The sequence below is a fragment of the Lycium barbarum genome, chromosome 2, assembly GCF_019175385.1.
Source record: "Lycium barbarum isolate Lr01 chromosome 2, ASM1917538v2, whole genome shotgun sequence".
In the NCBI taxonomy this organism is placed as follows: Eukaryota; Viridiplantae; Streptophyta; class Magnoliopsida; order Solanales; family Solanaceae; genus Lycium; species Lycium barbarum.
The window spans coordinates 147689221-147833399 of NC_083338.1; the positions used below are offsets into that span (position 1 = coordinate 147689221).

Here is a 144179-nt window from a genome sequence, read left to right on the forward strand (position 1 = left end):
GTCATGAGATGAAATTAGTGTTTGGACATGCGATTTCATCTCATGAGATGAAATTTCAAATCATTCAAGAAGGCATGATTTGGAATTTCAATTCATCATTTCAAAATTTTTAAATTTAAAACTTGACCCATAAGTTTATGTTTTGTAAAAAACCCATAAGTTGGTAGACATTTTTAACAATTATTCCTACCAACCTCATTAACTTCTACCAACAGTTATTTATGTTCGTACCATGTGGGAGGATTATATTAAAGAGTAGTTACATTACTACTGTTACACGGCGCCTTCCTGAGACTTCTTGGAAGGGCGACGTAAGGCTAAGCAACCGATGATTCCAAGGTTACTGTCCGCCAACCGGGGTCCCCTTCGCACGCTAGACGAGACTGTCAGTGCCGTGCGGGAAAACCAATGTCAAGAGCAATTGAGAGAGCATAAAAGTGAATTGAGAATGAGAAAGAAAGAGAGCTTGTTTGCATTAATGAAAGCTATTACAATGAGAGCAAGCGATGTCGAGGAGGAGAGACACCAGTACAGAGAATTGATTGCTTGCTTGAAAGTTTTGATTGCTTGATCCCCCTAATAATGCTTTAAAAATAAAAACCCAAGTTACAGGACTAGACATAAATTTGCTAGAGAATCACAACAAAAAATACATAAAGTAAACTACTCTATATTTACAACAAAAGAGACCTAACTAGAGCAGGTCCATGTGCACCCTCGGTCGTGGCACTGTCGTGCGCGCAGGGCACAGTGCGGGCGCACACTGGGGCGCAGGCACTGGGCGCTGAGCGCTGGTACTGTAGTAGGGCTGCACTGTCACTGGGTGCTGGGCACGCGTTGGGGCGCGGCTAGCATAGGAGCTCGAGCAAGGGACATTGATGGGGTGACACAGGCAGTAGCAACCTTGTCACTTGGGGCATCCGAGACCACGGGGTCGTCTATGGAGCTAGGCGCTGAGAGGCTTGCCATGGCGCCATGGGGCGCATCCAATGGGTCATGGGGCATGGCTGGAAAGCCGCCCATGACATTCTCCCCCACCTGAGTTGGCGACGTCCTCGGCGCCTTGCTTGCAAGATATTCATCGATCAGGTGCTTGTAGGCTTTGAGGCTGGTGCCTCTCTCCCACGTATTCTCTTCTGCATCACATCCCAGCCATTTCACCAGGAACTCTTGGTGATCTTTTCTTGAGGCATGTATGACTCGATCGTTGAGGATGGCTTCTACTACCCTTTTCCCAGTTGCTTGTGGGCCTCGAATGCTAGGTATTGTGAGCTGGCTTCCTGAAGGGTCTTCTGTGTCTTCTCGAAAAGGCTTTAAAAGACTGACATGGAACACAGGATGAATCTTCCACCAAGCTGGGGTATCCACCCGGTATGCTACCTTGCCAATGTGCCTCTCAATGGACAGAGGTCCAATGTATTTTTGCAACAGGCGGGGGTCATGGACCCCTGCAAATAGGTATCTCTTTGGGATCTTCACCATCACCTTGTCCCCAACCTGATATTCCACAAAGCGACGATTCTGATCTGCATGTCTCTTCATCCGCTTTTGTGCCTTCACCAGATAGCTCCGCACTATCTCTAAATTCTGCTTCCATTCTTTCGAGAAGCTAGCTGCTCGTGGAGATTTTGCCATATTTGGGGCATTCACAGTGTGTGGGAGTAGTGGTTGCTGTCCGGTAACAATTTCAACAGCGCTCTTGTTTGTGCTAGAGCTCTTTTGTGAGTTGAAACATAGTTGGGCCGCATCCAATAGCTTCACCCAATTCTTCTGCGAGCCGGTAACAAAGTGCCGCAGATATTCCTCCAACATGCCATTGAACCGCTCCGTCTGACCATCAGATTGCGGGTGAAAGCTCGAGCTGTGACTCAGTTTAGACCCTAAGCACTTAAAGAGCTGGGTCCAAAAGTTGCTGGTGAAGCGAGAGTCGCAATCACTAACAATATCCTTGGGCAGACCCCAATATTTGACAACATGGGTGAAGAAGAGTCGAGCTGTCTCCTCTGTTGATATATACTTGGGTGCTGCAATAAAAGTGGCATACTTAGAGAACCGATCAACCACGACCAAGATAGTCGTGAGATCTCCAACCTTGGGCAAGCCGGTGATGAAATCCAATGATACGCTTTCCCAAGGCCTCTTTGGGACAGGTAATGGCTCCAACAGGCCCGCTTATGTTAAGCTGTCAGACTTGTCTTTCTGGCATACTAGGCAAGTCTTCACATACTGAGCGACATCATTTGCCATCTGGGCCAATAATACGCACGGCGTAGCAGTGCCATGGTACGTTCTTCACCTGGGTGGCCTGCCCATAGAGTGTCTTGACATTCCATCAGGAGAGTCCTCCGCAGATCTCCTCCTTTAGGAACGTAAAGGCGGTTTCCTTTTGCCTTCAGGAACCCATCCTCTATGTAGAACTGGCGAGTTTTTCCTTGACCTGCTAAGTCGACCAAGTACTGTGCAGAAGGGTCCTTGGTGAGAAGGTCCTGGATTTGATCTTTTATGGTGGTAGCCACCTCACTCCCCCTAAGGGTGGCAAGCAGGCATACCGACGCTAGATCAGCCCTTCGACTTAGTGCATCCGCAACATGGTTGGTCTTCCCACTTCGGTATTCCAAATTGAAGTGAAATTCCGCTAGAAGTTCCTGCCATCTGGCCTGGCGGCCATTTAGTTTTGGCTGGGACATGAAATGACTGACAGCCGTGTTGTCCGTCTTCACCACGAATGGGAACCCAAAAAGATAGTGCCTCCAAAGGCGCAAGCAATGGACGACAGCCAATAATTCTTTCTCGTGGGCCGCATAGCGCCGTTCCACATCCTTCAACTTTCGACTCTCGTATGCCACCGGGTGCCCCTCTTGTAGCAAGACTCTGCCCAAGGCGTAATCAGAGGCATCTGTCTGTACTTCGAAGGGTTTGGTCAAGTCGGGCAAGGCCAACACAGGGCTACTAGACATAGCCACTTTTAGTGAGTTGAAGGCGTCTGCTCTCTTTGGCGATCAGTCCCAAGGTGTGATCTTCTTGAGGAGCTCTGTCAGTGGTAATGCAATGAGGGAGTAGTTCTTGACGAACCGTCGATAAAAGTTGCATAGGCCAAGAAACGCCCTCAAGGCATGGATGTCCTTGGGTGGCGGCCAATCTGTGACTGCCTTGATCTTTTGTTGGTCCATCTTGATGCGACCCTCTTCAACAACATGCCCGAGGAAGTCAATCTGTTTTTGGGCAAAGGAGCATTTGGATAGCTTTACTCGCAACCGAGTTAGGACTTTCCTCAGGTGGTCCAGGTGTTCGCCCAACGTTTTGTTGTACACCACAATGTCGTCCAGGTATACCGCCACAAATTCGTCAATGTATTCTCGAAAGACCTGGTTCATTAGAGTGCAAAACGTGGCCGGAGCATTGGTCAAACCGAACGGCATGACCAGGAAGTCGAACGAGCCATATCTTGTCACTCATGTCGTCTTGGACTCGTCTTCTTCAGCAAATCCGCCATTAGTGGTATAGGGTACTTGTTCTTCACGGTGATCTTGTTGAGGGCCCGATATTCAACACAGAGCCTTAGGGTACCATCATGTTTCTTTTGGAATAGCACAGGTGACCCGTAAGGCGACTTGGAGGGCACGATGATCCCCGTGTCCAGCATCTCCGTCAACTGTCTCCGAAGCTCGGTGAGTTCGGGTTGTGACATTCTGTAGGGTGCTCGGGCAGGTGGCTTCGCACCCGGCACCAATTCAATTTCATGATCGACCGTCCGCCTAGGCGGGAGTCGCTTCGGCATATCTTGCGGCATGACATCCTCAAACTCCTTCATGAGCTCTTTCACAGGAATTGGAATGAGGCCCGAAGAACGCTCAATCTCTTCAATGCAAAGGGTGGCTAGGAACGTGGATTCTTGTCGATGGACCCCCTTCTTCAGCTGCAATGCAGAGATATTTCCTGAGGCCATCTTTATGGTTGTGCATGGGACAATGCAGGGTTTGGCCCCGTTTGCTCCCATCATTAGAAGCACATCCGCGTAGGGTATGGGAATGATGTTAGTTTGTCTCATGAATTCCAACCCCACTATCAAGTCGAAGTCGTCAATGATCACTACCCGCAAGTCGAACTTGCCTTCATAAGGACCCATCTTTACTAGCACTCCTTTGGCTATTCTACCCACCAATTGGGGTGATGAATTGATAGCTTTGACACGACCCTTACCCTTCCAACAACTAGGCCAAGGCGTTCTACTTATGTGGTGGCCAGATAGTTGTGCGTAGCACCTGTGTCTATCATGGCCTTAATAGGTTTGCCATTTACTCTTAAGTCGACGAACATCAGGGTCTTCTCCTTTCTGGGAGGAGGCCCGTTGCCTGCCTTTGTCTTTCCCTTCTTGTCAGTTGAGCTTGGATCTTTATTTTTGCATAGGCCGGCACTGGTGCCCTCTACAGCATTGGAAATGGAACAAACAAGTGCATTGAAGGCACCTATTGGTTCTGTCTGATCCGCATCATCCTAATCATCGTCCGTGCCATCATCCAGAATTTGATGGGCGTTCATCTGTGCCTGTGGGCATTCATTGTTCCAATGTGGTCCGCCGCAATGACGACATCCTGAGGGGGGCTTCCGCCCCCGATCATTATTATGACACGCAACACTATTGCTGCCTGAGGAGGAACCTTTAGATTTGGTTGCACTACGATCTCCCCCACTTCTGCTGGGGCCAGTATTGTAGGATTGGCCCCCTTTGAATCCCCCACGGGCTGGTGGTTGAGGTCTATCCTTTCGAGCATCCACTTGGTAGTCACTGAGGCATTCCGCAGCTTGAATAGCTTTGGGCAAGGAATCAACCCTCTGTCTTTGTATTTCCATGCGGGCATAGGGCTTCAAACCTTCCATGAACGTGAAAAGCTTGTCCTTGTCGCCTATGTGCCTTATGTTTAGCATGAGTGCAAAGAACTCGCGGACATAATCTCGGACTGACTTCATTTGCCTGAGTTCCCGAAGCTTCCTCCGTGCATTATACTCGACGTTCTCGGGGAAGAACTGTAAGCGAATGGCTGCTTTTAGTTCTTCCCATGTCTCAAGAGCATCCTCACCTGCCTTGATGGCTTCATATTTCACACGCCACCAGAGTTTGGCATTGCCTTGTAAATACATGGCAGCAGTTGCTACCTTCTTGGGCTCTTCCAATTCTCCCACAGCGTCAAAGTACTGCTCGATGTCAAAGATGACCTCTTTGGCATTTCGAGCGCCCTGATAGGGCTTTGGTTCAGGAATCTTGAGTTTCTAGGGTGCCGAGGCAGTGTTTTCCGCGCCCCCAACAGGATTGCTCCCTCCTCGGAGTAGGCCTTGTAAGGCAGCGTTGACAACATTGAGCTGATTAGTCAAATTGTCAATGGTTCCTTGCATGGCAGTCATTCTATCTGCCTCTTGAGTCCTATGGGCCAGATCCTCATTTCTTTGTAGGGCGGCTGCATCTGTGTCAGTAGTAATATTTACAATGTCTTGTTCGGCCTGCCGCATCCTGCGGTCCAGGTCCTCCACTCTTTCAGTCACGGGTCGAAATCTGTTAACCGCAGTTTCCAAAATCAAGAGGCGGTCTCCATGGTTCACCATGGTTAGAAAATGATGACAATAGCAACGTGTTCCCTCGTCCGATGTCGAGCCTAGGCTTTGATACCGACTGTTACGCGGCGCCTTCCTGAGACTTCTTGGAAGGGCGACGTAAGGCTAAGCAACCGATGATTCCAAGGTTACTGTCCGCCAACCGGGGTCCCCTTCGCACGCTAGACGAGACTGTCAGTGCCGTGCGGGAAAACCAATGTCAAGAGCAATTGAGAGAACAGAAAAGTGAATTGAGAATGAGAAAGAAAGAAAGCTTGTTTGCATTAATGAAAGCTATTACAATGAGAGCAAGCGGTGTCGAGGGGGAGAGACACTAGTACAGAGAATTGATTGCTTGCTTGAAAGTTTTGATTGCTTGATCCCCCTAATAATGCTTTAAAAATAAAAACCCAAGTTACAGGACTAGACATAAATTTGCTAGAGAATCACAACCAAAAATACATAAAGTAAACTACTCTATATTTACAACAAAAGAGACCTAACTAGAGCAGGTCCATGTGCACCCTCGGTCGTGGCACTGTCGTGCGCGCAGGGCACAGTGCGCGCGCACACTGGGGCGCAGGCACTGGGCGTTGAGCGCTGGTACTGTAGTAGGGTTGCACTGTCACTGGGTGCTGGGCACGCGTTGGGGCACGGCCAGCATAGGGGCGTGAGCGAGGAACATTGATGGGGTGACATAGGCAGAAGCAACCTTGTCACTTGGGGCGTCCGAGACCACGGGGTCGTCCATGGCGCTAGGCGCTGAGAGGCTTGCCATGGGGCGCATCCAAGGGGTCATGGGGCATGGATGGAAAGCCGCCCATGACAACTCATGTTAAATTTTCCTTTTTATTGAAATAAAGTTTGATCTATTGATGTTGTATTTTTTAGAAAGGTCTTCTAGTAGTGTTTAAATTTTGTTATGAACTATGACTTGCTCATTTAGTAAGATTGTATAAGAATTGGAAAAGTTTTGATAGTTTTCACAACTTGTGAGTTTTTTATGTATATAAGAAAAAATACAACTTAAGAAATTCAAATTGCATGTACAAACATGATTTCAAATCATGTCCAAACGGCTCCTTAACGATCCCGCATTCTCAGCTAAAGCTTTAATTCTCATGTTATTACATTATAAAAAAATGTCTTGAACTTCCTAGTCAAAGGTGAATCGGGATGTTAAGTCCATGGATGCATAGGATTACTGCGTCCACCACTCCTTAGTGACAAGGTATGAACTAGTATGTGTGCCTACAAACACACACACAAACGTAAAATGATTTTCCAACTAAATGTATATTGCAAGTAAAATTCCATATTTGCCGGTAAAATACTAGCTTTGCTACTGCTCTTTTCTAAACTAGGATGAATAAGATAAGCAATAGAGGGAAGTGTTGAGTAAACTAAAAGAAATTGGAAGCATCTCAATTTGTGATTGAATTAATATAAATAAGTATAGACAAAATGAAGTAAGAAAATCAACTAGCCATCCTTTTATATTGGAGAGAAATAGAAGAGGGACTTGAACCTGGAAGTAGATAATAGTAGTAGTACAAAGACAAATGACACCGGTCCCAAAAGTAAAGCTTGCAAGTCTTGAAAAAACATGAGACTAATCCCAGCATTTCTAATACATACATATCATTACTAATACCTAAATAACTTTAACCATCAACCAAAGGACCCCTAAATTGTCAATGGAAAAGATGTAAGGTTATAATTTTGGACCCATGAGACATGCATTTTAAAAGAAAACTGCTACAAATCCAATCATTCTCTGTAATAATCTGTTGAATTCACCTTCCAAGAATAAGTCTTTTCCCTAATCAAGCCCAGAGAAGGCTTTTCTCAGGAAATTAAAAGGGGTATAGGTTTACATTTGAGATCAACTTGAAAAACTTCACAAAACTCCTCAAGTAAAGATCTCTGAGTAATATCAATAAGTTGGGCATCATCAATGTCGTGATGGTTTTCTGTACCACAGCCATTAGAGTGCGAGTGCTCCCTCAGCAATCCTTTTATGCTTCCAACTTGACGATCACGGATCCCACATGGAACTATCTGTTGAAAGGGTGACAGATCTGTGGTGACATTCAGCGCTAAGCCATGATACGTGACCCATTGAGATACTCTAATACCAATTGCAGCTAATTTCTGCCCCCCTGAAATAAGCCAGTGTAAGATCATTATTACATGCCTCCTTTTGGAACTAAGAGACTAATAATAATATGCCATACTTAAGGTTGACAGATAAGAAAAAAGGAAGGCAGAAAAGGTTGTTGGGTGAGGTAGGCGGAAGGGGAAGAACAACAATGTAATCAAAGTTGGACTGTCCGTATGAGACGATTTTCTACCTCTCGAACTGTGAAAAGTAAAACAATCTATCAGATAAGTCAAGTAAAGCAGTTTCAGATAAAGATGAAACAGGAGTTCTTATTCAACCTCCCTCGAATCTTGCTATGTTTGTTTGTTGGCACAGGAAATATCTTTTCTTAAGTTCTTATTTCTCTAGATATCAACTAACTGATTTTTTGCTTTTAGAAAAGGAGATATATAAAATGTATGCAGTCAAGTTACTTTCTCAATTTTTTTTTATTTTTTTTTTTGAAGTGAGTGACTTGTAAAGCTTTATCCAGAAATCATCCTGGCTGGAAGATGCAATTGGTACAGATAACATACTGGAGATAACTTCTGGCAGTTTCAGTCTGTATCGCTCTAGATGAATGATAGTAGACATTAACAAATCGGAAAGCTTTTATCTGAATGAAACCCCACAAAGGGTATACTCCAAGTAAGAATAATAATTGCCTTCAATCCACAAATCCAGGGACAACTAAACTGTTATAGTTAACCAGATTTCAAATATGGCAGGAAACACAATATGTGTGACCTCTCTTTCCAGCCATATATCTGCTTGGTGAAGTCACCAATGCCATTCACATACCCCAAGGCAAATGAGAAATCTTCCACAAGAAATATTATATAAAGTATCACCTAAGCAAAAGGTTCTCTAAAACCACATCTTAAAACTTATTTAGAAATATCCGATGATACCATTGCAGACTGATTGGCCAAACAAATGATATCGAGAATCAGTACTTACCAACCCAAACACCAGTTAAGCCATCAATCCTTGAAGCCTCCAGAGAAAATGATGAAGAAAGAACTCGTATTATCACCTCCTCAAGGCTCCTGAGGTACCAATGAAGGTCCATCTTATGGTATCGGAGATTGATGATAGGGTACATAACTAGCTACAATTTCAGACACAAGCATGATATGTAAGAAATGTAAATGCTCAAATGAAGACATGATTCTTCAAATTTCAAAGTTTCTAGGATCACATATGGTTATTTTATGTAATAACTTTCAAAGAGGCAAACCTAAGCCCACCTACAAACAGATATCACATGGAGTATAACACAACAGTCATGTCAAATCCATAATTTGATACAGGAGTTTGCGGAATCTCTAGTTAATTATAGCCCATCAAAATTCATGTTTACTGATGTTTCCTGTTACCAAAATCTACCAAGAGAACTTAGAGTAAAAACTTCCCTTGAATCAATGACATCAAGCATTGAGAACAACCGGTACACTTGAGTTAGAAGTAAATAAGATAGTTGGGAAAGTAGGCGACAACAACAGGTGAAATGTACCTGACCAGGGCCATGGTAAGTTACTTCGCCACCACGTTCTGTTCGGTACAATTCAAAAGGAGCATTGTTTATGTCAAAGTGTAGATTCTCTTCAGAGCTACCAGTACCCAATGTATAAACCGGCTGATGCTGCAATATAATGAGTGTGTCAGCAAGATCCTCATCCCTTTCAATTTGTGCTTTCCTCTTGTCGACAATGGCCTTTTGCCAGGACCACGCCTTGGCATATGGCACTAGCTCTTTGTCCATATCATAACAATCACAGCTAGCTTCAAAAACAGAGTTTACCTAGTGAAAAGCCTAACAATTGCACAATTATTGTTCGTCAAAATGTCTACAAGAAAATCTTACCATCTTTTGGCTTGGCATCTTGTTAAAGTCGGTCTCCTAAGGATGGGTGTAACAGAATGTTGCTTAATCTTTGATGGGTTGCACATTGGCCATGTCGGGGCTGAGCAAAAGATCGAACTTGTAAAAACAATCATTTCTGCAATATATAAAGTTAGTGGGTTCTGAATCCTACTAAAATTTGAGTTACCTAGGCAACAAAAACTAGATCAAAATATGAAAAGACACATCAAAACATATCGTATAAATATAAACAAGACGAGTTCCATAAACGCAAGATCAACGCTTGCAAACGTTTTTATGACAAAGCCTCCAAGGACAAGAAGGAGAATTAAAACCTCAACACTTATTTGCTGACCTAACCCAGAGGATTGATTCAATTTACATAATGGAAAGGTTCAGCTCACTTATCTTAAATTTAGTTCTTCAACTAATTCCACCATTTAATGATTTGAGTAAATTACAGATAATTCACACGTTGCTCATCATTAATCATGCAAGATTAGCATTTTCCAATCTCAGAAACCTGATAGGTATTTATAAAACAATTCTACTACCTATTCGCTTAACACACCTGTAGACTGATTTTCCAACAACATGCGACATTGCAGTCGCATGAGGAATTAGGAGTTGTCTCAAGTATCATTCTAACTATCATGTGTAATGATTTTCAAACTAAACAGCGGACTACTATGCCCGACCACCATGTTCTTAATTTAGATTCTACAAGGGTTGTCCCAAGGCAATGATAGAGAAGCAGATTAGCGCCGTCAATATAAGATAAGATATACTAAGCGGATATTAACAAGCCATCAAACTATAAAAACTCAGCCTAATAAAAATAAGATTACATAAATAAAAGCCTGCATAACTTTTTGAGAAATTTCATATTAGCAAATTAAGATACATGACTCAAATGTAATATTTCAAATCTGGAAACACAGAGAGAACACTAAAACAAAAGGAAGATGATGAGTTATGGTAACAAGCTAACTGGACTACACAAAATTTAAAAATAAATACATACACCCAACATTTATTGGCAATCTTGAGATCAAGGAAATTGATAATTGGGATTAAGCAAAATCTAATTCAACTAAACCATACATACCCAATACTTGCACCATATCCATAAAGGCTAAAATTTCCATTTTGAGCAAATAGTCGAGCACATAAAGGACGTGGCAAACAAAACCAAAAAACTTCACAGAATCTCCACAAAAGAAAAAGAGAAAAGCCAGACAAACAACAAAGTGTTGGATAGATTGTATTATAGGAATATGCAAGTGTTACCTTGCTGGAAAAGTTTCTAAAAATAGAATATGGATCGGCCAAAAGATCTAAAGAAAAGCAGAGGAGAACAACTTTTCCTACTTGTTCTTGTTCCGTCCGCTTGGATTTGTGTAAAAAGGCCCAAAAGCATCCTTTACTTTTGGGATTGGTTGCAAAATGATCCCTATCGTTTTACTTAGAGAATTAAAAGTCCTCCTTGGTTGTCAAATTTGTAAACTTTTAATTCATCTTCGAGAAATAATTTAAATTAATTTTGGAAGCTAAACTTAATTATATTAATTTAATATTTTAAAATTAAAATAAAGATATTTGAAAATTATACAAAAATTGCTACTTTCTTTGTCTCAATTTATGTGGCACACTTTCCTTTTTAGTCTGTTCCAAAGAGAATGTCACATTTCTATATTTAGAAATAATTTTACTTTATGAGATAGATTACAACCACACAAATATCTGAAACTTATTTTGAACCACAAATTTCGAAAGTTTTTCTTCCTTTCTTAAAATCTGTGCCTAGTCCAATGGTGGCACATAATATAAGTTGTGATTCTTCTCATATTAATTTGGTGAAACTAATATTGAAAATTAAAATTGGATCAACCTAGATCCGTATACAAATAAAAGAGTATATATCATTTGTTATACATGTTATGATAAATAAATAAAAAGTGAGAAAAGACATGTTTGTTGGGAATCTATTTCAAGTGTTGTGTTTCTTCAGAAAAGATAAAAGAAGTCCTAATGTTAGGAACTTCTCACTTCTTTGAAGCGTACGTTCTATTGAGACAGAACAAAAACACTTTCTCGCTCTCTTTGTAAAACTCTCTTCTTCTCCTTGAAGAACATCGAAGGATGATTCCTAATTGTTTGTTGGAGTATTTTTCTTCTCTGTAATTCATGTACGATCTTAGACTGTGAATATATATGGTGTAATTCGTGTTCTTGACATGTGATTACACTATCGACTAGTAAAACAAATATATGAATCTTGGGGGAACTGCTCTACATTGGATTAATTTTCTTTCACTTAACATGTTCATCAAAATTTACGTAATTTGAATTTGGAGAAATAAAAAATGACAAATATTTGAGCATGTGGGAATAACATTTTGAACTTTATGTTCAGGCAAACACAGTTAATTATCCTTATGGAAAAAGTTATACATATAACCCAAAGCATTAAAATAGTTATACATTCGGTTTGAATTGAATGCGGTGCAGCGGCGGAGCAACCAAAGTTGCGCAGTGGTGAAAACAGTATGATGAGATCTTAAAAAAAGAAAAACTTTATCACCCTAATGCAGAAAGTTAATTCTTCATAGATGCATTTTGTTTCCTTTTATCTTATCTTATGAAAAATAGTGCGTTTATATGTACCATACCACAATTGTTGATTCGCTTCTTTATTTGTTCATTTCTAGATACATAGGAACAAGCCCAAACCACCACATAGAGTTTTCAAAGTTCAAAAACCATAACAAATCCATCAATTTGTCAGCAATTTCGTTTGGTTACAAAATTTTACAGTTCCGTGGCTTTTATGTTGCCCCTAGACCAAAGTAGGCAAAATTATGTGACAAAAGAAGACGCGTTTCTAGCAAGCTAAAAATTGTCACAATTCAAACGTGGTACTCACAAGTCACAAGTTCATATCTCCTGATATTTTCAATCTTGTGGGAAAAAGGTAGGAATGAGTAGGCCACACACTATATTTTCTTTCTAATAAATTCTTGGACATGGGTTTAACCGATGAATAGTAGGTGAGAGAGAAATAAAAGTTTTTCTTTTTGATACATTAGAGAAATATAATATTTTTAAGGTAGAAGTGTCAAATATACCCTCTACTTTAGTTTAATGGTTAAATATATCCCTTTCGTTAGTCAAAGTAGTTAAATATACCCCTTCCGTTAAGAAAATAAACAAATATACCCCTCAGTTGACAAAATCCTCAATTCCACCATTAATTATCCGATTTAACTTAAAAAAACCCATGTCCGACCCGCCCCGACCCGCAAATTAAATTCTTTCCACCCAAATATACTCACCACTACTACAACCGACCCAACACAACCACCACAACCACTTCCACCACCACCGCTACCACTGAATGTGTAAAAAGAATGTATAGAAAACCAGTCACAATAACGAAGAATGAATCTATCAACCCTAAATTGACGAAATTGAATTGCATGAAATTCTTCTGTAATATTCTCCTTTCTCTTTCTTTTACCTTTTTCTATTTTTTTCTTTAATCTTTTTATTTTGTACTTCCTTGTTTGTTTCCAGGAAAACGTCAGGACTTCTTCTCATTTTTTTTTTTAACTTTTCAATAACTGAGGTCTAAGGTGGATAAAAAAAAAATGAAGGAAAAATAGTGGTAGAGAAGCTTACCATTGTTGCCGGAACTATTTAGGGGGAAGGGGGGGGGGGGGGGGGGGGGGGCGCTAAACAGTGGTAGTGGTGGTTGTAGTGGTGGTGGGCATATTTGGGTGGAAAGAATTTAATTTGCGGGTCGGGGCGGGTCGGACATGGGTTTTTTAAAGTTAAATCGGGTAATTAATGGTGGAATTGGGGATTTTGTCAACTGGGGGGTATATTTGTTTACTTTCTTAACGGAAGGGGTATATTTATCTACTTTGACTAACGGAAGGGGTATATTTGTCTACTTTGACTAACGAAGAGTATATTTAACCATTAAACTAAAGTAAAAGGGTATATTTGACCCTTTTCCCTATTTTTAACACAGAAATAGAAGGTGAAATAATTGAACTTTACTCCTAAATAATATCAAACATAGAATATGAAATTAAAGAAGTAAAACTTGGTGCCTACATAATACTTCTTCCATTTTACTAATCCTTTATACTAAAAAATAGATTTTTCATTTTACTTGTCCATTTTAGCAAATCAAATAGACTTATTATTTTCTTTTAATATTAACCTTATTATTAAATAATACTAACACAAAGTACTAGCGGTTAAATTTAAATTTCCAAACTATAATTAATATGAGAAATTTGGTAAAACAAACCCTTAATAGATATTTTTTGAGGGAAGTGTTAAATCAATAGAGGACAAGTAAAAAGAAACTAATGGAGTATTAGGTGAAACTACAAACTCTACACTACAGCTTCAATTTATTGGCATTTTTGCGTTGAGACTTCAAAAAGTTGAGCTTCGTTCTCGATCGTTAACTCAAAAGTACGTTTATTTTGACCAAGCAAATGTTGGACAAATTATGGTTCAATTCGTTAAAACCCGTTCAAATGTGTAACACAAACAATCTGAACCTGTCCATTTGAGGCTCCTAATTGATTGCTAAATGATGGCGGCTAAATCTACCCCCTCCCTTCACTAGGGGTTTTACATAACATTTGGGCACGTGGGGCGACTGACCAAATACAGCCCAAAACGGTGTTTTAAAATTCAACCACGTAAAGCAAAATGGAATCCCTCTTTCCAAATTCTAAAAAAGATACTTCTGTTTTCTGCACCAATAAAAAGCCGCGGAAGTGCCACGTGTTCGGAAGAGAATGATTTAGACCCTACACGCTAAATGTAAAATATCATTGAGAAGTTCAAAACATGCTCCTTTCTTTGTACCAACCTCTCCAAGAAAAGTGGACAACCTTGCCAAAACAGAGGTCACCTTACTTCACTTCACGACAATATTAGCTAATATGCCACGAATCTTCTGCACTTTTTCATGTACTGTTGTATAAATACCTGGTCGAATGGAGAAAGAAAGTAAGAGAGAAAAAATAAAAATAAAGAGAAATTACAATTAAACAAGCTGAAAAATGGCAATCAGTGGTAGATTGTTACGTACCTCTAAACAATTAGGGTTAGGTGAGGATGGTCCGAAGCAACAACCATGTTATTCTTTGAGGAATAATTATTCGTTAATGTTTAAATGTGTAAACAAAGGCGGTCTTGTCGGAGAAAGCAGGATTAATGTTGGTGGTGGAGATGTGCAGAAGAAACCAGTGGCCGTCAAGGCTGTTAGTGAGGTGGTTGTGTCTGAACCAGTGACAGAGGATTGGAATATTTCAGATGTAAGTTTAGTGGCAGATAATGTATCAGATCTGGTACTACAAAACTTGAAAAAGTTCCTCAAACAAATGCCGCAGAAGTTGCATCATTTACAGTCGTTCATCGAGAAGGTATGGATTTTCTTTTTTCTCATATATGAAGTCATTGAATTTAAAATGAGTGTGCTTTTATGAAACGGACTATACATACCCAAGTACCACAAAACTTGTTCTATATATGTCTCAATGTCCGAGTGAGTATAAGGTTTAGAGGCCTTGAAGTTGAAATTCTACTAATATATGGAAGTTGTAAACAACAAAATCGTGTGTAGGACTACATTGTACACTCTTTCTTTAGATTATTTGAGTAGTTTTAAGCTCCTATAATAAGAACAAATTAAAAGGTACGTCTCAATGGCCAAAAAGTCGTATAATGTGGTGCACAATTCCAAATCCGAGATGGACATTTCCTACTTCCTGTTAACTATATGAATAAAAAAACAAGAAAGTATATATTGTTATGGTAAAGTTTTTTTTTTTCTTTTCTGATTGGATATGTGGAATTCTGTTTTGCAGGGTATCTTAGATTGCCGGTTCTTTACTCTCTTTGCAGTCGCAGGGACATTGATTGGTTCATTATTATGCTTTGTCGAGGTAATATATTACTCTAGTATTATTTATTATGATTAATTTAGCAGGACGAATTGGTCATTGATCTTATGCAATTGTAATACTGTAACTAATTAAATAAATGTCTTCGTTATTGCAGGGCTGTTACTTAATCGTAGAGTCATACGTCCACTATTTTATCGCACTCTCACATAAGTCAGACCTGGGACATGTCGTGCAGCTATTGATCGAAGCACTTGGTATATTTTCTTCTCAAACTTTTGATAGTTTCAAAACATTTCCTTCTGGAATTGATGATAAATCAAATAATTTACCTCGGATATTTTGATCATCTTTCGAGTACTTGTTGGGAATAAAATAGATTCGCAAAAATAATATTCACGGTATTAGTGATAAACGCGGAACACTAAGTTATGGTTAAATCAACAAGAATAAAATGCAGCAATAATGACACCAAGATTTTACGTGGAAACCCTTCTGAATAAGGGAAAAACCATGGCCAAGAGGAGCAGTTGATATCACTATAGTAAGGAATTTTACACTGTGTAGTAACGAGTATAAATACTCCTAAGACCACTACACCCTCAAAAGAAAAACACTCTTTTGATTTTCCCACCTCACTACAATATCACTCACACTCTATTTTTCTTCACAGACTATTTTCTTATAGTCTATGGAACACCTCACTTTGCTCTCACTCAGATGTATTGTCTGAGATTTTGGTGTGTATAGCAAATGATCTTGGTGTGTTACAAATGAACCATAAGCTGTCTATTTATAGGAATGAATTTCCTATGATGAGGTAAGCGCTTACATCACGACTAAGATGAGGTAAGCGCTTACATCACGACTATGTGAACAAAAGAATTGACTTGTTGGTCAATTCCACAATTGCTACCAATGTGATTTTGTCAAAGGAAGAAAAATCGAAAAATCTTCCTTTCTTAAAATATGGGATAGGGGACTGGACCCCACAGTACTATCGGTGTATTTTACCAATTATAGCAGGTTCTTGACAGCATTTTTATGTTACAAAACTAGAGTTACTCACTATAGAAAGTTACATGTTGTTAGGTTTTCTTAATTTGAGGAGTAGAAACAATAACTCTAACCGAATAATGTCTTTTTTTCCAGATATGTTTCTTTTGGGGACTGCTATGCTTACTTTTGGAATGGGTTTGTATGTCATGTTCGTGGGATCAAGCAATAAAGGGTCAGGCCAAAACATGTTTAATTTTCAGACACTTCCATCATTAATGGGAATGAAGTCAGTGATGCAAGCCAAATCAAGAATAGGACATGCACTTATAATGCTACTTCAAGTGGGAGTATTAGAGAAGTTCAAGAATGTACCTGTGGTTAATGGATTGGATCTTGCTTGTTTTGCTGGTGCTGTTTTTGTTTCCTCCATTTGTGTGTTCCTTCTTTCGAGGCTTGCTGTCCCTACCATGCCCAAAGGCTGGCAACTAAGAAAATGGACCTTTTGATACCTTTTTGTTGAAGTATATATATGTATAGATCAAGAAAAATAGTAAGCAAAATAGGACTGTATACTAGTCAACAATCAGCTAGGACTTCTCATAGTTGACCTTTTTGTTAAATATTCTTTCAATTTGTAACAATTAAAATACATTTAGTTTATATTTTTTTCTAATCAATAAAATGAATGTCATTGTTTATTATAATTACTTAGAATGGTGAATACTTACTCCTGCATAAAACAACTGTGGGACCACCAACGGATGTAGTGTGGTGGACGGGGCTGCTCCTCCTTTAACCAGAGGTCTCGGGTTCGAGCCGTGAGTTTGGAAAAATCCTTGGTAGGGAGCGCTCCCCCCCCCCCCAGTGGAGCCCTACACGCCACGAATCCGGATATAGTCAGGCTCCAATGCGGGTACCGGACACCGGGTGAAAAGAAAATGTGGGAGATATATATATATATATATACACACACTTTATCGTCAATTCTGAAAGGGGTAGATGACTTTCTAATTGAAGTCTCGTAAATAAACAAGAGAATATAGAGTTAACTTCTTGATATACACAAGAGAGAAGTGCAGAGGCGGAGCAGCTAAAGTTGCGCTGAAAAAGTATGAGGAGATCTTAAAAAAAAAAAAATAATAATAATAATAATAATAAAAAAAAGCTATATCACCCTAATGCAGAAAGCTAATTCTTCATAGGTGCATGCATTTTGTCTCCTTTTATTTATGGAAAATAGAATGTTTATGTGTACCACAATAGTTAAACAAGTTCTTTATATATTGATTTCTGGATAAACAAAAAGCAGCCCAAACCACCACATAAGAGTTCTAAAAGTTCAAAAACCATAACAAATCCATCTATGCTTGAGCAATTTTGTTTGGTTCGACAAAATTTACGGTTCCATTGATTTTATGCTAGCCCCAAGACAAAAGTAAGCAAATGTATGTGACAGAAGACGCGTTTCTACCTAGCTCAGCAAATATATCACAATTCAAACGTGAAAGGTTGGAATGAGTAGGCCACACACTGAATAGGTTTTCGTTTAATCTTTTTTTTTTTCTAACAATAACTTTTTGAAAATATCAAGCGTAAAATAGACATTGCATAGGATAAGAGGGGGAGAATTTTCATTGTTCCTAGTTGAGGGAAATTTAATTTTTAAAACAAAGTTGAGAAGGGTAAATAATTTTAACCCTTAACCAATAATAGTAGATGGGACAGAAATGGAAGAAATAATTGAAACTTTGCGCCTAAACTAAATAACATTTGTCATAGCAGATGAAAGAGTTGATATTTTGCGCCTAAATAACATTAGGTGAAATTACAATCACCAAACTACAACTTCAATTAATTTCTTGAAAATATCAAGTGTAAAATAAACATTGCATAGGATAAGAGGAGGAGAATGTCTATTGTTCATAGTTGAGGGAGAGTTTAATTTTTAAAGCAAAGTTGGGAAGCGTAAATGATTTTCACCCTCGACCAATTATAGTAGATGGGACAGAAATAGAAGAAATAATTGAAACTCTGCGCCTAAATAATTTCTCATAGAAGATGAAAGAATTGATATTTGCGCATTAGGTGAAATTACAATCACCAAACTACAACTTCAATTGGGTTTCCAAAAAAAAAAAAAAAAGCTTCATTTTCTAAAGCTTTGGATTGCAGGAATTCTGCTACCATTAGCACTCTCCCCCCCCCCCCCCCCCCCCCCCCCCCCCCCAACCAGTACTCTTAGGCCCGTTTGGACCAGTGTTTTAAAAGACGGGAGCGTAAGGCGAGGCATTTTACGTCTGCCTCAGCGAGGCATAAGCCCTGAGGCACGGGGCGTAAGCCTCATGGGACTTTAATTTTTAGTATTTCATAAAAGGATATAATTATAATAAATACTTTTAAATAGGTAAAATAGCGTAAAAATTTGAAGAAAACTATAAATATATGCTCCATCCCCACAAAAAAACTAATCAGAACAATCTGTTATACGCTACTTTCAAGCACAAGTGACTGCTCGTTACTTTTTTGAGATAGTAGAAGACAAGATAAATAATTGGAAAAGAACATATATTAGGCATTCTAGCAATAAAAAAAGGTCGTGACTTTTAAATTTAATGTTTCGGTTCCTTTTTAAAATATTTGAGTAATTACTAGTTGACTTTTGAGAATTTGAGCATTATATTGAGGACTTACTTAACAAATTTTGTTTTAATTTGAAGAAGTTTTTTGGGCTTACGCCCCGACAAAAAAAAACTCGCCCTAAACGCCCACACGTACGCCTCGAATTGCTGGGGTACGCCTTTTGAAACTTTCGCCTTGAACCTTTGCCTCGGGGCATTTTTGATACGCCCCGCCCCGAGGCTCGACCCAAAAACGCCTTTTAAAACACTTTGGACATGATTGAAATCGTGATATAAAATCAGTGATTTAAAAGCAAAATGATTTGAAGTTGAAGTTTGTTTGGACATGCAATTTAGATTTCTTAAGTTGTATTTTTTCTCATAAACATAAAAACTACATAAGTTGTGAAAACTATCAAAACTTCTGTAATTCTTATACAATTTTACCAAATGAGCAAATCAAAGTTCATAACAAAGTTGATACGCTACTAGAAGAACTTTCTAAAAAATACAACATCTATTGATCGAACTTTAATTCAATAAAAAGAAAGATTGAACATGAGTTGTAGTATAACTACTCTTTAAAAGAGTTGGTAATAGTAAATCTGTTATAAATATACTACCAACTTGCAGATCTTTTTTTTATATATTTTATATAAATGGTTGCTAAATATATCTACCAACTTATAGATCTTTTTTTACAAAATATAAACTTATGGGTCAAGTTTTACATTTTTAAAAATAAAATCATGATTTGGAATCCCAAATCATGACTTTTTGAAGAATTTGGGATTTGAAATCATGATATGAAGCTGAAATTGAAATTTTGTGCAAATATCATAGACAAACGCTGATTTGAAATCATGATTTCATATCGCATGTCCAAACGCCTACTTAGTATTTCTTATTTTCCTCCATCAGCAAATTCAAAAGTACTTTATTAAGGAGTATCATTCCCCAACCTGTTGACTTGGATAGGTTGGAATGCAGAAATTTTGATCAGCTATATCGTTTTGGGATAACTATTTAGACTCTTTTTTTTCTTGTATATAATTTAATAAAAGTTTATAAGTTATTTCAAACGTTTAACGATAGTCTAATGTTTTATCTGTAAGGTTGAAAAAATATATGAACAAACATTACAGCTAAATCTAATATTGTCAAGAAGGGTAATTTTCTAAGGAATGTATACATCCAACTTTTAAAAATAGGAACAATATAAATGATGAAACGAAGACCTAAAAAGGAGACATTTGCGTAATTAGCTGTAGTGATGGGCATGGGGAATTTGCCGAATTGCCCTTCGCTGGGAGTGGTCTTTAATTTTTGCCCCTCAAATTGGTGGTCTTTAACTTTTGCCCTTCGCTAAAAATCCCTTGGCTTTGGGTTCGAACCCCCGCTCAGTCAAAAAAATTTAAAAAATTCGCAAGATAGAGTTTGAATTCGCAAGACAAAGTTTAAAACTCTGCCATAAGACAGAATTTGCATAGGTAGAATTTTGAAGCAAAATTATGCCTAGCGATTTTTTTTTTTTACTGAGCTGGCCACGATCTCGAGGTATTAGGCGAAGGACAAAACTTTAAAACCACCAATTTGAAGGGCAAAAATTAAAGACCACCCCAAATGAAGGCCAATCCGCGCAAAAAAAAAAAGGATGGGCATGTCTTCATGAGTCGGGTCATTTTGGACATAATTCAAGTTAGCCCACTTAAAATTTGGGCCAATTTAGCTTGCATGTAACCCATTTTTTTAGCACGGATTGGCCTTCATTTGGGGTGGTCTTTAATTTTTGCCCTTCAAATTGGTGGTGTTTAAGTTTTTCCCTTCGCCTAATACTCCGAGTTTGTGGGTTCGAACCCCAGCTCAATAAAAAAAAATCATAAGGCAGATGTTTGGATCCGCAAGACAGAATTTTGCAAAATTATGTTCATGCAAGAATTTTGCAAATTCTGTCTTGCGACTCCAAACTCTACCTTATGAATTTTTTTAAAATTTTTGACTGAGCGGGGGTTCGAACACGCAACTGAGGGATTTTTAGCGAATGACAAAAGTTAAAGACCACCAATTTGAGGGACAAAAATTAAAGACCAACCCGGCGAAGGACAATCCTTTAAATTGCCCCATGTAACCTAGATTGGCCCATATATCAAAATATACAAAAAATAAGTTTTTTTGAGTTTTGTTTGTTGAAATAGTCATGATAAATAAAGGAACTTTTATTAATTTGATTCGACAATTAAATAAATTATAAAAGAATTAAAAAAATTGACTCGGCTAATTCAATTATGATCCATTATTGAGCCCAAATTGATTTGTCGATTTTGACAAAGCAAAGGTTCGGCAAATTATAGTAACTCAATTCGTTAATAACCTGTTCAAATATAACACAGACAATCTGCACCTATCTATTTGACACTCAATAATTGATTTGCTCACATAACGGCCGCTCAATCTACCCCGTTCACTAGGGTTTTTACATAACATTATGGCACGTGGGGCGACTAACCAAATACAGCCCAAAACAGCGTTTTAAAATTCAACCACGTATAGCAAAAAGGAATTCATCTTTCCAAATACTGAAAAAGATATTCCCTCCGTCCCAATTAACAATAAAAACAACAACAACAACAACCTAGTGAAATTTCACAACGTGGGCTCTGGGAAGTATACAGACCTTATTCCTACCAAAGTAGGACAGCTATTTCCAAAAGACCTTCGTCTCAATAGAAAGCATAAAAAGAGGTCAGATAAGATCAAAAAATTCAAAGCGATATGGAAATGAAAATAATGAAAGCAACTAAGCTATGATGAAGCAGTTTGCAAAGGGATAGTAGCTACCACAAATAAAATAAGATAATCAAAGTACAGGAAATAACATATAGTAGCAGAAATCAAAGCACAAGAAACTATAGCGCGACAAAGCGACGACTAATATGAAAGGATAAACGAGACTATCTACTAGCCTTCTACCCTAATCTGAGTCCTTCATACCTTCCTATCTAAGGTCATGCCCTCGGTAAACTGTAACTGCATCATGTCATATCTAATCATCTCTCCCCAATACTTCTTCGGCCTACCCCTACCTCTTCTGAAACAATTCACGGCCAACCTCTCACACCTCCGCACTGAGGCATCTGTGTCTCTCCTCTACACATGCCCAAACCATCTCAGTCTCGCTTCCCGCATCCGTCCCAATTAGGTACCTTTTTTTTTTTATTTGTCCCAGTGTCTCTTTATATGTTTAGTAAGTTCACAATTCAAACATCTTACCTGTCAAGTTTAAAACAACAAGATTCAAAAGACATTTTAGTAAATTACACACATCTTTAATTTAAGATCACAAGATTCAAAAATCTTTTTTTATTTCTTAAATTTTGTGTCTAATCAAACTAAACACGGTGGAGGGAATACTTCTGCAGTGTGCACCAATAGAACGCCGCGGAATGCCACGTGTTCGGAAGAGAATGCTTTAGACCTTACACGCTAAATGTAAAATAACATTGAAAAGTTGAGAGCATGCACCTTTACACCAACCTCTCCAAGAAAAGTGGACAACATGGCCAAAACAAAGGTCACATAATACTTCCCTTCACGACAAGCCTAACTAATATGCTACGAATCTTCTGCACTTTTTGGTATCGTATATAAATACTTGGTCGAATGGAGAAAGAAAGTAAGAGAGAAAAAAAAAATACTACTTTAATAAAGAGAAATTAAAAGAAGCTGAAAAATGGCAATCAGTGGTAGATTGTTACGTACCTCTAAACAACTGGGGTTAGGTGACGATGGTCCGAAGCAGCAACCATGTTATTCTTTCAGAAATAATTATTCGTTAAGGTTTGAATGTGTAAACAAAGGTGGTCTTGTTGGTGGAGGAGATGTGCAAAAGAAACCAGTGGCAGCCAAGGCTGTTGGTACTGCGACAGGCATGGTTGTGTCTGAACCAATGACACAAAATTGGAATATTTCAGATGTAAGTTTAGTGGCAGATAATGTCTCAGATCTGGTACTTCAGAACTTGAAAAAGTTCTTCAAACAAATGCCTCAGAAGTTGCATCACTTACAGTTATTCATCGAGAAGGTATAGATTTTCTTTAATTTACTCCCACAGCTAGGATATTATTAGTATACGGCCGAAGTCATTAAATTTTCTATGAAAAATAACTTACGTCGTGGTAAATTAGAATAGTCCGCATCCGGTTTTTATAGGCTTGTAGGCTGTAGCGATAGAATAATTACATGACACATGTAATTGCATACACTCTTCTCACTAAATCATAGTTAATTAATTCACTCTTCCTGTTTTGCAGGGTATTTTGGATTGCAGGTTCTTCACTCTCTTTGCAGTCGCAGGGACATTGATTGGTTCATTGTTATGCTTTGTCGAGGTAATATATCAATTGTATTATTTATCATTATTTTATCAGGAAGAAAGCATTGATTTTATGCAATTGTAAGACTAATAAATTAAACAAATATCCTCGTTGTTGCAGGGATGTTACTTAATCGTAGAGTCATACGTCCACTATTTTATCGCACTCTTACATAAATCAGACCTTGGACGTGTCGTGCAGCTATTGATCGAAGCTCTTGGTATATTTTCCCCTCCCTTTTAAACTTTTGATAGTTTCAAAACATTTCCTTCTGGAATTGATGATAAATAAAAAATTATACCTTTAATATGTTGGTCGTCTTTCCAGTACTGTAAGTGTATTTTAATCGGTTATAACAGATTATTGACTGTATTTTTATGTCACAAAATTAGAATTACTATAGACAGTTACAAGTTTTCTTAATTTGATGGAATAAAAAAGTGTAAACTCTGTCAACGTACATAAATTTAACTCTAACCGAATAATGTTCTTTTAATTTTTTTCAGATATGTTTCTTTTGGGGACTGCTATACTTACTTTTGGAATGGGTTTGTATGTCATGTTCGTGGGATCAAGAAATAAAGGGCCAGGCCAAAACATGTTTAATTTTCAGACACTTCCATCATTGATGGGAATGAAGTCAGTGATGCAAGCCAAATCAAGAATAGGACATGCACTCATAATGCTACTTCAAGTGGAAGTATTAGAGAAGTTCAAGAATATACCTGTGGTTAATGGATTGGATCTTGCTTGTTTTGCTGGTGCTGTGTTTGTTTCCTCCATTTGTGTGTTCATTCTTTGGAGGCTTGCTGTCACTACCACAAAGGCTGGCAACTAAGTAAATGGACTTTTAGACACTTTTTGATGACGTATATGTATAGAACAGGAAAATTGGTAAGCAAAAATAGGACTGTATACTAGTAAACAATTAGGCCTTCTCATAGTTGACCTTTTTGTAATTTATTCTTTCAATTTGTAACAAATAAATAAAACTGTCCATTTATTTTTGTATTTTTGCGAAAGTTAAATGAATTTCATTCTGTATTTTACTTCCTTTGAATGATGAATTCATTTTCCAACATAAAAAAAAATAGTGGGGATATTGGAGGAAATGAAAGTATACGGTCAATTCTGAAAGGGGAATATGACTTTTTCAATGATAGAATCGTCCTAAACAAGAGAACACAATAGACAGTTGAGCTGTTGACACTACATAAGAGGGGTTGCTTTTACAGAAAGGGAAAAGGGTCAAAAATACCCCTCTACCTTGAAAAAAGGGTTAAAAATATCTTCCGGACTTATTTTGGATCAAAAATATCCTCTCATCCTTAAAGTTTTCAAATAAATCCCTGTCTTGACACAAATTATTCCTTGAAATTACTTTTAGACCCGCTCCATCAGTTAAACCCAACCCAACTAAATAATAACCCATAAGATCCCCTTATTCCCCCAATACGTAGGTTTGAAGTTTGAGGAAATTGGGGGAATAAGGAGATCTTATGAATAATTATTAAGTTGGGTCGGATTTAAATGATGAAGCAGATTTAAAAAATGATTTCGGGTTATTTTGGGGGATAATTTCCGTCAAGACGGGGGTATATTTGAAAACTTTAAGGATGAGAGGGGTATTTTTTACCCAAAATAAATTCGAAAAATAATTTTAGCTCTTTTTCCAAAATAGAGGGGCATTTTTGACCCTCTTCCCTTGCAGAAATGTTACTCTGTACTATAGGCACAACATATACAGAGGGTGTTTTAGCTAAGCTTAGGTAATTAGCTTACAAGCTAAAATCAATCAAAAGCCACAAGTTGGCCATTCCCAATTTTTACTAATTCTCAAAATGCCTTTTCCAAAACAAAACTCTTAACGTCCTCTTCATTCTGAACCATCATTCATACTTTTCTTTACAAGAATACTTCTAAATTTATAATTTCTTAAAAAATTGAGGTTTTTTAGGTCCTTTTGACAAACAACAGCTATTCAGAACTCTTTTATCAAAAATATCAACTGCTTATTAGCAATTTCAGCACTTTTAACCAAACATGTAGCTGCTTAAATATAAAATCAATTTCAACACTAAAAACTTATCAGCTATTTACAATCAGCTAATCCAAACAGAATTAAGCAATTTTTCACCTACAATTAAGTAACCGAATATCCAATGATATATTTTACAGCAAATCCTGCAGGAATTCAAGAGAGCTAAAGTTGGTGCTTCAAATTTGATAAATCCGCCACAATATTAACATGGTAGAACGCGAACTCTGGCCGAATACCCAACAAATTTAGCATTTTCAGCAAAGAAGGGATGACCAAAGAATTAAAAATAGATTTTGAAAAAAAAGACCTTCCAAAAGTAGGCCAGTTTGTTCAAATACACAACATGCATCACTGCTTCTTTCTTCTTCCTGTTGATGATACCCTCTCGGCCTCTTCCTATCCCACCAGGGCTGCAAAAAACAGTGCCCTTTGGATTCTGAAGAATAAATAGGACTACTAATCCTATCCTGTCCGATCTCTCTATTCAACGTCATCAGCACACATAATAGAGGAAGCAAATATGCCCGAAACTTGGAGAAAAGACCTCGCATTCTTGTTTCATCTATCTTTCTTGTGCAAACAACGAATAATACATCAACTTGTTAGAGGCTTCGCTTTTCTTATGTGACCCATGCTATTGACAAGATCCTTGCGTGTACAAACAGGAAACATGTTAATGTTCCTAAAGTCTTTGAACCGCCAAAGGACATACGGAAAACTCAGTTGATCACGAGATGTAAAGCGAACCACCTCATTGAACCACAGGCACATGAACATATTAGTCGATGGAGTGTGCTCTCTCACAATGATTGAAGCCTCAGCTAGAGCTGTACAGATATGTGAGTGTGAGAGAATGATTATCTAGTGGGAAGAAATAAGCCGTCTCATTTGAGGAATTTAGGTAAAGCAGTACAACAATTATGCAGTGGATAACAATCATGGGTAAGCTCAACTCAGCTGACAAGCAAATGAGAAATCTACCTTTCTTCCCATTGAATCGCTTATCCTCAGGGAGGCCATCTTGACGGTACTGAGCTAATTGCACCGCCACTTCCTCCGGGGTGGCTTTGTTTTTCTTGACAACAGCCTTTGCCTCATCATACACGCTACTCCGAGCCCCATGTTCTGAAATTGCTAGTACAGAGCTTGAATGCCAGAGCAGAGCTTCCAACACACCCAACGGATCCCTCCTAAGTTGGGATTTTGAGTCTACCCAAATGGAATATCTAGAATTCGGAAAGAGACGATGGGCCAGCATCTGATTAATTTAGACATGAATTAAATCCTCATATATCATTTCGCAAGTAAAATGTTCAAGCTCATACTAATTCATCCTACCATTTTAACAATTTCAGAGGGATAAATATAGGAAACTTGAAACTGTATTGGAAAGAGTATTCGGGACTGAACATTGGACCAAAAGCATCAAAACCAATTTTTTTGGTCAACATCCTGAAACCCACAATTGGAGACCATGACTCCTTTTTTTTTTTTTTTTTTTTTTTTAATGAAGTTGGAGACCATGACTCTTTACTTCCACATTACACAGTTGTAAGTTGTAAAAATTGGATCTGCTAGATCCAATGACAACAAAGGCACGGAATCTCCAGATGCTATCATCAATCAAAAAATGCAATTGGTAACAAGGAACCCAGTTAAGAGACGATAAAAAAAATGGAAAATCAAGCAGTTCTAGCCACATAGAGGGTATGCAGGTGACATGATGGAAATTCTCCTCCAAAATGATACATGGTCCAATTATTAAATCTTAAGAGGATGCATCAAAAGTCAACAAGTTTGTTTTTCTAGACATTTTTAATCTTCAACACTGTTCATCATCCCAATTTGCTTCATCACACTTCAACTTTGTAAGACGCCTTTATTGCTCGACACCTCATGGAGAAGAATATTGTCATTGGGGATTGGACAAGATACCAGAAGTTCCACTTCAGGTATTAGGATATTTCAGTGTAACAAGGAAAAGAATACAAGAAATTGAGGAATCAGGCATACCTTTGGGATTTTACCATTCAACCTTTGGTCTGTGAATGGTAGATTCTTAACAAGGATGATGCGCCATTTTCCAATATAACGGTCATTACCAACTTTATGGCCATCTGCCTCTTGTGATGCAAGTGTAATTTCATCCCAAAAAGCCACAAAGCAAACCTGCATCATTTAATTCCAACAACATTGAGTAAACTAATGTGTCCTACATCATTTAAATCTCATTGCCCAACTACTTTACGATTGAAGTGTAATTGTACATAGTGTAAACTAAAGATTGGAAACCATTCATGAGCATTAACAATCCCAAAAATAACCTTCTTGAGAGATGACTCTGACATTCCTATGGGTTGATAGAGGTCATCTCCACCACCAAAAGCACAAGTCGACACCACTGCTTTACAAGATTCCATATAACTTCTGTCTTCAACGGAAATCCTAAAGCCTCCTTTATCACTGTAAAAACCACAGTGAATGGATGCCGCTTCTTTCACCTGAGATAATGCTTAGGCAAATTGTCAAAAGAAGAAGAAAGAAAGGGATACGTAAATTAATTTTATAGGTAAATAGGTGATCACCAAAAAGGAAGATGCAGGTCGACAACCTTAAAACTTTCATCCCTTTGCTTCAGAGTTTGGTTTCCTGTGAATAGATTAAATCTTGAGGCCTCCAAGTGTTGCTCAAATGGCCTACCCTCATCTACAGAAGCAGGACTGTCCTCTGTGATGTATACCACCCGTTTAATAGGATCGGCAGGTGCTTTATCCACGGGGAAATCCAGATGCTCAAGTTCTTCTGCCGCTAGTAGCTTCAAGCAAGCTGCGAGATCCATGATTTGTTATACAGTATTGAAGACAACGGTCAAACAACATAGCCACTTTGACAAGAATTTCAAATATCTTAGTACATAACAAAATCATCATGTAATAAACCACAAAAGAATGCTGAATACAGTAGTAAACCGAAGAAAAGCCAAGTGATATCTCCCATATGTCAACTAGATCACTTTAGCACCAAGGTTTATGACTCCTCCTATATCTTTGATTCTCATGTAATAACTCCCCAAGTATCATTCGGATTTGATTTTCTTGTGATTCATTAACAACACAGTTATTTGGTTTTACTGAAGGGTGATGGTGTATCCTGAGATTGGTTCATTTGGAGGGACATCTACCTATGATCCCCCTTCTTCGGGGTTGCTATAACAAGGGCATTTCATCCACCTCCACCGAAAAGGGGCATCTTAATACAAATACCCCGTACCACTCTTCCCCTTTCCGCACCCTCTAAAAATTCTATTTTTCCTTCAAGATAGTGGATGGGGATTGGGGGAGTGAGGCTAAATTCAGCATTTTTATTGAATTTATTTCTTACTCCCTTTTGCTTAACAGGTCCCTTATTTCATCGACAATTTTCCTCATTCGCTTGTATTCCAGTAAAATCGTCTGATAGTTATGTATTTCACTATAACATTTTTTAGGTGAAGAACATTTGAATGGAAATGGCATAGGCCTCTTTCTTACGTGATTATTCATCCTTTGAAATTAAGCGTGCAGTTGCTAATCAGGATGGTTGAGGTCATGTGCACCTCAATTTAGGAGATATCTTTTTTCTGTTCATTTTGGCAAACTCAACACCCAAACCCCCTACCGGGCAGAAGCAAATGGTGGCTTTCCCACTCCCCGTTGGATTTTTTTTTTGTTTTCTTTTTAATAGTTCAATTTTGCTCGGATCATCCATACTCAAAAGAAAAGCTAGTCTGCGGACAAATTGAAAACCTTACCTTGGCAAGTTTTGTATGGAAAACCTCTACGACAACATTGTCTAAACTTTAGTCGGCTTGCTTGAGGTTTGGGATCCTAATCTATATATTTATATAATTGCAGGACATAGCCCGGTGATGTGGCGCTTTCCAAGGCCTAGAATGATATTTATCTTTTTTTTTTGGGGGGGGGGGGGGGGGGGGGGGGGCATTTTTTTTGCCTTTTAACCTAATTTTTACATACAAACTTAATGAATTAATTAAATTGCAACAGTCACGACTCCCGACTCACTGACTAATTACAAACAAGTAACAGTCACTGCCCTATGTTGGAAACCCCCAAAAGGCGCATTAACAAGTAAGTTTTGTTATTTTTGAAATGAGATCTCTTTCCCTCTTATAATTTTGAATAGAAGAAAAGGTCTTTTCAGATCTCTCGTGTATTTTTTTTTAGATCTCTTATGTATAAAAAATGAATATCTCTTGTAAAAAGTTCATAAAATTAAACAAATAAATTGTGAAGGACTAAAAAACCATTTCTCGCTGCAGTATAGAGGGAGAACCACAAATGGAACTGGAACGATGAATGCAGGGTATTACTTCACATATGTTTTCATTTGCTGAAACTTTTCCGTGAATTTTCTGTACATATTCTTCGTTAATTCATATAATGTAGGCTATACTATTATTCAATATAAAAAGCTAACACATTCGATTTAGCTGATGCTCCATCTGATGTTTTATTCTTTGAATAGGGACATATATTCGTCTTCTCCAGTTATTTTTCACTTCTAGCATATTATTATTTTTTGTGTGACAACTGCAGCCATTTGAAATTATTAGAAGTACAGTTTTCAAGAAAGTATCATATTAGAATCTTTTGCCATGATATGGTTGCCTATGAAGTTTTTCTATAAGATAAATAAAGGGAACTACGTTATTCACAATTTCTTCAGGTGTGTATGAAATTTAATTAAGATATGTGAATATGTTCACATTTTCTATTTGGTCCTTCAATTGATTTATGAATGATGATGAATTCTTTCCATAATGTTCTATATATTTTGCTTGATATCAGCTTATGATTTGAGAATCTTAAAAGTTAACCATTGTTGTAGATTTTTTGGATGCAGAAGAAAGTATAAAATAAGAAGCTGCGAAGCAACGGGACTGATGTTAGTTAAGAGGCAAGTCATGAAGGGATCAAACAGTTGATATCCGAAAACCATATGAGTACAGTTCGGATTTTTGCTTTTTTCTTTTCATTTTGAATGTAAAAGGACATGTAATTTAGCGGCCATTGTTTATCGGGAAAAAAAATTTAAGAGATCTCGGGAAAGTCCTTTTTTTTCTTGGATAAGAAATCTATACAATAGACAAAAAACTTATGAAAGTTGTCGACCTTATCTATTTTACTTAGGTGGTGATTTCTTTCAATAAACCTCTTACTTTTAGTATATGGACTTCTATGGAGTACAATTTAACTGAAACGCTTTGATGTTATCTTTTGATGACTGCATATTTTGCTCGATATCAACTTATGATTTTAGAACCGTGAAAGCTAACCATTATAGTAGATTTTTGGATGCAGAAAGAAGTAATGAATAAGGATATGCAAAGCAGCTGGACTGAATTGGTATGTGAGGCAAGTCATGAAGGGATCAAGACTGTTTACATCCCGAAACCACGTGAGTAATCATAGAGTTCTGGTCTTTGCATTTTTCTTACCCTCGGAATGTGAAATTGCATGTAATTTAGTGGCCACTATTCGGGAAAACAAGTTTAAGAGATCTTGCCCAACCTATCGGTAAACTTTGTCGATTTCGAGCAAGTCCCTTTTTTTGGGGGAGATAAGGAGTCTATACGTGCCAAACTTTAGGATAAACCCAAAGAAACAAGGCATAGGTGATGGGAATGAACAAATGAGGAGTTTAACGGGAAGTTTGAACTCCTCATTTGTTCAAATCTATTTTTGAAAGCTTAATGGTGGATTCATATAGTTCTTTGGGCTTGGGTATATCCAGGTCCGGTCTTCTACATCTACAGAAGTTAATAATAATTCACCCTCAATTTTAGGGGCAATTCAAAAAAAAAAAAAAGTCTATGTATACAGGTACAAAAAGTCTTATGAAATTCGTCTGCCTTTCTTTGTTTACTGATTGAGGTGATAATTTTTTTCAATAAACCTTTCTTACTTTTAGTAGATGAACTTCTATTACAATTAAACTGAAAATTCACACTACAAATACTGGTCAAATCCATTGGAAACAAAGTAAGACCTCTCATTTTTTGCTTTAGTGTCCTATAATGAAGTTGTTACTTGAATCCTTTCAGATAGGATGAAAAGGGCGTCTATAACTGTCTAGGTTGAAGTTCAAGAATCAAAACCAAATTTGCCTGTACAGTTACAGTCTTCACTATCTTACCTTAAAAAAAATATATATACATATATTGTAACAGTTTCCGATTTGAAGAAAGAACCAACACTTTAAGGCAGTAATGCTCTATCATTGTGTGGTCAGGAAAATCAATATCTTTCACTTGGATAAGAATTTTCATTATTGCTAGACCATTATCTATTTCTCTTTCTCCTCCCTAGATTAGAGTGTGGTTGGAGGTAGGAATAGCCTCCTTGAGACCTTTCTAACGGAGGAAGTTTAAAAGTTTACTGTGGTATTTCTAATGTTTCTTATGTTTTTAAATAAGCTAATGTTATCCAAAGACATTATTGAGGTTGGTTATTTTGCTCATCTCTGCTTTCCTCCAATTTTATAATTGATAACGTGTTTGCATATCAAGATTTTTTTTTTTTTTTTTTTTTTTTTGAAACTGGTAAATTGAAAGAGGATTCTAAAGCCAGCAAATCAAGATGTACTAGGTTAGTAACTTAAAAATAAAAGGAAAAAAATTATTTTTTGTCCCTATACAGATAAGGGAGTCTTCTGTAATCTGTACTATCTTAGTGGTATTTGATAAAATACTTTACCTTCCTCTAAAAAGCACATCTCATGTCTCTTATGTTCTCTAAAATTCTATGAATGTTACATTTGAGAAAACTAGCAAGCTAAATAAGTCACATATTTTACTGATAGTAGGTCTCTATCTCTTACAGATTGAGGGGGAAGGTTAACTGTACTTGTATGCCACCTCTCTGTGTTCTTCAGCTACTACATAACTTAAGATCACAAGCCCTGTTAGATACTTTTGTTTATTGCGTCTCATGGGAATTGTATGAACTGTCATTTAGATTCTCTTCTCTGGGGTTCTCTTTTGTTTTCCCCCGTTTCTGAGTTCTCAGAAAGTTTAATCAAATTTGGAAGTCCATGAGGAGCATTTGTTCTTAGTTGCATTTTCTTTTGATTTGATATGTTCTGTAGGTTACCAAATGCTCCTGACATGGAGATCTATTCGTTGTATGGAGTCGGCATTCAAACTGAAATAGCATATGTTTACGTACGGATACCAACAGCAGAATGCAATACTCCATTCCGATTTTCATGATTTTTAGTTACCATTAAGATTGAACTCATTGGGATAGCAAGGATTTGAAAATTGTTTCTGCTGCTCTTGCATTTGATGCAAATGCATTACCATTTGAGGTACTGATATTTCTTTTACGGCTACACACGATGCTTTAGCGTGTAGTTCTTCAATTGATCCATGGTACCACAGTAACTTTATTGTCAATGTCAAAATTTCTTTTTTATCTTTGTGCTTAAAACATTATCTCTTCTATCTCGATTATGTTCACTAAAATTATATATTTCATAAATTTAAAGATGTCTTTCATGACTGCGCGAAGTGCGGGCAAATTTAGTTACAGTATATTTAGGGTAAGCAGGGAATAGAGGTTGAATCCAATAGACATATCCTTAAGGAAATTTCAGTTGCTAGCTAAATGATAAAAGTAATCCTTTAGCTTCCTCAGACTAAACCAAATAAAGGGTCGGTAATGGAAGGTGAAAAGAGTCGGCATTTATGAAGAGTCAAGGGATTCTTACTGCTATCTGTGTTTCCAAGAAACATTTAGAGCTTCAAATCGGATACTTGACCAAAGACTACAGAAGCAGCCTATCAAATCCTAAATTCACACTTTAAATCATTATATGAGGAGCATTTCATACACAATGCATGTAAAATTTCATTTCAAGTTTCAACTTCAAAATCAACGGCCAAACAGGAGCAAATTAGATCAATTCATATCATAAATTTTAAAACTGAAACTTTACAGTAAAACAAAAAAGGAAACTCACGTTCTCTAACTCCATGAACAACATGAGTAACCGGATCAACACGATTCAAATTCGCAGGCACTTTCTTCTCAACAACTTTATTTCCTTTCACCTGATTCGATTTCTGACTAGGTTTTCCTCCAATTCGAGATGCCTCAAATATAAGAAGACTTGCAGCAAGTAAGAAGAGCAAAACAGGCCACCACTTAAGGAGTTTTTTCAGGACAATGTGAGAAAACCCGGGTTTGCTACGGTGGCTAAGTTTCTTTCTCTTTCTTCGAGCACGTGCCCTAAGCTTGTTGGCGAATTCGTCGGGTTCGTCGTCGGAGACGTTAATTGCGACGCTGTTGTTGTTTAACATCGACGCCGACGACGACATTTAACGGCGGTGAGTTGATGGAGATTACAAAACGACGTCGTACGGTGCTTTCTGTATGATGTGTTGATCTGATATAAGTATTTCTTTTCTCATCAGAGTAGAGGCATAAGATCCTTTTTTTTTTTTTTTTAAGTTACATTTACTAAAAGAACAGAGTAATTATTCCTTTAATTTTAAAATTGGTTCTTGATTAATGAAAACATTCTTAGCAAATTATAGAACCGAAATCCTATAATGTTATCCCATGCTAATGTATACAGAGCATAGATTTACTTTGAGCACTCTAATTTCTTCAAAGTAACAGCGCCGGAGGCACGACCCGACCAATTAAGGCCAGGAGCGCATCGTCGGCAGAAGGGAAGAGACTGGTGCACACCAGAAGCGGACCGGCCGGCCCATTCCAAAGTCCAACTACAAGCTTTTTAACTGCAACAACTAAAATATATGCTATTGGAGCTGGAATTACTGCGGCCGCTGGCACTAGACTTGCCCTCCAATGGATCTTCGTTTATTAGAAGTGACCTAGGGTCGTTTGGTTAGCGGACTAATTATTTCGGATTATAATTCTGGTATTTCACTTTGAAATAATATAATTCAAGTTTAATGAGATAAGATGGAATTATAATTCTAGGATTAATGTTAGAGATTAAATTTATCGCGTATTTAATTCCAACCTTAATCCTGTGATATCTCTATCTTATCTTGCGTACCAAATGATGCCTTATTAAATACACCATCTATCCCAATTTATGACATAAGTTGAATCAATACAAGATTTAGGAGGAAAATGGATCTTTAAAACTAGTGGTCTTATAGTCATTTTATTTGTGTAGCTGTAGAATTTTGAAACTTAACTTAATGGTATTTATATGATTATAAAATTAGTATTTTTCTGTTTTTTTTTTTCGTCCTTTAGAACAGATTAATAAGATAATAATGTCACATAATATAAACGTAAGGATTACAAATTTTCATGTAGCCACTTACGTCTTTAACAATCTTTTGCCGTAAATTCTATCTGAGAGTAAAGATGATTTTAGGTATAAGCATAGTTCTATAAATTTCATGACTCGAGGAGTTGGAAGATCTTATTCTGTGAACTTAAAGTGGCTTAATAATTAAGGGCCCTCTTCATTAGACGGCTCTTGCCTTTTCAAGTGCATCTTAGAAAGTGTTACCCCTAGAGTAAAAAGTGTTACTGCCTTAGCTAAGCTTGATAAGATTTTTTTAGAAAACATAGAAGATAAAATGTTACTCCCTGCTCCCTAGGGCCCTTTGAACATTTTCTTTTTTGCTTTTTTCATTTTTTTTTCTTTTCAAAAAGCTTATTTGGTTATATATTGTGTCAATTTTTCACCCTAAACTTGGAATAGAAATTTTCAAGTTTGAAAAATGGAGCGGGAAAGATATATAATTTAATGGCAGAGTTTCACCTCGACGTGGTAAGTCATCACTTCAAGTTTGATTATCCCTAAGCTTGTTGTGAGTTTTTCTAGTTTGATTTGCTCCCGCCATTGTTCAATGAAAAAGGATTTGAGACTCGTAAGATTGACCTGACTTTAGGAATGACTATATTCTTAGGAGTGAATTGCAGACGACTATGAAGCCGAATAGATATAAGTAATATACTGAAACAAAAGATAATTACCAATCCATATTAGTTCATTCAACGTTACTTCAAAATATTCTTTTTCAACACAACTTCATTTTTTTTTTTTGGCAATTATCATTCAACTCATGTCCAAAACGCCTGCTTCATGTTTGAAATTTCATTGAGAATCAGATTTTCATTGTTTGGATGGTCTTTGTTCTTAAGAACTAGATATTTGAGCATGACTGTTAACTCAAGGATTATTAGATGTTATTCTAAAAAGTAAGAAGACTTGCATCAACTAAAGATGAGTTTTAATACTTGCGTTGTTAAAAAATATTCATTGAAATTAATTAGGGAGTAGAGATGAAGAAGACTTCTTTTCCTAATTTAAGCTTTCGTGTTTATATGTTCAATTCATTTCCTAATTTCGTGTTTATAGGAAAAGTGTTGATGCATAATATCAGCTACACTTTCTATCGTTGATCAGAAGCGTTTCAAGCTACTCTGCCTTTGCTACCTTAGTATTCTCATTGTCCCACACCGAAAGAAGCAATAAGTAGACAGCTGAGAGGAGCTATAAAGTGCAAAACCCTTCTGCAAAGTAAAGCATACCTTTCTCGGCCTTTTGGCTAAGATCAAGTGTAGTATCTGTTCTTATCAGTTTAATATCTGATATGTGGGTCATCGACTCACACGATATTAACTTAATTTTTGAAGGGGGAAGGTTCATCAAGGTAGCTTGCTACCTGGGCCTTCATGTGTCGCCTGGGCCTTACACTACAGCCTAGGCCTGGCGCACCCCACCAAAACAAGTTTAATCTTTTGAAGGTGCTGCTAAGTGATTGAGCTCAGTTGATGTACTCTAGTCCAAATTTGACTACGTTCTTAAAAGTATGTTAGTAATTAGTAATAAAAAATGAAATAGAATTGGTTGATAATCAAATCATTTGTCCAGTTAAACATAAACAGAATTGTGCTTATTTGAGCTATCACATTGTTCTGATAATTCTACATGATACATTGGCAAAACTTATATCTGGTCCTTCCTAAAACTATAGGATTTATGTTCACGTGACTATAACCCTCTATTAAACCTTTTTCTCCGAAAAATACAATCTAGCTATACTAATAATAAGAATACAATTGCTTGCCAATGTTCATTAAACTAGTTAGGGAACCATCTTTCACAAAAATGACACCATCCAAATGCTCAAAACTTGCAAATTTCACTCAGCACTGCATGGCAATTTCAAGTTATGAAAATTCTTTAGTCAGATAAACTATATATGGACAAAAGGAGTGCAACCTGCATTGTTTTTCCATGCCTTGCGTTGAGACTTGAGATCGCTCTCTATAGTAAAGATACATTACGAGTATATCTGAATCTATAGTTCTGATGCTTTCTCCACACCCTTGGATCTATAACGAGCTATCGTATGAGTAGTTTGTTGTAGAGGAACCAGCAAATCGTTGTCAATGCACTCGTACCTGAAAAATTAAAATTGAGGAATGAGGTTCACATAAAATACGATATACTTGCTGCAGCAAAACATATGTAATTTACACTCACAAGTTTTTGCAGAGGTCATCGGTTACTGTGGAGAGAGTAATAATTTTCATTCTTGTCTCCACAAGCTTATCTTCAGGATAGTTAGCAAATGGCTCTTCCAAGAACATTGAAAGTCTTTCAATATTTGTTTCAAGTTGCTGCTGCTGGTCCTCAAAAAGGTTCTGCTTTATCCCTCTTTCCTCTTTCGTTATTTCATTCGCAAACAGATCACCGAAATAGTAGTATGCAAATGGATAAGAATTGGCGACAACTCGCCTTGATCGGCCCAGTCTATAAAATCCACTCATTGCCCAGCTGAAATCTTTTAATTGGAGGAATTCCTTTGCTTCAAGGCTACAAACTTTATCAAGTATTTTTTGCTTCGTTTCAGATGCTTCGATCTTCAATGAATCAATATGAGCCTTATAGCGACCATAATAGTGAGTAAGGCGCCAATAGTCCTCTACGTTATCCTCACTTTTCAAATGGCTTGCTTTGTATCTGCCACAAGTATGACCTGCTATACTATCCCAAGTATGCTCAAGTCCAGTAGCTTCACCACAGAGCCAACTACGAAGAACAAAACAAATCTTACAGAAATGTTAATATGATAAGCAACAGTAAGAGAAAATTAGTGATCTACTCCCTCTGTTTCAATTGGTTTGTCTTACTTTCTTTTGCATATTTCCAAATTTGGCAACTCTTTAATTTCAATATCCCACATGCATGATTAAGAACACAAGATTAAAGGGCATTTTTCTCCATTATACATATATTTAATTTAAGACCACAAGATTCAAAAATCTTCTTTACTTTCTTAAACTCCGTGCCAAGTCAAACTAAGACAAACAAATTGAACCGGAGAGAGCCATATATGGAAATGAAAATTTTACGGCTAGAGCTGCATATTACAAGTACAGAAAAATCTAATTCATAAGTCTTACCAAAATGGCTGTCCACACATGCAGGTTACCAGGTTACATCCTCCATCCTTCTCCACAATCTTATGACATTTTGGACAATGCTTGGTTTTCTCTGACAACCAAGAGACAGTTGGAGCTTCATCGTCGCACTTCTTCAGCCAAAGGTCCCACATAGCACATGAACACGGTGAGTGCAGTTCACACAAGCAATTAAAACAGAATTGTTGACCACATGCACATTCAACTTCACAGTACTCGTCATCCTCAACACGAATTGCATTGCCACAATGAGGAACACTAGGGCACCATTTAACCCTCTTATTGTCCTCAATATATGATTCTAGGATAAAACGATCGAACTTCTCTGCCAAATTAGGATCCTTTGTTGTGACCAAATCCCTAACCTTTCCTTCATCACAGATTGTTTTGCACTTTTGAGCCATGCATGTTATACGTCTACTCTTACCATCATTTATCTTTACTATGAAATACTCCGTCCAACCTGTAAGAAGGCAATGAACAAAAAACCAAAACCAACTTTTAGGCTACATCTAAAAATAGGGGTGACAAGACCCTATAAAACTGAGAACACGAAGAAATTCAATCAAAATGGATCTAGCTATCTAGATTTTAAAACGAGAAACGATCACTGTCACACAAGATAGAATTGCAGAAACCTTCAACATGACCAAGTAAACAAGTTCTACATATGATTGATTCCATTAATTAATGATGAGTACGAAAAAGAAAACTAGAATTAGCAACAAACTTCGTCGTTAAATTGCTCGTACTAACTAAATTTTCTGATAATTTTGTTGTTTAGCTACAAAATTTGTCCATCACTAATTCCTATTTTTTTTCATACAGGTAACACATGATAACATAAATATAAAATGACTGGAAAATAACCTGCAAAGGAAATTATCAGCATTGTGTATGCTGAATAACGGGTAGACATATGAGTCACAAAAAGCAAATTCAAAGAGAGATGAGGTGGTGGAAGATGCTCACAATCATTGCAAAACCTATGATCACATTCCATAAGCGTTGTTTGCTCAGCAGGGAAATCTTCAAAGCAGATTTCACATGTAAATTCAGTTGAGGGGTCGGTGGCAGGATTCTCATCTTTCTCTTCTAGTGTTACACCAGCTTCTGTATACAATTTTTCTTTCCCTCTTTCAACAAAAATTGCAAAGACCTTATCAACATCCCATTGATAATGAATAAGCAAGGTTCGTGCATGATGTTCTTTCAGAGAAAGCAAGTCTATTACACGCTGTAAATCTTCTTTCTGCAAATTTTATGGAAATGCTTCACATCTCTGAAACAAATAGCGACAAAATATGAAAAACAAGAAACAGCGACAAAATATGTACTAACCTGCGCTGCTAAAAGGGACTCTTTCCTGATTACCTGCAACCAAAAAGAAGAACTAAATTTTCATATTCAAAAAGACAGAAAACAGCACACAACTCTCAACATATTAAATACCAAATATCGCATAATTGAAGGGCCATTTCGCATTGTCCTTTTCTCTCAATTAGTAGTTGCATCCAAGACTCCATGCCATCATCTAACTGGTTTTTGTGAAGTGTTAAAGATTGCCTTATAGGTTCTGAAAGTTCAATAGATATTTCTATGACTAAATTAGAGGGAGTTGATGTCATTTTACCAGAAGTTCACAATATACACACAAACAACAAGTCGGATAACCCCCTTACCTTAATAACATCAAAGATGCTACGCAGTAGTTGTTAATCATTCAACAGAGCAAACAATAGGAACAACCCAAACTATTTGGCATTACCTATATGGCGGACCTAGGAATTTGGTGAAGAGTGTGCAAATTTTCTTCTCACTTGTGTTAAGGGTGTGCAAAATTAAATATATACTCATAATAGCTAACATTTAACCTATGCACACCGCATAATTTTCCGCGAAGGGTGTGCACCGGACCACCCTTCGCCTAAGGTGGCTCCGCCCATGCCTATATGAATCTTCAATATGTCTCCCTTTCCATTTGGACGCATGTAAGACAAATTATGAGTTCTTTAACACTAGAGGTTCTCTGAATTTTCTAGTGATACACATTTCTACACAAACTAAAAAGGCTCACTCAATAATGCAAACCTATCTTACTAATTATAGCCTGTTTGGTCAAGCTATGGGAACCTAAAAGTGCTTATTTTTTCCAAGAAGTGGTCATTTCAGAAAGATGAAGTTTTTGACCAAGCTCTTAGGAAAAAGATAAGTGCTTTTAAGTAGTAGTTGCAGAAATTGTCTTTCATAAGCTTAAAAAAGGCAGCTTTTTCCGATAGCACTTTTGGAACCTTATCAAGTACAAATTGATTAGCCAAGCACAAATTGGTACTCCCAAAAAATACTTTTTCAAAAAACACTTTTCAGGCTAATAACCAAGAAAAGAAAAGAAAAAAAAAAAATCATCCTCTACCAGCCCAGCCATGTAAGGAGAATTCAAGAACTTGACTTGATTAACAAATTTAACAAAAAATATTAACCCTTAGGGGCTTTACTCCTTATCATAAATTAAAAGGGAAAAATAATCAAATGGAGAGAAATCAAAAAGAAATGATTTTGGGATAAAAAAATTAAGTTATACCCTGCATGATGGAGCTTTGCCACAGGTCAAATCATCATCAGATTCAGGTTCAGGGTCACGATCATAATCAGACTCGTACTCATCATCGTACCCTCCATTATAATATTCTTCATCACTGCTCCCATACATGTCATCTATTGCCATATTTATGCAGAACCCAAAAATGAAAGTATGACAAAGTGTGTGAAAATTGCAGAAAAAATGAAAGTGGAATTTGCTTTTTTTTTTTTTTTTTTTTTAAATTCGTCACCAATGCAAGAATTGGTGACGAATTTATGGAGGGGACAGCAAATAACCCCTCCAAGAAGAGAGAATCTCTGTCTGTGTGTTGTTTTTTTTGCTGTTATTAAGGTTGTTGATTTGTGGTTTCCTATGAAGTTGAAAAGAAAAGTAGAGTGATTTTGCTTGTTGTAAATGTTCTTGGCCTTATATAGGTACTTTGTTTAGTGGAAATCCATGGTCATTGGTTAACCATATAATACTTTAAAATAGAGTGAAGGTGGACCGTAAATAGTGTGGAGGTGAAGAAAGTAGAAGAAAAGGCGCTTAACCATATAATTGAACAACTAATTCTTGCCTTCATCTTTTATCTATTTATGGATTTAATTTTATTGTGATTGAGAATTCTTTTATCATTTTTATTAGTATATTAATGTTGTTGTTATTGTGGTGACTTGAAAGTCTGGGAAGTAAAAACTACTGAGGTGGAACCTTGTCTTCTCAACTTCTTTTGGTAATTTTCTCAAATTTGTAGAGAGTAGCACTCACTACATTTTTCCCTAAATTGCGGCCAAAATGTAATTGGATTTTGGACTAAAAGCATTCACCTTTGTTATGTGGGTTAGATGACTCAATTAACAAACACTGCTATTTAAGATTGTTGTTAACGAGTGGGACGAAGGATTCCCTTTTTTGACACAAACTATCACCAAATGGAAGGTAAGTAACACGGTTTGTGATACTGGAGAAAGAAACACGGTTTATACTTTATAAGCAGCTGAAGGTTTTAAAGAAACTTACCGAAAACACACACACAAAAAAATAAAAGATTCAAGGGTCAAAATAAAAGGAAAAAGTACTAATGTTGTAGATACTACAAAGATGGAAATGGGGGAGTATCTACTAGTGTTTAAGCATTTGAAATGATACTAACACTTTTTACTATTTCCACCAATTGTTCAAATGGCAATTAACTTTAATGCGCATCAACCTAAAATCAACTTTAAAGTTTAAACAAAAAAGTGTACATAGTGATAAATATTGTTTTATCGCCCGCCACTATGAATTGATCGCAAGCACTACATAATTTTCTATTTCAACGTTACACTGTTTTAACGAATATTTACCTTATGAAAAGTGAAAACACACTCCAATCAAAATCAACATCATTTTCTAAACTCATACATTTATACCTGTAATTATATACGGGGAAAAGTTTGGCGTATTTCCCGTTTGAATTACAAGATAGTATGATAGATAGTCAAAGTGTGTATATATCATTATCATTACACTTAACTTTTGTCTCCACCATTTAGTTTTGGTATAACTAAGACAGAAATAGGCTAGTTTATTTCTTCTTCTTTTTTTTCTTTTTTTTTTTCCTCCAACCTTTGAATTTTGTATAACTAAGACAAGAGAGGTTAATTAACTACTACACCTCAATCCGTAGCTATTTATAATCGACTATTTGAATGCTCAATATTCATTCTAATTCCAGGTCGACCATTGAACAAAAATCTCCAGAATTATATTAAACCGTCCCAGTGTATGTTTACCATGTGAATTGTGACATAGACCAGTTACAAGAAACTAAACCCAATAATACCTTCAACAGAACAAATTGTAATTCTGAGTCCGGACTGATACAAAATTTACAAAAAGCATTTGAGTGATAAATCTGAAACAGTTCCTGATCTTCAACAGTCAAATCAGATCACTGATACGTTCTTTCCACAATCTGGGTCAATAAACCAGCAAATCTGCAAACCAAAAGTAGAAAAAGTATTACAAACACAAATCATGGTTTACATCGTTCATGTATTTGCAAAGGAATAACAGAAGTGCGTTGAGGAATCCATAATGTCCAGGATTTTCATGGTGATCAATCAATTACGAATAAATAACAAGAAATCCTCTTAAGAAACAATCACATCTGCAAAAATTTAACATCATCTCTGGCTGACACCTATGTTAATGCTCATCGTCAATCTTTTTTTTAATCTATCTCTAACTCTCTACAGCAATGAAGTAGGATCATTTTACATACCTTTCTACCAAATGCAGCCACAATGCGTAAGTACCAACCTAGAAAGGGATAGCAAAGTAAACGTGGGTAAAATGCATTAGAAGCTCTTGCACATGTGTTCTTCAGTGGAATAGCACACAAAGAAAAAGGGAAAAAAAAATATATATATATTTGGAATGTAACCTCAACGCTTGGAAAATTGTGGACGCTTGCGAGCCTTCTTGAGACCAACTTTCTTCCGCTCCACAACTCTGGCATCTCTAGTTAGCAGACCCTCCCCTCTCAATGGTTTTCTATGGCTCTCACTAACCTTTAGGAGTGCACGAGCAATACCAAGGGAGATTGCTTGAGCCTGCCCAGAAAGACCACCGCCTTCCACCTTGACAAAAATATCATAGCTAGCCTCATATCCTAAAGTGGCCAATGGAGTTTTAACATATTGAATCCACAATGGATTTCCTTGAAGATACTCCTGCAAATCATGACAAATGTTAAGCCTCATATAACAAAGCACAACTTAATGTTAGCTTAGCACGTCCTACTTATCTAATTTGATTATTCAACTTCGGCCATGCTTTTATTGATGTAATTTGAAACGGAGAAGTTGTGTTCTTCTCATGCTTCTGTTATATGCACGAATGGTCCGGAAAACTAGTTTATGCACGCATTTCCCAGGAAACTCAAAGAGAGTTGTCCCTCAATATATCCATTTCTTCTCATAGAACATTATGAAGTACCATGTGCGTTCCAAAATCCTTCTATCTGCATTGATTTAAAGTGACCACTTCAGCAACTTCTAAATAAGACACCTGAGAATCATGATCAATCCATGTAAACCAATGGCTGCCTGCTTCATGTATGAAACTGAACATAATGCAGATGTTTGAGACCACTAGAAAACTTCTCCAAATTATCATCTGCAATAGTTTTTTCTTTCTAATGACAGATAATTCCCCCATAAATACAGAATAGCTTCAATGGAAAACTAGTTGGGATCGGCTAATCTTCAGCAAGCATTCTGCTCTAATGGGTACATTTCATCGAATGTTAAACACTTTGTCGGTTAATTTTTTTTTTTTTTTTTTTTTTGATACGGCAATATTTTATTAAAACAAAAAAAGTACCAAGATGGTACAGGATACAAAAGTCCGACTACCACCGATGCCACGCCAAAACTACAAATCTCCTATCTCTTCTAGAAAGTTCATATATTGCTCCATATTTTCCATGGCACTGCATTTACACCAGATACAAATTCCAAAGACAACTATTTTTTATCCCGGATATATGTTGCCTTTTCCGGTCAATTAAGGTACATTAGGTTCTTCAGACTCACACTTCTTCTTTTTATAACCGTGGTGTCCGAGCCAGCTCGTGTGCACCTCGACTAATTACGCTAAGTACCTGCTACCTCCCACCAGCACGGGCACCGGATAACTCAACCCACTTCATTTAAAACAAAGCCACACCCTTGGGTGCCCAAATCTCACACTTATTCAACACAAAATTCTAGCAAACAATGTTATAACTAGCCCTAATTCTATATTTCCCTTATCAATTCTCCTATCCTATTCAGGTCCTATGAATTTCTCTATCAAGTCCATTACCTTACGAGTTACGAGGTTCCAACATTTTATCCTTAATTGACCTAGGAGTTAATGGATACAAGAACATTGTATTCCCACTTTCTGCATTATACTTGTTAATCTGAATAATCAATTTCAAATGAAGGCATACTAAAATTACTTCTTTTATGAAGGTAGAGACTTTGGCATCACGAGTCTAAAGGTTTGTTTTAGACCACAAACTTCAAAAAGTCTTTCTACTTTCTTTCTTAAAACTTTGTGCCAAGTCAAACGGTGTCACATTAATCGGGACGGAAGGAGTACTTGTTTAACCCGTATTATGAATGAATTTATATTAAGCAAAGCATAGAGTAAGAAGGTGAGAGTGGAGTAGGTTACCTTGGCATCACGATAGTTGATGATGATTTTACCAGAACCTTCCTGAAGGACAACACGAGCACTTGCACTTTTACGTCTCCCAGTTCCATGAATTGGCTGTGCAGCAAAACCCCCTGGAAGTCTACTTTTCACCAGCTTCAGTAAATCCTCTCGAGTTTCCAATTCTTCTGGTGCTTCCGCTACGGAAGCTGATACTACGAGTGAAGGTATTTTGGAAGATAATGACAATTGCTGCTTTGAATGTGTGAGGGATAAGGTAAAGGGTTTTTGAGATATTTGAGAAGAGAATGAGAGAGATGCAAAGGATGAGGTGAGGGAAGCCATGGAAATCGCCATTTTTGAAACTCTATCTATCTAAGTGGAGAGTAGTGGATAATGTAGAGGAGAGGATGGGTAAAGGCCTGTTTGGTTCAAAGGAATAACGTAGCCAAGGTTAATTCCCAAATCTCGCCAAGGCAATTTTTATTTTATTTTTTAAAAAGAGTCCAGAAGGAATCTATGAGAAAGATTGGTTTTATTTGATTTTGGGGGGGAAAAAAAACAGTACAATGTACCAAACTGTGTATGTGTTTAATACTGAAAATCAAATGATGAAATTACTAGCTACAATTTGTATGTTATTTTATAAATAATAAAATGTGAATAAGATTACATATATTCGTGATACATAATAAATTAGATATGATTTGTAAAATAACAGTAAAATGGGATGCTATTACTCTATGCTTACAACAACTTTATGCCAGTGTAGACGAACTTTGTAGACTTAGGGCTCGTTTGGTTAGAAAACAAGTTATCCCGGGATAACTAATCTCGGGATTGTTATTTCACTCTCAATGTGAAATAAAAAAACACTCTAATCCCAGGATAACTAATTCCGAAATTAGTTATTTTGAGTTTTTAATACAACCAAACGTGGGATAAGACTGTATACGGTAAAAATCGGACATATGTTAGAACTGGTAAGACCAGAGATCGAAGGAAAAGAGGGAATATCGTCATCTGGTCCGGTTCCTCCATAGCCGAATTGATCGTGGCCGTTGGTCCGAACTGATTGTGGCCGTTGGTCCGAGAAATCGTGGCCGTTAGTCCGGGAAATCCTGGCCGTTAGTACGTTTTGGCCCGGTCTCTATGCCACCGATGGTTCGGGGACTCTTCCTGAGGGTTCATCACCGTTGATCCGGACAGCCGTTTGCCCGTGTATCCGTTGGTCCGTTATGACCGTTGCTGAAGCGCATCAGTGGTGTCACATCATGGTCGGCTACCAACTATGCGTGTGTCAGACGGCGCCGTCAGTCTAATCCCACCAATCCGTGCAGAGCTGTCCTTGTTGGTATTATTTTATTAGCTCACATCATATGAGACCCATGGAGGTCACACTATAAATAGAGCACATCCCTCTCCTTTGTAGGGGCTGGCTCCCTGAGATCAACAACATTTTTGTACTAGAAGATACATACAAATCTCTCTCTCAATATTAGATTTTGGTCCGGAGTCATTGTGTTCATCTCTATTACTTGTTCAAACAAATAATACTTATATGTTAGTAGATGTATAAATCCACAGTGGTCCTCTAAGCATCGTCGTTTTCTTCACATCTTAACCATACGAATCTTGTATCCATCAAATATATCGAGATTCAAACACATATCCTATACCCGCGTACAAATTCAATTGATTTACCAAATTCGGGGTAAACAGTTTGGCGTCCACCGTGGGGCTAGGATAATAGTGGTCTTTGATCTTGATCTCTATCTTACCCATCAAAATCGGAAACATCTGTTGTCCGTCTCGGAAGAAACGGACCAAATGGCTAACAGTGGGCAATCTGGTCACGTCAACAACAACGAGATCGTGGCCGAAAATGAAAGCAGCGGGCCGCGAGGATTGCCAAACCCCACTGACCCTTTAAATACTAACAATTCGATTACTTTGTCCGGGACACAAGTCCGGAAAGAACCGGATACCCCGAATGATAATATTGACTTGCGTTTAATTTTTGAAATGTTGCAGGAACAGAGAGCGGCGATTGCTGAACAGGGAATCGCAATAGCCCGGTTGCAAAACGGAGGAGATGAAGCAACCCCGGGGAAGACGAAGGGTGTTGTCGAAATCGGAAGAAACGAGCCACGGATGGTCGAGAGTAACGGTTCCGGAGCCGGTTCCTCCACCGAGGTTCTAAAGATGCTCGAAACTTTGGCAAAACGGGTAGACTCGACCGAAAAGAGGGTCGAGACGTATAACTCCCGGGTGGATCAAATACCGGGGGCTCTACCTTTGCTAAAAGGGCCAAACTCGAAAAGGTACATTCAAAGGCCTTTTTTCCTCCGAGTGCGGCCCCGAAATTGATCCCGAAGAGGTTCAAAATGCCGGAAATCCAAAAATATGACGGCACAACGGACCCTTGCGAACACGTGACCTCATATACCTGTGCTATAAAAGGCAATGATATGGAAGAGGATGAAATCGAATCCGTGTTGCTGAAAAAAATCGGGGAAACTCTGGCAAAAGGAGCATTGACTTGGTACGATCATCTGCCCGAGCATTCAATCACTTCTTTCGAAACGCTCGCCGATGCCTTCATAAAAGCACACGCCGGAGCCAAAAAGGTGAAGGCTCGGAAGGCGGATATTTTCCGTATTGCCCAAAGAAATGATGAGTTACTGCGTGAATTTGTCAGTCGGTTCCAAAGGGAACGAATGGAGCTTCCCCCGGTTCCGGAGGAATGGGCTGCACAAGCTTTCACAAAGGGGCTCAATGTTCGGAGCTCGACGGCTTCGTTCAAATTAAAGGAAAGCTTGGTGGAATACGAGGCCGTGACATGGGCAGATGTCCATAACCGGTACGAGTCGAAGATTCGGGTGGAGGATGACCAACTCGAGCTTCCCCCGGGGCCCGTAAATATGAACAAAAGTCTGGAGAGACCAAGGAAGAATTACGAACCGGAGGCCAGATCGTCGAGGGAGAGGTACCGGCCATATTCTCATCCGGAGAAACCAAGCTTCAGGTCGGACTAAGGTATGGACTCCTCGTGTTTTTCTATTGACCTCTTTCTTTTTTTGCAGGAAGTCAAGTACCGGATAAAGTTAGAATCTAGGTCTGAAAACACGTGTTGCACTCTTTTCCTTAGTACGGTTTTGTCCCAAAATGGATTTTCCGACTAGGTTTTTAATGAGGCAACGAGTACAACGTGTTACTCAACAAAGATAAGGGACCAGCACCCGGAAACTCGAGGTCACACCCTCCGAAGTGGGGGCTTGATAGCACTCACCCGACCTCGCAGCTCGGATAAATACTAGGGGACTTATACCCACATCGAGGTTTACCCCGGTTAGTGGAAAACGGAGGGGCTCAACAAGTCAAGACCGGACCAAACGATCATAATGAATCGTGTCCCATTCAACATTTGCTACGGCAAAACAAAGGCCCGGCCACCGGCCATAGCCTTCGACGTAAGGACCAAACGATCATAATGAATCGTGTCCCATTCAACATTTGCTACGGCAAAACTAAGGCCCGGCCACCGACCACAGCCTCCGATGTAAGGACCAAACGATCATAATGAATCGTGTCCCATTTTTCATTTACTACAACAAAGCAGAAGGAATTAAAATTCTCATATGTACAAACATTTTGCAAACGCAAAAGCTGGTATAACAAAATCTTGAGTGTTTTTCTGTTAAAAGGACTTCGCCCCGATGGTAACCGCCGTATTCCGGCACTGCCCCACTCACATACTCTATATCGAGGATTGTGCCCGAAATTCGACAAAGGCGACAAGGTCACAATGACCCAAGCCAAAGCTCGGCAAATTCCCCCAAAACGGGGACTGCTACATCAAAAACTTTGCCAAGGTTGAAAAAATACCGACCCTGAAGAAAATGCCTATCGTAATTCGGAGGCATCTGAACTTATGAAGCATCGGATAAGTCCCACGGGCACGGTGAATTAACGACTATAAGTCGACCTGTCCTAAAACGGACCAACGATCATGACCAAAATAATGGCAAACATTCAAAACAAAGAAATAAGAAGGTAACGACGAGCTGACAGGGCCACCTGTTTCGGAAGTTATCCACTCCCCGTTACTCCGATAGATCGGAGATCCGGGAAGTGTGGGGCTATCTGTATACGGTAAAAATCGGACATATGTTAGAACTGGTAAGACCAGAGATCGAAGGAAAAGAGGGAATATCGTCATCTGGTCCGGTTCCTCCATAGCCGAATTGATCGTGGCTGTTGGTCCGAACTGATTGTGGCCGTTGGTCCGAGAAATCGTGGCCGTTAGTCCGGGAAATCCTGGCCGTTAGTACGTTTTGGCCCGGTCTCTATGCCACCGATGGTTCGGGGACTCTTCCTGAGGGTTCATCACCGTTGATCCGGACAGCCGTTTGCCCGTGTATCCGTTGGTCCGTTATGACCGTTGCTGAAGCGCATCAGTGGTGTCACATCATGGTCGGCTACCAACTATGCGTGTGTCAGACGGCGCCGTCAGTCTAATCCCACCAATCCGTGCAGAGCTGTCCTTGTTGGTATTATTTTATTAGCTCACATCATATGAGACTCACGGAGGTCACACTATAAATAGAGCACATCCCTCTCCTTTGTAGGGGCTGGCTCCCTGAGATCAACAACATTTTTGTACTAGAAGATACATACAAATCTCTCTCTCAATATTAGATTTTGGTCCGGAATCATTGTATTCATCTCTATTACTTGTTCAAACAAATAATACTTATATGTTAGTAGATGTATAAATCCACAGTGGTCCTCTAAGCATCGTTGTTTTCTTCACATCTTAACCATACGAATCTTGTATCCATCAAATATATCGAGATTCAAACACATATCCTATACCCGCGTACAAATTCAATTGATTTACCAAATTCGGGGTAAACAAAGACGGCACTATATTTTTATCCCAGGAATTTTTGCTTATCCATCATACCAAACAAGCCCTTAATGACATAATAAAAAGTAATGCCACACTAATGTTTTAGTCCTAACTGAAGTTAATATATCGTCAAATTTTAAGTTATGTATTAAATTCACATGTCTTTTAGTATGTTGCCGATGGTTAACATTGGTTATGGTCAATTTGTTATACTAGACTTTAATTTGGTAAACCTTTATTCAATAAATGCTCGTTCCATTATTCAAGAAATGCATTCTGAGGGCACATGTTCAGAAAGAGAAGGTTCTCACTTCGTATCACCATCAAAGATACCGAAAATTACTGATACAAGAATGTAAGAGATCAATAATAAGAGAGGTTAATAGCCTGTTTGGCCAAGCTTATTTTTTCTCCAAAAGTACTTATTTTTTCTATAAGTGTTTATTTAAAAAAAAGTGAGGTGTTTGGCCAAGCTTTTGAGAGAAAATAAGTGCTTTTGGAAAGTAGCAGAAGCAGTTTTTCAGAAACTAAAAAAAACAGCTTTTGCCAAAAAACACTTTTTTGAAAAGTACTTTTGAGAAAAATACAAATAGAAGCACTTTTTAAAAGCTTGGTCAAACACTAATTGCTGCTCAAAAGTACTTTTTTAATTAATTGGCCAAACACCAACTGTTTTTCACTAAAAGTGCTTTTTTGAAAAGTACTTTTAAAAAAAAGTACTTTTTAAAATAAGTTAGATTTTAGAAGCTTGGCGCTATAATTCTACTACCTTCTTCAAGACAATAATAACACGTTTGACAACACTTCCAACATGAGCACAACACACGCATTGGGGTTTAACATCAGAGAAGAACAAGAGAGCTCCGTTGCTCTCTGAACTCATCTCCCAATCTACGGAAGTAGTACAAATATACAACTAGTTGTATTGTTCAGAAACTTCATGACTTCTACGAGGACGTTTTCAGAGATCAAACACTGACCAACAGAAGAAAAAAATTTCAGTATTTTGATCATCTTTCTGTTTCCAATCCCTCCGCCGATCACGTTGGTGCTTTCATTTAACATCAGTTTCATCAGACAGTCTAGCTCAGTTTCTACTTTCTACACGAGATGCTGAACTAATATAGTCAAATTCAATAGTAGACACCCCTATATCTTACATTCTTACAAGGCCTTAGGCTCCCCAGCCAAGACATGCTATCGATTAAGGGTCAAGGTAAATAATTTCAGCTTGTACCGAAGCTCTCTTGAAGCGAAGCAACTCTTTTAGCATCTCCCATGCACCATCAACTGAAGCTGGCTTTACTGTCATCCTTTCAAGAATAGGTGAATTTGCAAGCAGAAAATTGATGAAATTCAGCTCTTGTTTAAGGCCAGATATACCAGCAATCTTAACATGCCGCAATTGATTAAACATACAATTCTGATAATTCTCTTCCACAACATCGGAAACTGTTCTCAAAGCACTTTGTTCTTCTGTGCGTGCCTACAAAAAGACAACCGCAACAGAACTTAGTTCAACAGATGCTGTAAGAAGTATACATGCTGCAACTATCCATGCAGTAAAGGATGTTGAAGCCAGTTTATGATTGGTCCTATTTAAGTACAAGTGATATCAGAAACTCACCAACATCTCAAGCTCTTGTAGGTTGGGAGAACTTCTGAGAAGGCAAAGTGCTGCAAGACACTCATCCAAATGGTTGAAATTTATGCGTATCGAAAGAAAACTAAGCTCGTCACAAGGCGTAGGTAGTCTTCCTGGTACCTTACCATCAGCCAGATACTGTGGGCATAACAATGTAATGCATTTGTAATGAGCATAATATGCAACGTAAAACATTTATCCCGAAGATTGACTGAGTTTCTCCATTTCAAGCATCCAATAAATAAAGCAGGGAGATGAACTTGGAAAAGGCATCCATTAGCTTAATTTTACATTGTAGTTAAAAAAATAAAAATAAAAGCAAAGCTCTGTTAGGTTGGGCACAAGATATATTATACAGCAGCAGGGAATCTTTTCAAGAGAAAACACATTCTTAAGGATTTTCCAGCGAACTTAAAATGAAGCCATTGGCAGTGGTAGAAAGTAGTGCAAAGATATGATGACGGTGTATTTAAAATGTAGTAGATAACAAAGGGCGATTACAATTGTTTCAAAAAAGGAGTAATGACTACTAATGGGCAGTGACAGTTGGAGATTCATAATAAAATACGATTTGTACTGTAGGACACAAATCATTTTCACGTGGTAGTATTATATGATTCGGTTGGCCCTTATGATATTGCATTACGTCAGACAACCAAACACCAGAAAATAAAAGATCCAGCTCCATACTTTTGATTGTGAAACATCTTTTTATGCTAAAGTTTTACTGGAAGAATACCTTCAAGAAGAAGCTCTGTACTTCGAGCCTTTGAAGACGAGGCAAATGAGCAAAAAACTTGACCAAATTTCCAGCACTGCCTAGAGAAAGATTTCTGTCAAATCCAGGATTTACATATAACCCAATAGAAACGATGGCAAGATTGAATGTGTTCATGAAATTGATGTCTTCAAAGATGCCTCCAACGTCAAAGAAGAGGAGATTTGGTGCATGGATTTTAAGATCAGAGAACCCCTCAAAATTCATCAGTGTAAGCCGCTCAAGTAAATGGCAGCTCGATACGAGATGCTCAAATGCATCCTGTTCCATGGTGATGTGCTGAAGATCGAGGCTTTGCAGGCTTTTAAAACCACTGAACGTGAGAGGAGGTTTTAGAAGACAATTAAAAAGCTCCAAGTGGATCAACTTTTGACAAAGATATATAGAAGAATGGAGTTTGTAGCGATGTCCTTTCCATATTTCAAGAATAAATTCCTTCATGGAACCCCTTGAGAGAAAGAGAATCCATCTATCAATATCACACACCCCTTGAAGATCCCGATGAGAAAGCTTGAACTTGTGTATGGGACCAGAATGAAGTAAGAGAACATGATCAACAATGTTTACTATCTTATTTTTTATGAAGGTTTGGTCTTGGGAAGAGATCAAAAGAGATTGATTGTCAAATACAAGGTTTGGAAGAGTAACCCATTTATATCTCCATTTACTGGACAAGACACTTGTCCTCACAGCATCCCTAAGTGACAAATGAGACAAAATCTTGTCGACAATCTGTGCTGGTAAGTTGCTGATCTTGTCCACCTCAAGTTCTGCATTGCAAGGGAAGTTGGATGGTATACGTTGCTTCTGCATAGAAACAACGAAGCGGGCATTCATTCAAATGAAAAACATGTATTTTCAGTTTATAACACACGTACTTGCATCCAGGAGTGCTTACAAGAAGCAAATATGTTAATATGACAACCCAAAAAATAGAGATCATCACTCTGAGTTTTCTAACCAAGAACAACATAATTCAGATAAGAGCACTCAGAGCAACAATTTTTTATTTTTTTTTTAAAAAAAGGAAATAATTGATGCTACTATAGTTTGTGTTAAGAGACCAGTTATAGATATGCTGGCCAATATTTATGCAATTATGAGCTATGTCCCTGATTCAAATACTCATATATTGTTAATGCAAGGGGTGGGAACGGCCATTCGAACTCTTCTGAAGGGAATTTCATCCACAAACACAGAGTTTAAGGCTGGCTGGTATTGCCTATCTCCATTTAGCTATTGCATTTATTTTTCCCATTGCACAACATCATCATGCAATCAGAGCTGAGTGATTGATATCGACCACTAAAATTGTGGTAGAAAGTACAGTAATTTCATTCAAAAAGTAAACACAGTAATTTACTCAGTCAAAAACTATAACACATAAATTTAAAACTAGAGGGACATTATCATCAGAAAATGTAGAAAAGAAGCAGATATAGGTGAAAACAATGAAAGGAAGTAAATGAAGTGGCGCATGTAAAAACATTGTGCAGTTCACAGTGAAAGGAATCACACAACTTACCATAACACTCATTTTTGGTAATGAGATCAGAAAAGACGGCACGCCTCAGAGGTCCGAATAAAGCTCTTTTTGAGGATTTTAGCCGGTCCACCTGATTCATAAAAAAGGGACAAATCACAAATGTAACAATAAGTCACCAAGTAGCAGAATTTTTTAGCATCAACAGAGTAACAGGAGGCGCACATCTTCTTTGCATAAACATTCAAACCATAGCTGTTTAGTGTTTACCAAAAGAACTGCTCATTCCTTCACCACCAAAGTTGTACCTTCTGAAAATGCTGAGTTAAAATTCATTAGCATATTAAACTCATCCATCACCAGATGCAAACATTTCAAATGTTGTTTTGAAAAGAGATGCTCTTATTACTATCTTCATCAATTTGCTAATGTTTTCATTGCAGAATTTTATAAGAGTTGTTCGGATAACTTTTGAAAGAAGTTTTCTGACAAAACTTTTCTTTTAACCATGAAAAACGAAAATGTGTTTGGATAGTTAGTTTTGGAAGATTTGTGAGTGGAGAACACCATAGAATCACATCCTCAAAAAATAGCTTTGGAAAATTCCAGAGAAACACATTTTTGGAAAATTTCTTCACAAAGATTCCAGAGAAACCATTCACAAAAAAACACCTAAAAATTTCCTTAATTTGGTTGTAAAATGTGCTACGCTTGTTCTTCTACTAATTGAGGCACCATCTTCAAGTGAATCATTTAAAATTGACACTTAAATACTTCCAGTCCACCGTGTAACATAAATTAGAATCAAAAGCTTCCGAGCAGCACTATATCAGTGGCAATTAGCCAATGAACAAAACACTTTGCTTATCCAAAAAAAAAAAAAAAAGGAGCACCTAGACATCTACTTATGAATTGGATAATAAAGTGGCGCACCTAAATCAGAGAAATGTGGGTGGATCACAAACAAGTTACACTTCAGAAGGGCAGTAAATCCTTAAATAACCATCATTCACTTTGAAGAAATCATCTGATTCATATCAACAACAATGAAAGTGGATTAATATTATACAATGTCTTAAAAATAGGCTTCAAGAACACACAAAAAAACATACTTTTATAGGGTTAACGACCTAGAGGAGCTCAAGAGCACGAAATTAACTCAAAAGAGCATCACCCACAAAAACCCTTTGTTCCCTAGGCTCCCTCAATGATTAAAATTACACAAAATTAACCTAAAATGGAACTATTCAACATAATGGGGCAAGAAAAAGATTACTCTAACACGTTCTTAAATAGATGAATGATTAAGACGAATACCATTTAGGTTGATGATTCAGTTGAGCCGAAAAACATGGAAGCAAATGGTGTGTGAAAGAGGGACAAAACGTGTTACATACAATACAAGTGAACTACTCCGTTAATACTACTACAACATAGTACTCACCGTCCTGTTTTAGCAACTACGTAAGTTAGAACTTTACTTTCTTGATTTATTTATTTGATGGTGTATAGCTGGGCACAAATTATATTTCTAATTTATTTTTTAAATTTATGACCTAAGGCTCAGTTTGGATTTTAAAATAATACTCCCTCCATCTTAATTTATGTGACATCATTTGACTAGATACGAAATTTAAGAAATAAGTGAATATTTTTTAAATTTGTTATCCAAAACAAGTCTTAAATATTTGTATGGCTGTAAATAATCTCATTAAAGGTGAAAAGAGAATTTTAAAATTAAATTGTTTCTAAGTATAAAAAGATGATCTTTTTTTTAGATAAATTAAAAAAGAAAGTGTGTCATACTAATTGGGACAGAAAGAATATTTTATTTCACTTTAGGATGATCTTTTAGTTAATATTTTTAAATATCATTTTTCAAGTTTAACTTTAAATACTATAAAAAAAATCTGGAACACTTAATTCAGTTAAAATTACCCATGTAATTAAAAATACCCATGCTTCATGTTATAACTCGGTCCGACCCATAAAAAATAATTTCACCCTATTTAAATATATCCCTTTTACATCCTAAAACACTTTTGAGTTTGACTGAATCACACATAGATGGTAGCTATTAGGCATTAGCCCAAAAATTTGGGCAAAGTGCTGTCAATTAATAGCTCACAGCAGATTAAACCTGTTATCCGAGCCGGTTAAAACCGGTTAACCGGTAACCGGAATCAGTAAAATCGAGAACAGGCCTTGGTATACCAATTTAGCGATTGTGAAAACCGTCATATATCGGGCCGGTTACGGGCTTAATTTTAATGAATCGAAAATCGGTAAAAAAAAAAAAAACTGGGCGGGTCTGACCGTTATTGGGTCGTTTCCCAATGGTCCAAATTTATTTTTGGCCATTGGCAACAGCCTAAAAACTCATTTTTGGCCCCCCTCCCTCCCCCCCCCCCCCGCCCCGCGCCTCCCCTAACCCCCCAAACTTTTATTTTTAACACTTTAACCCCTTTCCCACTCCTATATAAATCGTTCTCCATTTTATTTTCATCCACGCCAATTTTCTCTTCTCAAATCTCAAATTTTCTCAATTATTATCTACTTTAAAATTACAAGTTCACTCAACTTTTCAATTATTAGCTATTTTATATTTTGCAACTATACAAAAACAAAGTGTTGGTGGATTTGCAAGTCTAGCCGCCTTCAATTCAACATTTGTTTTGGCAGAATTTATTTCGGCAATTTGGTACCTTCGTTCCAACTCTATTTTTAATTTTCGCAATTTATTTTCTTGCGATTTAGTTATGTCTAAGAGAGTTAGAAGAGGCGGTAGTAAGGGGGGAGGAGAAATATGGAGGAAACATTTGTGCCGGAAACGGAAGCGTATATGATAGGTCAAGTTGACATTACTCAAAATAATCCAATTTTAGATCATGAAGCATTAGAACACCAATTTGGCCCAACCTATAATGAAATTGTTGATGATGATGATGACGAAACACAATCATCGAAAAATCCGATAGGAGATAGTGATACACAACAAGTACACCAACCACAAGAATCACAAACACAACAAAAGGTGACAAAATTCGTACGCCAACCTCTAAAGTTTGGAATTTTCTTACTAGAGATAGGGAGAAAGAAATAGTCACATGTAATTTATGTAAAAAAACATTTCAAGTGTAGGAACAGTAAGTCTAGGGGAACGGGTTCACTAAGGACTCATTTATTAACTATACATCCGGACGTCTGGGTAGAGGGAACGGGTTCTGTAAGGGGTACTCAACGAACAATAGACCCACATACCGGAAAATCTTTTAGTTACAACTAAAAGAAAGGCCGTATAGAGATAGCTATAATGGTAGCTTATGATTGTTTACCATTTTCCTTTCCTTCGGGGCCGGGTTTTGTTACTTATATTCAACGAAGTTATAATCCGATGTTTGAGGGTATTCCTAGAAGTACTTGTAGAGTGGATATTATTGATTTATATAAAAAAAAAATATAGATTTTATTTGCATCATGCATTTAATTCTTTAAATTAGAATGTTTCCCTTACCGCCGATATTGGTCTTAGTCTTAATAAGTTAGAATTTTTTGCTATTATATGTCATTGGATAGATGATAATTGGGTCATGCAAAAAAAGAATTATAGCTTATTTATATGATGAAGGGAAGGGTCGTCATGACGGTAAATTTTTAGCGGAGGGAATGACAACTATTATGAATTTTTTTCAAATTTACAAAAAAACACTCTGTATTGCTTTAGATAATGCTACTAACAACACAAGAGCGGTTGGCCTTATAAAAAGGGAATTAAAACCTCCACTAACAGATATTTTTCATGTAAGATGTAGTTGTCACATTTTAAACTTGATTGTTAAAGATGGTCTTTCCTTATTTGATGATCCTATTATAAAATTAAATTATTTCTAAGTATAAAAAGTTGGTCTTCTTTTTTAGATAGATTAAAAAAGAAAGTGTGTCATACTAATTGGGACAGAAAGAATATTTGATTTCACTTTAGGATGATCTTTTAGTTAATATTTTTAAATATGATTTTTCAAGTTTAACTTTAAATACTATAAAAAAAAATCTGGAATACTTAATTCATATTCAAGCGCCTACTAAATGGTCATTAATATTTATATAGTTATAAATATTTTCGTTAAGAGAAGATTTAAAATCAACATTAAATTACTTTAAAATATACTAACATTGTGGGATAAATTTAAAAAGGTGACACGTAAATTAAAATAAAGAAATAATTACTAGAGGCGTCTTGGAGCTATAAGCTATTGACTAAGAGCCCGTTTGGATTGGCTTATAGCTTAAAGCTATTTGCAGCCTATAAGCTGCTTTAGATAAACTAAGTTAAATGGGTCCAATTATTTTTTTGAGCTTATTTTAAGCATAAAATGACTTTAAGCTGGCCAGTCAAACACTCAAAAAAGCTGAAAACAGCTTATAAGCCAACTTATAAGCCAATCCAAACGGGCTCTAAGAAAATCGTATGGGACTACACTATATGCCGGAAAACAATAAATAATTGTAGCGTCAGGTACAAAATTCTACAAAGGAGGAAGGGAAAAGGGTCAAATATACCCCTCTACTTTAGTTTATTAGCAAATTTTGCCTTCCGTTAGTTAAAGTGATCAAATATACCTCTCTATTAGCCAAAGTGTTCACTTATATCCTTCAGTAGATGGAAATTCCCAATTCAATTAAAATTACCCATTTAATTAAAAATACTCATGCTTCATATTATAATTCGGCCCGACCCACAAAAAATAATTTCACCCCATTCAAATATATCCCTTTTACATTCTAAAACACTTTTGAGTTTGACTAAATTATTCACACATAGATGGTTGCTATTAGGCATTAGCCCAAAATTTTGGGCAAAGTGCTTTCAATTGATAACCTACAGCAGATTAAACCTGTTATTCGAGCCGGTTAAAACCGGTAATCGGAACCTATAAAATCGGCATCGGAACCGGCCACGGTATACCGGTTGCGAAAACCTTGGTATACCGGGCCGGTTAAGGTTTTTTTTTTAATTAACCAGAACTGGCCAGTTAGCCGACCAGTTAACCGGTAATTTTTTTTTTTTTTTTTTTAAAAGGCGGATCTGACTGTTATTGGGCCGTTGCTCAACGGTCCAAATTTATTTTTGGCCGTTGGCAACGGCCTAAAAGCTCATCCCCCCCCCCCCCCCAAAACCCCCCAAACTTTTATTTTTAACCCCTTTCCCACTCCTATATAAATTCCTCTCCATTTTGTTTTCATCCACACCAATTTTCTCTTCTCAAATTCAAATTCTCTCAATTATTAGCTACTTTAAAATTAAGTTCACTCAAATTCTTAATTATTAGCTATTTTATATTTTGCAACTATACAAAAACAAAGTGTTGGTGGATTTGCAAGTCTAGCTGCCTTCAATTCAACATTTGTTTTAGCAAAATTTATTTCGGCACTTTGGTACCTTTGTTCCAACTCTATTTTTAATTTTCGCTATTTATTTTGTTGCAATTTATTTGCTTGCGATTTAATTATGTCTAAGAGAGTTAGAAGAGATAGTAGTAGTTGGGGATAGGGAGGGGGGGGGGGGGATATGGACGAAACATTTGTGTCGGAAACGGAAGCGTGTATGATAGGTCAAGTTGACATTACTCAAAATAATCCAATTTTAGATCATGAAGCATCAAAACACTGATTTGGCCCAACCTATAATGAAATTGTCGATGATGATGATGACGATGGCGAAACACAATCACCGGAAAATCCAATAGGACATAGTGATACACAACAAGCACAAGAATCACAAACACAACAAAAAGCGACAAAAATTCGTACACCAACCTCTAAAGTTTGAAATTTTATGACTCTATAGGGAGAAAGAAATAGACACATGTAATCTATGTAAAAAAACATTTCAATCCAAGTGTAGGAACAGTAAGTCCGGGGGAACGGGTTCACTCAGGACTCATTTAATGACTATACATCCGGACGTTTGGGTAGAGGGAGCGAGTTCCGTAGAGGGTACTCAACGAACAATAGACGCACATACTAGAAAATCTTTTAGTTACAACGAAAAGAAAGACCGTATAGAGATAGCTAAAATGGTAGCTTATAATTGTTTACCATTTTCATAGCTAAAATGGTAGCTTATGATTGTTTACCATTTTCCTTTCCCTCGAGGCCGGGTTTTGTTACTTATATTCAACGTAGTTATAATCCGATGTTTGAGGGCATTCCTAGAAGTACTTGTAAAGCGGATATTATTGATTTATATATAAAAAAAATATAGATTTTATTTGCGTCATGCACGTAATTCTTTAAATTGTAATGTTTCCCTTACCGCTGATATTGGTCTTAGTCTTAATAAGTTAGAATTTTTTGCTATTACATATCATTGGATAGATGATAATTGGGTCATGCAAAAAAGAATTATAGCTTATTTATATGATGAAGGGAAGGGTCGTCATGACGGTAAATTTTTAGCGGATGGAATGACAATTATTATGATTTTTTTTCAAATTTACAAAAAAACACTTTATATTACTTTAGATAATGCTACTAACAACACAAGAGCGGTTGGCCTTATAAAAAGGGAATTAAAACCTCCACTAGCGGATATTTTTCATGTAAGATGTAGTTATCACATTTTAAACTTGATTGTTAAAGATGGTCTTTTCTTATTTGATGATCCTATTCAAAAGGTTAGAGATGCGGTTGCTTTTCTTTTTTGTAATTCAAGTAAGGCTAAAATGAGAGATTTTAAAAATCAATGTGAGAGTCTTGGTCTTAGACCTAGGAAAATTCAAGTTGAAGTTGATACTAGGTTGAACTACACTTACATTATGTTGCAACAAGCATATGAATATAGGATTGTCATACAAAATACTCATAACAATCAAAATAAAGAGGTTTCGGAGTGGTTATATGATAGCGATTGGGAAGATGTTTTGGAATATAAAGAACTTTTAGAACATTTTATAATGCTACTCTTGTTTTTTCGAGACAATTTTATCCCGCGGTTACCGGAATTTTAGCATACTTGACCGAAATAGCTAGAGTTTTATTTGAGTATAAGGAAAAATCGGGTTACCAAGCGGCCATTCATTCTATGAGGGAAAAACTTAAGAAGTATTATTTTCCCATAGCAACTTTATTCATATTGGGTTCTATTTTAAATCCTTGTCTTAATATTTCTTATACCACTCAATTGGTTAGACAAATTTATGAATATTTAGAAATTACCACTGAGCAACCATCACAATTTGAGGCTGAGAGAGTCATAGATATTGAGCTTAAAAAAGTTTTTGAATATTATTCTAAGTTGGAAGAAAGTGTTAATCCCAAACCTCCACCACCTAGTACTTCTACATCTCAAAATAAAGGAAAAGGCATATTGAGTCTAGGTGTTTTTCGGAGAATGTCTTCTTCTACTGCTCAAACTACTGCAAACTTTGATGTTCTTAACTTTTATTTGACGCAACCATTGGTGCAAATGACCATGCCCGAAGTGGACGTCTTAGGATTGTGGAAGAAATACAAGGCGAATTATCCAGTACTTGCAAGAATGGCTCGGGATATACTTAATGTTCAAATATCAACCGTGGCCTCGGAAAGTGCATTTAGCCAAGGAAGACAACAAATTGGAGACCATAGATACTTCTTATCTGGATTTAGCTTGCAAGTACTAGTTTGCATTCAAAAGGCTAGTGGCGAGGCAAAGCGAAGAGGAAGAGATTGAATTTTTAATAGCAAGTGAAGCGGACCAATTTGAAGACATGGAAGATATCCCAATGGATGAATATAATATAGAAGAACTTAGCGAAATGGTGCTTACAATGTAATCTTATTCTTGTACAACTCGTGTATTATTTGCAAGTTAAAAAAAAGTACAACTTGCAAATAAATGTTATCCATTAATGAATAAAAATTATGGCTCATCAAGGTTTCTTCTATTTACTTGTGTTCATATTCTTACTTATATTAAGTTAAGAAAATACCTACAATATACTTATAATATACATCTACTTAAATTAAAAAATAGAAAGTTATAACTATATATATTTATAAATATACAATCTTGAATTTTATAATACTCTGAGTTATTAGTAAATATAAAATTTAAGTAATACATATAACTTAAACATATATACCTACAATATACTTAGAACATACTTATAATATACATATACTTAAGTTATAATATAGAAAGTTATATACTTAGAAAAAAAACAATCATGAATTTTATAATACTCGGTTATACAAACATAACTTAACAATGTACTATATATATATATATAAACATAACTTAATAATCATGAATATATATATATATATATATATATATATATATATATATATATATATATATATAGATATAGTAACATAACATAACATAACATATATAAATATACTTAAGTTATAAGTATTAAGAAACTTAAGATTGTATATTTTTAACTTAAGTATATTTATATATGTTATGTTATGTTACTATAAGTGTGTGTGTATATATATATAAACTAATAAACTATAGCGTTAATTTATGTGTAAAATACGTAATTAAGCAAGAAAATAAATAAAAATACTTTTTTGGGCTAACCGGTTACCGATTTTTACAAAGGCTACTGGTTCCGATCCTGTTAGAGCCAAAACGATCGGCTAACCGGAACCGGTTAACCGGTAACCATTAGTGTTTACCGGTTCGGAACCCGGTAACCGATTGGTTTGCTAACCGGGTCTGATTCCGGCTAAACCGGATAACAGGCTTACAACTAAAATGCTAGTTGTGTTGTCAAGTTGTGCGATTAGTCATGTGTTATCCCTTTTGGCATATGATCAACCTGAAAGTTGGAGTTAAATAGTTACAATTTCTCATCTTAGTTAAGAGTTGCTTAGTAGCTACATTGCTTTACTGACTATATAACTTGAAATGTTTTAGAACGTAAAAAGGATATATTTGGGTGGGGGAAATTATTTTTTGTGGGTCGGGGCGAGTTATAATATGAGGCATGAGTATTTTTAATTACATGGGTAATTTTGGTTGATTGAGAATTTTCATCCACTTAAAGATATAAGTGAATATTTTGGCTAAAAAGGAGTATATTTGATTACTTTGGTTAATGGAGAACAAAGTTAGCCAATAAACTAAATCAGAGGGATATATTTGACCCTTTTCCCAAGGAGGAATTGTAAACCATAAAGCTATATTTCTAACTTCGGTTGGACTATAACTTTGACACGTTTTTCTTCTAATTTTGCTTTTTAACATTTCTAGAAAAACGTCTGTTTGCAGCACTAAAATGTAGAAGTCAATTTTTTTTTAGTTTTTATTTGAAGCTTGAATTCATAAGAGATGTGTGTATACGGTAAAAACCGGATGCGAGGCAAACCGGTGGAGTGAGGGGACCAACTGATCTGCCTTCTTCCTCATTGGAACGACCAAGCACGGTGACCCGAGCATTCGTGGCCGTTGGTCCGTACGGCTATTGGTCCGAGTAGTCGTTGGTCCGTGTGGCCGTTGGTCCGAGTAGTCGTTGGTCCGTGTGGCCGTTGCACGCGGGTCACGCGCCAGTAACGTCCTGTCCTGGTCAACTACCCACCATGCGTGTGTCAGACGACACCGTCAGTCTAATCCCACCAAATTCGTGCAGAGCTGTCCTTGTTGCTATTATTTTATTAGTTCACATCATATGAGACCCATGGAGGTCACACTATAAATAGAGCACATCCCCTCCTTTGAAAAGGTTGACATCTTTTACTTTCCAAGAACATTTATAATAGAAGAGCTCATATATTCAATCTCTCTCTCAATATCTGATCCGGCCGAGGCCGTTTGTTTCCATTTACGTTGTGTTTCTTCCATTAAGTATTCAACATGGCTTCTAAACGTTCATGTCCGTAGCAAATTAAGCAAATCACCGTTACTAGGCGTTTTATTACCAAATACTCACACGCTTATTTTCCGCTATCAAATATATATATCAAGATCCAAGCACATATCCTATACCCGCGTACAAATTCAATTGGTTTCCCAATTTCGGGGTAAACAGTTTGGCGCCCACCGTGGGGCTAGGATAATAGTGGTCTTTGATCTTGATCTCTATCTTATCCATCAAAATCAGAAACATCTACTGTCCGTCTCTGAAAAAATGGACCAAATGGCTAACAGTGGGCAATCTGGTCACGTCAACAACAACGAGATCGTGGCCGAAAATGAAGGCAGCGGGCCACGAGGATCGCCAAACCCCACTGACCCTTTAAATACTAATGATTCAATTACTTTGTCCTGGACACAAGTCCGGAAAGAACCGGATATCCCGAATGATAATATTGACTTGCGTTTAATTTTTGAAATGTTGCAGGAACAGAGAACGGCGATTGCCGAACAGGGAATCGCAATAGCCCAGCTGCAAAACGGAAGAGATAAAACGACCCCGGAAAAGGCGAAGAGTGTTGCTGAACCCAGAGGAGATGAGGCACGGATGGTTGAAAGCAATGGCTCCGGAGCTGGTCCATCCACCGAGGTTCTGAGAATGCTCGAAATGTTGGCGAAGCGGGTGGACTCGACCGAAAAAAAGGTGGAGACATACAACTCTCGGGTGGATCAAATCCCGGGGGCTCCGCCTATTTTGAAAGGGCCGGATTCAAAGAGGTACATCCAAAGGCCTTTTCCTCCGAGTGCAACTCCGAAATTGATCCCGAAGAGGTTCAAAATGCCGGATATCCAAAAATATGACGGCACAACGGACCCTCACGAACACGTGACCTCATACGCCTGTGCTATAAAAGGCAATGATATGGAAGATGATGAAATCGAATCCGTGTTGCTGAAAAAGTTTGGGGAAACTCTGTCAAAAAGAGCATTGACTTGGTACGATCATCTGCCCGAGCATTCAATCACTTCTTTCGAAATGCTCGCCGATGCCTTCATAAAAGCACACACCGGAGCCAAAAAGGTGCAGGTTCGAAAGGCGGATATTTTCCGTATAGCCCAAAGAGACAAGGAGCTATTGCGTGAATTTGTCAACCGGTTCCAAAGGGAACGAATGGAGCTCCCCCCGGTTCCGGATGAATGGGCCGCACAAGCTTTCACAAAGGGGCTCAATGTTCAGAGCTCGACGACTTCATTCAAATTAAAGGAAAGCTTGCTGGAATACGAGGCTGTGACCTGGGCGGATGTCCATAACCGATACGAGTCAAAAATTCGGATAGAGGATGACCAACTCGAGCTTCCCCCAAGGCCCGTAAAAGTGAACAAAAGCTCAGAGAGATCACGAAAGAATTACGAACCGGAGGCCGGACCATCGAGGGAAAGGTATCGGCCATACTCTCGAAAACCAAGCTTCAGGTCGGAAAAATCAAGGGATGGCCCGAGTCATTTCTCCGGGCGGGGGTGATAAATGGGCCGAGTCCCCGGTTCAGGTATACCACCGAGGAGTCAAACGAGGAGGCCACGACTGTGAAACTCGATCTCACGGATGAACTTCACGAAAACGCGTTGGTCCACATTGCAACCCAGAAGCAGAGAATGGAAAGGTACTACAATCGGAGAGCCAATTTTTGACATTTCTAAGTTGGGGACTTGGTGCTTCGAAAAGATTCCTTGAGCACCAAGAATCCCAACGGAGGAAAACTGGGTCCGAACTGGGAAAGACCGTACAAGATAACCGAGGTAACGGGCAAAGGATCGTGTCAGCTGGAATCCGTGGACGGGCAGCGATTGTGCAACAACCGGAACGTGGCTCATTTGAAGGGATGTTACTGCTAAGGTATGGACACCTCATGTTTAACCTTTTTCTTTTTGCAGGAAGTCAAGTACCGGATAAAGTTAGGATCTAGGTCTGAAAACGCGTGTTGCACTTTTTTCCTTATTACGGTTTTGTCCCAAAATGGGTTTTTCGACAAGGTTTTTAATGAGGCAACAAGTACAACGTGTTGCTTAACAAAAATAAGGACAAACGGCCGGGAACTCGGGGCCACGGCCTACGAGTGGGGGCTTGATAGCGCTCGCCTGATCTTGCAGCTCGGATAAGCACTAGGGGACTTATACCCACATCGAGGTGTACCCCGGTTAATGGAAAACGAAGGAGCTCAACAAATCAAGACCGGACCTTCTGCATTAGGTTTCGGTGTAAGGGCCAAATGATCATAATGAATCGTGTCCCATTCAACATTTGCTACGACAAAACTAAGGCCCGGCCACCGACCACAGCCTCCGATGTAAGGACCAAACGATCATAATGAATCGTGTCCCATTCAACATTTGCTACGGCAAAACTAAGGCCCGACCATAGCCTCCAATGTAAGGACCAAACGATCATAATGAATCGTGTCCCATTCAACATTTGCTACGGCAAAACTAAGGCCCGGCCACCGGCCATAGCCTCCGATGTAAGGACCAAACGATCATAATGAATCGTGTCCCATTTTTTCATTTACTACGGCTAAGGAAGGAAGAATTAAAATTCTCATATGTACAAGCATTTTGGAAACGCAAAGTTACCAAAAGCTGGTATAACAAAATCTTGGGTGTCTTTCTGTTAAAAGGACTTCGCCCCGATGGTAACCGCCGTATTCCAGCACTGTAGCCGTTGGTCCGTGTGGCCGTTGCACGCGGGTCACGCGCCAGTAACGTCCTGTCCTGGTCAACTACCCACCATGCGTGTGTCAGACGGCGCCGTCAGTCTAATCCCACCAAATCCGTGCAGAGTTTTCCTTGTTGCTATTATTTTATTAGTTCACATCATATGAGACCCATGGAGGTCACACTATAAATAGAGCACATCCCTTCCTTTGAAAGGGTTGACATCTTTTACTTTCCAAGAACATTTATAATAGAAGAGCTCATATATTCAATCTCTCTCTCAATATCTGATCCGGCCGAGGCCGTTTGTTTCCATTTACGTTGTGTTTCTTCCATTAAGTATTCAACATGGCTTCTAAACGTTCATGTCCGTAGCAAATTAAGCAAATCACCGTTACTAGCCGTTTTATTACCAAATACTCACACGCTTATTTTCCGCTATCAAATATATATATCAAGATCCAAGCACATATCCTATACCCGCGTACAAATTCAATTGGTTTCCCAATTTCGGGGTAAACAACGTTCCTCATTAGAACTTCTGACCAATTCTCCCCTTAAATAGGATTCTCTTTTATCATAATTTACAGTTATAAAAGCTGAAAGTTGTTTTTATGGTTATTTTGTTTCCTGATGGCGACTTAGCTTATTTTGGTCTGTGGTATATCTCAAATATGTTTATCTATGCATAGCATTTTGTCAACCAGTAATTCTAAGAATGGGGAAGAAAAGGCAAGTTTACTAGTTTTAGTTGTAACAAAAAGAAGAAATGATAAGTTTACGAGTTACGCTCCGAGTTATAGAAAAATTATGATGATCTAGTACGGTTGGGGAGTAATCAAATAGGACATATATGTTGAATATATGATGAAGTCCTACCAATTTGCTATGATTTGTATGTCACCGTTTTAAGATGTATTTTTTTTCTTTCTTTCGTAGCTTGAAATCGTAAAATGGAGGTATTATGATTCAAAAAGAAAAAATAAAGGAGAGGGGTATCATAAGCGAAATTGAATAAATAAAGGAGAGGTACATAAAATAAAAAAGAAAATAAGTTTATATAAGATACCATGAGAAAAAACTAGTAATGATAACAATTTAGCAGAGTTTGTGAGATAAGTCAGGTGGAATAAGTCTAATTGAATAGAACATGAAGTCTTACTAATTTGTCATAACTTGTATACCACAGATCATAAGTAACATCGATCCCTACGGTACCACTTAAGAATATCTTAGTCCAGAATTTTTTCATAAATCTTAAAAAGCCTAGTTGGCTACAATGCTTTTACAACTGGGGATAATATTTTTATAGCAGCGCCAAAATATCCCTAGTGTACAAATCCAATAAGTTACACTCAATGACCTTGGAAATGGATGGTCTTGAACTTTTGACCCCTACTTGTCCCTGCTCATGAGTAATCCTTTAAGCTCAAAACTTAAAATTTATTAAACTTGAAGTTTTGTCCATAGCACAAGCATGGATCATAATTTAAGACCACTCACTTTTCAAGGCTATTCTTGTAAACATCCATGCAAATCCTCGAATGGACAGTGTCTGAAAGGCCCAAATCTACCAAGTGAACTACAGTTCGACATTTGGGTCATCTAAGGTTATGGCTAACCCATAGGGCAAGACTGGCTGCAAAAGGTCCAAGGAGTTGTAAGGTCATTCAAATTCATTAATAGTAATTCAAATTGTGAACTTCGTATGATTGAGTTGTTCCAGTTCTATTAGTTTAAGTTGGAATTTTAGTAGTTCAATTGATTGATGGGCTGAATTTATCTTATTAGTGAGTGTTTGATTTCAAATTTTGTAATACCCTCCTGAATCCTGATTTATCCTTAGAAAAAAGAAGAGAAAAAACTTGATCTACTGATTCATTGTTACCTTTTTATTTCGAATTTGTCTCTCGAGTTTATAGGCACAATTGTATACAATAACTTGGATTAAAAATTTATATAAGTATTGTTTTATTATTTTTTAAACTATGAAATCATTTTAAAACTAATTACAAATAGTTATCTAGTTTAAATGTGGATTAGCAACTCAATCTAGTTTCCCAAAAACATTACAAAAACAAACTTTCTACTATCAAAGAAGATGACAAAATTTCTTATTTGTCATTGTGTGTGCTTCGACCCGAAAAAATAGCTTCTAATTAATTCAAGAAGGCTGCGCTCCTAAAAATATCGCAAAACAGAAAACATAGTTACAAACACAATGCAAACGTGCCACTGGAGTTGCTGCACGTACATTTTTGCTTGACGGAATCGTTTTTTTCATCTTTATATACAGCTTTCATGAATTTGACTCTTGACTAAATTTTCCAAATTCAAGAAGCTGGCTAATCAACTAACTTATAAAAGCTTCTCACGTTACTCCGATCCACCCAAAAGCGTACAGCTGTCCTCTTAATTTTGGTACCCAAATGACCTACCTACATTAATTAGTTTTCGGAGGGATTCGAAGCAACAGTATTATACTTAGACTGAAAAGGCCTTAATCTGAAGTCTGAACATAAGCCAACCATATACTATTAGATGATAACTCAAAGTCAGAAGAGTATTTCGAGTGGTACTCCCCCCTTTATTGTGTATAATTTGACTGATCAACGGAGAATTTTGAAAATTGTAATCTTAAATATAATACGTAAAACTTATGTAGAATCGGATTCAGAATTTGAAATATAATGCGTTCTAGTTCGAGATTCTACCACAAATCATTTGATTTGTTGGGTTCGAAATAGATATATGTAACTATTTATGTTACACATATCTACATATTTATATTTACAGTATTTGAGCCAAAGTTATAACTAAATTCATTCAAGAACTCGTAAATCATACTCCACATTCGCTTCTGCACCTGTGTGGCTATACAACTTTTGAAATTTGTAATTTTAAACATATTATAATAATTTTTTTATGACTATAAAACTCCTCCTAAGGAAAACATGAGAAATTCAAATTAAATAATCATGAAATTTAGAAATATATCTTTCTTTTTATACTGACTAATTAGGAGATAATGCCATTTTATTTGGAAAGGAGGGAGTATTCTTTAAGATTCAATAATTTGCATGGTCATATATAGCAATGGCTAGCTACTAGAGTTTTCTTGATCATAGAGTTGTCATTTTCGAGTTTGTCATAATGACTTTAAACATGTCGACGGCAACTAACCTAACTCAAGGACATTTCAAATTGTAAGTATTGTCCGTGATTCATAAAAGCGAGAAAACTCCATATATTATCTAATCATCGCCAAACCTTTGACTTATTCTTCTTCCAATGCATTCTCTGTTATATTTTCTCACCGCCCACTAGTCCATTGTGTATATATACAGAGAAGAAACGAACTCTGAGTGTCAAAAGTCAATCAACTCTCATATCTTACAATTTAAAAATTTGTGTTTCCCGTTCAAGCACAGTACACAAGATTCAAGAAAACAGCATTTTTTTTAATTTCTTTTCTCAATGGAGGGGCTTTGTGTTAAGCTTTTTGAAGCATCAAGGTTAATAATTTACTATTTTCCCCTTTGCTATATTATATAGTATTCTGTTTGTGAAAGTTAATTATTGTTGTTGTATTTTTCTTCTTCTGAAGGAAGTATAAGATGAAGAGACGCAAAGCAGCAGCAATGGGAATGGTAGACAGTTTTGAGGCGAGTCATGAAGGGATCAAAACTGTTGATCTCCAGAAACGTTGTGAGTTCTCTGGGAGTTCTGATCTTTGCATCTATTTTGTCACTTGGAATATGAATGGACAGGTACTTAACTCACTACTCACTGTTTGTTAGTAACTATTTTAAATCTTTGTTTCTTAATTAGTTATAAAATTCATCGTTAAATAGGATTAGCGATGAAATTTCGTTGTGTAGAAATAGAAATTGTCTGTCGCTAAATCCAGGGGATTTCCCTTTGAATTTTTGACAAGTTTTTGCATACATTATTTTTGCACGAAGGTCCCTTGCGAGGATATAGCAAAGCTAGTTGGTGAAGAGAGAAGATATGATCTATTGGTGATGGGTTTGCAAGAGGCACCTCGAAACAACATTTGCAAGTTGTTGAAGAACACTTTGGCTGGTACTCATATGTATGTATCTATAAACCCCTACCTTGTAGCAATCTTATATTTTTTGGCAAGATTTAAGTTATATACACTGGTAACATACAAAATAGTACTATTAGCAAATAATTTATTTAGTTTACTGTGCATATCAGACATACTAGAAAGGGTTGCTCCTTGTTATCATAAGTTAACTTATCATCAGTGCACAGATCTAGTTTAAACTCTTAATTTTCTCTTGTTCTATCTCTTTCAAAGGTAATCTTTTTAGCAAGTCATTATTGATACCAGTCCAGTTTTCATAGGGTAGGTTGTATGTTTTTTTTAGAAAATGAAAGGAAATAAATTCAAAGACGATAAGTTGAAACATACATATATAGCCAGACAAGAAGAAGCACCCTAAGGTTTGACAATGACGAGTTACTAATATTCACGTGTTCTCCCTCCATTATTAAGTTCCAATTTTGAATTTTTCATCATATTCTACAAAAGTCACGTTCTCCCTCCCTCATTAAGTTTCAATTTTGTATTTTTTATATTCTAGAAAAGTCATGTTCTCTGATATTCCGCGTCTGAATCTTCATAATTTTCGTGGTCACGTTTAAATTTCTAGGAAAAAGAGTAGCAGTAATACATTGCATCATGACATATATTTGTTTGATACATATGGTGGTCATATGGATTTTGTTTTATTCTGGATTCACTCCAAGCACAAGAACACTACAAGAAAGTCTCTTTTATTGCCTCTAATTATAATTAGTAATTCAACTATTAGAGTTTAAGTTATATACACCAAATGTTACATCATCATGTCCTATTTACTTATTATAGTAGGTAACATGTCTTATTTCCAAGGTTATAAATTAAACATTTTAAGGAAGCTTACCTGTAGATATTCTTTAAGTGACCTGCTAGTAAATAAAGAAAATTTTGATGTATATAGCTTAATTCATGATATCTGAATTATAGGTTAATTTCTTTGACATTCTTTCATTCATTTTGGTGTGGAAGGCTTTTAGGAAAATCAGTAATGCAATCTGTACAGCTGTATGTGTTTGGCCCCAAGAATTCAGAGCAATTTACAAGAGGTATCTTTTTTATTTATTTTTATTTTTTATAAATCACAAGAGGTATCTTTTATTTTTTTATTTTTTATAAATCTATTGTTTATCCCAATATACAGTACTAAACTTGATTTCAATTGATTAAATTCTTGATGCTGGGGTTATTAATTAATATCGTGCATGTGATGTTTGGTTTGTACAGAAGTAAAGGTGGATAAGCATGAAGTTGGAGGATTAGGATGGTTAATCAGAAGAAAGAAAGGAGCAGTGGCTATTAAAATTAGCTACAAAGGCATACAAATGGTATTTATTTCTTGCCACCTATCTGGTAAGTTCTCTGGTCTATTCTTGCTCAATTCTAGCATATTGACCCTTTCAAAATATATTAATATAAAAAATATAAATATGTTAAAGGTATACTTTATCTAACAACTTAAATTTACGAGATGATCCTACGTTTTAACATGATAATTAGAATACAGATTAGTCCTGATTCAGGTCTCACCTATAGCAAGTCTTTTTCCAAAATGACCATCAGTTCTACCTGCTTATAATTTAGACTTAGAACTTGTGTAGGCTTATATTCTTTGTAAGGTAGAGTGGCTTGGTAGGTAGAAAAATTGACCGATCTTGGACTAATTGTTTAGAGTACGTCGGCAAATATACTTCATTAAAATTTTCCCAGGGAAAGATCTGGAAGTCCAGCTCTCCTTTTTTTTTTTTTTTTTTGGTGTGGAGATTGGTAAAGGAAATTCATTACGCCAAGTTGGCGGCATAAAATTCAAAGTTTATGATTGCCATCGTGTTTGGGCCCTAGGAAGAAAGTTAGGATCTTAACAATTTTAGCTTGGTCATAATTAAATTAATCCGTCTAGCCATAATAGTTTATAGCTATTGTCGATATATATTAAGTATATAACAAGTATATAATCAGCTTATATACTTATTATGTTTTATATACTGCATATTGACTAAAGTTTATTACAAAAAAAAAACTATAAATGGAAATATAGAATTATGTTTGGTTACCGGCTTTGTTAGAATGTTTATGTAGTGTGAAAGTCGAAAGTTTGTGTACAACAGCTCCAAACCATTTTTTTGCACGGATTGTCCTTCAAAAGCGCTGGTCTTTAATTTTTGGCCCTCAAATTGCTGGTCTTTAAATTTTTTCTCTTCACTTAAAAAAGTGGCCGAAAATACCCCAAGGTCCTAGGTTCAAACCCGATTCAGTATAAAAATCGATAATTTCGCAAGGCAAGGCTTCGCGAAAGTTCTACCTTATAAGATAGAATATGCCTTAAAAGTCTGCCTTAAGGGCTCAAGGCAGAATTTAGTCATGCCTTATAAGACAGAATTTTAAGGCAAGGCGAAGGTTTGCTTTGCAAAATTTTGCTTTTTTTTTTTACTCTGTTGGAATTCTACAAAAGTTAGGCCTTATAGCTTTTGCCCGAATAGACCTAATTTTGCTAAGAAATCTGCTTTATGATTTTTGTTTTTACTAAGCCGGATTTCAAATCCAGAATCTCGGGATATTTTAGGTGAAGGACAAAAATTAAAGACCAGCAAGTTGAGGGACAAAAATTAAAGACCAACCCCTAATAAGGACAAACGTGCAAATTGCCCGCTCTAAACTTAGATGAAGCCCACTAGGCGTCTAGGCCCAATGTCAACATGTGAATTGGTCACTCTTTTTTTATTTTGTCTTTACTTTTTTCTTTTTTTGGTAATACTTGTCTCTACTATTCCTCTTCTTTTGGTTTCTTTCTTAGCATAGTAAAAAGGGAAAAAAGAAATAACAGTGGGACAATTATATTTTCACTTTAAATCATCGAACATAGACCAACGAATTAAGGGAATCAGGTTCAAACTCTCATCAAAATAATGTAAGGTAGAATTACAATTATTCCACTACAACTCCAATCTCTTTTTAATCATAGGCGGTCATCACAAAATTATTATGTAACTAAAACTGATGAACTTAATAGAGGAATTTGAAACCAATACCATGTTTAAGTATCTTTTCTCTCTGCTTTTATATAATGTTGATAAATTATTGGCCTTATTTTCTGAATGATTTTCTTATTTTATTTTTTTCTCTTATTATGCAGCTCATGCTCGTAATGTGGAAGAAAGAAACTTTCAGTTCAAGCATATAACATATTCACTCTTCTCCAAGAATAAAAATTCTTATGCTAAACCAGAACAACTGACTGTATGGTTAGGAGATCTCAATTACAGACTCCAAGGCATCAATTCCTATCCTGCTAGAGATCTCATCCATGGAAATCTCCACGAAGTATGTATTTTGTCTACATACTTAAGTTATATATATACATTGACAGTGTAATTCGTTTATGACATCCTACAATTTAACCTGTAATAGCAGATTAAGATATTCTAGGATATTCTTTTTACTTTCTCTAGATCTAATTATAGGCTATTTCGACAATCGCTAATGACAAACTTTTTTGTATATTTGTTTTGACTAATGCAGATGCTAACTAGCAAAGATCAACTTTTACAAGAAGCTGAAAGAGGAGAGATTTTTAATGGTTATTGCGAGGGTGCATTAGCTTTCAAACCAACTTACAAGTATGATATTGGAAGCAGCAGTTATGATACCAGTCACAAGGTAATTTCTAAGTCTAATATAATTGCTCCTTTTATCCAATTTTATTTGATATCGTATTGTCATTTAAGGTGTCAAATTCAAGATGTACTACTTAATTTGACTTGTGTAGTAGTGAAAGAAAATGTTAAGGTAATAGTTGAAAAGTTAATTGAATAGAGATAACATCAAATCAAAGACCATATTGATTAATCAAATACTTCGCAGCAATCTAACCCACCAGCGAAATTGTCCGTTTTAAGGCTAAGCCCAAAATACGACTTTAAAAAGCGCTCTCCAATGTTTTGTTAATGTGGAATTTTCCTATAGTGTGATCACATAACAACCCCCTCCTCTTAAAGACTCAACGGACGTTGAAGTTTACACCACCATCATCTTAAAGGTGTGAGATTCGCTTTAATTCAGTTGATTGCATGCAAAGTGATTTTGATATCATCAATAGCAGCCCAGCAAAATAGTGTTATTTTCATCTTTGGGTCTACTTCCGCACAACTTTAAAATGCTTCACTAGAATTTTGCCTCATTCCCTTATATACCAAGCATCTGTCCGTGTTTTACCATGTGAGATTTGTCTAGGATGTCACAAAAATAAGAATATTTATCGGTCATTTTGAACATCAAAAAATGAAAAAAAGAGCGTCATATAATTTTTGATAGAGGAGTATTTCTCTTCATTTATGAACACTTCTTAAGGATTTGATATATATATATATATATATATATATATATATATATATATATATATATATATATATATATATATATATATATATATATATATTACTATTAGATATAAGAGCAAATGTGGGGACTTTTGTAGTCCTTACAATAATTTCCTAATTTTTTTAAAACTTTTTAATTAATTACTTTTAGGTCCTAATCTTATTTATTTAAGTCAATTTTTTTGTTTTTTGTTTTTAAGGTCTACTTTTTAAACGCTATCGAACCTGAGGACTTTTGTAGTCCTCACAATAATTTCCAATTTTTTTTAAAACTTTTTAATTAATTACTTTTAGGTCCTAATCTTATTTATTCAAGTCAATTTTTTTGTTTTTTGTTTTTAAGGTCTACTTTTGAAAAACTATCGAACCTCCTACCTCATTTTTCATGTTCTTTGGTTTTCTGGTTGGTGCTCGATATCCGCATTTGAGCCCAATTAATCCAGATAATTCGCACTGTATCAGGCCTATTCGGGGGGAGCGCTTCCTCCAAAGATTTTGTCCATATCCATGTTCGAACCCCTAATCCCTAATTAAGAAAGGAGCAACTCCATCCGCTGCACAAGTTAAATTATGTATTTGTCTTAAAAGTTCATTAACTATGTATAGATTATTTATTTAGAACTAAATAACTTCAGAAAATTAGGATACATAAGTTGTAAATGTCAAATTCTGGCTCCACATTTGATTTGAAGTAAATAATTTCATCAAAATGGAAGTTAAAATATTAAAGGAGTGGAATGAAAATTTTGCTTTCATATAACTACCCACTTGTGGGATTACAATGGGTATATGGTTGTTGTTGTTGTTGTTGTACACTTCTACTAACACAAATTATATTTCTTTAGTTAAAATATCTACTTTTATATCTTGAGTTTGGGCCCGGGCCGAACCCCTAATTCCTAATTAAGAGAGGAGCAGCTCCATCCGCTGCACAAGTTAAATTATGTATTTGTCTTAAAAGTTCATTAACTATGTATAGATTATTTATTTAGAACTAAATAACTTCAGAAAATTAGGATACATAAGTTGTAAATGTCAAATTCTGGCTCCACATTTGATTTGAAGTAAATAATTTCATCAAAATGGAAGTTAAAATATTAAAGGAGTGGAATGAAAATTTTGCTTTCATATAACTACCCACTTGTGGGGTTACAATGGGTATATGGTGGTGGTTGTTGTTGTTGTTGTACACTTGTACTAACACAAATTATATTTCTTTAGTTAAAATATCTACTTTTATATCTTGAGTTTGAGTCCGGGCTTAGCACGGGCCTCACATAACTAGTATATATATATATATATATATATATATATATATATATATATATATATATATTGATTTGACATTGTTTGTTTTTAAATCATTGAACAGGTTAGAGTACCATCGTGGACAGACAGAATATTATTCAAGATTGACGGTAACAAGATCAATGCAAGTTTACATTCATATGAAGCCATTGAAAGCATACGCAGCTCTGATCATAAGCCAGTCAAAGCTCATCTCTGCTTAAAATTAAACAAATCTTCATCCTCTGAAAACAATGGAGCCATAAATCTTATTTCAGAATTATCACAATGATTGATGTTTTATTAAGTACAATGGTTAATTAACCATGTCCAAATATTCTTTTATTGTTGTCCAGTATTCGTCGGTTACGCATTCTTTTTTGTTGCTTCCTCGCACGAGGTCAATTGTAATTTAAACCTTTAATTTGTTACTGATTAATTGTACATTGTAAGGATCTTTTTACACCACGAGATGAACTTTTACATTTGATTGCAAGTTGCTTAATTATCATATTAGTAAATATTACCAATTATTTTATATCAAGATATTTATTCTGTAATTATCTAATAAGTGACATGATTATGTCTTTTATAGTTATAATGTTATAGTAATTCTAGTTTTTCGCATTCCAAGTATACTTAGAATATTTAGAAAATTTCTTATTACTAATAAAATACTGATCCAGAATTTATAGAAATGTTACTAATTAAACGATATCAACTTAATCTTATTGTTGATTTAAGCTTCTGATACGGTCAAGTTTACAATATAAAACTTGTTACTATCTCTTTTTCTTATCTTCCATGTACTTAAAAAATGCAGCTTTCTTAAAAGAAAGACTTTTAATATAGGGAAAACGGTATTTTGTCTCTGTGTTATTACATTATTCTTATTTTAGTCCTTGTGATATGTAACTAAGCATATTTAACCTTCAATTAAATGATGTATGTGTTTTTAGTCCTTATATTAACAACAAACAAATAAATCAACGGACTGTTAAATGTTACGGAGGGCAAATTTAGGTTTCTATTAAGAACGTGGAAATTTGTTCACATGCCAACGAACAAAATCAAACTCCCCTTCATTATTTTATCTTCTTCACACTCTCCGCCTAAAGAATTGCCCGATGAATATCACTACCGAAAGCAGCGAGCCACCAAACCAACACCTTGTATCTAGAAATTATCTCTCGAAAGATGGCATAACAATTAAAAACCAAAAAAAAAAAAGAAAAAGAATCTTCATTTTCCTGTGTCCCGACAGAAAAGGGCCATAGAAAAAAATGATGATTTGTCTTTTGATATGAAAATTATGTCGAAGATGAATGTCAATCTATGTATTTGATTAACACCAGAAAAATATAAAACAAGCAAAAAAAATAGAGTAAATCATCAATGACTTAATTCTCTACGTACTATACCCAGAAAATATAGCTTGAATTCACGCCAACCTAATTAGAAGAAACAAAGTGCTAACTGCTAAGTGAGCAAAACTTAACTCAAAAGCAATATAAAATGGAATGTTCGGCAAAGAGAGGGCATGGAAAAACATTGCTGCAGAGGCTAACCCTTTGAAGGAATAAGAAGATACAGTAATAAAAGTTTGCGGTCTAGAGTGAACTGTGAAGGTAACAATGAAGTTATCAAATTGTCCTTTTTAGATTTAACAGTCCATTGATTTATTTGATTGCTGTTAGTGCAAGGATTAAAAACACACATCGTTTAATTGAAGGTTAAATATGCTTGGTTATCACAAGGGCTAAAATAGGAATAATGCAATAACACAAGGACTAAAAATGCTGTTTTTCCTTTAATATATCTCTTTCGTTAGCACGTATACCTGTTAATAAAACTTTTACAACGAGTCGTTAAATTTACAAATTACAATACGATGTAAATTTCTTATTTTGTCAGTTTTTTTTTTGTGTGTGTGTGTGTGTTGGGTGGGGGGCGGGGGGACCATATGAATGATTCAGTGATACAATTTAATTTTCGCAGTTCTTGATGGGGTTCTGGATATATAAAATTTGTACTCATCTCTGTTTCCTTTGCATTGAATCATCCACCCACAGACTGTACTCTCAAAGACAACACTATTAATTCTATGCATCTATCAGAAGTATTGGGAATTGAAGTATAGACAACCGAAAGTTAAATATCTTGATTATGACTTATGAGAAGAGAGAATTTACATTGTTTAGTAAAATACTAGTATACGTACCCACGCGATGCGCGAATGGTTTTAAAAAAAAAAAGTCACCTACGCATTTACTACCATCACCACCAATATAATTATTTATGTAGTATTGCATTTTTAATAGGACTCATTTATCCATACTGTTCAGAGAAATCTCAGAATTTCAAGCCCCTTAAATAATCTCTATTCAAATGCCAGAAGCACGTTATTTTATCTCGAACACAATAAATGCAAACCTATGTTGCAGGCGCTGTACCTCAAATGATATCTCTACTTTTTAACCTATAAAAAAAAGAATATCTCAATATTTCCAAAGCCCTATACTATCCTAAAAACGTCAAGAGTTCAAAAGAAGATACACTTAATAGTTAAGTTTACATAACAATCACATTACTAAGGTAGAATCAAATGGTGATATTCAAAGAATAGCGATAATAATGCAAGTCAGTCAAAATTACTACATGCATCTCATTCTTTTTCTCTACAAAGTATAAGGAGGTTGCTCCTTTATTCCTAAGTGGTAAAAAACTAAACAAATAATCAAATGATACAATACAACTATATAGATTTGAGATTTTAATGAAGTAGTAGTCCAAGTAAAGAGGGCTTACTATCTTCTTTAGACTGACATTATCAAATCTCCAAAAAGTGACAAAAAAACAACTACACAAGAAAAATTAGCTGCAAGAAAACGTATATATAGCACAAAGAAATTTACAAACATGGAAACAATAGTACTATACAGATTTGAAAATATTAAAAGTAGTAGTAGTCTTTCATGATTTCAAGTGTAGTAGCAGTCCTATCAATCTGAATCATCTGGCCTATCTTTTCTTCAAGGGTCATTAGACGAAGAAGATCTTTAACTCTAACCCCAACTGGTTGTTTTGGGAATCCGGAACCAAAATGCCTCCAAAAAATTTATTTTGAACCAAAATACCCCAACAAAAAAAAAATGTTACAAAAGTACCTTTAGCGCAGTAAAATACTGCGCTATAGCACTTCACGGAGACGGAGTCGTTAAGTGCTATAGCGCAGTATTTTACTGTGCTATACAAATGTTTCTCTCACCTATAACGCAATAAAATACTGAGCTATAGGACTTTTTCTCTCACCTATAGCGCAGTAAAATACTGCGCTATATCACCCAACTAAAATCCAGTCGGGTTCCACCACTGGTCCCTCCAGTGGCAAAAAAAAATTGAAAAACGCCATTGGAGGCGATACCAAGGTGGTCCCCACACCCAAAAAACGTCGTTTTCTATTAAATTTCGTCCGGAAAGTTTAGATTCTCGGTATATTCAAGTCAAGGAGCAAGATTCTAAGTTCGAATTTTGGGAAAAAGCGGCTTACAACTCGATTAAAATAACTCTACAAAAAATCTTCAATTAAGGTTTTCTACTATGAACTTTTGTTATTATTTTGTTATATACATTATATTCTAAGCATGTTTAACATTTAATCCTTGCTATTTTCCAAAATAAAAAAATCAATTTTTTTTTTGCTCTTGTTCGGACTGGGCAGTGGCTTTTGCCACTGTTCCAATTTTTTTGTTTGTTTGTTTAATTCATTATTTGTTAAATGTTTATGAATTGTTAATTTGTTAAATGTTTATGAATTGTTAATTTGTTATATGTTTATGAGTTGTTAATTTGTTAATTATTTATGAATTGTTAATGAATATTATTTTGTTAATTGATTATTTATTAAATATTGTTTATGAATTGAAAGAAGTTGATTGGTAATGAATTATTATGTTGTTAACACTTTGTTTGGATGATTGTTATGTATTGTTTTGACATTTATCGTATTGTGTTGTATTGTATAGGACCAAATCAGTGGTTACATAAAATAGGACCTTTCGTCATTACATAACAATAAAATTAAAGTAACAATCAAAGCAAACATTGTATTTAAACTAACAACATAATATAATACAATAGGTAACAACCATCCAAACAAGTTGTAAATGATTATGAAATGTTAATCTATATAATTTTAAAAGCGTGAATATATATGTTAAATAAAAAAAGATTATCTTAAAAAGAATAGTTAAAGTTCTTCTTTTCATAAATACATAAGCTAACGAAAAAAATGTAAAGTTTGTAGGAAAATATGTGGTCGATGAATATACTCTTTTAGTTTAATTTTATCTTAGATGTGTTGGCTATTTGGTCAACTAAAAATATATCACATATTCAAAATAGAGTTCCAAACAAATATTACTGCTGAATTTCGATTCCCAAACTAATTAACTTAACAAGTCTTTGCCATCACATAATTCAAAAGTAATTAACTTAAAAATCTTTGCCATCACATATGTGTCCTTACTATCACATATTAAATTTACTGCATATCCCATGTTAATTATTCACAAGATATAATACTACATAATTCACATATTCCCTACAAATTATTAATTAGTTAATATAATTTATCTTTCATTTCAAGAATAATGACTAATTTAGTTTGTACAGACCAGACTCTTTCATGAATCCGAATGTTCCCCCTGGGCCCGATGTTCCCTCAGCGCCCGATGCTCACCCGGGGCCCGATGATCACCCGGGGCCCGCTATTCACCCGGGGCCCGCTGATAGATCAGTATTATCTTTGCAAGACAATCATACGTCAGAGTTATTATGGGCCGGTACTATAGGGATATCTATTGGGCTCCGTCCCCGTAGGCTGCAGAGAGCGTGGGATCTTTTACGCGAGCACCCCCACACCCTCGCGTGTTGGAGATATTGTTTCGGGGCGGCATCTACCGTTGCGTGTCCGTTGGTCGGGTACAACATGATTGGGCGCTCATCACGGCCATGGTTGAGCGGTGGAGGCCAGAGACACATACCTTCCATCTTCGCACTGGTGAGACCACGATTACACTTTAGGATGTGGAGGTCCTCTTTGGATTGCGGGTAGATGAAGAGCCACTATACACTCGGTACGAGCCTCCTCCTGGTCAGACGTGGGTGACAGAGTTTACTAGGCTCACCCACTTCGTGCCTGATGCCGCGGCCCAAATATCGGGACAGAGTCGGGTCCAACTTAGTGCACTCTGCACTTATTTGGAGGGTCTAGATCCGGTTGTGGACGACACTGTTACACCTCAGAAAAAAAAATTGAGTCCATGAAATAATTCTGCGGGTGAACAGTAGACGCGGATGAACAGTAGACGCGTGCGAACAGTACATGTGAACAGTAAAAATCAGAAACTAAAAAAACGAAAAAAATCTGATTTTTTTTTATTTTCTACCCCTCTCTCGCACTCTAAACTCTCTCTAAACCCTCCTAAACCCTCCTAAAAGCTCTCTAAATCTTTCAAGTTGAATTCCTCCAAATCAAACCAAGATTTCATCTTAGGAATTGGAAACTAGTTAGGAAAGGATTATAGTGTTTGGTGCTTGATGTGTGGCTGATTATTGAAGCTTGGAGCTAGGATTTTAGTTGAGTTTTCTGGGCAATAAGGTATGTAATATACTCTATTCTTGTTAATTAAGTTATTAATGGGAGAATTCCCTAGTTTAAAGTGAAGGGAATTATGTTATGAAGTCATAGATTAGTTGGTTGATATGGTTGCCTTGAGGGTTGTTTTTGATTGGAATTTTGAGAGATTTCTAGGTGCTTATATTGCTATATGAGGTTGTTGATATTGTTGTTGATGTTGTTGATAAGTTGTTGTTCTTGAATTTGAGAGAATAAAGTGTATAAAGATATTGTATACAAAGCGTATACCGGGCTATTTTGTGCCGATATTTGGGGCTGTTTTATGTAATTTGCATGGCTGTTTTGTGCCGATATTTGGGGCTGTTTTATGTAATTTTAGTGACTGTTTATTGACAATATTTTGGGGACTGTTTTATGGTCGTTATGGACTGTTTTGTAGGCTGGAATATCGGGGGATTGGCTGTAGTTGTTGTTCTTATATTATGGATATACGGAAATAAAGAAGTGTATACAAGCATTGGCATCCGAATGCATGTTGGGCTGTTTTGGGAGTAATTTAAGAATGGATTTAATCCTAGTTTGATATGAAATTGTTGGTATTGTTGTTGTTGGTATTTTGATTGATGTTTGGCTAAGTTGGAATTTCGGGGATTGTTAAGTTTACAGGGGAAATGCTGTCCAATTTTCTCTAGAATTTACGATGCGTTCTTATAGTCGATTAACTAATGTTAATACAAATTCTCCCGTGAAGGTAACGACGTGACATTGGGGGAGGGAAAGTGAACGATAACATAGCTAAACGACAAAGGTATGTGAGGCTAGTCCTTTATTTCTAATGGCATGAATCCTATAGCATAAGTTCTTTTCCTCTTCATGAGTTCCTATTTTCCGGAAAGCTAGAAGCCTAAGTCCATAAATGTCTATATAAGATAAGAGATAAGAGATATGATATGATGATGCCATATTGATAATGATGCTATTTATTTCTTACACTCACCTTATGTACTAATTCCTTCAAGGTGAGGCAGAATGTCAATAATTGCTCCATAATGAAATCGGGGGATCACGACCTTACGCCACCCCGACAGAGTACAGTTGATCTTGAGTCTTATGCATGTACTATGATAAGCATATTATTACAAGTATTTTTTTGATGAGCATGTCATGATCATATTACACCGCGCCTAGTTGGCCGGGCAGTCACCGCCAAGGCGGGCAGCTATACGGATACACCATGGCCTTTTGGCATGGGCAGACACCACTAGTGGGCGGCATGAGATGGTACCCCGGATGCGGGAGGCCTGGACGCGGGCTAATGTTATTGATTATCACACCGTTCCGATATGGACGGGCAGCTTGCATATTATACATATATGAAATTATGATGAGTATGACAGCATGCATTACTTCTTTTATGATTGTCATTCAGATTCAGATGTTTCATATTGATGATCACATTATATTATCGCTGTCTTTCTTTATTATTTATGCCTCTCATACTCAGTACAATGTTCGTACTGACGTCCGTTTTCTTTGGACGATGTGTTCATGCCCACAGGTAGGCAGAGAGGTGAGCTTGGTCCAGACCCTTAGTAGCTGTCAGCTGATTGAGAGCACTCCATTGTCCGGAGGTGGTTATGATTCTTCTTTGGTATATATGCATATTTTGGACACGAGGGAGTCTTGTTCCCTCTATATGTTTAGTATGTCAGTAGAGGCTCGTAGATACGCAGTGTGGGTCAGATGGTCTCACAAGATGTTATTATTATGTATATATTATTTTGATGGCCGAGAGGCAAATGTATATAAGTATTTATGTTTCTATATAAAATAAGATTTTCCTACAATTCGTGTATAAAATTGGTAAAAGGGCATTAAATGAGTAAGATGAGTATTAGAACGAGTGGTGCTCGGTGTCTAGCCCCGGGTACCCGTCACGGCCCCTAGCTGGGTCGTGACAGAAGTGGTATCAGAGCAGTTTAGTCCTAGGAAGTGTCTACGAGCCGTGTCTAGTAGAGTCTTATTTATGGTGTGTTGCGCGCCACATTTATAAACAGGAAGCTACAGGACATTTAGGATGTTACATCTCCTTCTTAATCTAGATCGTGCGATAGAGCTAAAAGATAGAAAATGATATCCCTTATATGCTGATCTTTGATTTCAGCAGGAGAGTGGTGTCGACAAGAGAAGGTAAATAATGCTACTGGAAGTTACAGAGTGTAATATTTCAATGAGGTTATGTATCAATATTTGTATATACAGAATGGAAAAATAGTTATCATCAAGGTAAGTTACTGTAAGTATAGTAAGAAAAAAAAATAGATTGAATATATATATGTATTGTTGATAAGTTCAGTTATAAGGTGCCCACAGAAGAAGCTAAAGGAATCAGTAACGGTAAGCAGAATATATGTTAGATATGGTATGAATGTTGCAGGTATGATTGAAATACAACCAAAGATTAAAAGGAAAAAAAAAAGTATAACAGGTACAGTTTGAGTTGGACATACGAGGTAAGTTCATTATTTTCCATACAGTTGTTGATATTGGGAGCCCTGTGTGGCTATTGTCATACCCCATTTTAACCGGGTTAAATTAGAAGTACGACATATTGGAGATTCCTGTTTTGTTTGTATTAAGGAGTCGCCACCTAATTATTTACGGTGAATTAGGACACCTAAAGTTTATTAAAGTTATGTTTAAAGTTAACTCTGTTTAAGGTCTGCGAAACTTAAGATTCTAGGTAAGGGTTCAATTAGTCTAAAGGGAAGGTATTAGGCACCCTTTAAGACCCATTAACAATGGTTAATCCGACCGGACTTATGTTAGTTAGGCTAAGTGTAAATGTAGTATTTTATAATATTTTAAGAAATATCTTTATAAGGATTGTTAAAAGTTATAGATAGATATATAGTAATGCTATTTAAAATATGACTTGTAGAAAAATAATAATTGGTATAAAAGAGCTTAGTTGTAAATAAACTGAAGAAAACGCAAGATGGTGCAATGTTTTATAAATATCTGGAGAAAATAAATTACGCTGACTAACAAATTCAAAAGCAGTTGTTTGTAAAATTAATTTTAATAAACGTTTAAAGGTTTTATAGAAAGAATATTAGTTTAATGCAAACCGTGTAAAGGTTGTTGACAAATACGTGTTTCAAATGTTAGGAAGAAGCTAAAGTGAAACGGTTATCCACGGAAACTAGTTTGTTTTTCCTTATTTCTCAAAATAAGCTAACGTCAGTGTGTAACATTTTATGATACTCTGGAAGCATATCTGTCTTTCTAACTAACAAGTGCCAAACTTATGAGGACAATTAAACTTCATTTTAATTTAAGACCTAAATTTGCTAATTAAGACATCCTAATATAAAGTAGGCTCGGTCAAATATAAGCAACATAAGTATTTTTTTTACAATCACACAGCTAGATAAAGTGTTAGTCACACATAAACAAGCATAAAGAATGGAAGTAAGATAACTAAAGCCATATTTGGCCCCCATAGAGTAATGCTTTCAGTGGTCCGCCGTTTGGCTAACCACCCTCTTTGTTTTCTGTCCAAATGAATATCGTAAGAATGAGAATGTGCATGAAAGGTCCAAATGCCGCAGAATCTCAAAGTGAGATTGTTCGGATAACGAGTCTTTATGGAGACTCCATTTGCTCCGAAGTGTACATGAAAAGAAAAGATAAAGATTAGCATCCAACTGTGACTAGGCTTATTATTTGAACTAAATACCACTCATTAACATGGAAAACTCAATTAACGCAACATGAATTCAGGCTCCAATGGAATTCAAGCAATTAATAATAGCGCCTAACATATAAGAGAGATAACATTTCCGGACAAGGCATGATCTCAAATTGAATGTTCTCCTCGGCCCAAGTATAGTATCATATTCAAATCAGTGGGACTTTGGTAACAATTTATTCATTTTTCATAAAAAAAAAAAAAAAAAAAAAAAGCATAACAACAGCGCATAGAAGCTTTTGACGTCACTTTTTAAACAAAGCAATAGCTCAATCACGAGCAGCCACAACAAACAACATTGCAGCAACAAACAGTAGCAATGGACAGCCACAACAAAAAAAAATAGGATAGCAATAATATTTCAAGAAGGCAACAGCTACTCAGCATAGCAACTGTGGCAAACCATTTATCAAATGAACCATCCACTTAAAGAAAATGCAGTAGTAATTGATTTCAAAATACAGCTATGAACTTAAAGACACCGCGACAAACGGTCCGAAAAATCCATGATGGCAGCCAAACAATTCACATCATACTTTGCTAAATAAGAAGTAAGATTTAAACATGCATTAATCCTAACATACTACACGAAACAAAGAGATTAGAAGAATAGCCCACATGTCAAGACACATGAATAATAACTAAAAAGGGACTTAAGAATATAGATCTAAACATCCCCATTTTAAAATGTTTCCATATCTGGACAAACACAACATGTTTGTATTTCTTAATTATTTCCATTTAAATGTGCGTAATAGTTAAATAAATTGGCAAGCAGGATTTCTAATACACGTTTCTATCACAAAGCTTCACAAACACATCCAACTACATGATCTGAGACATGTTTTTTTTTTAAAAAAAGAAAGAGACCAACTTTCACAATCAAACTTTTACCAAAAAAAACAGAGGAATGTGACATATATATATTCTATGGCATGCTATTCAAAATTTACACCAGAAACAAACCAGTAGACATAAGAAATATTCCATAATACAAACATCCTAATACCACAAACTTAACTAAAATGTAAATAAAACAGCAAGTAATCGGCCAGAAACTAACTAAAATAACGAAAGGAGGGAAAATCACCTTTGTTGGGTGCAGCGAACGGGTATCGAGGCCTCGAATCTACACTCGAACTCGAACGAACCCGATTAAAGTAACGAAAGTTTCAAAACGAAAAAAATGAAAAATAGAATAATTGTTGGTCACGGCTAAAGTTCACCGGACAAGGAAAATCAAGTTTGGAAGATGGTTTGTGTCCCTCAAAACACTGAGTAATCCTTCTCTTTCTAAAAACGCTGGATTATTATTCCTTTTCTTCCTCCTCAATGTTGAATAAAATTCTCCCTTTTATAGAAAAGAGAGGGGAGCGTATGAGAGAGAGGAGCGGGGGACAGACGTGGGGGACAAGGGAAAGTGGAAGGAGCGTGGGTTGAAGAAAAAGAGAGAGGAGGAAGAGAGCGTGAGCGTAGAGAGAGAGAGAGAGAGAGAGGGGAGGCGGCGTGTATGGTTGAAGAAGATTAGGGATTAGGGCCTCACGTTGCTGGTCTTTCAAAAGAAAAAATAGTGCTCTGTTTTTGTCGGGTTTAGGAAGAAAATGATTATGGGCTGGGTTAACTTATGGGCTGCTGTCTTTTGGGCGAGAATGGGCCAATTGGCTGGTTTTAAAAAAAAAATTGTGGGCTGATTGAGTCCAAATTGGCCGAATTTCCCCTTGGGCTTCTTAGTAGTTAATTTCTATAACTCCTAAGTGATTAACTTGTATATGTATTATGATGACAATTAGTGATTAATATATAGAAAATAAGGACTTAATAAAACATTGACTTATAATTAATTTAACGAGTCCGAAAATAAAATGATGACGAACCATTTTGAAATTCGTGATAAAGTAATGCTAGTAACGTTGATAGTAAAATAGTAAAAATTAATAGTAGTAAAAATAAAGTGTTCAGCTCGTCAATAAATTTAGAAGCCCGAGTAAATAAAATTAAATAAAGGAGGGACAAAATTGGGTGTCAACAGATGCCCCTCTTCGACCGGAGATGATGTAAGAGTCTTCGGGCGAAGAAGTTGACGTAGTAGCCAATTTTGTTCCGACCAACAAATACGAATTTGTAAGGAAATACGGTTATTTTTTTGTGGAAAATATTATGAGGGCAGGAGGAATTATGGAAAATTAAGACCGAATCTCGGTTTCGAGTTGCCTACATATCTCGGGCTGCACGAGGATCAGGCCATGTGTAGTTCGAAAGTTTTTGTGGATTCATAGTCTTGCGGGGGGTTGTAGACAGGTGACGAGAACGTTCAAGAATGGAACATATGGTTATAGCCTCCTAATTATAAATGTGGCGCGCAACACACTTTTAAATAGGACTCTAATGGGCATGATGTAAATTCTTCAAAGATGCCCCAGTGTTGAGTTATGGAGACACTAGGGTGTAGAAAGCAATATGAGATTGTGAAAAGAGTAGATTTAGTAGAGTTTTAGCGGAGGATGTGAAAGAGAATTTTAACCTACGTATCACGTGTTTGTGGACATAGGCGGAATTGAGTTCGAGAGTAGATTCGTGACCTTTGCTTGTGAGTTTGGTATTCCTCTTTAGCAAATTTGCCCCAGTTCACTGCGTAAGATAAAGTTCCACGTTGTGCTGTGTCCCTGCAGGTTGTATTTTCTGCCAAAACTGAAATTCATGTCAAAATTAGTAATAAAGTTAAAAAATGTAAAACTATAAAGGGTGTAAATGATAGTAAATATGATTGGGGGAATGAAAAATGAAGCCGTGTGGCCAATGTTCTCTCTGGTTGTCTTCAGGGACTTGAATGAATGCGTGATGCGTATGCTGAAGATGTGATAACATCTCTAGTTGCATTTGAAGATGATAGTGATAAGGTCTCCCCGGCTGTCTTCCGGGACTCGATGATAACTAATATCTGCGAATTTTAAGGTAAATTCATTAAAGTGGTAAAGTAGATGATGAAATAAAGGAATGAAGTAAGGAGTAAAATAAGTGTATAGCCGTTTGGCTTTATGCAGGTGAGGCCGTGTAGCCATGCGATGTCTCCGGTTGTCTTCGGGGACTTGATGATATGTCTCCGGTTGTCTTCGGGGACTTGATGCTATGTCTCCGGTTGTCTTCGGGGACTTGATGATATGTCTCCGGTTGTCTTCGGAGGCTTAATGATATGTCTCCGGTTGTTTTCGGGGACTTGATGATATGTCTCCGGTTGTCTTCGGAGGCTTAATGATACGTCTCCGGTTGTTTTCGGGGACTTGATGCTATGTCTCCGGTTGTTTTCGGGGACTTGATGCTACGTCTCCGGTTGTTTTCGGGGACTTGATGCTATGTCTCCGGTTGTCTTCGGGGACTTGATGCTATGTCTCCGGTTGTCTTCGGGGACTTGATGCTACGTCTCCTGTTGTTTTCGGGGACTTGATGATAAATGATGTAGTCGTTTGGCTTATGCGGGTGAGGATGTGTAGCCATGTGATGTCTCCGGTTGTCTTCAGAGACTCGACGCCAATCATTTAAAATAAAATATGTGAATTACTCAATATGTCCTATTTTAGGGTGGACGGACCCAAGCATCCTATTTTAGGGTGGAAGAACCCAATATATCCTATTTTAGGGTGGACGAACCCAAGCATCCTATTTTAGGGTGGAAGAACCCAATATCCCATTTTAGGGTGGAAGAACCCAATATGTCCTATTTTAGGGTGGACGAACCCAAGTATCCTATTTTAGGGTGGAAGAACCCAAGCATCCTATTTTAGGGTGGCAGAACCCAAGCATCCTATTTTAGGGTGGAAGAACCCAATATCCTATTTTAGGGTGGAAGAACCCAATATCCTATTTTAGGGTGGAAGAACCCAAGTATGTCTCCGGTTGTTTTCGAGGACATGATGCATATGCCGTGTGAGGCATTTAAAGAAATGATATCCTATTAAAGGCGGACGAGCCTAAAATGTCCTATTTTAGGGTGGACGAACCCAAGCATGTCTCTGGTTGTTTTGGAGGACATGATGCATATGCCGTGTGAGGCATTTAAAGAAATAATATCCTATTAAAGGCGGACGGGCCTAAAATGTCCTATTTTAGGGTGGACGAACCCAAGCATGTCTCCTGTTGTTTTCGAGGACATGATGCATATGCCGTGTGAGGCATTTAAAGAAATAATATCCTATTAAAGGCGGACGAGCCTAAAGTGTCCTATTAAAGGCGGACAATCCTAAAGTGTCCTATTAAAGGCGGACCAGCCTAAAGTGTCCTATTAAAGGCGGACCAGCCTAAAGTGTCCTATTAAAGGCGGACAATCCTAGAGTGTCCTATTAAAGGCGGACGAGCCTAAATGCTGTGCGTTTGCGAACAATGATGTTGTCCCTTTGTCGGGCATTTGAAAGTAATAATGCAATGCAATGCGGTGCCTTTGCAGTGCGGGCATTTGAAAACAGTAGTGCATATGCAGTGCGATGCTTTTGAAGAAATGATGTCCTATTAAAGGCGGACGAGCCTAAAATGTATAGTTATCCTCGGGGTGTGATATTGATGCCTCCAGCGGTCTTGGGAGATGCCTTCAGCTGTCTTTGGAAACTTAACAATGATTCCTGCAAAGTTCAGAGTAAAATGGTTAAAGCTGGTAAAGTATATGATAAAATAATTGATAAAGTATGGAGTAAAGTGGTGGAATAGCCGTCTGGCTTATGATGTTGATGGTATCGTGACAGGCTGAACTAATGACGTGTGATCCTGAGTTAATTCGCCTTTAACTTCGTCAACCTACAAAAACAGGTATATAAAGTCATAAAATTATTGTGATAAAAATAATTTAAAACATAAGGTTGGAAGTAAAGCCGTATGTTTTTTGAGGCGAGGCCACAATGGCCCTGATTGATAGACTTGACTGTTGATCTCGCGATTTTAAGTTCCTACACTCAAAGAAAAATTCTTAGTTTGGGAGGGGGAAGTTGATTCGTGTTGACTCGAAGCTTGACGTTGTTGGCGCTCCATTTGTCTTATTTGTTTGGATCTTGTGATCTCCGTACAAATCTCGATAGATGACCAGTAGTGAAAATGATCGAAAGAAAGTATTTCATTTGAAAGGTAGGTATGTAAGTATATGTATAAGGAAATGTAACCATATGTATATAAGTTGTGAAATATGTATATGTAAATGTATGTATGTAAGGAAACATATATATGCAAATATATGTATATTAGTTGTAAAATATTCTGCCAACTTCGGATTGTGGCACTTCTAAAGTAATTGGTTCATTATACTTCATGTCTGGTAACCTTAATCTTGTTGATGCACAACTGTCCTTTTGTCTATATTTTTTCAAAACATGCCCCAGTTTTGGGCTCAAAAGAGTATGCTAAATTTATGTTGCGGTGTGACCGAACCTTGTATAGGTTGCCTACGTATCCTTCCAAGGGAATCAGGTCGGAACGTAGTTCGTACATACATAAAAATGGTCTGAAGTTTTCTAATAAAGGGACCGAACCCGATCTGGATTGCCTACGTATCCCGCCATGGGAGTCAGGTCAGCGTAGTTCTGTTATATAAATGGGTAGAAGATTTGTTGGATTTTTTTTTTCTAGGTGTGACGGATCTGTATGTTGATAGTCTACGAATCCCGCCGAGGGAATCAGGCCCTGTGTGGTTTTCTTTGTGTAAGGATTTTTGGATTTTCTGTTATAGCGCAACCGAACCCTATGTGGGCTGCCTACGTATCTCACCATGAGAATCGGGTCAGAACGCAGTTCGTAAGGTTCATAAAAATATGGTTTTTTTGTTATAAAGAAACCGAACCCTATGTGGGCTGCCTACGTATCCCCCATGGGAATCAGGTCAGCGTAGTTCGTACATAAGATATTTTGGATTTTTTTGTTCTAAATGCAACCGAACCCTATGTGGGCTCCTTGAACAACCCAACTACGTTCAGGTAACGATGACGTCTTTGACCTTGTGACGTAAGGATGGTCGGCCATTGAGTGTCAACACGAATCAACTCTCTGGTTGGGAATAAAATAAACATACAGTATAAACGATGTTAATTTCATGAATATATCTAGGTAAAGTCATGATCACGTAAAGTCAAGTAAGGCATGTAGCAAATAACTCATCAAGTAGAGTCAAACAAGTTGCTAAACAAATGTAAACGATTATATCAAAATAAATAACGCGTCCTAATATGCATGTGACCTCTTCGTGCCAGAGGTGGGCCTAACGTTGTTTAAAGGATAAAATGTGCCATAATATGTCATCCCGTTGCTTTGATTAATTAAACAGATTCTATTTCTCAAAAAATAAAGTACAAAATAATGTAATATTTATTACATGTCAAATGAATGCAACATAAAGTGTTTCCTAATCTAAATAAAGTAAATAAAATTTCTATGCCTAACTTCTAGCTCCATTTGTGATGCCCTTGATCTTCGTCATTTGTTGTACTCCGATGCAAATGTATACCTGTCATAGAAACGTTAGTCATTCCCTCCCTCCTAAAGTTTAATTAATTAGAGCAAATAGTCAATATTTAGGCACAATTATCCTTCAAACATGCACATAAAGTATGATTGGTGTCACTCGGGGTCGTGAACCCGCTTGGACGTTTGGGTAAAGTCATCTAATGGATTTAATACACCAAGGGTATTAAACCTCCTAGGTCATGAAATGTATGCTCTTAATAACGTGTGTTGGTTTAGCTCTATCTTAGGCTGACTAAGAGTTGGCTTCTTATGACACAAGATTCTCCCAAGCGGACAACTTGGGAGTGGAAAGTCAGTGGCCGTCGACTGCACCGCTGATCGACTAAATCCACAAGATCAATCCAACTAAAGGGGTAATTTAGTAGTGAACGGGCGCGAACCGCGGAACCGTTTTAAGTGTGTGAATATGTGTGAGTTTTCCAGAAGTGGAAGAAATATGAACGGAATGACAGTTTTATCAAAGCAAATAACACATAAACAGTTTATATCAAACGTACAGTTTATATCAAACACACAATTAATAGCATGTAAAAACAGTTAACAAATAAATAAAGTAATTAAAATAAGCACACAAAATCTATTTGAACTAAGTCCGTTATGGTTAGAACCTAAGTAATCCCCAGCAGAGTCGCCAAGCTGTCATACCCCATTTTAACCGGGTTAAATTAGAAGTACGACATATTGGAGATTCCTGTTTTGTTTGTATTAAGGAGTCGCCACCTAATTATTTACGGTGAATTAGGACACCTAAAGTTTATTAAAGTTATGTTTAAAGTTAACTCTGTTTAAGGTCTGCGAAACTTAAGATTCCAGGTAAGGGTTCAATTAGTCTAAAGGGAAGGTATTACACACCCTTTAAGACCCATTAACAATGGTTAATCCGACCGGACTTATGTTAGTTAGGCTAAGTGTAAATGTAGTATTTTATAATATTTTAAGAAATATCTTTATAAGGATTGTTAAAAGTTATAGATAGATATATAGTAATGCTATTTAAAATATGACTTGTAGAAAAATAATAATTGGTATAAAAGAGCTTAGTTGTAAATAAACTGAAGAAAACGCAAGATGGTGCAATGTTTTATAAATATCTGGAGAAAATAAATTACGCTGACTAACAAATTCAAAACAGTTGTTTGTAAAATTAATTTTAATAAACGTTTAAAGGTTTTATAGAAAGAATATTAGTTTAATGCAAACCGTGTAAAGGTTGTTGACAAATACGTGTTTCAAATGTTAGGAAGAAGCTAAAGTGAAACGGTTATCCACGGAAACTAGTTTGTTTTTCCTTATTTCTCAAAATAAGCTAACGTCAGTGTGTAACATTTTATGATACTCTGGAAGCATATCTGTCTTTCTAACTAACAAGTGCCAAACTTATGAGGACAATTAAACTTCGTTTTAATTTAAGACCTAAATTTGCTAATTAAGACATCCTAATATAAAGTAGGCTCGGTCAAATATAAGCAACATAAGTATTTTTTTTACAATCACACAGCTAGATAAAGTGTTAGTCACACATAAACAAGCATAAAGAATGGAAGTAAGATAACTAAAGCCATATTTGGCCCCCATAGAGTAATGCTTTCAGTGGTCCGCCGTTTGGCTAACCACCCTCTTTGTTTTCTGTCCAAATGAATATCGTAAGAATGGGAATGTGCATGAAAGGTCCAAATGCCGCAGAATCTCAAAGTGAGACTGTTCGGATAACGAGTCTTTATGGAGACTCCATTTGCTCCGAAGTGTACATGAAAAGAAAAGATAAAGATTAGCATCCAACTGTGACTAGGCTTATTATTTGAACTAAATACCACTCATTAACATGGAAAACTCAATTAACGCAACATGAATTCAGGCTCCAATGGAATTCAAGCAATTAATAATAGCGCCTAACATATAAGAGAGATAACATTTCCGGACAAGGCATGATCTCAAATTGAATGTTCTCCTCGGCCCAAGTATAGTATCATATTCAAATCAGTGGGACTTTGGTAACAATTTATTCATTTTTCATAAAAAAAAATAAAAAAAAAAAAAAGCATAACAACAGCGCATAGAAGCTTTTGACGTCACTTTTTAAACAAAGCAATAGCTCAATCACGAGCAGCCACAACAAACAACATTGCAGCAACAAACAGTAGCAATGGACAGCCACAACAAAAAAAAAATAGGATAGCAATAATATTTCAAGAAGGCAACAGCTACTCAGCATAGCAACTGTGGCAAACCATTTATCAAATGAACCATCCACTTAAAGAAAATGCAGTAGTAATTGACTTCAAAATACAGCTATGAACTTAAAGACACCGCGACAAACGGTCCGAAAAATCCATGATGGTAGCCAAACAATTCACATCATACTTTGCTAAATAAGAAGTAAGATTTAAACATGCATTAATCCTAACATACTACACGAAACAAAGAGATTAGAAGAATAGCCCACATGTCAAGACACATGAATAATAACTAAAAAGGGACTTAAGAATATAGATCTAAACATCCCCATTTTAAAATGTTTCCATATCTGGACAAACACAACATGTTTGTATTTCTTAATTATTTCCATTTAAATGTGCGTAATAGTTAAATAAATTGGCAAGCAGGATTTCTAATACACGTTTCTATCACAAAGCTTCACAAACACATCCAACTACATGATCTGAGACATGTTTTTTTTTTTAAAAAAGAAAGAGACCAGCTTTCACAATCAAACTTTTACCAAAAAAAAAACAGAGGAATGTGACATATATATATTCTATGGCATGCTATTCAAAATTTACACCAGAAACAAACCAGTAGACATAAGAAATATTCCATAATACAAACATCCTAATACCACAAACTTAACTAAAATGTAAATAAAACAGCAAGTAATCGGCCAGAAACTAACTAAAATAACGAAAGGAGGGAAAATCACCTTTGTTGGGTGCAGCGAACGGGTATCGAGGCCTCGAATCTACACTCGAACTCGAACGAACCCGATTAAAGTAACGAAAGTTTCAAAACGAAAAAAATGAAAAATAGAATAATTGTTGGTCACGGCTAAAGTTCACCGGACAAGGAAAATCAAGTTTGGAAGATGGTTTGTGTCCCTCAAAACACTGAGTAATCCTTCTCTTTCTAAAAACGCTGGATTATTGTTCCTTTTCTTCCTCCTCAATGTTGAATAAAATTCTCCCTTTTATAGAAAAGAGAGGGGAGCGTATGAGAGAGAGGAGCGGGGGACAGGCGTGGGGGACAAGGGAAAGTGGAAGGAGCGTGGGTTGAAGAAAAAGAGAGAGGAGGAAGAGAGCGTGAGCGTAGAGAGAGAGAGAGAGGGGAGGCGGCGTGTATGGTTGAAGAAGATTAGGGATTAGGGCCTCACGTTGCTGGTCTTTCAAAAGAAAAAATAGTGCTCTGTTTTTGTTGGGTTTAGGAAGAAAATGATTATGGGCTGGGTTAACTTATGGGCTGCTGTCTTTTGGGCGAGAATGGGCCAATTGGCTGGTTTTAAAAAAAAAATTGTGGGTTGATTGAGTCCAAATTGGCCGAATTTCCCCTTGGGCTTCTTAGTAGTTAATTTCTATAACTCCTAAGTGATTAACTTGTATATGTATTATGATGACAATTAGTGATTAATATATAGAAAATAAGGACTTAATAAAACATTGACTTATAATTAATTTAACGAGTCCGAAAATAAAATGATGACGAACCATTTTGAAATTCGTGATAAAGTAATGCTAGTAACGTTGATAGTAAAATAGTAAAAATTAATAGTAGTAAAAATAAAGTGTTCAGCTTGTCAATAAATTTAGAAGCCCGAGTAAATAAAATTAAATAAATGAGGGACAAAATTGGGTGTCAACAGCTATGATATACTATATATACATATATATATATATATTGGCCTTGTGAAGCATTGTTGGTATTTGCTGCGTGCAGGTTTTGGGATAGTAAGAAATACAGAGGAAACTCTGCCGAAATTTTCCTAGAATCCAAAGGAGATAAGATATAAGCTTGTAATATGTCCTAACAAGAAAAGATGATGTGCAAAAGAGTAATGGCAGAATGAGATTAAGCTAGGAGTATCGTTAATGACTACAAGAGTTGAGTTAGATACTATTGAATTGATAGTAATGAGAGTTATAAGAGCGACATTGATACGGTAAAGAGAAATGATAGAGTGAACAAAGGAGATTAGTAGCACTAAAACATGACATGGAGGAGAAAGTGTAACTCTAATAGAGTACGATACTGGAGTAGCGATTGGATGTATAAGCACGAGTAAAATACAATAAGTTTATTAGCAAAATAATATAACAGCATCACGGAGATAGAGATACGAATATGAAGGGCTATAATGAATGTGAACACATTGCTGAAACGACTTCTGTGGTAAGTGAAATAGGGATATATGAAGTAAAGATTTGAAGGTGAGACGACGGATTTGAGAATGATACAAATAGAACCCTAAAAAAAAAGGGGAAACGAGTAAAGATAATATAAGTATAGAGATTGAAATGATGGACTCCAAGATGTGACAAATATAGACTCTAAAACAAAGAGTGAGAGTTGTGCAGAAATAAGTCTAATGATGGGTAAATGAGTACGAATACGAATACGAATATGAATACGAATGTAGATACTTGTATATGTATAGAAATGTATGTACACAAATCATGCAAGAATGATTGTGTAACTTGCAAGTATTTATGCGTCGCCGATGAAACCAAGTGGGTACTCAAAAAGAGGTGTAATAGGTAAGCAAGAATAGTGTGGTCATGGTACTCCGAGTCAGTTAAAGGAAAATATATGGCGAAATTTCGTAGAATCCCGAATAGTTTAACATTCGAGGACGAATGTTCCCAAGGGGGGAAGAATGTTACACCTTAGAAAAATAAATTGAGTCCATGAAATAATTCTGCGGGTGAACAGTAGACGCGGATGAACAGTAGACGCGTGTGAACAGTACGTGTGAACAGTAAAAATCAGAAACTAAAAAAACGAAAAAATCTGATTTTTTTTCATTTTCTACCCCTCTCTCTCACTCTAAACTCTCTCTAAACCCTCCCAAACCCTCCTAAAAGCTCTCTAAATCTTTCAAGTTGAATTCCTCCAAATCAAACCAAGATTTCATCTTAGGAATTGGAAACTAGTTAGGAAAGGATTATAGTGTTTGGTGCTTGATGTGTGGCTGATTATTGAAGCTTGGAGCTAGGATTTTAGTTGAGTTTTCTGGGCAATAAGGTATGTAATATATTCTATTCTTGTTAATTAAGTTATTAATGGGAGAATTCCCTAGTTTAAAGTGAAGGGAATTATGTTATGAAGTCATAGATTAGTTGGTTGATATGGTTGCCTTGAGGGTTGTTTTTGATTGGAACTTTGAGAGATTTCTAGGTGCTTATATTGCTATATGAGGTTGTTGATATTGTTGTTGATGTTGTTGATAAGTTGTTGTTCTTGAATTTGAGAGAATAAAGTGTATAAAGATATTGTATACAAAGCGTATACCGGGCTATTTTGTGCCGATATTTGGGGCTGTTTTATGTAATTTTCATGGCTGTTTTGTGCCGATATTTGGGGCCGTTTTATGTAATTTTAGTGACTGTTTATTGACAATATTTTGGGGACTGTTTTATGGTCGTTATGGACTGTTTTGTAGGCTGGAATATCGGGGGATTGGCTGTAGTTGTTGTTCTTATATTATGGATATACGGAAATAAAGAAGTGTATACAAGCATTGGCATCCGAATGCATATTGGGCTGTTTTGGGAGTAATTTAAGAATGGATTTAATCCTAGTTTGATATGAAATTGTTGGTATTGTTGTTGTTGGTATTTTGATTGATGTTTGGCTAAGTTGGAATTTCGGGGATTGTTAAGTTTACAGGGGAAATGCTGTCCAATTTTCTCTAGAATTTACGACGCGTTCTTATAGTCGATTAACTAATGTTAATACAAATTCTCCCGTGAAGGTAACGACGTGACATTGGGGGAGGGCAAGTGAACGATAACATAGCTAAACGACAAAGGTATGTGAGGCTAGTCCTTTCTTTCTAATGGCATGAATCCTATAGCATGAGTTCTTTTCCTCTTCATGAGTTCCTATTTTCCGGAAAGCTAGAAGCCTAAGTCCATAAATGTCTATATAAGATAAGAGATAAGAGATATGATATGATAATGCCATATTGATAATAATGCTATTTATTTCTTACACTCACCTTATGTACTAATTCCTTCAAGGTGAGGCAGAATGTCAATAATTGCTCCATAATGAAATCGGGGGATCACGACCTTACGCCACCCCGACAGAGTATAATTGATCTTGAGTCTTATGCATGTACTATGATAAGCATATTATGATAAGCATATTATTACAAGTATTTTTTTATGAGCATGTCATGATCATATTACACCGCGCCTAGTTGGCCGGGCAGTCACCGCCAAGGCGGGCAGCTATACGGATACACCATGGCCTTTTGGCATGGGCAGACACCACTAGTGGGCGGCATGAGATGGTACCCCGGATGCGGGAGGCCTGGACGCGGGCTAATGTTATTGATTATCACACCGTTCCGATATGGACGGGCAGCTTGCATATTATACATATATGAAATTATGATGAGTATGACAGCATGCATTACTTCTTTTATGATTGTCATTCAGATTCAGATGTTTCATATTGATGTTCACATTATATTAACACTGTCTTTCTTTATTATTTATGCCTCTCATACTCAGTACAATGTTCGTACTGACGTCCGTTTTCTTTGGACGCTGTGTTCATGCCCACAGGTAGATAGAGAGGTGAGCTTGGTCAAGACCCTTAGTAGCTGTCAGCTGATTGAGAGCACTCCATTGTCCAGAGGTGCTTATGATTCTTCTTTTGGTATATATGCATATTTTGGGCACGACGGAGTCTTGTTCCGTCTATATGTTTAGTATGTCAGTAGAGGCTCGTAGATACGCAGTGTGGGTCAGATGGTCTCACAAGATGTTATTATTATGTATATATTATTTTGATGGCCGAGAGGCAAATGTATATAAGTATTCATGTTTCTATATAAAATATAATTTTCCTACAATTCGTGTATAAAATTGGTAAAAGGGCATTAAATGAGTAAGATGAGTATTAGAACGAGTGGTGCTCGGTGGCTAGCCCCGGGTACCCGTCACGGCCCCTAGCTGGGTCGTGACAACCTAGGCATCACCTCGAGATTGACATGCCTTATGCGAGGAGGTGGACAGCGGTTTTTGACCGGGATGTGGATACGCACCACAGTATTCTTCCATTCCGGGACCAGCTTGATCACATGACGGACGATGCGGTAAAACTATTTAAATTTACATTAATAATTTAATTAAACGTCTTTTCTACTTGGTGATCACTGATTTTTATTTATATGTTATGCAGCTATTTATATGGACGTCGTACGCTGCTATATTAGATAGTTTGTCGCCCTTCTGTAGGACAGGTCAGGGGGTTTGGAGGTCGCGGTGTCCATTGATACACCTGGACATCGTAAAGGATCACATGTCCGAGCGTGTCTTACGACAGTTTGGGCATACACAGAGTGTACCCCCTGATGTTCGTCATGAGCTCCGACACTACCAACGGGACGATCGGGCTGCCGTTGATAATGATTTTTTGGCTTTCATGGATGTCCAGCTCCATCGTTGTGAGAACAGGTTGGGCACTTTAGCGGTGGTCGGCCATTTGACTCCCATTGAGCATCACATTCGCTGGTATCATCAGATCACACGCCGATTGATCGGCAATCTAACTTTGCATCCCCCTAGGGATGTAGGATACTCAGCACTCGCAAGGAAGTACGAGGCATTGGTAAGTTTATCGTATTTAGATTTATTTAATTGCACTAATTGTTACGTTTTAAAAATAAACTTTTTTTTCTGTTAAACACAAATGCAGATGGTGGTTGTACAACGTTTACGCATCTTGGGGTTAGAGCATATGCCTTACCCTGGGCTTGCGAGGCTTGCCACGGAGATGGTACGGATATCCGAGGATGGTATCCGGCAGGCAGGCGAGATCAGGCGCATGGCGGAGCCTGTTCCGGAGGCTGAGTATCAGACAACACCGGGAGGAGGACCGGGTGCTCCCGAGGAGGAGGCCATGCTGGCAGAGGATGCCGTACTGCTGGAGGACGCCGTGCGCGTAGGGGACGCGGCGCTGCTGTTAGAGGACCTGGTGGTGGAGGACACCATCTGGTAGATGAGGCGGATGAGGCCGATCCCATTCCAGAGGGCGTTCACGGTCTAGTCCATCCGCAGCCGTTCCAGGCCGGTGGCAGCTCACCTGGGGACTCACCTACGTTCACGCCGGCGCTCTTACTTGCTCAGATACCTAGGTCTTCATCACAATCGAGCCAGAATGCATACATGGAGGAGGGTGATAACGTTGATTGGGCGGCCTTACGCGCTTCATTAGTTGATGAGCGGCCAGTGAGGAATTTAGAGGGAGCCAGGATTCTTGACTTCGAGAGTTTTTGATCCCGGTTAGTATTTAAAATACTTATTTGTTCCTTTAAAATTATTTATTTTAAATATATATATATATGTTACTCATTATTTAGTAATATTTTATATTTTAGGATTCGGCGCCAGCGGGTCCACCATAGCCACCCACGTAGACATTTTCTCATGGGCCTGCCGAGCTAGCGATGTCTTCCGATGTGACTGTCGAGCCACATGTAAGCTTTTAATTAAAATTAGTTTTATTGAATATAAGGTCAATATTTAATATACATATTTGATCATTTAAAGTACTTATTTTAAGTATGTATGTTACTTATTATTTCATTTTTTTCATATTTTAGGATTCGGCGCCAGTGGGTCCACAGGAGCTACCAATTCAGGAGCATTCTCATCAGCCTGCCGAAGCAGAGGTGTCTTCTCATAAGACTACCGAGGCGCATATAAGTTTTTTACTTAAAACTAATTTTATTCAATATGAGGTAAATATTTATTTAATTTTTATAACCTTTACTTGGACTTCGAACAACATCTCGTCCAGGAGACTACCTCATATTCACCACCACACCCATCTCAGGAGCCTACTCAGGCCCCCGTTTACACACAGGTTTGATTAAATAAATAACGTTAATGTATTCAATATAAATAAGAAATAGTACTAATATTTATATACTTTTCAGGTTCATCCTTCAGCGCCTGCGGTGGCGACTCCCGACGAGGAAGAGGTCGAGTTTCCAGACCCAGCTCAGCCTGAGGTTCTGAGCATGCCAGCGGGACTAGATCCCAAGAAGAAACATGTTCTAGTTAAGGGCGCAAGGGCTAGGGGAAGAGGATATGATCATGACTTGGAGCGCTCGGTTATTAAGAGGAAAAAGGGCGATGGAGACGATGGCGAGGGCGGTGGGGATGGTATGAGCCTTAGGCCTAGGGATAGTCTCCGGCATACTACATGTGGGACCCATCCTCGATAGTGTATATACATTAGTGTTGTACAATTTATCGTAAATATGATCTATTTTTTGCATATTTATAAATATTATCTTAGTCTTTATTATTATTTATAGTTTCACATCCTAAATTGATAATAAAAAAAAAGGTGACACATTCGAAATAAAGTTAAGCATTAATTTAAAAATAAGACGAAACCCTAAAAGATAAATAACTTAAAGTTAATGACTACAAGTCTTCAAACAAAAAAGGACTTCGAGCACTTTTCAACCACTAAAACGACAATCCAAAGTATTGCGTATTCTTGATGTGTTGAGCTTATTTTATTAATTGTACAAATATAACTAGAGTTCTATATAAAATATTGAAGTTCCGGAATCTCAAAGCATGATTAATATATGGCTAAACTACGTAAAAAAGATAAATTACGTAAAAAGGAGTGAAAATGTAATGTTATGGAAAATGACGGAGTCATATAGCGCAGTATTTTACTGCGTTATAGGTGAGAGAAACATTTGTATAGCGCAGTAAAATACTGAGCTATAGCACTTAACGGCTCCGTCTCCGTGAAGTGCTATAGCGCAGTATTTTACTGCGCTAAAGGTACTTTTGTAACATTTTTTTTATTGAGGTATTTTGGTTCAAAATGGTTTTTTTGGGGCATTTTGACCCATAATAGAAAACATTGGCAACAAGAAATAAAAGAAAAGGAAAAAGAAAAGCTGGCAGCAAGTTGCAAAGTAGTACGTGATGTGTTGTATTTGCAATTTGCAATTGTAGCAAATTGAGTTGCAAGTTAGAAAAAGCAAGCAATCTGATTGGTCTCATGGTAGGCATGTACTCCTATAAATAGGAGGCCCTTCATTCAGTTGAGGCACAGGCACACCAACAAAGAGAGTACTACATAGAAAGTTGAGAGTAGTCCACGGATATTTTAATTTTAACTATATAGAAGAGTCGGTTAGCTACTTTTCGTCGTTAGTCGTCAGTCCATTAAAAAAAAAATGTGGGCCTCATATTAAACACAAATCAATATTTAAAAAAAAAAAGTGAAATCCATATTAACAAAATCAAGCAATTTAAGAAAAAAAAAAGGTGACTCCCATATTAAAAAAACAAACAATGTAAAAAAAAAAAAGTGCATCCAATATTAAAAAATCAAACAATATTCATGTAATTTCCAAAGTATCTCATTAAATCAATAATGATGGATTCATTGAGCAAATGAAATTATTGTACAGCCACACAGGGCTAACAATTTGGGCAGAGGTTCCTCTGTACTTCTTACTATCCCAAAACCTGCATGCAGGAAATACCAACAATGCCTCACAGGGCCAACATATATACGCATATATCATACCGTATCATAGCCACACAGGGCTAACAATTTCAAGTAAAAGTATAAAGATGTCGAGATTTACCTCACATGTCCAACTCAAACTGCACCTGTTACACTTTCCTGTTTACCTTACCTTTCATTCTTCCACCATATTTTTCAATCATATCTCGATATTCTTACCTTATCCAACATGCCCCTTTCGCATCGTTGCTTACCTATGTACCGTGCAGCTTCCAATATCATCAGCCACTCTCTTTTGTCGATGCCGTTCTTCAGCTGAAATTAAGGGTTAGTAGAAAGGAATTTCATTTCCTATGGCTGGGCTCTATCGCACGATCTAAGATCCAAAGAAAGGTAACACCCTAAATGTCCTGTAGCCTCCTGTTTATAGATGTGGTGCACAACACACCGATAAACAAGACTCTACTAGACACGGCCTGTAGACATTCCGAGGACAAACCGCTCTGATACCACTTCTGTTACGACCCAGCCTCGTGGGCCGCGACTGGTGCCCTATTTGGACGCCCAAACAGACTTACGTACCAGATCTACATATCAAAATTCGTTCAAACTTAACATACATCGTTTTAAGCAAATACTGAAAACAATATTATCTTAAGCGGTCGCCCGTACAGAAACATCATATCCAAATCCAGTAGATTGGCGGAATACACATCGCCAAATATATATACACATATACAGACAAATGGGCCGTTTTGGCCATAATAGTAAACGGGGCCGCATTAAGACGCAAATCATAATCACAAACGAACAAACATGACCCACATATATGACTACAGGCCTCTACAAATCATGACAGAAACATATGACGGGACAGGGCTCCGCCGTACCCCAGATAGTCATACATATATACAGAGTCATATACCATGAAAGATCTTTACCAAAAGTAAGGGCTCCGAGTCAATGGAACACTCCAAGTAGCAGAATGTATCATACGCTGGCGGGTCACCAGAACAAACATCTGTACCTGCGGGCATGAAACGCAGCCCCCGAAGAAAGGGGGTCAGTACGAAATATGTACTGAGTATGTAAAGCATGAGGTACAGTAATCCAAATCAGAACTGAAATAAAGAGTATGGAAAGCGGTTACAGAACCAGTATATCAAACCTGTTTTAAAACATAAGTAATGCAAATAGAAATCATGCATAAGGCTCAGGAACGTGGTCGCCACTTCGACACTGGCGCCATAACACATCATACTCCAGAAGGTTTCAAATCTCCGTACAATCCCCGAACATATCGTATCATCATATCACATCACAATATCAGAACATATCATATGTCATATCACATCATAACGCCGTATATAAGCGGAACCCGACCCTATGGCGAGGCCTAGGGAACCGTAACACATCATACTCCCGAATATAACATAGTGCGCACGATCACAAAACCGGTCCGGGAACCGGCGAACGATGTCATAGTAGTAGGCACGAGCGGAGTAGTGCAGAAACCATATGCATATAAATAAATAAGTTAATTTCAAAACTCGATGAACAAATATATGTACGACATCCGAAGGCTCGGAAATCAGTTTCAGGTCAATCGGAGTTAGTAAACGAAAGTTACAAACTTTTGAAGTACGGGACTTTCTAAAAGCATTTCAGAAGCTCTTTTCGGAATTTCAAGTGACATTCATATTAGGGTAACTTTCAACCATTTCTATGGAGCAAATCAAATGGAGCCTTAAGATCATATGTATGTATCAAAATATATGTATCTAAAACTTTATCCATATCAAATCTTTTTCGAACATCATTCGGAAGTATACCAACTAGAATCTTTCGAACCGAAAATATTTCATAAGTCATACTTGGAAATTTAAGTATCATTCATATTAGAGGACTTTCGAACATCATTATGGATCACATATTCATATCAGGAGACTTGCGGATAACTTTATGGATCAAATCAAAGGGGGACTTTAAAACCATATTTTCATATCGAAATGTTCATCAAAGGCTTTAATCTTCTCGTTTTTCTTTCGAACAACCTTCGGGACATTACAAATAGAATCTTTGAACATCATAGAATATGTATCCCGCCATATGGAATAGCCTATGGAGGTCAAAGATGTTAGCCAACCTAGTGGCTCTAAGAATAGGATTTTTCTTTGGAGCATACATATATGTCATTCATTTATTTCATAAAGGTCATGCCAAAAAGGAAGAACAGTAAGCTTCACATACCTCGATTGCTCACTACCAAATCTCGATCACTCGCCAAACAAATCCCGACTCAAGTCTCGGGCTCTCCAATATCTACAATAATATTATCAATTTCCAAAAATTAGCTACAAGTACTTAGAATTTTAATTCTAATTAGTATTTGTCTACCGAAATTTCGGCAGCACCTCCCCTGTAAATTCAACATCCCCGAGAATTAAACTCGCAAATTCATCAACAACCATACCAACAACATCAAAAACCAATCTAAAATGCATTCCAACACTAGTAACCTTCCTTTCAACATAATTCATCGACATTCAATTCAACTACGAATTTTTCAAGCCAATATCGACACTTACACGTTCATTACCAATTCAAGATCATTCAAAAGTATTTCAAGGCATTTCATACCATTCTACAAAATATACAAAAATCCCACCAAGACTAGAATTCATCCGAAATCTCCAACCTTCGACACAACATTCACAACACATTTTTCGTCTTCCAATTTCATCAACAACAACCGAAATTTGCACTTTAACAATTCCATTCTCACAATTACATAATCTATAATAACATCACATACTTTCCGACAACAACTTAACAACAAATTTTTCATGCCAGCTAGAACTAGAATTCTTCCATTTGCATTAAAAGGTCATTACAACACAATTAACATAATAAATAAAATTTGATCATTCCTCTCCATCAATACCCATTTTCGGCCACATACCCATAACACAAAATTCTCATACTTTACATTCACTGCCATATACTACAATATATATATATATATATAAAATTCTTCCAAGATAAAAAGAGTAGAATTCTTACCTTTTTCAAGAATTTCCACTTGATAAAAAAAAAGTACTTTCTTGCCTCCAAATTTGTATCACATTGAAGAGGGTTTCCAACTTAATAGAAATTCAAAAGATATGAGTTTGAACCAAAGATTTGAGCTGCATAATTTTTTTTTAATTTTTTTTTTTGAAGTGGCCGAATGGCCTTTGTTCTTGCTCTTTCTCTCTCTTGTTCTTGAAAGTTCTATTGTGTTGAAGAAAGAATGACCCCTTCTATTTATTTTAATTGGTCTTTCTTAATAATGGGCTTGGGCCTTTTTCCCATAGCCATGGCCGGCCACCCCTTTTAATTTGGGCCTCTTGTTTTTTTTTTTCACTAGCCCAATTCATTTAGGAGCTTATTTTGTAATTGCCGAAACTAATTTCCGAAATTCCAATTTTTGCCCTTAGCCTTCCTCGATATTTCCATATCAACATTTCATGGACAAAACACATATTTTAAATAGAGATCAAATTATGGCCTTATTTCTTACAAGTCGAATTCATTTCGAATTTTTCCAAACATGCAAAAATGCGGGATATAACACAACCCATTAGTGGGAGCAAATGAAATTATTGCACAGCAAAAAACATGGACCCTATATTATTGTTTTTCTTCAAAAGGTCAAGTAGCTAAATACATACAATTTCATTTCTTTTCTTATATTAGCCTGATATCTATCTAGATATTTAACTGCTGTATTTGCTATTCCGCCATACCATTTATTTGTAATGTTTATTAAAATAAATATCTTAAAATATTTATATTTTAAAATAAGATAGAATTTACATTTTTATTCTTACTCTAATAAATGTGAAAAGAGATTAATATCAAATGAAGATCAAATAATAAATAAGATAAATTAGTCAAATTATAATTCTAATTGATGTTTCCTTAAAAAACCATGCAAAAAACAACATGACAAGTAAAATGAGCTAAACCGAGATTATTTACCAAAAATTAAAAAACAGTATTTCTTCATTTAAATAGAAAATCAATTTCTACTTTGTTTTATTTTAAAGATGTAAAATTAATTTAATAGTTTGAATTAGAATTATCCAAATCAAAATTTGATAAAAAATAATAAGTATTTTACACCTTTAAATTAATCGAATTAAAATTGAAAGTATCAACTGATGCTTAAATATTGTTATTGTTTTATCTCAAAGAGAGGAAAATAGTTTCCTTTTAAACAAGTCTTCTCTTTTAAAAAGTATTAATAAATTTTTGTCGACTTTGTATTCGTAGCAAACACGAATATAATAAAGTTTTAGATACGGAGCACAAACTACAATGTTATATTAATCGTGTTTTGAACATAGTATGTATGTATATATATATATATATATATTATCACTATCCAAACACAACTACATATACATAGGTACACTATAATCCAAAGTGTTGGGCCCGTGCGCAGCACGGGCATAGGCCATCTAGTACTATTATAGGAACATGAGTTTGGAGGAGGATCGTCATCCGTCCTCCAACTCATGTACCAAAAAAAAAAAAAAAATAGACCTCACCACCTCCAAACTCATGTAAAAAAAAAAAAAAAAAAGTCGACCACATATTAAAAAAAAAGCAATACATAAAAAAAAACATGGACTCCATATTAAAAAATCAAAATATTTTCATGTAATTCCCAAAGTATCCCCATTAAGTCAATAATGGTGGATTAATTGCCACATGCGTATCAACCCATTAGTGAGAGCAAATGAAATCATTATACAGAAAAAAAATCTGGACCCCAGATTATTGCTTTTCTTCAGAAGGTTAAGTAGCCAAATCATACAATTTCCTTTCTTTTCTTATATTAGACTGAGATCGAATCTAGATATTTAACTGTTGTATTTACTATTCCGCCATGTCATTTATTTGTTATGTTTGCTAAAATAAATATACTTAAAATATTTACATTTTAAATAAGATAGAATTTAATTACTTTTTCATTTTTATTCTTACTCTAATAAATGTGAAAAGAGATTAATGTCGTAAAAGAAAAATTAATATTAAATGGATCAAATAATAAATAAGGTAAATTAGTCAAATTATAATTATAATTGACATTTCCTTAAAAAAAAACATGCAAAAGACAACACGACAAGTAAAATTAGCTAAACCAAGAATATTCACCAAAAATTAAAAAATAATAGTTCTTTGTTTAAATAGAAATGTGGGTTTGGGGCAGGTTCGTCGTGCCCAAAATTATTAGAAAAGAAAGAGGCAGTAGGTCAGGGGCTACAAGGACACGTGCTGGTACAGTACAACGTTTTTAAGAAAATGAACAAATTACCTTTGCAATTTCCTTTGTACAGTTTCTATTACTTTTGGTACAACACAATAGAGTTGTTCAATCATTTGCTTGCTTAGGAAGGCTGTTCTATCTGTTTATTATTTGTACAGTTTCTATTACTTTTGGCACAACAGAATAGAGTTGTTCAATCATTTGCTTGCTTAGGAAGGCTTTTCTATCTTCGTTTAAATAGAAAATTAAATTTCTACTTTGTTTCGTTTTAAACATGTAAAATTAATTTAATAATTTGAATTAGAATTATCCAAAAATAATAAGTATTGTTTAGGTCCAATCTACATACATTAACAATAGAATATTTTACACCTTTAAATTCATCGAATTAAAATTCAAAGTATCAACTTATGCTTAAATATTGCTATTGTTTTGTCTCAAAGAGAGGAAAATAGTTTCCTTTTAAACAAGTCTTCTCTTTTAAAAAGTATTAATAAATTTTTGCAAACTTTGTATTCGTAGAAAACACTAATATAATAAAGTTTTGGATACGAAGCACAAACTACAATGTTATATTAATCGAGTTTTGAACATAGTGTGTGTGTGTGTGTGTATATATATATGCATAAAAACAGTGCAAACTTACGTATGTTTATTAGCAATTTAATATATATATATATATATATATATATATATATATATTATCACTATAAAAACACAACTACATACACATAGATACACTATAATCCAAAGTGTTGGGCCCGGGCGCAGCACGGGCATACGCCATCTAGTTGATAGAAAATGATCTGCGAAGGAAAATAGAGTCTGCGAGTAGGTGCTATAGTGAAGTGTCTAAAAATAAAGAGAGTTATTTTCTTTGAGTGTGATGTAGTCTTTTAAGACTATCAGTTGTAATATTTTCACTATAGTGTTATTGTATTGCTCCTCTCGTGTATTGTATTTTTTACGTCGTTAAAAGATTTGGTGTCCTTGTTATATTGATACTTAAAATGGATATTATTCCTGGGCGGGATCATTATTTTCCAACAATATATACTTATTTCTTGCACGAACATACATATACTTGTCACGACCCAATTCGCGAGTCGTGGTGGCACCTACACTATCCCTCCGAGTAGGCGAACCACATTACTATTAACAGGTTAAATAAGCGGAAAACTGAATAAGAATAAGTTATCAAGTCTTAAATACTGTGTCACGACCCAATTCGCGAGTCGTGGTGGCACCTAAACTATCCCTCCGAGTAGGCGAACCACATTACTATTAACAGGTTAAATAAGTGGAAAACTGAATATGAATAAGTTATCAAGTCTTAAATACTTATCATAACTAGAAATGTCACGACAACCCCAAAATCTGGTCAAAGGGTACAAGAGCGCTAAACATAATACGGAATACAAGTTTGAAAATACCCAAAGGCTACATATTGTCTGTCGAATACAAAAATAGAAATAAATAAAGGAGGTCCTTCAGGGGCCACGGATGATCAAGTAGCTCACCCTGAATGACTGAAAGATGTCACCCTCGCGTATCAGCCACAGGGTGTAGAACTGGAGCCTGGATCGTACTCTGCACTCAACAAAAGTGCAGCAAGAGTAGTATCAGTACAACACCAGTACCGGTAAGCATCATAGTCCGATAATGATTAGATAACACATGAAGAAGTGAAAACTAACAAGTAGCACATAGAGCAAACAGGTATGATCACGTATCATACACAAGTAAAGTGTAAAGGAATCATGAAATCAACCAAGACAGATATAGTTCACCAGATGATCAATCAAATATATGAGTGAATGAATGCAATGCAATGCAATGCAATGCAATGCAACAGTCACCTCTCTCACTCCACTCTCGTACACACATGCTAAGGGCAGTGCCTCGAAGCCATGACCCATGGGGGACCCGCGAAGTTCATGTACCACTCGTGATCTCCGGCAGAAACCTCAGAGGCTATTAATCACTCTCAACCTCCGGCAAAGACCTCGGAGTCTCTCTGTCACTCTCAATCTCCGGGAAAAACCTCGGAGTCTCTCAATCACTCACCTCACCAATTATCACAACAATAATATGGAAAGCATGTCATGCATGATATCACTCTCAACAATATCACCAATATGAAATCAACAAGTACAAGTCATATTACTGTCCACTGTTCAATTATCAATATTACCATTCCTTTTTATGTGATGAGTGAGCTAGTATGTGACGAAGATACAAACAGGTGATAATCACATAAAATAACACATACAGAGACAAGCCCACATAACAGCTGACAGAACCAACTTAATTGGATCACCTCCACTTCATGCTCGAAGTCCTATCATGCTATCCCCATCACTTTCTATAACTACATACAATTCTCTAATCAGAGTCTAACTAAAGTAGACCATAACCTACCTCAATGCCGAGCGGGTGCCACGAACGATCAAACCAATGCCTTTCATTTGCGTAGAGCCTCTGAGTGATTGAAATATATCAAATACGCGATTTACATTAGAATACGAATCTAAGGATAGCCATATTGCTATACTTATATTCGAAACCCAAAAACGCACCCCGAAAAATGACCTCTAGCCCAGAAGGGCAAAACTGGAATTTTCTTTAAAAATCATTTTGCCCATAACCTAAGGGTCGTATATTCTGAAAATTAGTCAATTCCATCCATAAATGGACTCTCAAATCATAATTTCTCATTTCTTAAGACTAGGGCTCAAACCTTCAATTATCCCAAAATCTTAATAATCAATTTCATATACCTAATATAATAAAAGTCGAAGTGGCTAACGTGATAATCATAAGAGATTTTTTTTTTGTTCAAAATCGGAAGAACATTGACTTTCACTAGGCATAAACATAGAACTGTACCCATACACCCATTGTATCACTTAGCAAAACAGTGAATGACCATGCACCCATTATATCAAATATTCCCAAAGCTTATTTCATCATTAAACTATAATTGGCTCCTCAAATCATTTTGTAAACATTATGACCTTCATTAACTATCCCCTAAATTTTATAGCAACTATACCGTAAGGAGATATAATACTACTCCACCTTCACATTGTCATATACATAATATTGTGACTAAACCAACTCAAATCACCTACCTGGAGATTAGTAAAGAATCTCCCCTTCGAAGGATGCCGTAACTTCCGTACTCAACCAACCTTTGCTAATACGTACAAACCCAATTAATTAATAAGAATTTCAGTCATCATTACCTAATAATTATACTCATAAGAGAATACTAAGAACAAAACGTAAAAGAAATCTACCTGTTTTCTCTAAAAATTTTAGGTCCACGAAAAACAGTTGTTGCCGTCCATTGCGTCAAATTGCTTCTATTTTCTTTATTTTTCATGGCCACAGTAAATGAATTATTTTTAAACCCTAGGCTTCTAATATATATGGGTCATAAGAAGTGGGTTAAGCCCTATAACTTAGCCCAATAATTTCTACAATTTACTTACTCACTTAACCATTGTAATAAATATAATCATTCTAATTCCGTAAAATACTTTATTTACCAACTTAGACCTTATATGTGTGAAACTCATATTCCTATAAATAAACTATTCTATTCACACACATTAAATAAATATATTTCAAAAAAAGTACCCGCCAATTAAATCACCGTGCCACCAATTTCCGCAAGTCAAGAATGCCCTTTGAAACTACGAAAAGGGTATTTTAGCGAAAGCGAGTTCAAAAGTGCTAAACGATCAAACGGGTTGTTACATCAGATACCAATCAAACAATCGCTCATCCTCGAGCAACAAGGGAAAAGGTGGAGAAAAGGAGGTACCTGAACTGTCGAACAACTGAGGATATCTACTCCGCATATCCGCCTCAGTCTCTCAAGTGGCCTCCTCCACCGGACGGTGCTTCTATTGTACCTTAACTGATGCAATATCCTTGGACCTCAGCTTTCTCACTTGCCGATCCAAGATTGCTATTGGCTCTTCCTCGAAGGACAAATTCTGGTCAAATAATACCGAATCCCACTGAATGATATAAGACCCGTCTAAATGGTACTTCTTCAACATTAAAACGTGGAATACCGGATGAACACCTGCCAAACCTGGTGGCAAAAGCCAACTCATAGGCCACCTCACCAACTCGACAAAGAATCTCAAAAGGGCCAATAAACCTCGGGCTCAACATACCCTTCTTCCCGAATCGCATTACCCCTTTCCCGGGTGAAACCTTCAATAGGACCTGATCCCTAACTTTGACCTCCATATCACGAACCTTTCGATTCACATACTCTTTTTGTCTACTCTGAGCTGCAATAAGCTTTTCCCGAATCAACTTTACCTTATCCAAGGACTCCCTCAACAAGTCAGTACCCCAAGGTCTCACCTCAAAAGCATCAAACCATCCAATAGGAGAACAACACCTCCTACCGTATAAATCCTCGAATGGTGCCATATCAATACTGGAGTGATAGCTATTATTGTACGCGAACTCCTCTAAGGGTAAGAACTGGTCCCAATGACCACCAAAATCAATAACACAATTGTTGACACCCAATTTTGTCCCGCCTTTACTTAATTTTATTTACTCGGGCTTCTAAATTTACTGACGAGCTAAATACTTTATTTTCACTACTATTATTTTCGCTACATTTATTTTCAACATTATGAATATTACTTTATCACAAATTTTAAAGGGTTCGTCATCGTCTCATCTTGGGATTTGTACTCGTTAAATTAATTTTTACTTTGTTAAATCCTTACTTTCTATATACTAATTACTATTTATCTTCACATAATAAATATTGTACTAGTTGTCAAATTAGAAGCCCACAAATAATTGAAACAAAGAAATAAGAACTCATTTTCGGACCAACGAACGGACCAGCCCACATTATTCCCCTACCCAAAATAATTTAGCCCAATATTCCCAACCAATCTGCCAGCCCAATACCAAGACCCGACCGGCCCAACCCAATTCCCTCATTTTTTCAACCCTAAATCCATTCACCCTTCCCTTCTATCCCTTTCTCTATTTCTCCCTCATCTCCGCCGCCCCTCACATGGCTCCTCTCTTTCCTCTTCCTCTCCCTCACGTTCTCCACTGTCCTCCACCATGCCTTGTCCCCCCCCCCCCCCCACGCGTCTGTCACCCCACTTCACCTCTCTCCCACGCTCCTCTCTTCACTTTAACGCAATCAAAACCCTATAAATGAATCCGAGTTGAATCGTATTAGGGGACGGAACGTTTTCGAATGAAAAGATACCCAATCCTTGTTCCTTATTTTTAGGTTTCTCACTCGTTCATCAAAAAAGCAATACGAAACTTAGTTCAATGGAACCCTGTTCTTCATTCTCGGATTCTTAAAAAGAAAAAGGAGGATGCTCTTTCACAAAAAGTCTTGAGTTTTCCTCTTCTTTTTTTTCAAATCTGGTCTTGAACTTTCTAAACCAGAAAACATTGTGTTAAAACATGAATTTAGTGTCGAAAAATTAAGGCTTTCGATTCGACTAACTTTCGTCGTTGTTTGGCAAAAGGACTTTAACTACCAAATTTTCGATCGAATTTCGGGTCTATTCATAACGAGAGAGTAGATTCGACGCCATCGACGCCTCAGTTCATTGCACACAAAAAAGTCCTAATTCGGGACTCATCATCTGCCGCATTCATTGTTGGGCCAAAGCCCAACGAAATTCTTCTCCGTCCAGCCCTGTCCACGGCTAAAGATAACAAATATAAGTTTGGGCCGAGTCCCAATAAATAGTAACAGCCCACAACAACAACAAAATAGGCCGCAGCAGCAGTCCGGGAAATGGGCCTAACCCATTCACTCTTTACTCTCTTCCTTATTTTATTGTTGTGTTTTTTATTTGCTTTGTATGACTAACATTTTATTTTGTCTTACTAGATTAGATGAACCATAGTTAAATTAGCGAAATTAATGGGTTTGATTTTAGTAAAATGGGTAGGAAGAACCAATGATTAATTTCATAAGATTCGTTTTTCTCTTTTATGGTAAAACTGCTTAAAATATCTATACTGTTATATTTTCTACTATTGGAATAATTGATTTGCAAAATGGCATGACGATATATTTAAATCACGGGAATCATGTTATTCTCATGAACTTTCAAGACGTCATTGATACATAAATATTAATCCAAGTGTATTTTTTATAAACATTTTCAAGATTTATCCAATTATACATATATTTTTTGTCAAAATTATCTTTTGAAAAGGCTATTATTCATAGGCAAATCACCCCATTTTTTACAAATCTTATTTTTGAATAACATTACTATGTTTTTTTCATTTAAGGCCTTAGCAATATCTTTAAGTTTCATTTAACATTTAGAATCTTCTTTTACACAAATTATTATGTTTTCTACAAGTATTATCTTAAACAACACTATTATACTTTCGTTTAAAAATCTTAACAACATTTATAAGTCGTATTTCAAAATAGCATTAAAAGTACTCTTTTATATAAATTAATATTTTCTACAAGTTCTATCTTAAATAGCATTCGTACATGTTTATCTATTACTTTAGCCATACTTACAAAGCTACTTTCTTTTTTCTATAATACTACATTTACACTCAGCCTAACTAACATAAGTCCGGTCGGTTAACCATTGTTAATGGGTCTTAAAGGATGCCTAATACCTTCCCTTTAGACTAATTGAACCCTTACCTAGAATCTTAAGTTTCGCAGACCTTAAACAGAGTTAACTTTAAACATAACTTTAATAAACTTTAGGTGTCCTAATTCACCATAAATAATTAGGTGGCGACTCCTTAAAATAAACAAAAAAACAGGAATCTCCAATATGTCGTACTTCTAATTTAACCCGGTTAAAATGGGGTATGACAACAATCCCTTAACATATCCTCAAACACTTGAATAGTCCTCTCGGACTGACCATCTATCTGTGGGTGGAAGGCGGTGCTAAGATCCAACTGCGTTCCCAATTCCCTTTGTAAGGTCCTCCAGAAATGGGAAGTAAACTGAGTGCCTCTGTCTGAAATAAGGCTGGCCAGTGGGCCGGGACAGCCCGATCCCGCCCCGGCCCATCCCGAATCCCGACCCGGCCCACCCCGTTTCGTTGGGGAAAGAGGGGATAGGGATTGGAGCTTGGCGGGCTCGAACTCGAGATGGGCCTAGAGCTTGTCCCGTGTGACCCGACCCCGCTAGGCCCGCTCCAGTCTCGACCCGCCCCGATCCCGGCCCATCCCGCCCCGGCCCATTACATTTTTAAAGGGTAAAATTAATTATGGGGTGAGGGAGGTTCGAACACATGACCTTAAACCCCCCCACCTGCACTTTAACCAACTGAGCTACAATGCCTTTTGCTAAGCAAACTACATACAATAATAAAGTAGTTAACACAAGTTTTTTTTTTTAAATTCTGTTACAAAATAGCCGTTGCACAAACAGCCATTTGCAATTATAGCCGTTGGCAACGGCTATAATCCGTCACCTTGGCCCCCCAAACACTCCCCAAAATCCCCCTACCCCCTTAATATTTAATTTTAACCCCTAAGTTAGTATATTTACATTTTAACCCAATTTCCAACTATAAATACCTTCTCTTCTTCTCATTTTTTTTCACAAAATTTCCTACCATTTCTCCAATCTCTCTCTCTCTCTCTATAATTCTAAATTGCAAACTAAATATTATTTTTTATTTGTTCATTGCTTTCAAATATCGAAAATTGGGAGTGAAGTTAGCAACTAGATTGAGGATCATCGAGTAACGTTTCAATTTTCAACTTCAATTACACCTCGACGATACGTCGGCGTTTGGTACACTCGTTTCATCTTTTAATTTTGTTTACGTACTTAATTTTCTCAAATTGAACCCTTTATTTACATAATTATAATGGAACGAGGTGGGCGTTTTACTGGTAGGGGTAGTAGGGGTAAGGGTATATGTTCTAGTAATCCTATTCCTAATTATGATGATTTCACTCACGTAGATGAAACTGATCTTTATAATATTGATGTTAATGCAAATGTGCAATCATTAAATCACGAGGTTTTATCTGCAGCTTTTCCAACTACTGAACTTGATGATGATTTAGAAAATGAATTAGAAGATAATTTAGATGACACACCCACTAGTACAGCTCCACCTCAGGCTCAGACACAGTCTCAAGTTGGAACTGGAACCCCTCCTATTCCCCCTAGTATGAGAAGAGGCCCAACACAACGAAAATTAAAATCACCTGCATGGGATTTTTTTGAAAGGGACATTCCTAATCAGGTAGCTATTTGTAAAATTTGCGGCGAACCTTATAAGTTTAAAAGTGGAAAAGGTCAAGGCGGGACAGGGGGTTTAATGAGACACGTGGAAAGAGAACATAAAGACAGGTATAACCAATACATGGCTAAAATTTCGGGTGCGCCTTCTGAGTCGGGACAGAGTTCACATAGTGTTCATAACCAAGTACAGGGTCGAATTAACCCAATGACAGGGGGAATTATAGGTCCGAAATATGATAAACACAAAGATCGGGAAAATTTAGCAAAATTAGTTGCTGTGGAGGGTTTGCCTTTTTCGTTTCCTTCCTCTCCTGGTTTTATTCATTATATTCGAGAAACATATAACCCTGCTTTTAATGGTTTTCCTAGATCAACTGTTAGAAGAGATGTTTTTAAATTTGCGCATGAATATCAACAATATTTACGTTATGCATTGTATCATTTAGAGGGTAAAGTGGCTATCACCTCTGACATAGGTCGTAGTACTAATGGTAACGATTATTTAACCGTTACATGTCATTGGATTGATCAAAATTGGTTTATGCAAAAACGTGTTATAGCATATAGATATATTGATGAAAGGCACACTGGAAATTTTATTTCAAGAAATATTCATGAAGTTAGTGAATATTATGCAATTAATGATAAAATTATGACTATTTCATTAGATAATGCTTCTAGTAATTCTAAAGCTATAGACACTTTAAAAACTCGATGGACTCCATCTTTTCCCCATATTTTTCATGTTAGATGTGCATGTCATATTTATAACTTAGTTGTAAAAGATGGCTTAAAACTTTTTAGTTGTATTCTTGATAAAGTACAATTTGCTATCAACTTTGTTTTTAAAGGTAATAAAATACAAAGACGTAAAGAGTTTAAAAAAACATGTGTGGATTGTGAATTACCTTTTAGGAGAATTCCAGAAGAAGTTGCAACTAGGTGGAATTCTTTGTATGAACAATTAGTTGTTGCTCACGAGTATAGAAGGCCTTTAACTTTAGTATTTAACGCCCATAATCAAAATCCTTCTGATATGCTTGTAGATGATGATTGGGAACAAATTTGGGAACTTATTGTATTCTTAGAGAAATTTTTTCTAGCTACTAAGGAATTTTCTGGTGTTTATTATCCTACGATTTCCTCTATGTTATTTTATATAGCTCTAATATCTTTGTTATTTAATGAATATAAGAAAAAACCAATTTACATCCAAGCTGTTACAAAAATGATTGAAAAATTTAAAAAATATTTTTTTCCTATTCCCACTATTTATTTTATTGGTGCTGTATTAAATCCTACTATTAAAGTAGATGGTTGTAGTGCCCTTGTTGAAACAATTTATGAATGCCTAGAAATACCTGAAACAGAATTACCAACTAAGGAATATGTTATCGCTGGCATACAACCACAATGCAAAGCTATGTATATGTATTACCAAGAGGAAAGTGCAAATAATCAACCTGCTTCTGTACCTTCTTCTTCTGAAGTTCAACCTTATAAAAAACATGCTATTTCTACTTCAAGTATTCAAGGCCTTCGAAATAGAATGTATAGCGGTTCAAGTGCTTCACAAATTAGCGAGTTTGAAGTTTATGTTTTGCAGGGTGTTGTGCCGTTCGAATCAATTACTGATGAAAATGGACGTGAAGACTTGCTGAAATACTGGAGGGAGAATCAAAAGACATTTCCGACTCTATCAAAGATGGCCCGAGATGTGTTGAATATTCAAGCGTCATCTACAGCTTCTGAAAGCGCTTTTAGTGCTGGAAGATTTCAAATAGGAGAGCATAGACACTCATTGGCGGGAGACAGTTTGGAGATTGCAGTTTTATTTAGAGATTGGATTAGAGCGGAGCGTAGAAGGTGCGGTCAACCAGAGATCAATGAAGAAGATGACTACAATTACAACGTAATCTTATCCGAGGGAGCAGGAAGTGACGTTGAAGACTTTAACCAACAAATCCCAATTCCGACTGAAGATCCTCAAGAGATTGTCAGAAAATTAGAAAAAGTGTGGTTGCATATGTAATTTCTTTTAATGCCAATTCTACTTTGTGATTTGCAACTTTTGAACTACAAAACAAAGTTGCAATTTTGAAATTGTATTAGAAAAAAAAAACATATTTCTAATAAATAATAGAAAAAGGCTATTAGCCTTTGGGATGTTTTTTCACTGTCTTGTTCAATTATTTAAGTGTTCGAAAAAAAAAATTAAATGTCCAAGAAAAAGTTGAAAAAAATCCCCACAAATCCCCCTTCCCGTCCCATCCCGTCCCCCCAAATCCCGTCCCCCCCGATAGTGGGATGTGGGACGGGATGGGACCACCTCCCATCCCCCTAATCCCGTCCCCCTCCGTCCCCCTAATCTCGATCCCGACCCACTCCACCATCCCCCCAAATCCCCGTCCCCTTAATCCCGTCCCGTCCCGTCCCATCCCGTCCCACTGGCCAGCCCTAGTCTGAAATGATGGAAATAGGCACCCCATGTAATCGCACTATCTCTCGGATGTAGATCCTGGCCAACTTCTCCGCGTTATAAGTAGTCTGAACCGGAATGAAGTGCGCGGACTTGGTCAACCTATCCACGATAACCCAAATAGGGGTGTCAAGTGGGCCGGGCCGGGCCATTTAAATGTGGGCCACAAGGGGCCGGGTCGGGGCCGGGTCGGGCCGTAAGTTAAGTGGGTCGGGTTGGGGGCCGGGCTTGGAGAGGGAAAGGGTGTCCGGCCCAGCCCACCTCGGATAGGGGCTACACGTCGGGCTAACCGGGCCCGTTAGTTGGCCGGGCTGGGTTTTAGTTAGTGGGCCGGGCCAAGTTTTAGTTAGTGGGCCGGGCCGGGTTTTAGTTAGTGGGCCGAGCCGGATTTTAATTATTTTAAAAAAAAATTCTAATGCTAAAATTTATTAAGTTTAATACTTTAAAATCTAGTTGTTGTCAACTTTATGTTAACCTTCAAGTTCCTTAAATTATACTTTGGCCCTATTTTCAAACTATAAATACCATTCATTCTTCTCCATATTATCTCACAATTCCCTACTCTCCTCTTTCTCTAAATTTCCTACTCATCTAAATGGGAACAATGCACATGAGTTTTGATACTAAACCAAAGTTCTTAATTTAATTATCTCATCTGATCCTAAGTCCTAATGTCATGTGCAGATTGTCACGTCTCCATCATCGGTGGAGACATTTCAATATGCTAAAAAATATTTAATTATTATTATATATAAAATATTTGAAACTAATAAGATTATATTAATATATTATTATATATATAACTAATAGTTTATATTATTATATAGTATACTGTATAACCTATTGAAATATTTTTGAACTTGTGTAAGCCAACAGCAAGATAGTAACTTAAAAGGGGTATTTGATTTATTTCACGCATCAGCAATTTCAGAGGCTTGTCATTTCACTGATTTTGTCAGCCTATTATAATGTCTTGTTGCTTTTGGGCACTGATCAATGTTTGTACCTCCTTGCAGAAATTTATCTTGGAGTTGCTACTTGTGTAGGATTAGTTTTACACAATTACATTTATATTTCTATTTTGACTGCGTACAGATTATTATTCTTGTAAATAAAATTATAAATAAAATTATAACACAAATTTGAAAAAAAATTCAAAGGCTCAGTGAGCCTTTAGTTTTATTAATCGATAATTGCAAAGTCGAATTTAAACTTTAAAGCTTACAAACTTACAACTACTTTTCTTTGATTTCGTAAACTTAAAATAGAAAAAGAAAATTCAATTTGACAACTCTTCAAATTTAAATCTACATATTTTCCACCATTTTATTCAATTCTTCCATATTAACATTAGGAGGAATTGGCTCAAAATTTTCATAATCGACATCTCCATACATTGGAGATGTTTGTACCGATGGATCTCCAAGCGACATTATATCTTCAAGTTGCTGGTCTTCTCTTGGATCTTGTTCTCTTCCTTGATTTCTTCGCTCTGATCTAATCCAATCTCTGAAACATACTAGAACATTCATTGCGTTGCTGCCCAATGAGTGTCGGTTATCTCCGAGCTGCTGCCTTCCTTGGCTAAATGCACTTTCTGATGCAACAGTTGACATTGGAACATTTAGCACATCTCTAGCCATTGTTGAAAGAACGGGAAATTGTCTTCTGTTGTTCCTCCACCAATCCAGTGCATTAACTCCATCTTCGAAAGGCTCCAATGGCTGTCTCAAAAAAAAAATTTAAGCTCATCAAAGTTTGTATGACCTTGTTGAGGTGCTATTTGAGACCAAATAGATAATCTAGGAACACCCATGATAGGCACACTTTGTGCCTGTCTTTTAGAAGATGAAGTTTCGTTAGAAAGACCGCTTGGGATAGAAGTCGGTGTAGCATTATCAAGTAATGTAGAATAATGGTTATATAATTGTTGTGCGTAATCATTTGCATCACACATAGCCTTAAGAAGGGATGGTTCCTCAGTAGTTTTAATATCTAAAGAAGTATATATGATACGGGTCAATTCTGACATATTAATATATTTAATACACGGATTTAATATAGCACCAACTAAGTAAATAGGAGGAATAGGAAAGAAATACTTTTTGAATTTAATTATCATTGCAGTAACAACCTCTGTGTAACCTTCTTTAAACTTATATTCTTAAAGCAAATAAGAGATATCAGCTAAATAAGCTAAAATGTTACAAACAGTAGGATAATAAGCACCCGAAAATTCCAGAGTAGCAAAATAAAATTTTTCTAAAAAATCTACAACATGCTTAATTTTGATCCAATCAAAATCACTTAACATTAACTCGGGATATCCGGTAGCAAATTGGTTAAAAGTTGCAGTTATAGGAACTTTATATTCAACACAAGTTTTTAAGAAATCATAAGTAGAATTCCACCTAGTGTCTATTTCTTCAGGCATAAATCTTGGTCTAAGATTATTTTGCCTGCATTTATTTTTAAATTCAGCAAGTCGCTTCCTATTATTATTTCCTTGAATAAAACCAACTGCGTGTCTAATTTTCTCAATCACAGGCTCAAAGAAAGAAAGACCATCTTGAACAATTAAATTGTAAATATGACAAGCACACCGGACATGAAATATTTCAGGTAAAGGTGGAGACAACTCATATTTTAAACTGTCGATAGCAGATGTGTTGTTAGAAGCATTATCAAAGGCCATACATAAAACTTTGCTTGTAAGACCATAATATTTTGCAATGACAGTGACAGTATCAGATATGAATTGTGCAGTATGTCTATGGTCTTCGTCATATTGAAAAGCTAAAATACGTTTTTGCATATTAAAATTATCGTCTATCCAATGACAAGTAACTGTTAAATAATCATTTCTATTAACAGCACGACCAAGATCCGAGGTGAGAGAAACTCTACAAGGGAGATATGTCAATAAATAACGTAGATAAAACAAATATTGTCCATGAAGTCTAAAAATATCAGATCTACAAGTAGTTCTAGGAATACCGCTAAACATAGGATTATAAATTTTTTGTATATAATGAATAAAAGCATCAGAAGAAGCAAAGGTGAAAGGCAAACAACCCACAGCTATCATTTTCGCTAATTCTTCACGGTCCTTCATTTTATTATATGATCCACTTAATTTACCGGTCTTTAGGTTCAGTCTTGTTTGGGTTAATCCCCCGGTGGCACCCTGAGCTTCTGCTATCTCTTCTTTCCAATTTGGGTGATTGTTATCCAAATGTCTAGTCAATTGACCCGTCCCCCCTTTACTACCCCGGTGCTATGCTTATAAGGTGTCTCACAAATTTTACATGCAACATAACCCGGATTATTTTCTAATCGGGCAAAATAATTCCACACTAAGCTAGTTTTTTTCCGGGCGCTAGTTTTTTTTTGGGCTCCTTCAGGCAGTGGAGGAAGACCCTGAGCATGAGTTCGAGATTGAGCAATATCATTAGCAGGACTAGTGGGTGTATTATTGTCATTATCATCATCGTCTACTTGTATCTCAACTTCATTCTCATCTTCTATACCGTACGTTTCTTGTAATTCTATATAATTCATATCATGTGCACCCACACCTATGTCGCCTATTTCACTAGGTGGTGCTTGCGGAACACGAATATAATTTCTAGCGCTAGTACTACCCCTACCACTACCACTACCGGATTTTTTCTTACCGCTACTACTACCACCGGGACATAAAGCTTTACCGAGACTTTTTAGTTGATCCATTATGCAAATTAAAATAACGAAAATTAAAATTAAAATGCAAGAATTAAAGTACTAAATAAAAGTAAGAGATGGAACGAAGGTACCAAATTCTCGGAGATAACGAAATAACAACGTGATCGTAAATTGATAAATTGAATACTTGAAGCCTTCCGCTTGATCTTGTAAATTGCAAGTTTGCAAAAACAATTAAAATAGAATACTAAAATTATAGAAATTGCTGAAAATTAAGAGGGAAAGTGAGATAAAATGAGAGAATTGAGGTAAAAAATGATGAAATGTATAAGGTATTTATAGGTGAAAAATGGGTTAAACTGTAATTTTTTAAACTTAAAGGTGAGGGGCCTTTTTTGGGCCAACGGCTAAATTGCCGAAAATAACCGTTGGCAACGGTTACTACTTACTAGTGCCCACTTTATGTCTTTATTAATTTTATGGGGCCCACCTGCCCATTAATTATTAAAAAAAAAAAAAAGAAAGAGCTAACTATTGTTGACTTTTCAACCGTTGGAAAAGGACAAAAGATCCCTGCCCAGTGCCCACTTTAATTCTTTGGGGCTCTGATCATTAATTTTTTTTATTTTTTATTTTTTGAAGAGAGCTAATTAGTTTTCATTTAGTAGCAATTAAATATTAACGAATCCGATTCCTCTTCATTTTTATTGTCTCCATTTTTCTCAAGTTCTTACTTGAATAAGAGACACATTACATGAGTTAAAATTAATGGTTAAGTTTTAATTAACTAAAGTAAGATTCTAACTATGGTTTGAATAATTAATAAATATTTCATATATTTGCTTCCAAAATTTTAAGAATCCCACAATTATAGCTACAACTATTTTATTGGGATACAATGTTTTTAAAATACTTATTATTAGTAATAAATGTAATACTTTTTTTTTTTTAATTTGAAGTGGGTCGGGCCGGGCCGGTGCCCCGGTGGGCCATCACCCGGGCTGATGGTGGGCCGGGTTGGTGGGCTGTCCACCTTGTCCGGCCCAGCCCCCTAATAAAACCCACCTAGCCCAGCCCCTTACACCTATTAGTGGGCTTAGGCCGGGCCGGTGGTAGGCCGGATTTACCGGGCCGGGTTCGGGCTGGCCCGGCCCACTTGACACCCTTAACCCAAATTGAATCAAACTTTCCCAGAGTTTTCGGAAGACCAACCACGAAATCCATAGCGATCCTTTCCCATTTCCACTCGGGAATGGGCATCCTTTGAAGCCCACCACCTGGTCTCTGGTGCTCATACTTAACCTGCTGGCAATTCGAACACTGAGCAACAAACTCTACAATGTCTCTACATTCTACCCACCAGTAGTGTTGCCTCAAGTCACGATACATCTTTGTTGCTCCTGGATGAATGGAGTATCTGGAACTATGAGCCTCTTTCAAGATCAACGGAATCAAATCACCAACTCTAAGAACGCAAATGCGCCCCTTAATCCTTCAAACACCTTCATTATCAAGAATAGCCTCTTTGGCTTCTCCACTTAGCACTTTATCCCGAATCTTGCACAATTTCACATCCTCAAACTGCTGGGCCCTAATCTGCTCCAAAAGAGACAACCTCGCCTCCACATTAGCTTTTCCCGGATGATAAAGGATAGTAATATCATAATCCTTGAGCAACTCCATCCATCTACACTGCCTCGATTTCAGATCTCTCTGACTAAACACATGCTGAAGGCTACGATAATCTGTGAAGACCTCACAATGAACTCCATACAAGTAATGTCTCCAAATCATCAAAGCGAAGACTACTGCAGCCAACTCTAAGTCATGAGTGGGGTAGTTTTTCTCGTGAACCTTCAATTGTCTCGAAGCATACGCGATCATCCTACCCTCTTGCATCAGCACACAACCCAAGCCAATCCGAGAAGCATCACAATAAACAGTAAAGTCCTTTCCCTCTACAAGTAAAGCTAAAATCGGGGCTGAAGTCAATAAAGCCTTGAGCTTTTGAAAGCTCTCCTCACATTCATCGGACCACTGGAAAGGCACATTCTTCTGAGTCAACCTAGTCAAATGGGAAGCAATAGATGAAAACCCCTTCACAAATCGGCGATAATAACTCGCAAGGCCTACGAAGCTCCGAATCTCAGTCACTGAAGTAGGCCTGGCCCAATCTCTAACCACCTCAATCTTCTTGGGATCAACCATAATCCCATCCTTTGGAACTCCAGGTTGAGGAGTTACTCAGAATGCAACACAACATGTCCCAAAAATGCTACGGAACTGAGCCAGAACTCACACTTGGAAAACTTGTCATACAATTTCTTCTCCTTCAACAGGCCAAGCACGATCCTCAGATGCTTCTCATGATCTTCCTTACTCCGAGAGTACACCAGGATGTCATCAATAAAAACGATCACAAATGAATCCAAGTAAGGCTTGAAGATCCCATTCATCAAATCCATGAAGGCTGCAGGGGCATTAGTAAGCCCGAAAGACATCACCAAGAACTCATAATGACCATAATGGGTCCTGAAAGCGGTTTTCGGAACATCCTCCGCTCGAATCTTCAACTGATGATAGCCTGACCTTAAATCAATCTTAGAAAAGATCGACGCACCCTGAAGCTGGTCAAATAAGTCATCAATGCGGGGTATTGGATACTTATTTCTGATTGTAACCTTATTTAATTGCCGATGATCGATACACATCCGCATGGTACTATCTTTCTTCTTCACAAACAGAACGGGAGCACCCCAAGGAGAAATACTGGTCTAATAAATCCTTTGCTCAACAAGTCTTGCAACTGCTCCTTCAACTCTCTCAACTCTACCGGAGCCATCCGATAGGGTTGAAAAGAAATAGGTCGGGTGCCTGGCTCCAAGTCAATGCAAAAGTCAATATCTCGATCAGGCGGCATACCAGGCAAATCTGTAGGGAAAACCTCTGAGAACTCACAAACAACTGGCACTGACTCTAAGGAAAGAGTATCCACACTAGTATCCTCAATATGAGCCAAATATGCTAAACATACCTTATCCACTAAATTCTTTGCCCGAAGAAATGATATGATCTTCTTAGGTGCTGGACTAGGAGTACCCTTCCACTCTAACTGCGGAATACCTGGCATGGCCAACGTGACTGTCTTGGCATGACAGTCTAAAATAGCATGATAGGGAGATAACCAGTCCATGCCCAAAATAATATCAAAGTCCACCATATCCAAAATAACCAAGTATACCCCAGTATCATACCCCTTAACGTGACCACACAATACCTATAGACTCGATCTAGTATCACAGAATCTCTGACAGGAGTAGAGACACGAATAGGTACATCAAGCATATCACAAAGCATATCCAGACCCGTAGAGAAATAAATGGACACATAAGAGAAAGTAGAACCTGGATCAAATAAGACAGAAGCTGACCGGTGACCCTCCGCGGTCTGAAGGTCGAGAGTAAGAACCTCGGGAAGTCTACTCAGAACTGTGCCCGCTATAACCTGAAGAACCACCTGCTAAAGCCTGTAGTGATGACTGGATGGGGCGGCTGTAGGGATGATGACGAACCCTGTCATGGTGTCCCCCACCTCTAATAGGACCTCTGAAACTGTCAAATCTACGAGCTTTGTTGTCGCCGCCCCCACTATATGCCCAACCCATCTCTGACTCAACCCTCCTGGCATGCTCTACTACTAACTGAAATGAGGCCCCAGAAGCCTCCAACTGTAAGGTCGCCAGCCGAAGCGGAAAGTCCAAACCCTTCACAAATCTCCTCACTCTCTCAGCCTCTGTGGAAAGTAATGTCGTCGCATAACGGGACAAAGCGAGAAATATGGTCTCATACTCCGCAACCGACCTACCCCGCTGCTCCAATGTCGAAAACTCATCCTTCCTGTTATCTCTCAGAGTACGAGGGACATACTTCTCCAGGAACACCTGGTAGAACTGGGTCCAGGTCAAAGGTGGCGACCCAACTGGTCGACACTCCATGTACGATCTCCACCACTGCTTGGCATCCCCAACTAACTGGAAAGAAACAAAATCGACCCCGTGAGACTCCACTACACCTAACTTATGAAGCATCTCATGGCAGCTAACAATAAACTCATACGCATCCTCTCCGGGAGTACCATAGAACCAAGGAGGAGACATTTTGGTAAATCTATCGAACAATTTTCGCTCCTCACTGGTCAACACTGGCCCATCCATAGGCCTTAGAGCAAAATCAGGCGTTGGAGTAGCATCAGTACGAGGAGCCACTGCTGCTGCCGGTAATACCCTCGATGTCCGAAATCCTGGAGCAACCGTAGCATCGGGACTATGGCCTCCCACTCTAGTCTGCGAGCCATCTGGAGCAACTGGAATCATGCCCGCCTAAGCAAAACTGTCAAAGTACCCCAACACTCGAAACACAGCCTCCTGAAAATCAGGAGTAGCAGCAACCCCAGGCTGTGCCACAGCAGCCCTAATCTCCTCCTCCGGAATGTCGTCAAGCTCCGGAGTCAACTCTCTGTCAGGGTCCTGAGCAGGTGTTGGTGCTTGGTTCCTATGTGGAATAGCTGCACGGCCTCTGCCCCTGCCACGTCCCCTGCCTCGCCCACGGACAGCTGCTTGGGCAACGGGTATGGATGCGGGTGCAAGTGCAGGTGCAGGCTCCTGACCTCCAATAGCGGTTGACCGCGTCCTCACCATCTGTGAGAGAACATAGAAACGAGGTTAAGATACCAATCTGAACAATCTCGCACAGAAAGAATGAACCAGATACCAATCGGATTGAACTAGCACAAAAAGAGAGAAAAAAGTGGAATGCTTCCTAAATGTCTTATAGCCTCTCGAGAATGGATATCAATCACTCTCAATCTCCGGCAAAGACCTCGTAGTCTCTCTGTCACTCTCAATCTCCGGCAAAGACCTCGGAGCCTCTCAATCACTCACCTCACCAATTATCACAACAATAATATGGAAAGCATGTCATGCATGATATAAGTCTCAACAATATCACCAATATGAAATCAACAAGTACAAGTCATATTACTGTCCACTGTTCAATTATCAATATTACCATTCCTTTTTATGTGATGAGTGAGCTAGTATATGACGGAGATACAAACAGGTGATAATCACAGAAAATAACACATACGGAGACAAGCCCACATAACAGCTGACAAAACCAACTTAATTGGAATTCACCTCCACTTCATGCCCGAAGGCCTATCATGCTATCCCCGTCACTTTCTACAACTACATACGATTCTCTAATCAGAGTCTAACTAAAGTAGACCATAACCTACCTCAATGCCGAGAGGGTGCCACGAACGATCAAACCAATGCCTTTCCTTTGCGTAGAGTCTCTGAGTGATCAAAATCTATCACATACGCGATTTACATTAGAATATGAAACTAAGGACACCCATATTACTATACTTATATTCGAAACCCAAAAACGCACCCCGAAAAGTGACCTCGAGCCTAGAAGGACAAAACTGGAATTTTCTTTAAAAATCATTTTGCCATAACCTAAGGGTCCTATATTTAGAAAATTAGTCAATTCCATCCATAAATGGACTTTCAAATCATAATTTCTCATTTCTTAAGACTAGGGCTCAAACCTTCAATTATCCCAAAATCTTAATAATCAATTTCATATACCTAATATAATAAAAATTGAAGTGGCTAACGTGACAATCATAAGAGAATTTTTTTTTGTTCAAAATCGGAAGAGCATTGACTTTCACTAGGCATAAACATAGAACTGTACCCATACCCCCATTGTATCACTTAGCAAAACAGTGAATGACCATGCACCCATTATATCAAATATTCCCAAAGCTTATTTCATCATTAAACTATAATTGGCTCCTCAAATCATTTTGTAATCATTATGACCTTCATTAACTATCCCCTAAATTTTATAGCAACTGTACCGTAAGGAGATATAATACTACTCCACCTTCACATTGTCATATACACAATATTGTGACTAAACCAACTCAAATCACCTACCTGGAGTTTAGTAAAGAATCTCCCCTTCGAAGGATGTCGTAACTTCCGTACTCAGCCAATCTTTGCTAATACGTACAAACCCAATTAATTAACATAGATCCAATTTTTCACTTTTTTGGATTCCTTGGAATTTATTTTTCCTGTTCCTGGTGGTATCAAAACGTCGGTATGTCTGGATATCTTATCTGTCTCGCTAGGAAAATGGATATCTCCAGAAAAGATTTTAAGTTCAATTCATTTTTTTTTCTCTCCACCCGGACCAACCCACCGACTCGGCTTCTTAAATTTAAGGTGATTTGTGTATCTACCCCAACGATACAAAGAATTTCAGTCATCATTACCTAATAATTATACTCATAAGAGATTACTAAGAATAAAAGGTAAAAGAAATCTACCTGTTTTCTCGAAAAGTTTTAGGTCCACGAAAAACAGTTGTTGCCGTCCACTACGTCAAATTGCTTCTATTTTCTTTATTTTTCATGGCCACAGTAAATGAATTATTTTTAAACCCTAGGCTTCTAATATAAATGGGTCATAAGAAGTGGGTTAAGCCCTATAACTTAGCCCAATAATTTCTACAATTTACTTACTCACTTAACCATTGTAATAAATATAATCATTCTAATTCCGTAAAATACTTTATTTACCAACTTCGACCTTATATGTGTGAAACTCATATTCCTATAAATAAACTATTCTATTCACACACATTAAATAAATATATTTCAAAAAAAGTACCCGCCAATTAAATCACCGTGCCACCAATTCCCGCAAGTCAAGAATGCCCTTTAAAACTACGAAAAGGATATTTTAGAGAAAACGAGTTCAAAAGTGCTAAACGATCAAACGGGTCGTTACAATACTTCGGCATAAGCGCTACTTGTTCTGAAATTTATACTTGTTTGTCGCACGTGTGTATATATATATATAATTCGAGTTTAAAGCATTGGATTCTATCTACTTGTAGAACTCATAGTTGGGTCTTCCACTGCCAGTGGAATTCCCAAATATCTAGTTTAAATGGTGCAATGTGACCCAGTAATATGCCTAAGAGATGATGCCATTTTGGTGTAAAGCCATTGTTCCATATATGTAGCTTGAAAGCAACCTCCCAGTGGATAACGTTAGTTTAATGCTAAGTTGAGGAAAGCCGCAATTATTGTGTTAATGATCTAACCAATCAATCCAAGAACAATTAGATTCATGAATCACGACAGCGACATAGTACTGATTCTGTGATAAATAATAATTCATGAATCACGACAACGACAAGTGTACTGATTTGTGATAATAAACCTATTGCCATGCTTTTTATAAAATTTGAAATATCGTCCTAAGTTTCATAACTGATCTTCTAGAAACTGAATTAATAAAGCAATTTAGGTAAGTAGTAGCGTACCTAAACTTCAAGACAATTTTTTATATGGAGATGCTGGTGCTACAATCAATTCCGTTATCCTAATGATCCACATGAGAAAAAAAGGAGGGAATTTTATGGTACGATAAGTTGTTATTTAATTAAATCGAAAGGCCAGATATGACAAATTTCAAATACTATGAATTAAATGCTAGTAGTACTATTATTAAGTTGTGGTGAAGAAAAAAAGAAGTGTTACTTGAGTTAATAGTACATTCAATAGAGGACACCGACTCTTCTGTACGAATAAAATACATTGATAGTTAACTGCTCAATGCTTGATGTGGAGTTGATAAAATAATTGGACTTGGATTATTAGCAACTAGCAGGGACCATTCTAAGAAGTGATTGGTCCCTTGCTAGCTAGAAAAAAAAAATTGAATCCAAAAAGTGCCCATTTTTACTAGATTCTACAACGATAACTATCAATAGACAATAATCAAAGAATGATTCACTCTAATAATCATGTACTTTGCATCCACTTCATTTACATAATTATATGCTATGTCATATTATTGGCTAGAAAATTTGATGTAAAGAGAACTGAAGATGTCTTCATACGGTAGATAATGAATAGGATCCCTCTACCCCTAATTAAAGATCTCTGAATCTTAAGAATGGATTTTTTTTGGTAGCGAATATGTTCCCCTTTAACGGGTCTTACGCACCGCAAATCCGGATTAATCACAAAAATCTTCGTTCTTCCGTGTTTTATAAGTAGGAGAATCATGCAGAGATCATCAAACTTATTATATTATTAATGCAGAAAGATAGCAATAAAATCACCCAACTTCCAATAATTCCCATAAATAGTCATTTTGGCCGTTTTCTGGTGAACATTGACAGTGAATTTCCAATTCTAGTTTTAACAAATATTTTAAAACATTGACCCCCACCCACCCTAAATAAACGAGGTGGTTGAATTGCAGGAAGGGAAGTTGTTGATTTAGCTGTGTAATGTCTAATGTGTAACGGAGTAATCATGAAAATTGAAGGTAACTCTCACGCAGGACTGGAGGTTATTCTATCACTGGCGAAAGGGCAGTCCAACTAGTGTTGACATTGAACTACCAACAGTAGATACTATATTGGTGTAAGGAAAATACTGAGCTCCATATAATAATTACTAATTGACGTCATATGTATCGAGGAGTATATGACTAGAGAACACATTGAAGACAGCAATCTTCATAGCACATAGATATAGTTCATTTTCACCTAGCTATAGCTTCATAAATAAGAATTTCAAGAGCTAAAAACAGAGCTTGTAAATATATACAACCACGTAAATTACTCTAATTGGAATAGCAAATATAACACTCAACTCACTACGTTTCCATAAATAATCCGCATCACGTCTTTTTTTTTTTTCTTTTTTCTTTTTTTACATAACCTACGTATCATCAAATTCACCAAAATACGATTACAAATTCCCCATTTATACAATTGATATCCAAGTACTAGCTCCAACCTTATATATAACAAGTAAATTCATACATCACTTTTCCCTTTACTTATTTCTACTCTTTAAAATTGTTGATATGATAATAATTAATAAGCATCAAAGTCTCTTAACTGGAACTGAGTCGCCTTCCTTGGTACATTTTCCGAGTGCCTTAGTCCCAATGTGAGTGACACATCTCCAGCTTGCTGAGACCCAAATGCGGCCGTCTTGGCCGCATTTGAATTAGCCACCAAATCCGCCGCTTCCTCTGCTGTGAAGTAGCGGTTCGCGGTGGAGGACGCGGAGGCGGTGTCATCTGATTGGAGCATTACTAGTTGGTTTCCCAAGGCGTACTGCCTATAATTGATGATGTTTTTTGAAGGGTCTCTATCATTAGCATTAAATTCGGATCTTACTGAGGATACTGGCATTGTTATTGACGATATGGCCATGTTGCTATTCTTGTCGTGCATAGGAGTTTGTGCTTGTTTTTCTTGCTGCTCTTGATCTTCTTCTTGATCTGTTTCCTCTTCTTTTGTTTCTTGTTGGTACATCTCTTCCACCATGGGTTTCCACAACCGAACCCTAGCATTTATGAACCAATTTGATACCTGAAAAAAGTAGATATTTAGAATATTTTTTATATGCACTGAAAATATAAAGTATATTCGTGCAATTGGATCACTTATAAGTAGCTCAGTTGTTGGCTACAACGTGGGTTTGAATCCCCACGTTGTAATCTCCTCCCCAATTTCACCTTCCCCTACCCCTTAAGTAATAAAAAAAACTACTAAAAAGACCGAAATTTCCAACAGACTTCATGTCAGAAAATTCGTAGAAATTTTGCTCATAAAAAACATTTCAAATGACTTTTGTCGAAAATCCTAGATATTCTAGGGATTTCCGATAGACGCATCCATCAAAACTTCTCATATTTAGAGGTGTATATAAGAAATTTTCATAATATCAGGTTAGTCAAAATATATGTATAGGTAATCTTCCCATAAGAAATAGAGATTTGATCTTGAAAATAAGACAAATTATCTACTACAGTATGTCAAGTGATAAGCAAACAACTGATACTCCTTAATTAGAAAAAATACAATTAACTTAATATAACATGTTACTCCCTTCGGTTCATAATAAGTATTTTTTTGGTCTTTCAAACCCTTAAGAAAATACTAGTTCCTAGAAAAAATAGGTATTTTGACTAACTTATACTTAACTAAATGAGTATAATTTTTTAATTACATAAAAACTCACTTATCTAGATATGAGTAAATTTGGAATAAAACAACTAATATCTTCTTGATTATGTAAAAACACACTTATTTTTAGCCAAAATAAAAAGACCAAAAGAACACATATTGTGAACCAGAGGAGCATATATAGAAACGTTTACAGGGGGTAATAAAATTGGATGGAGTAATAAATGCTAGGTACTGCACTCAATTTGTTGAAGGTACATTGATTACATGAGGCCAAATTAATGCAAGAGTGACAGACCTTTAAAATCAAGTGTGAATGTCCTATGCTAAATTTGTGGGTACTGAAAATCAGACAAAATTGTTTGTGTCGCTTTGCCAGATAGTTCCAGTAAATTAAATCAGAGGAAATGTTTGATGTAGTTTGTCAAATAGCTGTCCCTTACCTTTCCATTTTCAAACAGGATCAGTTAGTGTAGCTAGCTGCCAAATTAAATACTACCACATCCTTACTCTTAGTACTGTCTTACATTACACAGCTCTAAATAAGACCAGTTAAATCCTTTTAATAATGGTGAATTTAGTATGACCTAAATGTTTTCCTTCATAATATTAGTACTATATTTGGTATTTTATTGCTTTAAGCACATAAAACATCTCAATTAATTCTCTCCATACCCTGTACAACATGCTATTTCCGTGAAACATAACATCAGATCAAAGACACATTTACATGTAGCATCAAAGTCACAGATAAAGTACTATATACATGCAATGCACATTATAGGATTATTCATTTAGTTGAAATTTCGCTAATCCCGAATTGAAGGAATGAGCTAGAAAAGATTAAAGATATATTCAGATGCCGAAAACACTGACATAAGCATTATATTCAGATGCCGAAAACACTGACATAAGCATTCTTAGAGCCATAACATTAATAATTGAGATGAAAAAACAACAGCAGCATAAATGAAATTTAAGTTCGTTTTCAAGGAAACTAAGCTCTTAATTTAAACATGTCACTTATAGGACTCATCACTAGGTAAGTTTAACTAGGAATCCAGGATAATATCCCTCAATATTAAGAATTATAATTAGATATTGACGGTTCAGCCTTAGATAACCTAAGAATAGGTGGTATTGGGGGTGATAGTGAATGCACGTCGTAGATGAGGCAGATTGATCAGGATCATATGCTTTGCCATATCTATAGGAATAAGATTAGGGTGGCAGACATAGTAGCTAAAGAAGGAGCAAAGACGAAACTTTATGGTGATATAGAGCCCGTTTGGCTTAGCTTATAAGTTGCTTTTCAGCTTTTTTGAGTGTTTATCTGGCCAGCTTATAAGTCATTTTGTGCTTAAAATAAGCCCAAAAAAATAAGTTGAGGTAGTCTAACTTATTTTTTTTTTTTGGGTTATAGTTCACTTGGCAGTTTCTTCTTTGTTTGTTGTTGATGTTTATATATAGCAGATAAATTAGGCACTTACTTTGACTAGAAACGTTTCAGCCAGTAATAGTAGCAGTAGGCTTGAGTCTAGTACGACGTAACCATGTATTTTGTTATGATACATAATATTTATTAATATAGTTAAATCTTTTATTACCCAAAAAAAGAGAAACATTGGGGCCCCTAAGCAAGACTAAAATGTCACATGAATAGTCCACTTGTGGCTGCGCCTAACATGATCATCTCCAAAATATGCATCTTAATCTATGATCAATCAACTGTAGTGAGCATGTGTTGGGAGAAAATCCGCGCTAATAATTAATAATCTGAATATCTGATATGTTTTTGTGTAAAGTAATCAAAATACAATTGAGTGTTAATGTTGCATATATCTCTTAAAATTGCTAACTTAGCTAGAGTGTAAAAATGTCAGTTCAGATATGATAGACTTGAATTCTAATCGTGAGCCAGCTAGCTGAGAATGTTTTGTTATTTTTTGAATCCCATCTCTCTTTTGTTTTTGAATATAATAATGTACAAGACTTCAAATGGAAATAAATCCACTAGAAAAGTCCCATATTTATTGTATTATGAAGCATAAGTAGTAGCAGTAATAATGTTATCTTTTGAAGAAAAAGAAAAAAAACATTTGAGTTAGAGTGGGAATTAGGCACAATATTGGAATGCCCTATTTTTTTGGCATAGCCGTGGGATAGATGGAAAAAATCACCTATATATTTGCTTATATAGGAAGTTGAATTTGAAATTTCATGTTTTTCAATTCACGTCATTGACCACTAAATAATATTCTTAGGTGCGAGTTAAATTGTTCAACTAATTATTTATATATTGTGATATTTTGTGTGCCCTTTATGCATGTGCGTTTAACTTAACATGATATACAGTATATTCCATTTAGAGGTACATTAAGATTTCATTTGTTTGTACTTAATTAATGTTTGAATCTTAATAATTTTGATCTCCATAGTTAATTTTTTTTTTTTTATGTCTGAATCTCAATCATTAAGTGTGTTTTTTTCGGTAACAATCACTTATTGAGTCTGGGTTGAATATCTAGACGATTAAAACATAATTTTAATATTATTTAAGATGTTATATTCATTCAAGAAATTCTGCAAAGAAGACACTTTACCACCACTCCATCCACTTTTAAGATTACCCTTTGGCGCCAACGCACACCGCTATCATTTACCACAACCCACAACAATCATCCATCATCATCTATCACCACAGTCATTTGTCGCTACCACCAACCTCCATTTACAAATATCACCATCAGCCACTATTATCACCACCGACATAGCCATCAACCACCACCATATATAGCTAACTATCCCTATTAATTGCTACCACCATTAGCTATCAACATCACCCACCATATAATTGTCGGTTGTCACCACCAACTACTAACACCATTAATCACTATAATCAGTCATTATCACCACCACCTACGTACTATACATAACCACCTCCATCAATTACCTCCACCGTCAGTCAGCACCCGTCAGCACCCGCAAGTATCACTGTTAGCCATCACTATCACCACCGCCAACCACCATATAAGTTTATTTAAATATTTGTTGATTTGGTACTAATAATAATTCATAATTTATTTAATTTTATATTTTGTTAATTTTAAACAAAGACAAATTCCATACACTTAGATGAAGAAAATGAACGATCTTAATTCTTTGGTATTCAAATCTTAATATTATGTCTTAACATTCAATTGTGTATTTAAATTCAAACGTCTCAAACTTATTATACATATTCATTAATATTCAAATGTCAATTTCAATTTTGGATGTCATAAGTATATATCTTTAGACTAAAAGTAATATTTTAATTTGTTATATGTTTGAAATACTTGGCGATAGTTCAAATTTGAAATTATAAGCTAGTCACTGTCTTATAGGAGTAATATGATTACCCTTTCCAAAGACATTTTGCCTTAGCGTCAAATTAAAGCTTGAAGTTTTATTTGAGATGTTTTAATTACAATTATTGAACCAAACACTTGAGAAATTCTATTAGCATGGATTTTTAAAATACCTTTTTTTCGAGTGTGCCATTCGATCAAATACCTTAGTGTTTCAAAGGAAAATATTTGATTAACATATTATCAAAAAAAATCCGTGAAGGTAAATATGTTACATCAAATAGAAAAAAAAAATCACGAAAATATTTTACATCAGATAGAAAAAAAAAGTTACTCCTCTTTAGAGATACAATTGACTTTCTTTTACATGTATCTCAGTTGTTAAATTCCACATGATGACATATGCAAATACTGTTAGCAGTGCTAATAATATACTACACAATCTTTACTCTGGCGGTATTAAAATTTCCGCAAGCTGATGCTATCGTACATTCGTACCACTTTATGCGTTCACACTCGACCACAGTTTTGGGAATAATTTAGAAAATATATAGTATTTCCTACTCGAAATATTTTCATAAAAATATATTTATTGTCACATCAAACACGCACGTCCTAACTACCCATTAAAAAATGGGCTAGACTGCATCTTTTAGGTATTGTAAAGGTTTGATGTAATTTATACTATCAATTATTTACTCCTATATTGTTGGTAAGGAAGTTAGTTAAAGCTTCAGATTAGTTTTATACACGTCATATAAGCTAAGAATTAAAAAAACATAACCTGAGAATATTATTATTCTAACAAATTCTCAGAAAGTGCTATTGAAAGGAAGAAAAAAGAAGCTTTTCTTTATTTTTTTTCACGTATCTTTCTGTCTTTTCGTGCTTAACAACTGTTAATACGTAGTATCGAAACCTAGCATTCAAGTCGAAGTTTATGTAGTACTACTATATTTATAATATACAGTATTTCCCATTTTGTGAAAGAAAAAGAGTTCCTAGCTAATACTTGCACTTCTTTTATTAGAACTCATTCACGTAACAAGGGGGAAAGTGAGCTAATCATTTTTTAACTAACTATTATGGAAGAGCCACTCGATATTGGATCGACATGGCTGCTTCTTTGATATTAAATTCAAAATTATAGGCAATTTGGTCCTTTCACCTTTTGCTCATCTATTATTATACGCTCTTTCCCATCCAATTTAACATGCAATTCTCTCTACTATTGTATATGAACTATGTCATAATTTTTTAAGACTGTAAATTAAGTAATTTTTTTGCTATTAGTGAATTTTTTTCATTTGTCAAAACTCAAAAGTACCAAAAATGGCCAGATGTCTCTTCCGTTTTCGTAGTATCAAATTTTATGAACTTAAAAATACTTTAAAATATAATTAACTAAAGCATTGTGTAAATTTCTTCTATTAATGAATTCTTTCATTTGTCAAAAGTACCAAAAACGGCCAGATGCTTTTTCCGTTTCGGTAGTATTCAGTTTTATGAACTCAAAAATACTTTAAAATATAATAAACTACTAATCTCAAAAGTACTCAAAAGAAAATGGAAAAATTGTATTACACACTATCCAATCTCAGTCATGTAAAATAATACTTAATGATATTAAGACTTTGTTCAAGATCTTAATAATTAAGATCTATGCAGATCAAATAAGTGCTTAAATCTTAATGTCAATGCACTTAATGGCTTAAGGTGTAAACCATTCAGATTCAGATCTCTATTAAATGCAAACAAATGAGGACTAAGAAAAAGCTGACAAGGATCACCTTATTGGTTTTCCAATTTCAAATATTTGTTTATCAAATATTATTTTGAAGTCAATTTGAAGTTTTTAACTCAATATGATCAATTTCTAGAGCAAGTGAGATATCGATTCAATTTACAATAAAATAGCCTACAAACTTAAAGCCTTATAAACTATACAACATGTATATTTGATTTGAAAGCTAGACATTTTTTTATTTGAAAATTTGAGAAAAATACAATTAATTAGGCCCATAATAGTAACTATCAAAAATCAAAATGATTAGTAGCATTTTTCAATATTTAGGACCAAATAATACAATGTGATTTCTTGCGCAATTTAATGTAATTGTTATTGGCATGGACTTTTTTAACAATAGAGTACATCATTTCTTTTAGGATAATTTTTTTAATATGTAATAGTAAATTTCTTAATATTATAAAAGAAAAGAGCTAATTATGGAAGAAAAATTAGGAGACAAATAAGGATTTAAAGTGAAAGTTATAAAAGTCAAAAAGCATTCAAAGAGCTAAAACCTATACATTTGGTTAAGGATGAAAATGTATTAATTTTAGACGCAGACTCCTCAAGCAAATACTGAGGAATAACATAAAGAATACAAAGTTTATAGGACTAAGATATGTATAAGTGTTTACACTAGAAAATATAGGGCTACAACAAATGCTAACACATGAAAGTGTTGTTTTTCAATATTGCTGGACATAAAGAGGTGATAACATAAAATTTGATAGGAGAAGATATTTCAAATCTTTCCACCAAAGAACCGAACTTCCAATATAAGGGGGAGACAAACAAAGTAAAATAATATACTGATATTTTGAATTAATTGAATTATAATTGTTTTCCTATAATAAAAATATACTCAATTTTTGTTGGGCCCGTGCTAGCGTGTCATCTAGTTAAAAAGAGAAAGGAAGAAATCACAGGGATTTAATTAAGAAAACTTCATAACATACACTCCCTCTATTCCAGTTCATTCTTGTGAAAGTGACTATTTTTTATTAGTCAATTTAAAATAATGACGTATCACTATATTTGAAGTAATTATCTATTTTATCTGATAACTTTTTAGCGTCACACAAATATTATGACATGCTTAAGATCGCAACCTTTGAAAGTTTTACAGCTACACATATAACATATTTAAGACAACAAATTTTAAAAGGCTTCATTTTCTTAAACTCTGTATCAAATCAAACTAGGTCGCATAAATTAAACAAAAAGAGTATTCCAATAACAATATAATTATCTTCTACGCTATCATTGTAATTCAATTTGCGATAGTTGACTATAGAGGTGGTTCAATGATATGTACTTCAGTCATTAGGATGTCCCTGAACCCACTGACTGTTTGGGTTATTGGGTTCAAAATCTACTATTTAAACGTGTTAGCAGACTTCTTAATAGATAAAATAATGTTCAAGTCAAAGTTACTGAATTCGACTGAACACATAATTTACTGGAGTACTCTATATTCAACCCTGATTGATTAATTATCATCATTTTTACCTAGAACTTAAAAGGGCATGCATGTCCAGAGAAAAAGAAAGCAGACAAGTCAATAGAATAGGAAAGATGAGTTATCCTTTTCAAGAGATATGACAGCATCTGATATTATAGAGAAAAAAGATGTAATGAGTACCTGATTTTTGGATAAACCAGTCTGCCGGGACAACAAATGCTTGTCTGCTTCACTTGGATACCTGTTACAAAAGCAAAGGCTTATAATGACATAACTTTTTTCTCATTCATAATCCGACAACGATCCTCAAAAACAAATTCCTGCATGTCAATAAGATATCTCCTGCTCTGCCTGCAGCAATTCATAGAATAAGATTCTAATGCATCTCTTCCTAAAAGTTCATATATAACACTGATTTACCTACCTACCGTGTCTAAATGACCTCCACATCTGAATGTCTTTTCTTCTTAGATGATCTTTGAGTGGGGTAGATAGTGTTCTCATATAGAACCTAACTTATATATATACCCGGATAGTGTAGTTCCTTTTATGTTACTTATTAGATATTTTTATCAATTATAATAAATAATTTATTTTCAAGATTATAACTTTCACTTTTTATGAAAGGTTACTAGCAAATATCATTTAGATGGCCTAATAATAATATAAAAGTTATTTATATTGTTGGTGTATATAGATTAATTTTTTCATATAGAAACATGAATGAGATTTTCACTGAAGTTTTAATTGGCCTGTAAATCATTATGCACCGTGGCGGAATCAGAATTTTCACTAAGGAGTTTCAAAATATAAAAAAGTAAACACACAGAGAAATCAAGGAGATTCAACACCTACTATGTATACATACGAAATGATTTTAGCGTTGTATATAGAGTGTAAGTTTCTACCGAAGTGGTCGGGTGAACCCCTTTCCACCCACTTCGCTCCGCCCTTGGTTACACACCTTATGTTGATCTAGATAATTAAAAGGCCTTTTCTCCTCGTGAAAGAGTAGAGGCCTAGCTTTCATCTGTTAGTTAAAATATAATGCTATACAGATCTTTTGTTCTTGAAAATTGATTGAATGCCAAGGGAAAGAGTTTGGCAATCTAGCTACACACATACCTCATTATAAGATGGTATTCCCGATCTCGTCTCGGGCATTTGTTTTAGTAAATATAGTAGCATACTCGACTCGAAAGAAATTCTAAATTCAAATATTGTACTGTTAAAAAAAAAAAAAAAGGTATGTGTGCGGCTGTTTGACCATGAAAAATATAAAATCTACATGTGAGAAATGTGCTCAGATATAATATATAAGTAATTAGAAAGTGTGCACTCTCGTGTAGCTTAAAATTTTAGATTATGTGCTCGCACTCTTCAATCATGAATATTTGTACAGAGTTTAATGATAAGAAGATTGTTTATATAGACCGAAATGATGCAGGTGAAATTATAATCTTTTAACTCATTCTATACCTAAATGGTACAAGTGAAATCACTCTAAAGAACATTGTTTGTAATTTAACTGCTCATTCCTACTTGCCATTTGGTTTTTATCTTTCCTTTGAAAATACTTTTTTGAAGATCATTTCTACTTGCCATTTGTGCAACTATAATGTGAATAAGAATTAAAAAAAAAATCTGAATAAAAAATAGAAAGCTTTTCCTAGATACATAATGAACTTTATTGTCGGATAGAGAACCTCTTCTAGCTAGCATATATTGACTTAACCATATTAACAAAATGTGGAATCACCTTGTAAACTCCTTAAAGAATTAAGTAAAAGATCAAGTGTTTGAACATTAAGGACAAAATAGTTTTCTTTTCCTGTTGTATGGAGTAGTACCTCTAAAATGGTTGTGTGTGAAAATTAATTGAATAGTATTATTTATTATATAAGTGTTTTATACAAAATGAGAAAAATGAGATATGAGTATGCATAAATTTAGACATCAGATAAAGTCAAGTCCTTTCCCAATCCCAAGAAGGAAATGTGAAATCTTCCCTTTCTTTCTTGGACAAAATAAAAGATTCACATTTGGTAATTGAGGGCCAGAGACTTTCTGATTTTCCCTCAACAACCCAAATTGAAGGAAAGCAATGGGAATATGCACATAAAAGGCCTAGAGATGCCAAGTATTTGATGAAAGATTATACTATACTTGTTTCTTTAAATATAGAATGTGTTTTCTATATTTGATAATTCTCTAATTCTAATATTCTACCTATCGTGTTTAAGATCATTACATTCAAAGAGAATTTTAATATGTTACAACTTACACGAATTTTTAATTTAATGCTACAAAATTCAAAAACTCACTTAATTTTTAAAATTTTATGTCAAGTCAAACTACAACACTTAAAATTGAAACTGGGGAAGTATATAATAGCGGTATAAAAAGTTAAGAGTATATTATCATCAGTGCTTAAAACTTGTATTAAGTTGACTGTCTTAGTTACTAGATTACTAATATACTCCCTTCGTTTTAATTTAAGTAATTTAGTTTGACTAGACAAGAAATTTAAAAAAAAATAAAGTGACTTTAGAATCTTGAGATCTTAAATGTAATTTACCAAATGTATTTTAAATCATATGGTCTTAAACATGATAAGTGGAATATTGATAGCAAAGAGTTATCAATTTAAGACACTTAAATTGAAATCGAGAAATTTTTCAAGTATCTTGACAATATAAAAAAGTCTTTTAAGACAGTTAAGAGTGCAAAAGTTAAAAATCAATTCTGAAAATCTTTATGAACCTTTCCACACAGCGTGATTATGATATGTATCAGAGTATAGTGTACTATGAGCACCACAGGCAACAGAAAGCAGAAACAGAAGAAAAAAAATGGAGAGAGAGAGAGAGAGAGAGAGAGCGTACGGGTGAAGGAAATGCTCAAAAAGCCATGCCCTTAAAACATTAACAGATCTCTCAGGCAAACCCCTTTGTGGCCTCCAAGCATCAGAATCCAACATCCCCATTTGATGCAATGCTTTTTGCTGCCTCAACCTTTGATCTAACATTTTCAACCTCGGCGTTTCCCCCTTTGTCAACCCACTTGTACCCGTGACATCTTTCTCTCCGAGGTACTTACAGGTCTGCTTCAATTGCGCTACTATCGCATCCTTTATGCACCTGAAATGCCTAGACATTGCCTTTTGGGCTAACGCAGTGTACGGTGCAGCTGCACCGTACCCAATCACTGAATCGAATGAGTTCACCATAGCTTGCATTTGCTCACAGTAACGGCTGTATCTCGCATCTACCTGGAAAAAAAAATGATAAGTATTTAATTATATCAAACCACATGGTGTGCATTAGGACTAAAAATGATGGGAATATGCGTAGCACGAAGCATCGTTGTGCTGCACTTTTCCAGCACAAATTAAAGAAAGGCCGCTCTTCAGATTTGTTTGTAATAAAATTAATCACTGTACTGACATCTTCTTAGTACTACATGGGTATTAATGAACGTGGGGAGCAATTGATTTTTTGGGTGGCTTGTCGGATACTGGATCTTTTTAAATTAAGATTTCAGTATATTTTCCTAATACTGACACTTTAAACAAAGGTTAAGCACAATTATAAACCATCATTGTAACGCGGCTTCGCCTCAATAATTCAAGATTATATATTTTAAAAAAAGACCTCAAATCTTGAAGAAAAGAGAAATGGTCCCAACTGTAGCAGGTGATAAATCATTTGGATCTTTGTTGATTACTTATTTTAATTGGATTTTTCGTAATATAGCTTCCCAAATGCTAAACTACAACCTATAATGGAGGCATGTCGTTCGTTGTTGGACATGTATCCTTACTAAAAAGTGCAACACTAATTAAAACTTAATAATGAAAGGCGTAAGGTACTAGTCCTATATTAATATTTTAATGTCATTATTAGATGCTAATGACTATTGTAATTAGGTAATCAGATTTTGATAATTTCGGAAATGGACCCTTTAACAAGCTAGTGTTTGACGTTTTACTGACAATTAGAAAAGATAACTAAGGGATTAAAGGAAGTTACTAAGACATGCCTCATCAAGCATAGATAACAATTTGATTTTCCTCCTTTGATAATCAGATCTTTCAGCAGCTGACAATGGAGGATGATTATCTTTCGAAGGACCACGATGATCTTCACCCTCCGAGTTGGAATTAGGGTTTTCATCGTCGTATTTCTTGACTCTTTGGTTCTTGAAATTTCCCCTACCCACGCAGCAAAATTCTTCCAGTAGCTCTTGTGCAGCTTTGACATACCGTGAATTTCTGAGAGCATTTGTTATTCTTGGCGATGCTGCTGCTGCATATCCGACATGAACTTGATGATGAGCACTGGTTTGAGGAGTAGTACGATGATCCATAATTACTCCTGAATGTAACAGTTGATGATGGTTGTTGTTGTTGTTATTAATTGGACCTAATAGTCCTTGATTATTGTGCAAGTAAATTCCTCCATTTCCGATTCTCAAATCCTCCAATTTGGCAGCTGCTTCGAAATTCCTAGAAAGTGATAAAGAAAGACCTTGACCATCCACAACCCTCCCAATTCTTGTGGAATTTTCTTCTCCGCTGCTGCTACCTGTTGAAGACATAATTAATGGTATCACAAAGGTTCCAGTTCGAATCTCAGTGTCAAAAAGAATCAGGCTGAAGGGGCATGTTGAAGACATAATTAATTACCTGGAACCCATGTGAACTGAGACGGAGGTTCCACGGTTGCTGGATTAAGCAAGTGAAATCCTTGATGATGAAGAAGGTTGTTGGTCTCCACTGAGTTGGGAAGTAACATGTGAAGTGAAGATGAAGAGCGAGGTGGAGATGACGGTTTTATATGAGGATTCATTAGGGGAAGCTGCATGAAATATATCCAAGTTCCAATTAGCAATAAGAGAAAAAGAAAAAGAAAAAAAAAACTTCTGATCAATAAAATTGGAGCACATATATAGTCGACTGAGAGTCAAGGTCAAGGCAGATTGATGAGAATTCCTTGAAAATGAATCTAAGTGTACTTCATTCTCCAAATTTTCAACTATTAGTGCTCGAGATTCGATGAGTACATGCTGCATAAATACATAATCATAGCTAATTAATGATTACAAGTTTAGTTACCTCAGCATCGTTTATTATTGATGGTGGAAGAAGTTGTTGCTGCTGATGCTGATGCTGTTG

General features: G+C 36.4%; 9 protein-coding genes, 1 long non-coding RNA gene and 1 other non-coding gene across 24 annotated transcripts in view; 4 read left to right on the top strand and 7 right to left on the bottom strand.

The window, feature by feature from the left end:
- Nucleotides 1–7056: 7056 nt before the first annotated feature.
- LOC132627945 (octanoyltransferase LIP2p, chloroplastic-like) lies at nt 7057–11053 on the bottom strand. Of its 2 annotated transcripts, none has more exons than XM_060343575.1 (5): nt 10887–11053; nt 9597–9732; nt 9246–9510; nt 8690–8840; nt 7057–7748 (listed from the first exon to the last, which is right to left on the bottom strand). In XM_060343575.1, exons 2-5 carry the CDS (start codon nt 9728–9730, stop codon nt 7435–7437), a joined length of 864 nt encoding a protein of 287 aa, XP_060199558.1. In that variant the 5' UTR covers nt 9731–9732; nt 10887–11053; the 3' UTR covers nt 7057–7434. The 2 variants fall into 2 exon arrangements, with proteins under 2 accessions (XP_060199558.1, XP_060199557.1); XM_060343574.1 differs by lacking the exon at nt 10887–11053 and adding an exon at nt 10705–10866.
- A 3563-nt stretch (nt 11054–14616) lies between these two features.
- On the top strand, nt 14617–17232 carry LOC132627946 (uncharacterized). Its single transcript, XM_060343576.1, has 4 exons — nt 14617–15049; nt 15494–15571; nt 15687–15786; nt 16682–17232. Exons 1-4 carry the CDS (start codon nt 14687–14689, stop codon nt 17032–17034), a joined length of 894 nt encoding a protein of 297 aa, XP_060199559.1. The 5' UTR covers nt 14617–14686; the 3' UTR covers nt 17035–17232.
- Nucleotides 17233–22719: 5487 nt separating this feature from the next.
- LOC132623547 (uncharacterized) lies at nt 22720–24542 on the top strand. The gene is made up of 4 exons (XM_060338330.1): nt 22720–23227; nt 23457–23534; nt 23640–23739; nt 24026–24542. Exons 1-4 carry the CDS (start codon nt 22877–22879, stop codon nt 24355–24357), a joined length of 861 nt encoding a protein of 286 aa, XP_060194313.1. The 5' UTR covers nt 22720–22876; the 3' UTR covers nt 24358–24542.
- A 1008-nt stretch (nt 24543–25550) lies between these two features.
- LOC132627947 (probable hexosyltransferase MUCI70) lies at nt 25551–34062 on the bottom strand. The gene is made up of 6 exons (XM_060343578.1): nt 33583–34062; nt 28172–28386; nt 27885–28061; nt 27574–27729; nt 26542–26818; nt 25551–26387 (listed from the first exon to the last, which is right to left on the bottom strand). The coding sequence occupies exons 1-6, from the start codon at nt 33938–33940 to the stop codon at nt 26155–26157; spliced, it is 1416 nt and encodes a 471-aa protein (XP_060199561.1). The 5' UTR covers nt 33941–34062; the 3' UTR covers nt 25551–26154.
- Nucleotides 34063–36142: 2080 nt separating this feature from the next.
- Nucleotides 36143–36338, top strand: LOC132629478 (U2 spliceosomal RNA). The gene has a single exon (XR_009578257.1). It is a non-coding gene; the product is annotated as a U2 spliceosomal RNA (small nuclear RNA).
- A 100-nt stretch (nt 36339–36438) lies between these two features.
- On the bottom strand, nt 36439–41163 carry LOC132627948 (probable E3 ubiquitin-protein ligase ARI2). Of its 2 annotated transcripts, XM_060343580.1 has the most exons (7): nt 40627–40746; nt 39498–39621; nt 39387–39419; nt 39018–39297; nt 38028–38508; nt 37105–37653; nt 36439–37022 (listed from the first exon to the last, which is right to left on the bottom strand). In XM_060343580.1, exons 2-7 carry the CDS (start codon nt 39528–39530, stop codon nt 36920–36922), a joined length of 1479 nt encoding a protein of 492 aa, XP_060199563.1. In that variant the 5' UTR covers nt 39531–39621; nt 40627–40746; the 3' UTR covers nt 36439–36919. The 2 variants fall into 2 exon arrangements, with proteins under 2 accessions (XP_060199563.1, XP_060199562.1); XM_060343579.1 differs by lacking the exon at nt 39498–39621 and having other exon boundaries at nt 40627–41163.
- Nucleotides 41164–42351: 1188 nt separating this feature from the next.
- On the bottom strand, nt 42352–45269 carry LOC132627949 (small ribosomal subunit protein uS9c). The gene is made up of 4 exons (XM_060343581.1): nt 44836–45269; nt 43055–43343; nt 42893–42930; nt 42352–42605 (listed from the first exon to the last, which is right to left on the bottom strand). Exons 1-2 carry the CDS (start codon nt 45169–45171, stop codon nt 43056–43058), a joined length of 624 nt encoding a protein of 207 aa, XP_060199564.1. The 5' UTR covers nt 45172–45269; the 3' UTR covers nt 42352–42605; nt 42893–42930; nt 43055.
- A 5230-nt stretch (nt 45270–50499) lies between these two features.
- On the bottom strand, nt 50500–55106 carry LOC132627951 (F-box/FBD/LRR-repeat protein At1g13570-like). Of its 11 annotated transcripts, none has more exons than XM_060343587.1 (7): nt 54953–55106; nt 54569–54662; nt 53861–53946; nt 53678–53768; nt 52114–52959; nt 51357–51512; nt 50500–51215 (listed from the first exon to the last, which is right to left on the bottom strand). In XM_060343587.1, exons 4-7 carry the CDS (start codon nt 53687–53689, stop codon nt 50934–50936), a joined length of 1296 nt encoding a protein of 431 aa, XP_060199570.1. In that variant the 5' UTR covers nt 53690–53768; nt 53861–53946; nt 54569–54662; nt 54953–55106; the 3' UTR covers nt 50500–50933. The 11 variants fall into 11 exon arrangements, with proteins under 11 accessions (XP_060199570.1, XP_060199565.1, XP_060199568.1 ...); XM_060343582.1 differs by having other exon boundaries at nt 53861–53955; XM_060343585.1 differs by lacking the exon at nt 54953–55106 and adding an exon at nt 54748–54935 and having other exon boundaries at nt 53861–53955.
- A 14247-nt stretch (nt 55107–69353) lies between these two features.
- On the top strand, nt 69354–76445 carry LOC132627952 (type IV inositol polyphosphate 5-phosphatase 11). Its single transcript, XM_060343594.1, has 8 exons — nt 69354–69706; nt 69799–69961; nt 70157–70287; nt 71272–71348; nt 71527–71652; nt 73433–73620; nt 73819–73956; nt 76048–76445. Exons 1-8 carry the CDS (start codon nt 69669–69671, stop codon nt 76252–76254), a joined length of 1068 nt encoding a protein of 355 aa, XP_060199577.1. The 5' UTR covers nt 69354–69668; the 3' UTR covers nt 76255–76445.
- A 32787-nt stretch (nt 76446–109232) lies between these two features.
- Nucleotides 109233–111312, bottom strand: LOC132623557 (uncharacterized). The gene is made up of 4 exons (XR_009576291.1): nt 111197–111312; nt 111029–111093; nt 110316–110375; nt 109233–109484 (listed from the first exon to the last, which is right to left on the bottom strand). It is a non-coding gene; the product is annotated as an uncharacterized LOC132623557 (long non-coding RNA).
- A 19737-nt stretch (nt 111313–131049) lies between these two features.
- LOC132627953 (BEL1-like homeodomain protein 4) overlaps nt 131050–144179 on the bottom strand; it is a 13926-nt gene continuing 796 nt past the window's right edge. Inside the window, exons 2-7 of one of the 2 annotated variants that reach the window (XM_060343596.1) lie at nt 144120–144179; nt 143691–143862; nt 143041–143589; nt 141889–142270; nt 139184–139244; nt 131050–131805 (exon numbers count right to left, since the gene is read on the bottom strand). The exon at nt 144120–144179 is cut by the window's right edge and continues 443 nt beyond it. In XM_060343596.1, the coding sequence (XP_060199579.1) occupies nt 131302–131805; nt 139184–139244; nt 141889–142270; nt 143041–143589; nt 143691–143862; nt 144120–144179 (1728 nt within the window). In that variant the 3' untranslated portion in view covers nt 131050–131301. Of the gene's footprint in view, nt 131806–139183; nt 139245–141888; nt 142275–143040; nt 143590–143690; nt 143863–144119 lie in introns of both variants that reach the window. The other variant, XM_060343595.1, reaches the window with a different exon arrangement.

Bases quoted from the DNA above. Each gene is read 5' to 3' on its own strand.
- LOC132627945 (XM_060343574.1), bottom strand. From the start codon at position 10,744: ATGGAAATTTTAGCCTTTATGGATATGGTGCAAGTATTGG. The intron at 9,511-9,596 runs GTAAGATTTTCT...TTTTGAAGCTAG, and splicing joins AGATGCCAAGCCAAAAGATG to CTGTGATTGTTATGATATGG. The intron at 8,841-9,245 runs GTACATTTCACC...CTGAAATTGTAG, and splicing joins CTTACCATGGCCCTGGTCAG to CTAGTTATGTACCCTATCAT.
- LOC132627946 (XM_060343576.1), top strand. From the start codon at position 14,687: ATGGCAATCAGTGGTAGATTGTTACGTACCTCTAAACAATTAGGGTTA. The intron at 15,050-15,493 runs GTATGGATTTTC...TCTGTTTTGCAG, and splicing joins TACAGTCGTTCATCGAGAAG to GGTATCTTAGATTGCCGGTT. The intron at 15,572-15,686 runs GTAATATATTAC...TCGTTATTGCAG, and splicing joins CATTATTATGCTTTGTCGAG to GGCTGTTACTTAATCGTAGA.
- LOC132623547 (XM_060338330.1), top strand. From the start codon at position 22,877: ATGGCAATCAGTGGTAGATTGTTACGTACCTCTAAACAACTGGGGTTA. The intron at 23,228-23,456 runs GTATAGATTTTC...CCTGTTTTGCAG, and splicing joins TACAGTTATTCATCGAGAAG to GGTATTTTGGATTGCAGGTT. The intron at 23,740-24,025 runs GTATATTTTCCC...AATTTTTTTCAG, and splicing joins GCTATTGATCGAAGCTCTTG to ATATGTTTCTTTTGGGGACT.
- LOC132627947 (XM_060343578.1), bottom strand. From the start codon at position 33,940: ATGTCGTCGTCGGCGTCGATGTTAAACAACAACAGCGTCGCAATTAAC. The intron at 27,730-27,884 runs GTTATTTTTGGG...TAAATGATGCAG, and splicing joins CAGAGTCATCTCTCAAGAAG to GTTTGCTTTGTGGCTTTTTG. The intron at 26,388-26,541 runs GTAGATTTCTCA...ATATCTGTACAG, and splicing joins GCGATTCAATGGGAAGAAAG to CTCTAGCTGAGGCTTCAATC.
- LOC132627948 (XM_060343579.1), bottom strand. From the start codon at position 40,770: ATGGCAATAGATGACATGTATGGGAGCAGTGATGAAGAATATTATAAT. The intron at 39,420-40,626 runs GTATAACTTAAT...TTTTGGTTGCAG, and splicing joins GCAAAGCTCCATCATGCAGG to GTAATCAGGAAAGAGTCCCT. The intron at 37,023-37,104 runs GTGAGTGTAAAT...TTAATTTTTCAG, and splicing joins GATGACCTCTGCAAAAACTT to GTACGAGTGCATTGACAACG.
- LOC132627949 (XM_060343581.1), bottom strand. From the start codon at position 45,171: ATGGCGATTTCCATGGCTTCCCTCACCTCATCCTTTGCATCTCTCTCA. The intron at 43,344-44,835 runs GTAACCTACTCC...CATGATTTGCAG, and splicing joins TCAACTATCGTGATGCCAAG to GAGTATCTTCAAGGAAATCC.
- LOC132627951 (XM_060343583.1), bottom strand. The intron at 51,513-52,113 runs GTATTCTTCCAG...TTATGCCCACAG, and splicing joins TACAGAGCTTCTTCTTGAAG to TATCTGGCTGATGGTAAGGT. The intron at 51,216-51,356 runs GTGAGTTTCTGA...GTCTTTTTGTAG, and splicing joins TACAAGAGCTTGAGATGTTG to GCACGCACAGAAGAACAAAG.
- LOC132627952 (XM_060343594.1), top strand. From the start codon at position 69,669: ATGGAGGGGCTTTGTGTTAAGCTTTTTGAAGCATCAAG. The intron at 69,707-69,798 runs GTTAATAATTTA...CTTCTTCTGAAG, and splicing joins AAGCTTTTTGAAGCATCAAG to GAAGTATAAGATGAAGAGAC. The intron at 71,349-71,526 runs GTATCTTTTTTA...TGGTTTGTACAG, and splicing joins TTCAGAGCAATTTACAAGAG to AAGTAAAGGTGGATAAGCAT.